A 144179-nucleotide genomic window follows, 5' to 3' on the forward strand; every position below is an offset into this window, starting at 1 on the left:
CTTGAAAAACTTAGAATGGTGTGAGATGCATAGGGTACAGCCTGGACTCAAGAATGCTTATGTCTATGCATCAATATGAGTCTGGGCGTTAAATACCTAATTTATAGTAATCAAGTCATCCAGCCCTAGTCAAATCTAACTGGATCTATTGACTTAACTTGACTAATCAAGTGAAAGTTGTTGTCCTCTAGGCAATCAGCTAGTAGCTAGTGTTGGGTTTTTCGGGCTGCGAAAACCGCTTTTTCGCGTCGCGGAAACCCCGAATCACCCTAGCCAATGGATCTCGTGCGAAGAAAAACATTTGACAAATACGAATACGAGTTTCATACTCGAAATCTACAGTAGATAAGAGTTATACCTTTGAAGCGAAGCCCTTCGCCTTCCCGCTCGTCCAAACGGTGTCGGATCTCGAAGTTGTCAACGTAGGCAACTCTCTATACGTATCCACATGAACAACTTAGGTGGAAATGACCAAAACAAAGGTGTACTAGCACCTTGTCTTGTTCGGCCAAGAGAGGAGGAGAGGGAGAAGAGAAAGCTCCAAGAGGAAGAAGATGAATTGATTACCCTTGAATGAAAAATTCATTCACATTTACCTCTTGAGTGGTCGGCCACATGAGTAACTCCCACTCATTTAATGTGGCCGGCCACATTAAATGGAATGGAGGCTTATAACCTCCATGAGGTGGCACCCCATGATGATGTGGAGTAACATCATTAGTCCACATCAATGCCAACTCAACAATGAGGTGGCATAAAGTCAAGTCAAACTTGACTTTTAATCTTCCTCTCAAGTCAAGTCAAACTTGACCAAATCTCTTCCATGGTTGATCTAATCTAACCATTTGATTCAAGCCAACTTAATATAATGAATCTAATTCATTAAATTAAGTTGATTTAATGAGTCATAATCTAAATTAGACTCATTGAATACATGAATCCACTTGAGTCCAACTCAAGTTAGCACAATTAGGATTACTCTTAATCCAATTTGATTCATCAAATGAATTTAATCCTCTTAGTTCATCATATGAACCTAATCTCCATCTAATTGTCCTTAGTGTGTGACCCTATAGGTTCTTGTAATGTTGGCAATGCCCTAAACCCATTTAGGAGCATCAGTAATGAGCGGTATCTAGAAACACATCATTACTACCCAAGTTACAAGAATGTTGAGATCCAACATCACCTTGTGACTACTAATTGTGACTCCTCACAATATATGACAAGTATCCTTCTATCCTAGACATCTAGATTGATCAATATGAGGCATAGACCGTGTCATCCTCTAATCAATCTAAATCTTGAACTCCAAGTAGACACACTAAATCAAATGAGCTCAATATCCTATATTGACTCATTTGGGCATGGCCATGCACTTCGTGGTCTCTCTCTATCAAGAATACCGATGTCACTCCCATCATATAGGAGGGATAGATCTCATCTACATCACTCACATCCCTCCGCATAATTTGTTACATACCCAGTAATCGCCTTTATAGTCCACCCAGTTACGGGTGACATTTGACGAAACTAAAGTACATAACTCCTTATGTAGGGAACCATGGTGACTTCAGGTCTAATGACTAGTAGTCATACTAATAGCCACATGAGAAAGTATATGACGCTCATATAATGATCCATGATACTTTCTCATGACAGGTCATTCAGTATACATTCTCTAATGCATACCCATGTGTCAACTTGATATCTCTATATCCATGACTTGTGAGATCAAGTCATCGAGTTGGCCTACATGCTAGTCTTATTGCATTAACATTGTCCCTGAATGTTAATACTCGACTAGAAATGATTTAGAGTAGTGTTCCCTATATCATCTCACTATCGATTCAACCAATCGATTGATATAGGTAAAAACCTTCTACTCAAGGACGTTATTATACTTAGTTTATTTGGTACAAAAACAAGTAAGTATAATAACCAAATGCCTTTATTTATATAGAATATGATACAATAAGTCCAAAATACAATCATCAAATGATTGGCTCTAGTGCTCTAGCTAACAATCTCCCACTAGTACTAGTGCCAATCAGTGTAGGCTCTAAGCCCAAATGACCTAGTGTGACCATCATGCTTCATCTGTGCCAAAGCCTTGGTCAAGAGATCTGCAATGTTAGCCTTTGTAGGTACTCTGCAAATCTTCACATCTCCTCTCTCGATGATCTCTCGAATGAGATGGAAGCGTCGTAGTATGTGTTTGGTCCACTGGTGTGAGCGAGGTTCCTTCGCCTGTGCTATAGCTCCATTGTTGTCACAATAGAGCTCAATAGGGTCAGCAATGCTAGGAACCACCCCAAGTTCAGTGATGAACTTGCGAATCCAAACTGCCTCCTTTGCTGCCTCTGATACAGCAATGTACTCCGCTTCTGTTGTAGAATCAGCTACTGTGTCCTGCTTCGAACTCTTCCAGCTCACAGCACCACCATTAATGCAAAACACGAACCCCGACTACGATCTATAGTCATCCTGGTCGGTCTGAAAGCTAGCATCACTGTAACCCTTTATAGCTAGCTCATCACTGTCTCCATATATCAAGAAATATTCTTTAGTCCTTCTTAAGTACTTAAGAATATTCTTGATCGCTATCTAGTGACTTTCACCTGGATCTGACTGGTATCTGCTCGTCATGCTCAAAGCATATGAGACATCAGGTCGAGTACATAGCATGGCATACATGATCGATCCTATGGCTGAGGCATAAGGAATCTGATCTATGCGGTCTCTCTCCTCTCTAGAAGAGGGACCTTGAGTCTTCGAAAGACTCACGCCATGTGACATCGGCAGAAATCCCTTCTTGGAGTTCTGCATGGAAAACCGAATGAGTACCTTGTCAATGTATGTACTCTGACTTAGGCCAAGCAATCTCTTAGATCTATCTCTATAGATCTGTATCCCTAGAATGCGGGATGCTTCACCTAAGTCCTTCATTGAGAAGCAACTCCCTAGCCAAGTCTTGACTGACTGAAGCATAGGGATGTCCTTCCCAATGAGTAGTATGTCATCCACATACAATATGAGGAAGACAACTATGTCCCCAACAACCTTCTTGTAAACACAAGGCTCATCTTCATTCTTGATGAAACCAAATTGTTTGATTGCATCATCGAAACGAAGATTCCAGCTCCGAGAAGCTTGCTTTAGTCCATAAATGGACCTATACAGCTTGCATACTCTGCTAGTATGCTGTGGATCTACAAAACCCTCAGGTTATGTCATGTACACATCCTCGAGTAGGTTTCCATTTAGAAACGTGGTTTTGACATCCATCTGTCATATCTCATAGTCATGGTAGGCTGCAATAGCAAGCATGATCCGAATGGACTTAAACATCACTACTAGAGAAAAGGTTTCATCATAGTCAATACCATGAATCTGCTTGAAACCTTTAGCTACCAAGCGAACCTTATAAATAAGTCCATCCATGTCAGTCTTTCTCTTAAAGACCCACTTACACCCAATGGGTTTTACCCCTTCAGGTGGATCAACCAAAGTCCATACTTGGTTGGTGCACATGGATTCCATCTCGAATCTCATGGCTTCTAGCCATTTCTCGGAATCTGGTCTCATCACAGCTTCCTGATAGGTGGTAGGCTCATCCTCTATGAGCACAACGTCATCATGGTCAGACAAGAGAAATGAGTATCTCTCAGGCTGACGACGTACCCTATCAGACCTGTGAAGAGGTATGTCTACTTGAATGTGTTGTTGTTCCTCAACTCTTTGTGGAACAACATCATCCACAACACTTTGTGGTTCCAGTTCAACTTCCATCGAGGCTTCAGTTCTATTATTCGCATCTTGAACTTCTTCAAGATCGAACATGCTCCCACTAGTCTTTCTAGAAACAAAGTCCCTTTCTAAACAGACCCCAGTCTTTGCCACAACTACCTTGTACTGACTGGGAATGTAGAAGTAATATCCCTTAGTTTCCTTGGGATATCCAATAAAGTAGCACTTGTCGGATTTGGGTCCTAATTTGTCTGAGACTTGACGTCTAACGTAATCCTCACAACCCCAAATCCTCATGAAAGACACCTGGGCATCTCTCCCAGTCCATATCCTATATGGTGTCTTTATCACGGCCTTGGATGGAACTCGGTTGAGTATAAAAGCTGCCGTGTCTAGAGCATAACCCCAATGGTATGTCGGAAGATCTGTGTGACTCATCATCGATCGCACCATATCTAATAGGGTACGATTCCTCCTTTCGGATACACCATTCCACTGTGGTGTTCCAGGAGGAGTGAGTTGGGATAGGATCCCACACTCTGCTAGATAGTCACGGAACTCATGGCTAAGGTATTCTCCACCTCGATCGGATCGAAGTATCTTAATACTCTTGCCAAGCTGGTTCTGTACTTCATTCTTGAATTCTTTGAACTTTTCAAAGGATTCAGACTTATGTGTCATCAAGTACACATAACCATATCTACTGAAGTCATCAGTAAATGTGATGAAGTACCTATAACCGCCTCTAGCAGCGACATTGAAAGGGTCACATACATCACTATGTATGAGTCCTAACAAATCAGTCGCTCTCTCGCTGTGCCCACTAAAGGGAGTCTTGGTCATCTTGCCTCGTAGGCATGACTCGCATATCTCATATGATTCTAAATCAAATGAGTCCACAAACCATCCTTATGGAGCTGGGATAAGCGCTTGTCATTTATATGACCTAAGCGACAGTGCCAGAGGTAGGTTTGGTTCATGTCGTTTAACTTGAACCTCTTGGTATTTATGTTATAGATAGGGCTCTCAAGATCTAGAATATAGAGTCCGTTTATCAGAGGTGCACTACAATAGAACATATCGTTTAAATAGACGGAACAACATTTGTTCTTTATTATAAACGAAAATCCTTTCTTGTCCAAACAAGAAATTGAAATTATGTTCTTAGTCAAGGCAGGCACATAACAACAATCATCTAATTCTAGTACAAGCCCAGAGGGAAGAGATGGATGGTAAGTTCCTACAGCAATAGCAACAACCCGTGCTCCATTGCCTACTCGTAGATCTATCTCACCCTTCGTCAATGCCCTGCTATTCCTCAGCGCTTGTACATTAGTACAAATGTGCAAAGCACATCCGGTATCTAATACCCACGATGAAGAAATAGAGAGGTTGACTTCTATAACATGTATACCTGAAGTAGAAATCTTATTTCTCTTCTTCTTAAGATCTTCCAGGTATTCTTTGGAGTTCATCTTCCAGTGCCTTGCTTGTCCTTGATATAGGTGACAAAGATGTTCAACCATATCGTAAGCGCCCATCAACTCATGTTGCTTCTGAAGCTCTGAGTTCATGGTCGCGAGTATAAGACAGGACACATCTAATGCGTCATCTTGATGCTTCTTGTAAGCATCTCGGTCTGCTCGCGTGGCAGTGGCAGGAGGAGCCTCCGGAATGGGCTGCTCCAGAACGTACAGTTTACGTTCTTGGGTGATAACTATTCTCAGGTTCCTGTACCAGTTCAGGAAATTTACTCCGTTGAGCTTGTCCTTCTTAAGGACAGATCGCAGAGAGAAGGTGTTCGTATTCGACGTCATGGAAATTCTACAACAGAAATAAATGCAGAAATAAGTATCATATTCTTAATCATTTAATTAGGCCTTTAACTAAATGATGCTCCCACTGAATTCTATAATTCACGTGGGACAAGATCCACATCATACTAACCCTTGAGTTAGCTTTGGCTAATACGCCCAAGACTAAGTATGATTGGTAGGTAACGATTACCAATTACATCTCTATACAACTCTGTTAGTGCAGGAAGAATCCGACGATCGAACCTTAGTTTTGATAATGGCAAAGGATTCAAAGTTATGTTAGTGTGTGATCTAACAATGTTTGAATGAGTGTTTCAGGAAAGTCTTAGCTGCGGTTAGGCAGGTGAAAAACCCTAAGGGGTGGTAACCTTAAGTCCTAGGGGGCGGTAACCCTAGGTGGAGGAAAACCCTAAGGGGTGGTAACCTTAGGTCCTAGGGGGCGGTAACCCTAGGTGGAGGAAAACCCTAAGGGGCGGTAACCTTAGGCCCTAGGGGGTGGTAACCCTAGGTGAAGAAAAATCCTAGGGGGCGGTAACCCTAGGTCCTAGGGGGAGGTAACCCTAGGCGGGAAGTCCAGTCGGTCTGGAGGACCAGACTGGCATCAGGTAATCTCTCCTGAGGGGAGTAGGTGAGGACGCGTTCCCCGTAGAGGGAACAGTAGGCGTCGGGTCGACCTAGGATTTCCGGTTGGGAATCCGAAGTCAGACTCGGACAGTCCGAAGACTGTCAGTTATTCCTTACTGTGTTTTATCAGATTCTAACACTATCTTGCAGGGTATTTTGCTCGGACTAACCTTTGTTTGCAGGTGAGGAACCTGCTAGGAAAAGGTGGTCCGGGCGCCCGGAACAAGTCCGGGCGCCCGGGACCAAATGTTATCCCTGCCGCGACTTCGCCACGTGGAGCATCCTGGTTGGTTGGCCACGTCACAATCCAGGCGCCCGGAAGGGGTCCATGTGCCCGGAAGGTCATATAAAAAGAGGGTCGAGGGTGCAGCCAAAGATCATCAATTGCTAAGCTGTCTTCTGTGAAGTGCTGCCAACGAGACGATCTTGAAGTGCTACTACTCGACGTCGACAACCCAAAGCTCAGACTCTTCAATCTTGTGTTGTCGGTATTAGTTCTTTTATTACACTGATTGTAATTCAAATTGTAATCTTTCCGATATATAGTTGTTGCCCACCGAAAGCAGTCAAGGACCGTGGGCCTTCGAGTAGGAGTCGCCATAGGCTCTGAACGAAGTAAAACACCTGCGTCTCTATGTGTTTTATTTTACTTTCCGCTGCGTTTCTATTCTGTGTTTTAAATCGTAAAAAAAATAGCCACGAGCGCTATTCACCCCCCCCCCCCTCTAGCGCTTTCGATCCATCAATTGGTATCAGAGCGGGGTTGCTTTGAATTGGTGCAACCACCATTCAATCATTTTTCGTGGCTTTGAATTGGTGCAACCACCTACGCCTTTCGTTTTTTTTCCCTCCAAAACTGTTTTTGAAAAATTAATTTTCATCTTTTCACCATTGGTTGGAATTAACAAAATATTGCATTTTCAAAATTTTGTAGTAATATTTTTTTAATATTATTTTAATAATATTTTATTATTTTTTCTCAAAATTCCTGAATTACTATTTTTATTTCTCTCCCGCATTACTAATCCAAGACTAAGTCTTGGAACAAGTTTTATTGTTATTATTTTGCGAGATTGTCTTTCTAAGATGACCCATCAAGAAGGCTACAACACTGCTCGCCCACCGCTTTTCTCCGGAGATGATTTTGGAGATTGGAAGGGTCGAATGGAGGCGTATCTCCAGACTCACTTTGAAGTCTGGATGATCGTCAAAACCGGGCTTCAACTGCCAACTAACGGCGCCGGCAAGTCACTACCGTACGAGAACTGGGACGCGAACCTTATCAAAAAGGTAGAAGCAAATGCAAAAGCAACGTATACACTTCAGTTTGGCTTAACGAATAAGGAGCTGAATCGCGCCGGCCCATTCTCAAGTGCCAAGGAGCTGTGGGAGAATCTGATTGAGTTACACGAAGGTATTCCTGATACAAAAATAGGTAACCATGTTTTAATAAATGATTTATTTGAATTAGATGAGCAGAATAATACTACTTCGGCTGAGGAAGGTATTACGATGGTTGCAGGTACAAGTAAGACAGAATGGTCCGAGTCTTCAGATGAATCTGGGTCCGACGAAGAAGAACCGACGAGCTTCCTCGCTCTACCAGTACAGGCAACCGTGGCGGAAACTGAGTCCGAGTATGAGTCAGAAACTGAGAGTGAATCCGAGACTGAGTCTGATCGAAGCCACGAATCCGCATTCGTTTCCGAATGACCAAAACCCACTGTAAGTTCACTACTCGCAGAATTTTAATTAGATAACTTGCATGAATTATTACCTTACTTAGTAAAAAAGTTGGCTAAATCCAACGTCCGGGTTAAGTCACTCCAAAAAGAGATAACAGCCCTTAAGGAAGCGACTGACTCGAGCTCTTTAACTGAGTCAGTTCAAATTGGAAGTTCAACTCAAGTCCAACAACTTGAGGAAGAAAATTCCAATTTGAAAGCTCAAATTAACGAACTCAAGGACACGTTGGAACGGTTCACCTTGGGCTCCAAGAATCTGGATCTGACTCTTGGAAAACAGCGAGTCGTTTACAACAAAACTGGACTTGGATTTAAAACTAAAATAAAATACAAATCATATTTATCACTAGTTAATAGAAATAATAGAAAAATTGTCCAAGCATGGGTGCCAAAATCCAACTTGGTTAATCAAGTTGGAAATGATCACTATTGGGTCCCCAAGGATCAAGTCTATTACCTTGATAGACCATATCGAGGCTATGATCCAGGGGGAGCTAATAGAAAAACAATATTAAGAACATAATTCAAATTAATATTCAAATTAAATTCAAAATTAAATTCAAAATTCAAAATTTAATTAAAAATTTAAAATTAAATTCAAAATTCAATTCGAAATTAATTTAAATTAAAAGTAAATTTCAACTTAATTTAAATAAAAATAGATGGAGGATCCAGACTCGCTGGCACCCCCAACTGAACTACCCGACAGGGTAACTGAACCTAATCAACCTGAAATGGGTAAAACAAGAGTAGATTACCCGGCAGGGTAATTAAGGTTAGATCAAAATGGGCTAGGTTTAACTTGACCCACAGTACTGGTAAAGTTTTTGGATGATAGTACGTTAGGGAAGCTTGGGCATCGCATGTCTATGAAGATATGGCTTCGACCTGGTGTATTTGGCCAAGTGGAACTGACCGAAGCTATCCTTAAATGGATCCTAACTAGTTAGACCAAGGTTTAGTATTAAGCTCAATGGGTAGGACTATTTGGGAAACCTCGAAGGCATGGTTACTTTAATGAGTACCTTGTGACTCACCATAGCCCAGAAGTTTATCCAAAGAATGCTTACTTGTTGAACCTAAAGCTAAACCTGAATCTAACACAAAGGTAAACCAGACCCTTAAATTCAACCATAATTCATCTCACAACAATTATAGGGTTCCCTGATTGAAAATTTAGATCGAGTGAGATGACTAGTTCATTCAACTAAATTAATTATTTCAAAAATCTTTTAAACTCAATTTCAAAATTATATAAAAAATCTTTTAAACTCAATTTCAAAATTATTTCAAAAATCTTTTAAACTCAATTTCAAAATTATTTCAAAAATCTTTTAAACTCAATTTCAAAATTATTTCAAAAATATTTTAAACTTAACTTCAAAATTATTTCAAAAATCTTTTAAACTCAATTTCAAAATTATTGAAAAATCCTTTCAAAATCTTTAAAACTTATTTAAAATTCTTTTAAAAATTTATTTGAAAAATCTTTTCAAAATCATTTCAAAATCTTTTAAACTCAATTTCAAAATTATTTCAAAAATCTTTTAAACTTAACTTCAAAATTATTTCAAAAATCTTTTAAACTCAATTTCAAAATTATTTCAAAAATCTTTTAAACTTAACTTCAAAATTATTGAAAAATCATTTCAAAATCTTTAAAACTTATTTAAAATTCTTTTAAAAATTTATTTGAAAAATCTTTTCAAAATCATTTCAAAATCCTTTAAAACTTCATTTCAAAATTATTTAAAAAATATTTTCAAAATCATTTCAAAATCTTTTAAAATTCTTTCAAATTTATTTGAGAAATCTTTTCAAAATCATTTTAAAATTATTTTAAAACTTAATTTCAAAACTTAATCATTTCAAAATTATTTTAAAACTTAATTTGAAAAATGATCATTTCAAAATCTTTTGAAAAATCATTTGAAAAATCATTTGAAAAATCCCTTGAAAAATTAATTTCAAAATTATTTCAAAAATTAGTTGAAAAATCATTTGAAGTATCCTCTGAAAAATTTCAAAACCCTTTTCAGAAGTTATTAAATTCTTTGAAATTCTAAACTCAATTAATTTTTAAATCTTCAAAATAATGGTCACCTATTTGGAATTCTAACTGATATTTTCAATGTTGTAAATTAAAGTAAACTCCATCTCACACTCACTCATATGCTAAACATACTTGTTAATCTAGAATGAGTGAGATGGAAAATTAGGAAAATAATTTTTTAACCTCTCATGCTTGAACTCCTGAACTCAAAAATTTATTAAAGCATTAATTAAGGGGGAGTGATTTTGAGTCAGTTTTAAAATTAGTTTTTCTTTAAAAAATTTTTGACTTGACCTCAAAATTAAAAACAATTTTTGGCATATCTTCGAAAATTCAAGCCATTTTTTAGCTTTAAAATTAAAATTATTTATGACCTGACCTTCAAATTATAACTCCTCTATAAGCTAAATGTTTTCAAAGCTAAGTACTTAATTAAGTTTTCTGTAACTAAACTTAGCTAATTGGCAAGATGTTCTCTAGAGGCAATATTAAAGTTTAAGCATGTTTGTACTTAAGGACTCTGATACCTGATCAAAACCAAAACTTGACTCATGCTTGGACCTTAGGGCTCTGATACCTTACTAAAACAAAATTTGTAAACTATTAAACACTAAGGTTATCGCTTCTCCTTTGCCTTAAGTATTCTTAAAATTCATTTCAAAAATATGCCTTAAGCAGCTTTTCAAAATCTTTCTCCAAATTTAAAACTTTTAAGTGTCCCCTATTTTGAAATTTTTTTTTGTGGAATTTTGTTTAAGCTGAAACTTTTTCGAAGATTCGTTAAGTTAAAAATTTCTTCTTAAATTAGAAAAATCCTTAAAGTTTGAAAAAAAATTTTAAAGCTGCAATTAACTTCTTTAAGTTGAAAATTTTCCTTGGAAATTTTCTTTAAAAACCTGAATATTTTTTTCCGGAAAATTTCTGAAGTTGAAAATTGTGTTTTGAAAATTTTTCTGTGAAAATTTTTGGAAACTCCTCAAAATACACTAAGTTAAAAAGAGCTCCTTTTTGCTATATCTCTTCAAGCAAAATCAATTCTAAGGTGTTGCCTTTCACTTGCTCCTTGCCTAAGTTAAAATGTTTTCTGCTAAATTCTGTCTTGAAAAGTTAAAATTTTCAAAACTAGCTCATTTTTGATATATGGCAAAGGGGGAGAGTAGATAAATTCAAAGAAATATTTTAAAGGGAGCTTGTATTAAGGGGGAGCTATGGCTATTAGTAAAAAATTCAAAGAGAATAACTTATATTAAGGGGGAGCTATGTTTATCACACTTATCTTGGTTCTTGTGCTTATACATAAATCTTGGTTCTTGTGCTTATACATAACGGCATATTTTTTACTTAACATTGAATTTCGGTTGCCATTATCAAAAAGGGAGAGATTGTTGGTGCAGGAAGCATCCGACGATCGAACCTTAGTTTTGATAATGGCAAAGGATTCAAAGTTAAGTTAGTGTGTGATCTAACAATGTTTGAATGAGTGTTTCAGGAAAGTCCTAGCTGCGGTTAGGCAGGTGAAAAACCCTAAGGGGTGGTAACCTTAGGTCCTAGGGGGCGGTAACCCTAGGTGGAGGAAAACCCTAAGGGGTGGTAACCTTAGGTCCTAGGGGGCGGTAACCTTAGGTCCTAGGGGGTGGTAACCCTAGGTGGAGAAAAACCCTAGGGGGCGGTAACCCTAGGTCCTAGGGGGTGGTAACCCTAGGCGGGAAGTCCAGTCGGTCTGGAGGACCGGACTGGCATCAGGTAATCTCTCCTGAGGGGAGTAGGTTAGGACGCGTTCCCCGTAGAGGGAACAGTAGGCGTCGGGTCGACCTAAGGTTTCCGGTTGGGAATCCGAAGTCAGACTCGGACAGTCCGAAGACTGTCAGTTATTCCTTACTGTGTTTTATCAAATTCTAACACTGTCTTGCAGGGTATTTTGCTCGGACTAACCTTTATTTGCAGGTGAGGAACCTGCTGGAAAAAGGTGGTCTAGGCGCCCGGGACCAAATGTTATCCCTGCCGCGACTTCGCCACGTGGAGCATCCTGGTTGGTTGGCCACGTCACACTCCAGGTGCCCGGAAGGGGTCCAGGCGCCCGGAAGGTCATATAAAAAGAGGGTCGAGGGTGCAGCCAAAGATCATCAATTGCTAAGCTGTCTTCTGTGAAGTGCTGCCAACGAGACGATCTTGAAGTGCTACTACTCGACGTCGACAACCCAAAGCTCAGACTCTTCAATCTTGTGTTGTCGGTATTAGTTCTTTTATTACACTGATTGTAATTCAAATTGTAATCTTTCCGATATATAGTTGTTGCCCACCGAAAGCGGTCAAGGACCGTGGGCCTTCGAGTAGGAGTCGCCATAGGCTCCGAACGAAGTAAAACACTTGCGTCTCTGTGTGTTTTATTTTACTTTCCGCTGCGTTTCTATTCTGTGTTTTAAATCGTAAAAAAAATAGCCACGAGCGCTATTCACCCCCCCCCCCCCCTCTAGCTCTTTCGATCCATCAATAACTCTTGTTTATAGGATCAAGATCCACATTGATATTAAAACTCGAGTTAGCTTTGGCTAATACGCCCGAGAGTTAATATAAATGCGATTTTGACCTATCTTTCCAACCGTTGGAAGAATGCCTATAGTTAACTAGAAATACTCAATCTAATTGAGTTGTACTCACCCATGCGTTGATAGGCGGGACCAAGATTGTCCCTCCGTACCCTACCAAGATAGTATGTGTTGCTCTGCTTTGGCAGATTCAACAACTACATGCGATCGAGGTAGTGGTAGGTATCACGGCATGGTAGGCATTACTAGTTGGCGTGATTTAGATCTAATCTAAACGATGATACGTATCATATACTCGATAGATCTAATCTAATCGAAGGGTGCATCATGTGCACGACTTAGATCTAATCTAATCGTAAGGGACTAATTAATTACTTAATTAACTAGCATGCATCACATACACACAAAACAATTAATTAAATAATTAATCAAATAATTTTGTGATTATGTCATGGCCCTACTACGATCTTCTCAAGCCAATGAGAAGATCGGATGGTCAACCTAAGGTCAACAGCTTTTCAAGCTCCTTCCTTTGACCACCTCGTGTTGCTCGCGCCCTCCTCGTAACTCCGTCTCGAGTGGACCTTCCACAGCTCTAATTTTGTACATTACAATTTTAAAACTCGAGTTACATTCGAGTCTAAATCTAATTTACAACCAGAATATATGAGAAAGGCACGACGCGCAGGTCGCGAAAATAAAATAAAAAAAAATAAAAATACAAGCACGCACATCACATAACGGCACGCAGGCCGTATTATGAATTACAACACATATTGTCCAATCAAATTGGGTCTTTGGGCCATGACTATCACAAAATTAATATATAATTCAAAATTATATATTTCTGTAATTTTTCTATAATTTTTCATAATTTTACATATTTTATGAGTAAATTTTTCCCGGCGGTCCCGATTAGCGATTTCGGGCGCAATCACGGAGCAAATTCCCTTGCGGGCTTAGGGGCAGTACCCCTACCTGCGATCTAACCATCGCGAGTTGCTCCTAAGCGATCCAAGAGCACCTTATCCCGCTGTCCCAAAAAGATTTGGGTCGAAACGATGCCGTTTCGAAAAAAACTTCTCGGTAGTCGAAGCCTACAAGTGTATAAACACTTGTGCTTCACTTCTACGAGAAATATTACTCTTAAAACTATAAAAACCATAAATTTACAGAAATGTACAGAAGCTTTAATTTTTGATAAAAATCAAATTAAACTCGTACAAGCTTCGCACGTGGCTCTGATACCACTGTTGGGCTTTTCGGGCCGCGAAAACCGCTTTTTCGCGTTGCGGAAACCCCGAATCACACTAGCCAACGGATCTCGTGCGAAGAAAAACATTCAACAAATACGAATACGAGTTTCATACTCGAAATCTACAGTCGATAAGAGTTATACCTTTGAAGCGAAGCCCTTCGCCTTCCCGCTCGTCCAAACGGTGTCGGAGCTCGAAGTTGTCAACGTAGACAACTCTCGATACGTATCCACACGAACAACTTAGGTGGAGATGACCAAAACAAAGGTGTGCTAGCACCTTGTCTTGTTCGGCCAAGAGAGGAGGAGAGGGAGAAGAGAAAGCTCCAAGAGGAAGAAGATGAAGTGATTACCCTTGAATGAAAAATTCATTCACATTTACCTCTTGAGTGGTCGGCCACATGAGTAACTCCCACTCATTTAATGTGGCCGGCCACATTAAATGGAATGGAGGCTTGTAACCTCCATGAGGTGGCACCCCATGATGATGTGGAGTAACATCATTAGTCCACATCAATGCCAACTCAACAATGAGGTGGCATAAAGTCAAGTCAAACTTGACTTTTAATCTTCCTCTCAAGTCAAGTCAAACTTGACCAAATCTCTTCCATGGTTGATCTAATCTAACCATTTGATTCAAGCCAACTTAATATAATGAATCTAATTCATTAAATTAAGTTGATTTAATGAGTCATAATCTAAATTAGACTCATTGAATACATGAATCCACTTGAGTCTAACTCAAGTTAGCACAATTAGGATTACTCTTAATCCAATTTGATTCATCAAATGAATCTAATCCTCTTGGTTCATCATGTGAACCTAATCTCCATCTAATTGTCCTTAGTGTGTGACCCTATAGGTTCTTTTAATGTTGGCAATGCCCTAAACCCATTTAGGAGCATAAGTAATGAGCGGTATCTAGCAACACATCATTACTACACAAGTTACAAGAATGTTGAGATCCAACATCACCTTGTGACTACTAATTGTGACTCCTCACAATATATGACAAGTGTCCTTCTATCCTAGACATCTAGATTGATCAATATGAGGCATAGACCGTGTCATCCTCTAATCAATCTAAATCTTGAACTCCAAGTAGACACACTAAATCAAATGAGCTCAATATCATATATTGACTCATTTGGGCATGGTCATGCACTTCGTGGTCTCACTCTATCAAGAATACCGATGTCACTCCCGTCATATAGGAGGGATAGATCCCATCTACATCACTCACATCCCTCCGCATAATTTGTTACATACCCAGTAATCGCCTTTATAGTCCACCCAGTTACGGGTGACGTTTGACGAAACTAAAGTACATAACTCCTTATGTAAGGAACCATGGTGACTTCAAGTCTAAGGACTAGTAGTCATACTAATAGTCACATGAGAAAGTATATGACACTCATATAACGATCCATGATACTTTCTCATGGCGGGTCATTCAGTATACATTCTCTAATGCATACCCATGTGTCAACTTGATATCTCTATATCCATGACTTGTGAGATCAAGTCATCGAGTTGACCTATATGCTAGTCTTATTGCATTAACATTGTCCCTGAATGTTAATACTCGACTAGAAATGATTTAGAGTAGTGTTCCCTATATCATCTTACTATCGATTCAACCAATCGATTGATATAGGTAAGAACCTTCTACTCAAAGACGTTATTATACTTAGTTTATTTGGCACCAATACAAGTAAGTATAATAACCAAATGCCTTTATTTATATAGAATATGATACAATAAGTCCAAAATACAATCATCAAATGATTGGCTCTAGGGCTCTAGCTAACAGCTAGATGGTTAGACATGTGGCCAAGAAATTAAGTGCTTGATTTTAAATTTTCAGGGGTTACTCTACTTACAAATTAGGGCTCTGATACCTTACTAAAAGAACTTAGTTAAGTTGCAATCAATTTAACTCGACTCATGCTTGGACATTAAGGTTTAAACTTTTGCTCCTCCTTGGCCGTTAAGTATTTTGGAATTCATTATTCATTTAAATATTTTTTAAAAAATAGTCTTAGACTTTCTTAATATTTTTTTATACTTTTCAAAGTCTTTTGAGAATTTAGTGAAGTTTATTTCTCTTTCCAAGTTATTGTTCAAAAAGCTTGTTCAAAATTAAGAAAATATCTACCAACAAAACTTTTCGAATCTATCTAATAGAGTTCGAAAATTTATGGTTCCCCAAAAATTGGCTAAAGTTATTTTTAATAGTAAACTTTTTACTAGCTCTTTAAACTTAGTTGAAAGATAGACATTTAGCTAAGAATTTTACAATGAAAATTAATTATACAAAGCTAAGTGTTTGAAAAATTCTTTAAATAAGTCAAATATCCTTTCTTTAAAGCTATGTGTTTTCTTTAAAAGTTTTTCCCAAACTTAATTCAATTTTCATACCTAAGAAAATCCTTTTTTTTAAAGACTTTTTAGTTTAATGAAAAATCTTTACATAAAGTCTTTAAAAGCTTAAGTTTTCAAAATTTTGGCTAAACAGAGTTGTTTTGCACTTAAACTATTTTCACTTAGCAAAATTTTACTAAGCTTTTTCCTACAAAGTTTTTCCTACAAAGTTTTAAAAGCCAGGTGTTTTAAATGTTATTTTTGGGCTTCAACATTTTTACTAAGCTTTTCCTACAAAATTTTTTTATTTATGGCAAAGGGGGAGAGTAGGACAAAAAATTCAAATTAAGGATAAAAGTTCTCTTATTAAGGGGGAGCCTTAACTCTGCAAATTTTAAATTTACCTTAACTTTTATAAAGTTTAAAATTTCTTTAGCTAATTTACCTTAACTTTTATAAAGTTTAAAATTTCTTTAGCTTGTACTTAACTTGTCACTTAAGTATGCTTACGTTTGTGCTTAAACTTCTTATTTAAAAGCATGCTTATATTTATTTATGCATTTTGTTTTACTTAACTTTGAATTTGAGTTGCCATAATCAAAAAGGGGGAGATTGCTGGTGCGGGAAGCATCAGACGATCGAACCCAAGTTTTGATAATGGCAAAGGGTTCAAAGTTAAGTCATCTTGTGATCTAATAAGTTCATGGAGTTTGCAGGAAAGTCCTAAGTAGTACTTAGGCAAAAGTCCTAGCTGCGGTTAGGCAGGTGGAAAACCCTAGGGGGTGGTAACCCTAGGTCATAAGGGGTGGTAACCCTATGCGGAAAGTCTTGGCCGGTCGAGAGCTTCAGGCAAAAGTCCTAGGGAGTGGTAACCCTAGGTGAAAAGTCCTGGTGTTGCGAACCAGGTGGAAAACTTGACGGGCCGGGAAGCAGAAGTCCAGCAGAAAGTCCGAAAGCTTCGAACGCTAAGCAAAAGTCCAGTCGATCTGGAGGATCGCACTGGCAACAGGTAAATCTCCTGAGTGGAGTAGGTGAGGACGCGTTCCCCGTAGAGGGAACAGTAGGCATCGGGTCGACCTAGGGTTTCCGGTTGGAAATCCGAAGTCAGGCCCGGACAGTCCGATGACTGTCGATTATATCATTTATCATATTTCGGTGCTAACTTTGTTTTGTAGGGTTTGTGATTGAGACTAACACATTTTGCAAGAACAAAGAAACACATTTGACCTCGGATGAACAGTGTCCGAGGCGCCTCCATGGGGCTTAGAGGCGCCTCGGGTGCGAGCCAGAAAAAGCCAACGCAACAGAGCCGAGGCACTTCGGACCAGGGTGATGGCGCCTTGGACCAGGCATTAGAGGCGCCTTGGACCAGCCTTGGAGGCGCCTTCAATGGGATAAGGCGCGACCAAATCCAAGCTGATCCACGCGTGTGACTCGACGACTTGGAGGGGCCTCGGACAGGCTTGGAGGCGCCTCCAGCGCAGTATAAAAGTGGGTTTCGAGTAGCAGCTTAATAACAATTGGAAAAAATGATCTTTCTATGACAAGCTGCCAAAAACATGATCCCGAAGTGCTGCGACGACCTACCGACAACCCGGAGCTTCGATTTCAACATCTTTGTTGTCGGTATAGCATTTTCGTTATAATCTTGTAATACATACTTGCACATTTGCACTCTTATAGTGAATTGCCCAAAGTAAACGCTCAGCGAGCATGGGCCTTGAAGTAGGAGTCGCCACAGGTTCTGAACCAAGTAAAACGGTTGTGTCGCTTGTGTGTTTGCTGTGTGTTCATTTCCGCTGCGTGTTTTATACTCGAGTATTTTAATCGTACGAAATAGACACGAGTGCTATTCACCCCCCCTAGTGCTTTCGATCCAACAAGCGCCTCAGGTACTGTTCATTCGAGGCATACTTTGCTTTTTAGTCCCTACAAAACATGTTAGTTCACAAAATACCAACATATCCTGCAAAACAAAGTTAGCACATAATAAACACAATAACATAAAAATTTTGACAGTCTCCGAACTATCCGGTTCTGACTTCAGATTTCCGACCGGAAACCCTAGGTCGAACCGACGTCTACTGTTCCCTCCGCGGGGAACGCGTCCTCACCTACTCCACTCAGGAGAGCATACCTGATACCAGTCCGGTCCTCCAAATCGACTGGACTTTTTGCCTAGGGTTACCACCCCCTAGGACCTAGAGTTACCACCCCCTAGGGTTTTTTGCCACCTAGGGTTACCTCCCCCTAGGACCTAAGGTTACCCCCCTTAGAATTTCCACCACCTAGGGTTACCACCCCTTAGGACCTAAGGTTGCCGTCCCTTAGGGTTTTCCTCCACCTAGGGTTACCACCTCCTAGAACCTAGGGTTACCACCCCCTAGACTTTTCCACCTGCCTAACTGCAGTTAGGACTTTCCTGAAAAACCTCATTCACACATGTTAGATAACAATTAACCTTAATTTTGAATCCTTTTGTCATTATCAAAACTTGAGTTTGATCGTCGGATGCTTCCCGCACCAACATATATCAATTCGATGACTAGGGAAATTCTAATACATTCATAATTACATATGTAGAGATCATCACTAGTTGTGATCTAATCATAATTTCTTTCATGCTATGAATTGTATTGTGGTATTTAGTAAATGAGTTTAAGACAATCAAACATATAATATGCACTCAAATAGTGAATATATATTTAGTAAAAACCGCAAGGCAATTGCCTTAGGACATCTCTTAAAATCTAATACTCCCACTTGGTCTAATGTCAATCGTCACGGTGTTCTAAACCATAAGCATGGATGTGACTCTCAAACTTGCTTTGTGGTAAAGACTTTGTCATAGGATCTGCTAGATTCCTTTTAGTGGAAATTTTCTCAAGCTGTATTTCTTTTCTACTAATGATTTCCTTGATCAGATGATAGAGGCAAAGCACGTGTTTTGATCACTGATGAGACCTCAGTTCCTTTTCTTACACAATAGCTCAAGTGTTGTCGCAGTAAATAGGTAATGCTTCAATAGCAGATGGAACCATTCCAAGTTCAGTTATGAACTTCTTGATTCAAATTGTTTCCTTTGCTACTTCCAAAGCTACAATGTGTTTTACCTCATAGGTAGAATCTGCAACAATGTCTTGCTTGGAACTTTTCCAACTAACTATACCTCTATTTAATATGAATATGAATCCTGACTGGGACTTGGAGTCATCCTTGTCTGTTTGGAAACTTGCATCTGTATGTCCGCGTATAAAAATATCACTATCTCCATAAACTAAGAACATGTCCTTAGTTATTTTTAAGTACTTAAGGATCATCTTGACAGTCGCCCAATGATCCAATCCTAGATTTGATTGGTATATGCTCGTAACACTCAAAGCATTCGATACATTGGGTATAGTACATAACATAGCATACATGGTAGATCCTATTGCGGACTCATAAGGTATCTTATTCATGGAATTCCTCTCATCTTCTATGTGTGGGCACATAGATTTTAAAGGATGAATTCCATGCCTCATAGGTATGAAACCTTTCTTTGATTCAGACATGCTAAACTGTTTTAGTACTTTGTCTATATATGTCGACTGTGAAAGTGTGCAACATGGATTCACCCTCCCCCCTCCCTCTAGCCAGCCGCCGAGGCTCCTAACAAGTGGTATCAGAGCTAGGACACTTCAGGAGGACTAGCCGCCGATCGAAGCACCGAATCGATGGCTGGACGGAGCATATACCACCGAAGTTCGAGGGGGAGTTTGCGAGCTAGAAAAAGAGAATGCAGGTATTTTTTAAAACCAATTTTGAATTGCTTTTAATAATGAAGTTTGGTTTTGTAACACCCGAAGGTAAGGAAGAATATCAGTGGGAGAAGAAGGAGCAAGCCGACTTCGTGGCAAATGACAAAGTAGAGTTCCATCTGCTGAGCATCTTACCGCCATAAGAAGTCAACCGGATCGACGCCTACAACTCAGCAAAGGAGCTTTGAGAGAAGTTCCTTGAGCTACATGAATGGACGTCTGAAGCCAAGTTCATAAGACGGGATCTGCTAAGGAACCAGTTAAGTAACATCAAATTGGAAGAAGAAGAAACTGTTGCACATCTTCACTCAAGAATGAAGGAACTCATCACTGGACTCACAAATCTCGAAAAATAGGTAAGCGATCGAGATTCGCTAAGGTACGCGCTTAATGCATTTCCTAGAACTACAGAGTAGGCATCATTAGTAGATGCTTACTATATATCTAAAGATTTAGAATTTGTTCCCTTAGAGGAAATATTTTCAACATTTGAATTCCATGAAACGAGATGTACAGATCAGAAGAAGGAGCCAAAGCATAATGTTGCCTTTAAGGCAAGGATGGATGAACAAGATTCAGAATCCTCTCTCGACGAAGAAGAAATGGAAATGATGGTAAGGCAATTTAAAAAATGAGTTAAATCTAGAAAAATTAACCATCTGTAGGATAGAAAGAATAGAACAATCAGATACTACCACTGCAACGAAGAAGAGCACCTTAAAGACAATTGCCCTAAGTTAAAGATCAAGGACAAGGACAAAGGAAAGAACAAGAAGCTTGTCCAATCTAACAACTACAAGACGCTAAAGGCGACGTGGGATGAAACATCGTCTGAATCAGAGATTGATGCTTTATCCAGACTTACGTTAATGGCAAGTCATCAAGAAGATGAAAACGAAGCAAACTCGTCCGAAATGAGCATCGATAAAGGGGGATCGACATCGGAAGAAAGCAGTAGTTCAGGGGGAGTTATGGATAATGAGATCGACAAGGTAAGTCAGGTACAATCTCTTCCTCCCGATAAGTTATTTAAATTTGTTAAATTATTATCTAAAGACGGTTGCAAACTAGAAAAAGAAAATAAAGAATTAAAGTTAATTATAGCCAAATCTTGTTTATTAGAAGATTTTGAAAAATTAAAATTATAAAATGATGAATTGAAAATACAAGTAGAAGACTTGAAAAATCATGCATGTTTAAATGTGAAAAATCAAAATATTAGGAAATACAATAATTTAAATTGGTATTTTAATTATCATAAGGGACAAATTATGAAAATTTTTTAGAAATATATTCCTAAGAGGATTCTAATTAATTCAATTGGAAGGAAGCTGTATTGGGTTCCCAAATCTGTATAAATTGAACTTTAATTAGACTTAGGACTTTCAGCGAAAAAATTAAATATTTGATTTCCATAAGAGGCTTTGTTTAGAAAGTGGTTGTTACTTCAATAACCAACAAAGCCTAGTGCCTCACCACAGCTTGGAAGTCAATTAATGAAATAAAATGTTTAATTAACTAACTGATAAAACATTTAATTGTAATTAAATAATATTTTAAATAGTTATTCAAATATTTTTTTCGGTGTTTTTAACAAGGAATCTTTTTTAAATAAACTTAAATTTTTTAAAATTATTTATCTATCAAAGTTTTTTTTAGAAGTATCTACTTTACTTTACCAAACTTATTTTACCAAAATTACTCAAATTTTTTTTTGTAAATTTTTTTAACTTAAGAAATTGTATTTACAAAACTTAAAGTTTCTAAAATTATTTATGTTGCAAATTATTTTCAATTTTTTTAAAATTTTTTAAAAACTTGATAAGTTTTTTATTGGAAAATCAGAGTTTTTTTATATATAACAAAAAAAAAATCTTATTTTTGAAAAGTTACCATTTGATTTTTTTTTTACCCTATTTTTTATGTGATCAAAGGCAGAGAAGGAAATATTAAGTGTAGGGGGAAGTAGTTAATTTTTTTTTTTACTTCTTGCACTTCATTGCAAATTTATTGCTTTTACTTTATGTTGGTTTACCCTAACTTAACTTGGGTTGCTCATATCAAAAAGGGAGAGATTGTTGGTACCCCAAGGTAGTTTTGATGTGATCAGTGTACAGGAACTTAAGAGTACAGGGCGTTGAGCAAAAGATGCAACTAGCGAGAAGGACGGGTCGGGAGAGAGCTAAAGGGCTCGGTGCGTATGAGGAATGAGGTGCTGCGGAAGAGTATGCGGGCGGACGAGAAAAAGACGCGTGGTGTTTCTAAGTGACGAGAAGCCTGAGCAGAAGCTTGCTCGAGAAGGCCGAAAGTTGGGTTCTGGTGAGCCCTATTCCGGATGGTCGAAATCATCCAAGCGAGTGGAGCCGGAGTAGAAGACCTGGACCTAAGCAAGCAGAGCTGAAGCTAGAGGCCCGGAGAGAAAGTCAACAAAAGGTTGACTTTCACCTTTGGGGCCCCCGGAATGGCGCCCAAAACCATTCCAGGCGCCCGGAGCAGTTCAGGGCGCCCAGAACCTAAAACTTAACCAAATTTGACATGACACGTACCGTTGTGTCGGAGATAAAATATTATCCCATTCCAGGCGCCTGGAACCCTTCTAAATGCCCCGAGTAAGGCTATATAAGCAGCACTGCTCCTAGAAGCTAATAATAACAAGAAATATCCAAACAATATTTATGTGCTTTTACTTTTCTGTTTAGCTTCGTCTTTCTATGCATTCATTGCTTTAAAGAGACTTCTCCGCCTGAAGGAGATTTTTAGTGCACTTTAATTTTCTTGGATTAACAACCTCTCCGGTTGTAACCAAATAAATTTTCGATGTGTCTTTTCTTTTAGTTTCTTTATTATTCATTTATGCAAGTGTTTATTTTAATTAAGTTATAAGTCTGAGACGTTTGCTTGATTTGTGCACGGACTATTCACCCCCCTCTAGTCGGTCGCCGAGGGTCCTAACAATAATAATGCTAATGTAATATACAACATGTATTGAAACCTATCACAAGGTTTCTCTACATCTAAGTTCTCCATTGAGCTAGGAATTTCACCGTAAAAAAAATAAAATAATTTGTTTGTTTCCAACAAATTGTAGTTGAAACTGGAGGCAATTTTTTTTTTTTTTTGCGATTTGGGTGACAATAAAGGCGCGTGCTTGTTTTCCCCGTGGCGATGGTCGCCGGCGCCCACATCCCCCGGCGCCGGACCTCCATGCCTTCCCTCCTCTCTCCATTTCTACTCCTAAACCGTCGGAGGTCCCTCTTGCAAGCTCCCGAGCACCGGATTCTGCCCTACCAACCTCTTATGCGGCGGCATTAAGGCTAGCATCTCCCCGCGCCTCCAAGAAAAGCTTCAAGGATGTCAGCGGTGATCTTAAACAACCCACCATATACAATAATAAGCTTGGTATCTTCTAGGAGGTCTCTTCCTTGGCAAAGCCATATGAGTTTTCTTTGATTGGAAAATTTTCGGGATTGCGCCCTAAATTTGCGGTTGTTCTTTAAGCTTTTTGAAATCTTGGTCTTTCCTCGGTTTTCAATATCCGTTTTCTTCGATCTGGTTATGTGTTTATGCATCTTATCGAGTGAGGACATGGCACGAGTATGGACTCGGAGAGTTTGGTTTATTGATGGTGTGCCTTTGTGAATTTTCAAATGGTCTCCTCATTTCTGGTATGAAGCTGAATCCTCGGTGGTGCCAGTGTGGGTGCAGTTACCGGACCTGCCGATACATATGTTTGACAAGAGTAGTCTCTTCTCGGCTGCTAGCATTATTGGGAAGCCAATCAAAATTGACGTGGCCACTGTTGATGGTTCGAGGTTGTTTATGGCTCATATTTGTGTCGAAATTGACTTACTAAAGCCAAAGGTGGAGGATTTCTGTATTGGGATTAGGGCTGAAAAAAGGCTACAGCGAGTTGTGTATGAGAAGCATCTTGTTTATTGTGTGCAGTGTTCTCATCTGGGGCATTCGGAGGAGGACTGTTATGCATTTGGTAACAAGCCGAAACCTATTTGGGGGGATGCTAAGGTGGCTTTAAGTCTGGTGGTGAGGATTTGAGGGTGTTTTTGAATCGAAGGACAACTGCTGGTATAGGGAAATTGAATTCTGACAATCCGATTGAGCCAGGGGATGAGGTGACACAAAGATCAGAGCAGCAAGTATGGATTCAAAAGAAAGGAATTTCAATTGGTCAAGCTAATGCGAAGAAGAAGGATAGGGTGGCTGGAAATAATTTCCATCTATTGTCTACTTTGGAAGAGGAGGAGCAAAGGGATATCGAGGGTTTTGTAGGGGAGGCAGCGAAGGTTATGGGTCCTGGTAACGTTGCCAGTGAGGAAATCAGGAATGAGCAAATTGTGGTTGGGGTTCTGAGTTCGCAGAATTTGGAGGAAGAGAGCCCGGGAGCTGATGATTTTAATGGTTATCCAATTGCTGATTCTGAGTTAAATGTTGTTGACAATCACAATAATCTGGAAGCTATTGCCTCGCGCAAGGATAAGGGGAAATCTGTGGAAATGTTTGGATCAAAACAAAATGTGCAGTTTATGAATCAGGATGTGCAGGTTCCAATTCTTGGTGTGCATGTTTTAGGGCAAAATGTGCAGGTTTCAAAACCTAGTGTGCAGTTTGCAAATCTGAATTTGCAGAGTTCAGCATCGAGTTCACAGCAAAATGTGCCAGCAAAGGGCTCTTCTACTTTATTTGGATTACCGGTGGGATCTTCAGAGATTCAGGGAGCAAGCAGGCCAGCTAATACAGCTATTTATCGTGAAGGTTTGCCACCTGCAGTGACAGTCTCAGATATGCAACAATCACACGTTGTAGTGCCGGAAACTACTGTGACTGTGACGAGGCTGGGAGATCGATTGGCAACTTGTAATCTTAATCAAATTCACCTGGATTCGGGACAAAGGTGTAATCCTACATCTCCAATTATCGAAGATGTGTCAGAGGGGACGGAAGTGTCGAAAACCTTTGTGGGAAAGGTCGAATTTGATGAGGATGATAGTGTACAGTTACAAAGGACTTCCTCTCTACCATTGGGTCCAAGTAAGGTCTCTAACCCAGCTAGTTGCTCTTTGAATGTACCTTTTATTAATGCTTTTTCGAATGTAACACAACGTGTTACTAGAAGTAAATCGCTTGCACAAAGGGCTTTCTCTTCCTCAAATTTTTAATGTCTGGAATTCTTTGGAATATTAGAGGAATAGGAAATGTTGCTTCTCTTAGAAGAGTGCATTTTCTGAAAAACTTTCATCACATTAATTTCTTGGGTATTCTTGAACCTTTTATTTCACTCAATGAGAGATTCATTACTAGAAGGTTGGGATTTAATTCTTCTATCTCAAATTGTTCTGGCAAAATTTGGTTTGTATATGATCATAACATTGATTGTACGCTGTTGGTAAATCATGAACAATTTTTGCATCTTAAACTTTGCTCTCCATTATTCCCTATGTGCATGTTTGTGACAGTGGTATATGCTAAGTGCTCTAGATCTGAAAGGATTTCTTTGTGGGAAAGTCTACTGGAATTAAAGCCAGCTGTTGATGACTTTTGGATGATTGGTGGGGATTTTAATATAATCACGGGGCCTAATGAACACTCTGTTGGGACGTTATCAAATCAAGGTGTAGTGGTAGATTTTAATAACTTTTTAATGCTTGCTGGCCTCCTGGATGCTGGATATGTGGGAGACAAGTTTACGTGGACTAATAATAGGGTCTGGAAGCGATTGGACAGGGTATTATTATCTCCAACCTGGAGTGTGAAACACTTTACTGTTCAGGTGGAGCACCTGAGCAGGGCAGCCTCAGACCACTGCCCCCTCCTCATTTCCTTTCCTAGCTTTCACCAATCAGTGGCCTCCTTTAGATTCCAGAAAATGTGGATTAAACATCATAATTTCTCTCTTACTGTATGTTTAAATTGGATGTTGCCTTGCTCAGGTTTTGGTCTTTAGAAGCTCCATTTTAAGCTAAAGAGATTGAAGGCACATCTAAAGTGGTGGAATTCGGAGCTATTCGGAAATACTTTTGAGAATGTTCGGAAAGCAGAGGAGGAGTTTGATTCAGCTGAAAAGGAGTTTGATCTTTCCCCTACCGTGGAAAATAAGTTGCATATGGCTAAGTGTCAAGCTGCTTTATTTCGCATGTTGGATATGGAAGAAATGCTCTGGAAACGAAAGGCTGCAGTGAGGTGGATTGGTGAGGGAGAAAGAAATACTAAGTTCTTCCATAATTTGGTACAAAAAAGGAGAATGGCTAATCGTGGAGTTTGTGTGGAGGAAAGTGAGCTAATCTAAGCTTCTGGCGCTCGGTTCTTTGAGAAGTTATTGACAGGGGATGAATTTGGGTGTGAATATTGTAATAACTGTAATAGAACTAATTATGCTAATACAGTAATCTATAATTGCACCAATAAATGACGAGCATGCAATAAACGTTAATAACAGTAAGGGTTAAGAAATTGTGTATCTCCGGTCGAAGCGTCGGACGTGCCAACTGTCTTTAGAGAATTGATTGCCGCCCACGGTGCAGAGGCTCTCCGGCAAAATCCTCCCAAGATCCGACAACCGCTCGCGTCGCTCGTAGGTGCACTCCAAAACGAGCGCCGCACTCGTACTCAACCTCAGATCGCGAACCAAGCCTCAGAACTCAGAAAGAAAGAAGAAGAAGAAGTAGAAAGCAAGGGAGAAGGAATGCTATGCTTTCTGGAGTGAATTGAGAAGGAAGTGAGGAAGTGTATTTATACACTTGAAGTAGTGCAGAGGAGGGACGCACTTTGCTTCTGCTACCTCTTCTCCAGAGCAGATGCGTTGTTTCGCATCCTCACGCGACGCGGACAGAACCGAAGCGCTGCTTCGCTTCCTCACGCGGACCAAAACCGAAGTCCGAATCAGAACCGGAAACCAAACTGGTTTGGTTCAGACTGAACCAAACCAGCAAAAACAGACCGGGCCGCCCGTGAGCGCAAGGCCCACGGGCTTAATCGCGCACGTGACGCCCGATTTATGGATTTCCGGCTCGAACCCCCCAAATCCACTCGATTTGGGCTTGGCCCGCGCATGCGTGTAGGTCCTCTTATCATTGCTAAGCAAGGATGGAAGGGCTTCCTATATAAGCCCTTCCAAACTTCTCCACTTAGCAATGTGGAACTAAAAACACTCCAAAAAAATGCTTTGAATTTTAAAACAAAATTCAACAATCCCCCACAAATTCAAATCATTTTAGTCAAAAACAAAGATATGTTCTGAGGCTTGGTTGCAATGAGCTTTCAGTGAAAATACCTTCCGGTTTGAATTTTCACCTAAGTACACCAATCTTATTCACATAGGTTTGAAGAGAACAGAGTCTTGATCTTAAACCTTTTATATGTGAAGATCAATTGGTAACAACTCATCACTGGCGACGGTTGAATCCTTCTGGATTGGTGCATTACGGCCATGCCACCGAATCTTGTTTCATAAGTGCTAAGGAGAGTTGCCTAGACCCCCCACACTGCGGCCTCACAGTTACACTTACATAGGTGAGTTCTCCAAGGATGTACTGCAAGCATCCTGTCATTAAGACCTTGAACTCATTAAGAGCTCCTAAGCTCATCCTTACTAGCAGTCAAGCATCTATCCAGGGAAGAGACTATGAGATTACATCTCAATTAATTTGATGCTTACGTTTCACCCTTATAGCTTGTTTGTACCACATTGAACCTACTTTTTGGGATCTCCAATCAGATAGGTTGGGTTGCCGTTATAGATGAAACCAGGATAGGCCTCAGTCCCATTCCCTTACTGGATCTCTTGATTTTCTCGGAATCAAGTCCTTTTGTGAGTGGATCAGCAATATTGTCTTTTGAACTTATGAAGTCCAATGACACCACTCCAAGAGACACTAGCTCACGAATAGACTTCAATCTTATTCGTACATGTCTCTTCTGTTTCTGGTTATACTTGGAGCTTCTAATCTGAGCTATTGTTGTTTGATTATCACAGTGTACTGAAATAGAAGGTATTGGCTTTACCATCAAGGAAATTTCTGAAAGAAGACCCTTAAGCCAATCAGCTTCAGTTACTGTGGTATCTAAAGCACACAATTCTGCCTCAGATGTAGAACGGGATATAATCGTCTGTTTAACAGACCTCCAAGCAACTGCACCGCCTCCAAGTGTAAAGACATAACCAGTAACGCCTTTACACTCAGCAGTGTCTGCTATCCAACTAGCATCACTATATCCCTCCAGGACTGCAGGGAATCTTCCATACCACAAGCCCAAGGATATAGTACCTTTTAGGTATCTGAGTACTCTGTCTAATGCATCCCAATGCGTTCTGTCCGGACAGCTGGTAAACCTGCTCAATTTCGTTATAGCAAAAGAAATATCAGGTCTAGAACAATTAGCTAAATACATTAGACTACCTATTATTTGTGAGTATCTTAATTGAGACACTGCCACACCACTATTATTCTTGTGGAGAGTTTTTGAAGGGTCATATGGTGTGACAACAAATTTAACTTGACTATAACCATATTTCTCTAATACTCTCTCAACATAGAGTGACTGAGAAATTGTTATTCCATCAGTTGAACGAGTCAACTTCAGCCCTAAAATCATATCAGCACAACCCATATCCTTCATATCAAACTTACCACTTAAGAGGGTCTTAGTCTCATTAATAATTGAAAGATTAATTCCAAATAGTAGAATATCATCTACATATAAACATAGGATAATACAATTATCACCTTTCATTTTAGCATACACACATTTATCAGAGTCATTTACTTCAAAGTCAAACGATAGCATAGCTCTATCAAATTTTTCGTACCACTGCTTTGGGGCTTGCTTCAAACCATAAAGAGATTTGACTAACCTACAGACTTTATTCTCATTTCCAGAGACTACATATCCCTCAGGCTGATCCATATATATCTCTTCTTCTAGATCTCCATTTAGGAATGCCGTTTTGACATCCATTTGATGGACCTCAAGATGATATATGGATGCTAATGCGATTAACACTCGGATTGTAGTAATTCTAGTAACAGGAGAATAAGTATCAAAATAGTCAATCCCTTCTTTTTGTTTGAATCCCTTAGCAACTAGGCGGGCTTTGAATTTATCTACTGACCCATCAGGCTTTAGTTTTCTCTTAAACACCCATTTACATCCTATAGTGGTACACCCAGGAGGTAAATCTACCAACTCCCAAGTGGCATTAGAGATAATAGAGTCCATTTCACTTTTAATGGCCTCTTTCCAGTGCTTAGCTTCAGGAGAAGCCATAGCATCTCTATATGTCACAGGGTCACCTTCTATATTATAGGTGATAAAGTCCTGGCCTAAATCCGTAGACACACGTTGCCTCTTGCTCCTTCTCGGTTCTGTATACTCACTAGATTCATCTAGTCTAGAGTGACTTGAGGAAGGTGTACCCACTACGGATAATGGGACCTCTACGGAAGAAGGCTCATTTCTAGTAGAAATACTAGATTGAGGTGTTCTCGTCTTCATAGGAAATATATCCTCAAAAAATGTAGCATCGCGAAGTTCTACAATAGTATTTGCATCTATTCCAGGAATTTCTGATTTAATAATCAGGAACCTATATGCAATACTATTTTGAGCATAACCCAAGAAAATACCATCTACGGTCTTTGGACCAAGTTTTTTCCTTCTGTGTTCAGGTACTAGTACCTTTGCCAGGCACCCCCACACTTTAAGGTATTTCAAACTTGTCCTTCGACCTTTCCAAAGCTCATATGGGGTTTTATCCATTGACTTCATTGGGACTCTATTTAGCACATGACATGCAGTGTATAGAGCCTCCCCCCACATAAAGTTAGGTAACCCAGAACTGCCTAACATGGAATTAATCATATCTTCAAGGGTTTGATTTTTTCGTTCTGCTATACCGTTGGATTGAGAACTATATGGAGCAGTTACCTTATGGATTATACCTGTATCTTGACAAAATTTTTGAAACAGGTTCGAGGTAAATTCTCCACCCCTATCAGACCTTAACCTCTTAATAGTTTTATCGGTTTGATTCTCAGCTTTATATTTAAAAATCATAAATTTATCTAAAGCTTCATCCTTGGTTTTTAGCAAATAAACATAACAATAACGAGAGTGGTCATCAATGAAGGTAATGAAATACCTTTTATGGTCTCTCGTTATTACACCGTTAAACTCACAACAGTCAGTATGAATCAATTCTAAAATATCAGAATTTCTATCAACTGATTTGAAGGGTTTATGGGGTTGTTTATATTGCACACAAATTTCACATTTTTTCTTATCATTTATAGCATGCTTAGGGATCATGTCAAGATTCATCATCCTTTTTACGGTATTAAAATTGACATGTCCTAATCTGTCATGCCACATATCATAAGACTCAATGTTATATGAACAACCAATATTAGAAGTTTTATTTAAAGTAGCATTTTCTACATTGAGTTTAAATAAACCTTCATTAAGATAACATTTTCCAATAAAGGTTCCTAAATGTAATATTACAACTTTATTACATTTGAAGTTCAACTCATAACCAGCACGAACTAACTTTGATCCGCTAATCAAATTCCGACGGACCGCTGGAACATGATGCACCACATGCAGTGACAGGACTTTTCCAGAGGTGAACCTCAGGTCAACTTGTCCTATCCCAAACACCCTGGCTGCAGAATGATTTCCCATGGTCACGGAAGTGCCTTCAATTACCTGATAAGTAAGGAAGGCAGAGCGATCAGCACAACAGTGTACATTAGCACCTGTATCAACTAACCATTCATTGGGTTGATAGATCAAGTTTAGTTCAGGTTTGAAGGTAACAAACCTATCGCTGGTGTCGTCACTAGCAATCACGACATTTATTTGTGCCTTGGTGTTGGACGTATTGCTTTGGTTCTTGTCCTTTCGCTTAGGGCAGAATTTGGCATAATGTCCAACCTATCCACATGCCCAACAAGGCTTAGGTTTAGTTCCAGTTTTCTTTTGAACCTTTGGGTTGAGTTTCATCTTGTTCTTCATTTTCTGATTTTTGAATTTCTTTTTGTCAGATGAGACTACTACATTCGCCTTTGGAATAAAATCCATAGGCATTCTTGTATCATCATTTTTATGTTGCTTCCGATGTTCTTCTTCGATATTTAAGGCAATCATCAAATCTTCGAGAGAGATTTTACCTCTCCGATGTTTAAGAGTCATGCCAAAATCTTCCCAACTCGGAGGCAATTTTTCGATGATTGACAAGACCTGAAATTTTTCAGGTAATGGCATATCTCCTTCAGCAAGACCATGAATTTGGACTTGGAATTTATGTGTCTGCTCTATCACAGATTTGCCTTCAACCATTTTGAAGTTTAGGAATTTTGCCACAGTGTACTTTTCTAAACCAGAATTTTCAGAGTTGTATTTTTTATCCAAAGATTTCCACAGCTCTTTAGCTGAAGCGGTTGAACAGTACACATCAAATAGTGCGTCTGAGAGGGCAGATAGGATTCTCCCATGACAGAGATAATCCCTTTGCTTAAACCTCTCTAAGGTAGCACTACGGGCAGGTTCCTCTTCATTGGGTGAAGGGGGGTCTGTTTCTATAACGGAGAATAGCCCTAGCGTAGTAAGCCAAAATTTCATTCGTTGTTGCCAACGTCTGAAGTTTTGCCCGAAAAATCTTTCGGGTCGGGCGCTAGCCTCATCGAACCCCGTTACCCTATCGTTCATCATGTTTATTGATGCTACAATCAATTCTCTAAAATTGTAATAACTGTAATAGAACTAATTATGCTAATACAGTAATCTATAATTGCACCAATAAATGACGAGCATGCAATAAACGTTAATAACAGTAAGGGTTAAGAAATTGTGTATCTCCGGTCGAAGCGTCGGACGTGCCAACTGTCTTTAGAGAATTGATTGCCGCCCACGGTGCAGAGGCTCTCCGGCAAAATCCTCCCAAGATCCGACAACCGCTCGTGTCACTCGTAGGTGTACTCCAAAACGAGCGCCGCACTCGACTCAACCTCAGATCGCGAACCAAGCCTCAGAACTCAGAAAGAAAGAAGAAGAAGAAGAAGAAGTAGAAAGCAAGGGAGAAGGAATGCTATGCTTTCTGGAGTGAATTGAGAAGGAAGTGAGGAAGTGTATTTATACACTTGAAGCAGTGCAGAGGAGGGACGCACACTTTGCTGGACCAAAACCGAAGTCCGAATCAGAACCGGAAACCAAACTGGTTTGGTTCAGACTGAACCAAACCAGCAAAAACAGACCGGGCCGCCTAATAGACTGCGTTTGTTGTTGGATAAAATCATTTCCCCCTCATAGAGTAGCTTTGTAGTAGGAAGATTGATAACAAATAATGTTCTTTTGGCACAAGAATTTTACCACAAGTTGAATTCTCATACTAGAGGTGGGAACCTTATCTTGAAATTAGACATGGTCAAGGCATATGATAGAGTTCAATGGGGTTTTTTTGTTTAAAGTTATGCCTGCTTTTGGATTTTCTGATGGGTTTATTGAAATTATCAGACTATGTATTGTTGATTATTGGTTTTCGGTTCATATTAATGGACAGCTATCAGGTTTCTTCCATTCTAAAAGAGGTCTCAAGGTGATCCTATATCTCCTTTATTGTTTATTATTGCAGCCAAATTTCTATCGCGAGGTTTGGATGGTCTATTTCTAAAATATCCTCAAATGTTCTTTGAATCCGGTTGTACCATGAAGATGTCTCATTTAGCTTATGCAGATAATGTCATGATTTTGATGAATGGATACATCAATTGAGTTAAAAGAATTAGGAAATTCCTGGATTTCTATATGAATTCTTCTAGACAGTCTATCAATGCTGCAAAAAGTTCTTTCTACCCATCTAAATCAATCTCTGTAAATAGAAGGCGACAAATTGAGAGTATCACGGGTTTCAGGGAAGGGGCTATGCTTATAATTTATTTGGGGGTTCCGATTTTTTCTAGTCATCGGAAGGCAATATATTTTCAGCCTCTCTTAGAAAAAATGAGGCCTAAATTACTTGGGTGGAATGTTTCAAGGTTTTCCCATGGTGGTCGGCTTTTGCTTATTCAAAATGTTTTGACTTTATTGTCATTCTATTTATTACAGGTGCTACTCCTGCCCTTATCTATTTTACATCAATTAGAAATGGTTTTCGCTAATTTCTTTTGGGGTGCATCGAGTTCAAATAAGAAACCACATTGGGTTTCTTGGGCTGAAATTTGTAGACCAAAGATGGAGGGTGGTCTAGGGATAAGGAAGCTTTCAGATGTGGCTAGGGCTATTACCATGAAGCTTTGGTTTCAGTTTAGGGAGCAAAAAACCCCTTGGGCAATTTTTATGGCTAAAAGGTATTGTGGAGCGATGTCGCCATGCGTAATTACGTTAAAAAACAATGTGTCACCTTGTCGGCGCTAGCTTTGTAAGATGCGAGTGTGGTAGAGGTTCACATTGGTTGGATCCTTGGAAATGGTAAAATCATATTTTGGTATAATAATTGGTTGGATAGTGGTCCTATCTTTCATTCTTGTCCGATTGTTGGAAATCCAGACTGCACTGTTGGCGAATTCATGGCCAAGTGGGGATGGAACATGGATAAACTTCAAAGTGTTGTGCTGTATAGATTGATTGAAGAGATTCTGGATTTCTTTTCCTGTCGTTGAGGGATTTTCAGATGAACCAGCGAATGAGGAGGTGTCGGGATAGCATAGTGGTTGGGATCGTATTGTTTGGAAGCCGTCGGTGGATGGTAAGTTCTCTCTAAAATCTACATGGCAGTGTGGCAGGACTGGGCAGCAGTCGGCTGGGTTGGTGGGGCAACAGCCGACTGGACTTGGGCAGCAATAGCCGGCTGTATTTTGGTGTGCTGACTGGAGTAAACTAATTTTCCCGAATATTGCTGTTTTTGTATGGTGGTTTTTGCGAAAGCGGCTTCCTGTGGATATTGTTCTGCAGCAGAGGGGAATTTGTTTAGCTTCTAAATGCCATTGTTGTGAATCGATAGAATCTTGGGAGCATTTATTTTTTCATGGTGTCATTGCTATGGAGGTGTGGGGCTATTTTGCCCAATTGTTTGGGGTTTATCGTTTCTTGGTTTTTGACAATTGGAGAGTGGGTTTGTGTTGGTCTCGTGGTGGGCATGTTCGGGAGGCGTTACCATTCTTGGTTATACGGTTTCTATGGTGTGCCAGGAATGATGCCAAGCATTGAAATCTAAAGTCGGTTGCAAAGAAGATTATCTGGAGGATCACTCAGTATCTTTTCTCTGGAATAGCGGCGGGGATGATTAAACCAAAGCATTGGAAGGGATATATTTTGGTGGCTCATGTTGTAGGGGTTCTTGTGCGGCCTAAAGTAGTAACAACTGTTTCAGTGGTGCGTTGGAAGAAATCGATTTTTGGTGGTTTTAATGTCACGTCCCGGAGGAGTCCCTGTCTGAGAAAATTTTGGCAGCATCTCTCCTGTACGGCGGACAATCTGAAACTTTTCTACATCCTCATATACCTCAGTCACATGCGGCTGGAATAATAACATGTAAATAAACCATCACCACGTAGTTTATATAAATATAAGCAAACCAAAGCAGTAATACCATGACTCAAAATCAATCCTACTCAACTACACTCGTAAAGCTCAAATCCGATGAACTCACCTCTTCTGCCGTCCAGGCAGGCATGTAGTAGAATAAATCCAAATCATAGCAAAAATCCATCAAATGATAAGAATCCATACAATATCCATAAGTAAAATAATACAAGACTAAAAACAAAGTCTGATAGAGAAATTAAGATAAAATAACAACTCAAGATCAGCAGAGGACTAGCACTACGTGCAGATGGGGACTAGCGACTGGAACTGCTCCGGACAGCATCAACCTGAAAAATATCAACAATGGAGGCGGGGTGAGTCCAACACTCAGCAGGTACAACTGATATGCAAAGTAAGGAAATAACACCTAGCACTAATCATGCGTACAGTCTCCTGATGTAATAAAGGTGAATACAAACTAAAGTAAACAGGAGAATACTGTACTAACCAGGACCTGCGTATAAAGACAAGCAATCCGAGAGGTATAGAAATCCTGTATGCATGTCAAACATAGGTATCCAAACAATGTACAGCATATAAATGCAACAAACATAAACGCAAACAATAAATGCATCATGCATATGGTGCCAATGTCATGGTCACCCCTGACGCCAGTCATCCAACTCACAACAAAAGTGGGACCGAGTGGGTAGGGCTGTGACAACCGTGCACTCCGCATCACTACTCCTGATGAGTGACCGAGAGAACGGGATGCTGTCGGAGTACATACATACTCCTACCCCAAATCGTAAATGGGGGAGCTCAGTGCTCTCATCTCCCGGTACACTATGACGGGGAGGGATCTCTAACGTGCTACACGCTGCGTCACACTACCCATGAGCGGATCAACGGAGCATCGGAAGAGCAAATTGACGTGCTACCACGCTGCGTCACGCTACTCATAAGCGTTACAATGGAGCACCGAACAGTGATGAAACTGGCAATGTGCTCAACAATAATGGAGCAATCTATCACACAGCATGCAATCATGCGAATGGTGCATGCCACTAAGCATGGTAATATACCGAACTAATCTACATACACACATGATGTGCACCATAGTAAATAAATCACAGTAAAGTACACTGATCAGATAAGGTATCAAACTTAGGTCCTGAACATGGTGAAGCATGGTTATATCACTACCCCTATGAGATGTGTAACCAGGTACGTAACAACACGAGATGCAAAACAAACAATCAATAAAGCAGGTAACAGGTATCGGATAGTGATTAACCGAAACAAATAAGAGAACATAATTATTGCTACTTGTAAATTTCACTACTATGCATATCAAAGACATAAAGTCAAAAGTACCCACCTCCGACAAAAGAAAGATCCAATTCCGACTCCGAGATACTCGTCTCGCGTCAAAGTCCTGTAATACCAAACATACATTTTTATTTAGCTACAAATTAAACGAATAGCCAAATAAAAATCTTTAAGAACAATTTTAGGGAAAACCCCTAAACCATAAATCTCAATCTACCTAAAACAAATCCAACAGTTAATTAACGAACCCTAATTATTCCAAATCTCCGTTTTAAGTGATACTACAGCAGGGATAAATTCTTCCATATTGGCATACTACAATTATCCAACAAACATGAACCAACAATTATATACCAATCATACTAACTCATGTAAATCCAAATCCCTACACCTTACCTCAACACTAAGCTTCTCCGGTTGATCACGGCCAGATCGGGCAGCCGCCAAAATTGAGTAGCTGCCGGAAATCGAATGACTGCTCAATCTCAACTGCTCGAAGGAAATCCTGCCAAAACCAAAATGAGTTGCTGGAACCCAAATCATGCAGAGGTGTGTCTATGATCAGAAAGACTAGCAAAGAGTAGAGATGTGCCGGTGAACTCGAACCCTAGCTAAATCTCCACTGCTCGGAAGGAAGGAGGCACCGGAGAGGGGTTGTGCGTCAGCGTCGGCACAATGCTCGGGCACAAGAGAGGCCGGTGATCCGTTGGCGTCGCTGGGCTAGCCCCGTGCGGAAAGAAGGCTCGGCTAAGGCACGGTGTGCCCGGCGGTGGTGTCGGGCTGGCTAGGGCACGGAGGAAACTCGGCCAAGGAGTCTCGGTAGCAGCACAGAGGAAGTCGGAGAGGGCGTCGACACCTAGGGCTCGGCTATGGCCGTCTGATTGGGGTGGCGGCAAAGGAGAGGAGGAAGGCGTGCGCGCTGGCGTCGGGTGTGCGGCTCAGGAGAAAAACAAAAATGAAGAAGATGAAAAGGAGGGCTCGGCGGAGGGGTTGTATGCTCGAGGAGTAACTGCCGCCGGCGGTTAGGGCAAGGAGGAGAAGGGAAGGGCGGCGTCGGGATGGCTCGGGTGAGCGAGGGAGAGAAGAAACGGCGAGGAAGAGAGAAAATAAAGAAAAAAAAAAGAAAAAAAAAAGAAAAAAAAAAAGAAAAGAAAATAAAACTTTTCCTCATTAAAACAAGGTAGTTTAAACAGACCTTCTCGGAGTCCTGTTTTTTTATCTCCGCTAATTCGTCCCTACGAGTTCCGAAAAATTCCTGAAAAATTTCTAAAAATTTCAGAAAATTTCCTTATTATTATTCTCTTATTTTCCGATATTTTACATTTAAACTAAACATGGATGGTTGTTCGAAGGGGAATCCAGACCTTTCTTCTTTTGGTGTTATTGTTTGAGATCATGGTGGACAAGTTGTGTTGGCAAAGTGTGGATTAATTGGTGTGGGGTCGAATGTTAGGGCTGAATTGATGGCAATTCTGAAAGGCTTGGAGTTATGTGTTGAGAATCATTTGTTCCCTATTTGGTTAAAATCTGATTCTTTAGTGGCTTTAAAAATCCTGCAGTTTTCAATTATTTCCTGGGAGCTTCGCAATCTGATACTCAAGATTAAAGGCATTATTAGTAATTATCATGTTTCTTTTTCACATATTTATAGAGAAGCTAATGCAGCGGCAGATTACCTGACAAATCAAGCTTTCAATTTTTCTATGGATAGAGTTCTACTTAATACTAATGTGGATAGATTTTTATTCAGAATTTGCAAAGTTTATTGTATTGGTTTACCTTATAAGTCACATCAACCTGATTTTGTGCATGAAAACAGCTGTACATATTATTTGGGTATATTCATTTCTTGTGCTTTGGAGATACTTGCTGCCTATGGGAGTCGTGGGTGTATATGGAGTCGGTTGGTAAAGGGTTTATATTGTGGAGTACTGATTAGAATTCATTTGTGCTTCATGGGTTCCCTTGGTGTTGAAAAAGGTGTGCTGGTTCGGATGTGGGTTTATGCATGGTTGGTTTAGGCATTTTTTTGTGCTGGTTTATGGACGTTGGGTTGGAGGTATGAAACGTCTGAACTTATTATGGTGGACATGAAGCATCGCTATTTTCTGTGATTAGTATGCGTATATGGATTTTCTTCCAGATCTGTGAGGATTAATGCTTGTGCTAAATTCTGCTAGTTGGAAAGATTATGACATTTTGTTATTGGTGCTGATTATGCTGGGTTTCAGCTGCTAAGATATTGGAATATGCTGGGATTTAGGATTTCACCAGATTCTGTGCCAGGAAGTGGTGGGTTTCAATGGCAAGCGGCTGGATATGATTCTTTTAAAAATTTTCGGTGGAATATGTAGTTGTTTTGGAATGTTTAAGTGCCAAATGCTTGATGATGGAGTGTGGCACGCTGGTTTCCAGGTGGGAAGGGTTTGAAGGCAGATTTTGAAATGGTTGATTTCTCTAATTATAAGATGTGTGCAGATTTTAGTTTGTATATAAGATTTATATGGGAACTTATTTGGGTTTACATTGATTTACTTCTGAAGGCGTTGGAATTTCGTTCTGTTTCAATTTCTCTATATAAAAGTTATACAGATATAGAACTTTTTTTAGCAACCCATATGTTCGATCAGACAAGTGTTTGAACAATTAAGCAAGTTCTTGATGGATCAAAATACACCTTAATCGAAGTACAAGATCGTTGGTCTCTTGTGTTGATATTCAAAATCGATACAAAGAAAACTAAACTAATTACACAGCGGAATTAAAGAACTAGTTGTACCTTTCCTTTGTAGCTAAAAATTTCTTGATCTTCTGTTGTATTCCTCTCCTCTTCTTGGACATCGTGTGGACGACTTTACCAAGATAACAAACACTCTAGGAGAATAAGGTGTGGTGCCGGCCCTAGGAGGAAGAAGGTGTGGCGCCAACCCTAGGAGGAAGAAGTGTGGCGCCGGCCCTAAGAGAAGGAAGTGTGGCGCCGACCCTAGGAGGAGGTGGCGGCGAAAACCACAACAACTGCTTCGTGAATGGGTGGATGCGAGGCTTTATATAGAGGCTACAACAGGGACCTAGAGGAGGAATTGGTTTAGACCTCCTGACGGGCTTGGGCTTTCTGTGTTCGGTCCGAACATCCAACTCAAGTCCATCAATAATAACTCATATCACTAAAGGGTTATTATTAAACTACCGCACCAATCTCATATTATAATATGAGTTTTTTCTTATCATGAGTGTGTTAATCTCCCTATGTTTAAAATATCATATGCCCGTTAATTAAATGAGTTACTGACAACTCAATTAATTAATATCTGATTTCAAGAGTAGTACCACTCAACTTTATTATCATGCCGAACTAAGTCTACCTGCAGGGTTTACATGATAATCCTTATGAACTCCTCAAGGGGGCATCATCAACCTAAATAATTAGGACACAAATTCCTTCTATAATCAATAACACACCATATAAACAATATTATTTCCTAACTCATCGGGTCTATTGATTTAATGAATAAATCTCACCCATTGATAAGTTAAAGAAATAAATACTAAGTATACGTGTTTGTTATTATATGAGAATTAAGAGGACGCACATCCATAATAATAGAGGTTCTGTTCTTTTATGTAGTCAGTATAAATCAAACAACCTCAAACGGTCCTGCTCAATACACACATAGTGTACTAGTATAATTTTATAGTTAAGACAGACTAATACTAAATACACTACAACTGTTCTAATGGTTTGTCTCAATCCATCTTGGTTATGAGCTACTATTTATAATTTATAAGGAACCGATAAAATGATTTTCTGTGTGGAACCACACACCATGTTATTTACAATATAAATTAAATAGACAACTGCATTGACATATATACAAATATAAAATGCAGACATTTGACCAAAGTAATTCTTATTTCAAAATAGATGTTCATACAAAAGCTAGGCTTATAGTATACATCCCAACAATCTCCCACTTATACTAAAAGATTATGCTGTCATAAATGTTGTCATACATCTGATTTTTATCCCCTCAACATACCCATCAAAAGCTCTCGCTGGAAGGGCCTTAGTGAAAGGATCTGCCAGATTATCTGCTGATGTAATCTTAGCGACAACAACCTCTCCTCGTTTATAATGTCTCGTAACAAGTGGTACTTGCGCTCAATGTCTTTATTTGCCTTATGGGCTCGTGGTTTCTTTGAATTTGCTACTGCACCACTGTTGTCATAATAAATTATGATAACTTTGGGCAAATCAGGAATCACATCTAAGTCCATCAAGAAGTTTTTTGAGTCATACAGCTTCTATAGCTGCCTTAGAGGCTACCACATACTCAGCTTCCATGGTGAAGTCTGAAACATATTTCTGCTTAACACTTCTCCATGCTATGGCTCCACCTCCCAAAGGAAACACATATCCCGAGGTTGATTTACTATTGTCCTTATCTGATTGGAAGTCTGAATCTGTGTAGCCCACAGGGAGCAAATCATCTGCCTGGTAAACTAACATATAATCTCTAGTCCTTTTCAGGTACTTTAATATATGCTTCACGGCAGTTCAATGTCCCTGTTCTGGATTACTTTGATATCTACTAACCATGCCCACGGTAAAACAGATATCCAGTCTCGTACATAGGATCACATACATTAGGCTTCCTACAGCCAAAACATAAGGAACTGTCTTCATCTCCTTTATCTCCTTTGATGTATTAGGACACATCCTTTTAGATAAAGGTACTCCATATCGAAAAGGTAGAAAACCTTTCTTGGAGTTTTGCATGCTAAAACGAGCTAGGATAGTATTGTGTATGAAGCTTGGGATAAGCACAACATCCTTTTCTTGCGATCCCTTATTACTTTGATCCCAAGAATATGTCCACATTCTCCTAAGTATTTCATATCAAACTGCTTGGGCATTCATACCCTTATGTCTGACAACACTTTGACATTGTTGCCAATGAGCAAAATGTCATCTACGTAAAGTACAAGAAATATCATTACGTTTCCGTCACTTTTCTTATATACACAAGACTCATCCGGACACCGAATGAATCCATGAGATTAGATCACTTGATCAAACTGGATGTTCTAAGATCTCGAAGCTTGCTTCAGTCTATAAATGGACCGATTGAGTTTACATACAAAATGCTTTTTGCCCATCACAATGAATCCCTCTGGTTGCTTCATATAGATGTTTTCTTCAAGACTTCCGTTAAGAAAAGCTGTCTTGATATCCATTTGCCAAACCTCATAATCCATATGAGCGGTAATAGATAAAAGAATTCGGATAGACTTAAGCATGGTTACCGGCGAAAAAGTTTCCTCATAATTAATTCCCTCTTTCTGAGTTTACCCCTTCGCAACAAGCCTCGCTTTAAAAGTTTTCACCTTCCCATCTGTTCCTCTTTTCCTTTTGTAGACCCATTTACATCCAATGACTTTTACAGCATTTGATGATTCTACAAGCTCCCAGACCTGATTAAAATGCATAGATTCTCTTTCAGAGTTCATTGCACTTTGTCAAGATGCTGCATCTTTATCTTGGAGTGCTTCATCATATGTCCAGGAATTAGTTTCATGTTCGCCAAGGATCAAGTTTGAAGACTTTCTCAAAAATATAAATCTTTCAAATTGTTTAACAACCCTCACACTACGATGAGGCACTACCTCATATTCGAATGTGTTTCAAACTAGGCTTACGTCCATTCCATAATTTTGTGGGAGCAGAGGGTACTGACTTAGAAGGTACCAGGTTCAGAATGTACGTCGTCGTTTTCATAGCATATTCCCAAAATGAATTTGATAATTCTGAATAACTCAACATTGATATAATCATTTCTATAAAAATCTTATTCATTCGTTCCGCCACACCATTTTGTTGGGGTGTACTAGTTGCAGAAAATTGGGATTGAATCCCGGCCTTTGATAAGTAATTCTTAAACTCTCCTAAGAGGTACTCTCCACCACGATCAGACCGTAGTGTCTTGATACTTTTACCATGACGTTTCTCCACATTAACCTTGTACTCTTTGAACTTATCAAAGTACTCAGACTTGCGACGCATCAAGTAATGTAGCCATATCTCGAATAGTCGTCTATAAAAGAGATAAAATATTCGAAACCACCTATTTCCTGGATAGTCATAGGCCCACACTGTTGGTTGCTACTTGGAAAACCTAATGGTTCCTCTGTACAAAAATTTTGTACAAGATCTGAACCTTTCCTAGCTACCATGTGTTCTTTTAAATTAAACTTGGATCGCCTACAGAACTTAACACGTTTGATCCCAAGTTTAACTTATATATTCTTTTAGGTTTAGATTTGGATCTCCTGTGGAACTTAACACGTTCAATCCAAATCACCTAGGTCACAAAGTTGATTAAATATTAATTTCCAAATTTAGCTTCCAGGACTGCATGGCGAGACACATGACCTTCTTGGATATGGGAGCAACCACCACCGCCTAGACAAAGCCTTTTAAGGAAAGTTAATATTTAATTTCCTTAAATGACTCTAGGTTAACCAAAAAGAATAATCGAAGCACAAGTTCGAAAAGAAAACAAAAGAACACAACATTGAAAACTAATTCGAAATCTAGAATCACATGCCTCTTGTATTTGGTATTTTTACAAAGAAATAAAACTAGTATGATGTGGAAAATAATTACTAGTTATACCTTTCTTTGTGAACTTTCAATGACCTCTTGATCTTCTACCGTATTCCTCTTCTAACCTCGGACATTGTGTAGGCAATGATCTTCCGAGATGAGAACCACCAAGGCACCTTCTTCTTCCTTCCTTCAAGTTTCGGCCAAGCAAAAACTTCCAAAGGATGAAGAACTTTTTCCACCAACCAAGCTCCAAGGAATGCAAGAAACAAGCCTCCTTTTTCTCCTTTTCTCCAAGATAGATCCGACCACTTCTATGTCTCCAAGAGGTGATGAAGTCTCGGCCACAAGAAGGAGAAGAGAGAAGGGAAAGGGAAACTATAGGTGTAACGACCCGCCTCCTACTGACTAGGCTGTGAGGCCGAGCGTAACATTATGCTGTGCTAAGCTATATCCATGACTATTACTAGTCTAGATGCGGAAAGCTGTACCAATTTAAAGCTTTACTAAGCCAACACACGTTCTTGGTCCTACATGTGCTAAGGGATGCAATCTAAGGTATACATAGCATATCCTACATCCCCTATGGTCAAGGAGCTGAATTACAAGGTCACTTGGTCAAAACCCAGCTTCCCAATCGATCCAGGTTGAACTCAATCGATTGCAAGCTGTTGGATCGATCCATGGATCGATTCAGACTGCTACTGTGCTCGGGGTAATATTCTGGATCGATCGGTTGATCGATCCAGACTGGCTAATCGATCCAGTGATCGATTCCAGAGCTCTCTGTTCGCAGGAGCGATTTCCCCGATCGATCGGCTGATCGATCCAGAAGCTTACTGTTTGCGACAGAATATGACTGGATCGATCGGCTGATCGATCCAGAAGCTTACTGTTCGCGGAACCAGGCTCCCAATCGATCCGCTGATCGATTGAGGGCCCCCAATCGATCCGCTGATCGATTGGGCTTTCTGATTTCGCAGCAAAGCTCTGATTTCAGCACTGTTTCGTGCCAAGATCACATACATGAGTTCTAGAATAGCTGGAAACATACTAATAGCAAACAACTAGCATCCTAAACATGGTCACTAACAATCTAAGCAGATTTTCTATAATTCCATGCATTTAGATAACTAAATAAGCAAAGAGTAACATAATAAGAAACACTAAGTTCTTAAATGTTCTAGTTCTTCCAAGGTCTTTATTTCAGGTTCCATCCACACACATCTTTATCGCATTAACCTCCAGCCTCCGCTAGTCCATCTTCCCTTTACCTCTATCTGCAGTATAAGGAAAATAGTATCTGTAAGATTGAGAGCTTAGTAAGAAACCATCTACCTCACTAAAACATGCATACGATGCAATTTATGTTTTTAAAACATGCTATTTGAAACATATGAATACTGAACATGTAAAAGCATAGCATGGCATACAAACAAACTAGTCATGGCAATAAGTGCTAACATAAGCTATCATATTGTATCAATAGAAAACTGAACTGATACAAAAATTGAACTGAGTTAATTCTAAGCTAATGCTAAAGCTGTACTGAATCTACATAACTATTTGTGAAGTTTTGAAAACTATTTTCATAAATATAATAGATTAAAATAATAATCATGCTGCTGATGGGCCCGGCAATTGTACATGCTATGCGCGCATCCCTAACTAGACCCGGGTTTGCAAGTCCCGAATTTAGTAGGGTTACTAGGTTAGCTGAACCTAGGGACGACTGTGGGAGTCCAACCCAATGGATATCTAATCCAGTACAGTGCCACTGCTAAAATAAAATACTGATTATAGCTGAGTTCTTCTTATATTGCTATTTCTAGGTTATCTAAACCTAGAGCTAGGTTATCTGAACCTAGAGGCGACTATGGGAGCCCACCCATTGGACCATAGTCTCATATAAACTATAGTAAAACTGTACATACTGAATAAATGCTTCTATTGCATTTAACTAAGCTATTAAACAGCCTAAGTTGCATTTCTTCCTGTGCTGAACATATTATCGAACACCTAGTGTGCGCTATTGCACAACCTATGTGTCAAAAATTCGTATGCTACTAAACAAAGCAGGAAAATCACCCGAGAGCTACTTATACTGCAGGTGAGGGGTTTCTTACCTTCTGCTCTAATTTTCTTACGATTCTAATCGCTAGATTTCTGGAGGAGACGATCCTTTCAACGATCTTCTCGCGTCTACGTGTTCTTCTCGCGGAGAGGAGCACCCTCGTATCATTGATGTCGCCGGGAGGTACTCCTACGCTCCTCAAGATGGAACCCTAGGTCTTCTTGAGGTTGGCGCCGAGAGATGAGGGAGAAAGAGAGAGGGTCAGCGGGTGAGGTTTGAGGGAAAAGTTTTCTCGTTTAAGAAAATAACAATTCCTCACTTAATTTCCCTATTTATATTAAGTGGGAAATTCAGCCCAACTCAAATATAAATATAATTGTTTCACTTTCTTTTCAGCACGGCCCTGCTGGGTTCACTTGGTTACTAGAGCTATCTATAAGTCCTAGGACCCAATAGGTCTCGGGTTCAAAACCCGCATAGTCTATTATACGACTCCATTTATTTTTGCTACTTCCGCTATTCTAAAAATTCCATAAAAATATTCTAAAATTCCAAAAAAATCATAGAATATTTCTAAAATAATTTTGAGAATTTTCGGGCGTTACGATCCCCATATCTTATAAAAAGTTCGCCCTCGAACTTAGAATAACTCTGGGTACTTCTGTCTCATACTAGCTTCTGTCTCCCATGTTGCCTCTTCTGTTGTGTGATTTTGCCAAATGACTTTTACTAATGGTACCTCCTTGTTCCGCAATTTCTTAACTGCTCGGTCTATTATCTGAATAGGCCGACTATCATAGCTGAGGTCTTCGCGGACTGGTACCGACTGAGGCTCAATTACTTGGGTGGCATCTGGGATATGCTTCTTCAGCATAGAGACATGAAATACATTATGGATGGCTGACATCTCCTGTGGTAACTCTAGCTCATACGCTACCTTGCCAACTCTTCTAGTGATAAGATATGGTCCCACATATCTGGGACTTAGTTTGCCCTTCTTCCCTAAACGCATTACTCCCTTCATGGGAGCCACTCTGAGGAATACTGTATCCCCAACTGAAAATTCTAGGGGTCTGCACCGTGTATCAGCATAACTTTTCTAGCGGCTCTGAGCTGTCTCTATCCTCTGGCGGATCTGCTGTATAGCTGCTGTGGTATCTGCTACTAGATCTGTCTGAAGTTCTAGTTCTTTCTATTCACCACTCTCATACCAGCAGATTGGAGATCTACACCTCCGCCCATAGAGAGCCTCGTAAGGTGTCATGCCGATAGTGGCCTGATAGCTATTGTTGTATGTAAATTCTGCTAAACTCAGATATTTGCACCAACTACCCTTGAAGTCTAGGGCACATGCTCGGAGCATATCTTCGAGTACCTGATTTACTCGCTCCATCTGACCATCTGTCTGAGGATGGAAAGCTGTGCTGAATTTTAACTTCGTGCCCAATGCTGACTGTACACACTCCCAGAAGTGTGACGTGAACCTACTGTCTCTGTCTGAAATAATGGTTCGTGGGACTCCATGTAGTCTAACGATCTTCTTGAGATACAACTGTGCTAGCTGGTCCATGGGGTAGAATATCCTGATAGCTAAGAAGTGGGTTGATTTAGTCAATCTGTCGACTATTACCCAGATGGTATCAAAGTCATTCGTGGTTCTGGGTAGTCCCACGATGAAATCCATGGAAATATCTTTCCACTTCCATTCTGGAATTTGAATAGGCTGCAAAACTCCTCCTGGTCTCTGATGTTCTGCCTTGACCCTCTGATAGGTCAGACAGGTGCTAACATATCTAGCGATGTCTCTCTTCATCCCAGACCACCAAAAACGCCTCTTCAGGTCTTGGTACATCTTGGTGGAGCCAGGATGCATCGCATAAGGAGTCCTGTGAGCCTCATCTAAGATCTTCCTGCGTAGTTCCTCCTGATCCGGAACGCATAGTCTGTCACCGAAATATAATGCCCCACTATCTGATACTCTGAATTCTCCACTTTCTGATTCTGCTAACCCTTGCTTGATTTACTGAATTCCAGGATCCTGTTCCTGAGCTGTCTGGATGTCACCAAGCAGGGTAGATGTTAATGTCATAGTAGAGAGCTGCCCCACTATGAGTTCGAGACCGAAATCTGTGTTCTCCTTCTGTAGGGGCGGTGACATGGCTGCTAGGGATAGTAAGGTAGCACTGGACTTTCTGCTAAGTGCATCTGCTACCTTATTAGCTTTTCCTGGGTGGTAGAGGATGTTTATGTCGTAGTCTTTGACCAGCTCTAGCCATCTGCGCTGTCGCATATTCAGATCCTTCTGAGTGAAGAAATACTTCAGACTCTGATAATCTGTATACACTCTACACTGAGCTCCATACAGGTAATGTCTCCAAATTTTGAGAGCGAACACGACTGCTGCAAGCTCAAGATCATGAGTAGGATAGTTCCTCTCATAGTCTTTGAGTTGTCTGGAGGCATAGGCGATCACCTTGTCATTTTGCATCAGCACTGCTCCTAGTCCCAATTTAAAGGCATCACTATAAATGTCAAAGCTGCTTGTGTTTTCTGGTAGAGTCAGAATAGGTGCACTGGTCAATCTCCTCTTTAGCTCGCTAAAGCTGTTCTCACAGTCCTCTGTCCACTGAAATCTTTTGTTCTTTCTGGTAAGAGCTGTCAATGGGGAGGCTATCGTGGAGAAATCTTCTATGAACTTTCTGTAATAACCTGCTAATCCCAGAAAGCTTCTGATCTCACTGGCGTTCTTGGGTCTTTTCCAACTACTCACAGCTTCTATCTTACTGGGGTCTACCATGATACCATCCTTTGAGATAATGTGACCCAGGAAGGACACCTGATCTAACCAAAATTCACATTTCGTGAACTTGGCGTACAGCTGGTTCTGCTGAAGGGTCTACAATACTATTTTCAGGTGCTCTGCGTGTTCTTCCTGAGTTCCTGAATAGATAAGGATGTCATCGATGAATACGATAACGAACTTATCTAAGTATTCTCTGAATACCCTGTTCATGAGGTCCATGAAAGTAGCTGGAGCATTTGTCACGCCAAAGGGCATGACTACGAACTCGTAGTGTCCGTATCTAGTCCTGAACGCCGTCTTGGGTATATCCCCTTCTTTAACTTTCACCTGATGATAACCTGATCTGAGGTCTATCTTAGAGAACACTGCTGCCGAACAGGTCATCAATTCTGGGAAGAGGATACCTGTTCTTGATCGTGACTTGGTTCAGTGTCCGGTAGTCTATACACAGGCGCATGCTCCCGTCTTTCTTCTTCACAAACAATACAGGCGCTCCCCATGGTGAGTGACTAGGACGTATGAAACCCTTGTCAAGCAGCTCTTGTAATTGCTCATGAAGTTCCTTCAGTTCTGCTGGAGCTATGCGGTAGGGGGCTTTGGAGATAGTATTTGTACCGGGAATGAGTTCTATCTCAAATTCAATCTCCCTGTCTGGTGCTAGACCTGGTAACTTCTCAGGGAAGACTGCTGAGTGGTCACATACGACTCGGACCTCTGCTAGCTGTTGGTCCTTGTCCTGACTGACATTGACTGCATGCGCTAAAAATCCCGTACATCCCGAATCCATTAACTTCTGTGCTTTTAGAGCTGAGAGAAACTTCTTGGTTTTTCTCTTTGGTTCTTTGATGTACTCGAACTGTACTTCTGCTTTCGGTTGGAATACGACTTTCTATTTACGACACTCTATAGAGGCACCGTATTTGATCAGGAAGTCCATTCCAAAGATGACATCATAATCAGTCATATCTAGCACTATCAGATCACAAAAGAGTTCTCTGTCTGCTATAATGACTGGCACTGCTCTGAGCAAGTGCGTGGATGCCATAATTTCTCCTGAAGGTAATGTCGTCAGAAACTGACTACTGAGTACCTCTGGGGGTATCGCTAACTTCTCGACAAATGCCCTGGATATATTAGAATGGGTTGCCCCAGTATCGAACAAGACAGTTGTACTTTGCTGTAAAATACTGATATGACCTAAAACAACTGTTGAGGCATTTTCTACGTCCTCTCTGGTGAGCGAGTAGATCCTCGCATTGGTCGTAGCTGGTGGGGCTTCTAATATGCCCTGACTGATCTGTGGACCGTCTAAAGCAGCTTGCATCTGGTGCAACTGTGCTGCCTTGACTTCATACTGAATAGGCTGTGGTGGAGGAAAGTTGGTCTTGTTTGGGCACTACTTAGCCATATGCCCTTCCTGTCCACACTCAAAGCATCCTCGTGTGCCCTTACGATAAACTCCAGGGTGGAATTTCCCACAAGTAGCACACTTGGGATAACTGGGTTGTTTACTAGCTGGTTCTCCTTTTAGGTAACTCCCTGGTTTGCGCTTGTTGCTGGAGTTCCCTTTCCAGTTAGAGCCGTGGGAGCTGTGGCCCTGGTGCTTCGGAGTACCTGAGCCTCCTTGCCCTTTGGACTCTGAGAGGACTTGCTTCTGCTACTTGATATTGTTCTGGTAGTGCTCGGTGGTTAGAGCACTGCTGACTAGTTCTTCGGTGGTTTGCGGCCTATGAAGGCCGCCAGCCACGTAATCGCTATTTCCGGCCTCAGCATCTTGAGCATCAACCGGATTCGTTCTTTTTCTGTGCTGACTAGTTCAGGGCATAGACGAGCCAGTCTATTGAATTTCTTCACGGCTTCCTCAACTAATAGGTTGCCCTGACGAAACTCAGTGAACTCGTCGTAGTGGCGGTTTGTGACCCGCATGTGAAAGAACTCCTCGAAGAATTCTCTCTCGAAGTCAGCCCATGTCATCTGGTTCACTGGGCGCTTCGCTCTAATTCTCTCCCACCACATACGTGCATCTCCTGTCAAGAAGAAGGAGGCGCACTTCACTTTTTCATGCTCTGGCCAGTCCAGAAGCTCCATCGTACTCTCCAGTGTTTTGAACCAGGCTTGAGCATCCCATGGTTCACTGGTGCCTGAGAAGTTCTCGGGCTTGACTCTCTGCCACTGGATCAGATAAGCTTCTCTTTTTGCCTCTGCTGCTGGGGCTACTAGTGTTGTAGGCTGGACTGGTGGAACCTCTATAACTACTGGGGTTGCTATATTTGGTTCCGGGGTGACAGTGGGAGTATTCTGCTGATTAGCCTTTAAGGTGGCTATCTCCTGTTACTGTTCTGGGGGAGGCACTGAACTGCCTGCTTCATGCTGGGGCTCAATAGCTGGTGCCCTTCTAGCGGGGCGTCCTCGTGACATTTCTAAAGGAACAAAGGACATGCATAACCAAAGCATCATGTTTACATAGCTAATACTATCATATTAATTACTGTCACAGATAAACATACTTTAGTTATCTACAAACATGAAAGCAATAAACATACAAAGTGAGAGGTATTCTTACTTGGAAGCTGCAGGTTCAATGCTGATGTGTGTGAAGGAAGTATGGAAACTGCTCTGATACCACTCTGTAACGACTCACCTCCTACTGACTAGGCTGTGAGGCCGAGCGTCACATTATGCTGTGCTAAGCTATATCCATGACCATTACTAGTCTAGATGCGGAAAGCTGTACCAATTTAAAGCTTTACTAAGCCAACACATGTTCTTGGTCCTACATGTGCTAAGTGATGCAATCTAAGGTATACATTGCATATCCTACATCCCCTATGGTCAAGGAGCTGAATTACAAGGTCACTTGGTCAAAACCCAGCTTCCCAATCGATCCAGGTTGAACTCAATCGATTGCAAGCTGTTGGATCGATCCATGGATCGATTCAGACTGCTACTGTGCTCGGGGTAATATTCTGGATCGATCGGCTGATCGATCCAGACTGGCTAATCGATCCAGTGATCGATTCCAGAGCTCTCTGTTCGCGGGAGCGATTTCCCAGATCGATCGGCTGATCGATCCAGAAGCTTACTGTTTGCGACAGAATACGACTAGATCGATCGGCTGATCGATCCAGAAGCTTATTGTTCGCGGAACCAGACTCCCAATCGATCCGCTGATCGATTGAGGGCCCCCAATCGATCCGCTGATCGATTGGGGTTTCTGATTTCGCAGCAAAGCTCTGATTTCAGTACTGTTTCGTGCCAAGATCACATACATGAGTTCTATAATAGCTGGATACATACTAATAGCAAACAACTAGCATCCTAAACATGGTCACTAACAATCTAAGCAGATTTTCTATAATTCCATGCATTTAGATAACTAAATAAGCAAAGAGTAACATAATAAGAAACACTAAGTTCTTAAATGTTCTAGTTCTTCCAAGGTCTTTATTCCAGGTTCCATCCACACACATTTTCATCGCATTAACCTCCAGCCTCCGCTAGTCCATTTTCCCTTTACCTCTATCTGCAGTATAAGGAAAATAGTATCTGTAAGCTTGAGAGCTTAGTAAGAAATCATCTACCTCACTAAAACATGCATACGATGCAATTTATGTTTTTAAAACATGCTATTTGAAACATATGAATACTGAACATGTAAAAGCATAGCATGGCATACAAATAAACTAGTCATGGCAATAAGTGTTAACATAAGCTATCATATTGTATTAATAGAAAACTGAACTGATACAAAAATTGAACTGAGTTAATTCTAAACTAATGCTAAAGCTGTACTGAATCCACATAACTATTTGTGAAGTTTTAAAAACTATTTTCATAAATATAATAGATTAAAATAATAATCATGCTGTTGATGGGCCCGGCAACTGTACATGCTATGCGCGCATCCCTAACTAGACCCGGGTTTGCAAGTCCCGAATTTAGTAGGGTTACTAGGTTAGCTGAACCTAGGGACGACTGTGGGAGTCCAACCCAATGGATATCTAATCCAGTACAGTGCCACTGCTAAAATAAAATACTGATTATAGCTGAGTTCTTCTTATATTGCTATTTCTAGGTTATCTAAACCTAGAGCTAGGTTATCTGAACCTAGAGGCGACTATGGGAGCCCACCCATTGGACCATAGTCTCATATAAACTATAGTAAAACTGTACATACAGAATAAATGCTTCTATTGCATTTAACTAAGCTATTAAAATGCCTAAGTTGCATTTCTTCCTGTGCTGAACATATTATCGAACACCTAGTGTGCGCTATTGCACAACCTATGTGTCAAAAATTCGTATGCTACTAAACAAAGCAGGAAAATCACCCGAGAGCTACTTATATTGCAGGTGAGGGGTTTCTTACCTTCTGCTCTAATTTTCTTACGATTCTAATTGCTAGATTTCCGGAGGAGACGATCCTTTCAACGATCTTCTCGCGTCTACGTGTTCTTCTCGCGGAGAGGAGCACCCTCGTATCCTTGATGTCGCCGAGAGGTACTCCTACGCTCCTCAAGATGGAACCCTAGGTCTTCTTGAGGTTGGCGCCGAGAGATGAGGGAGAAAGAGAGAGGGTCGGCGGGTGAGGTTTGAGGGAAAAGTTTTCTCGTTTAAGAAAATAACAATTCCTCACTTAATTTCCCTATTTATATTAAGTGGGAAATTCAGCCCAACTCAAATATAAATATAATTGTTTCACTTTCTTTTCAGCACGGCCCTGCTGGGTTCACTTGGTTACTAGAGCTATCTATAAGTCCTAGGACCCAATAGGTCTCGGGTTCAAAACCCGCGTAGTCTATTATACGACTCCATTTATTTTTGCTACTTTCGCTATTCTAAAAATTCCATAAAAATATTCTAAAATTCCAGAAAAATCATAGAATATTTCTAAAATAATTTTGAGAATTTTCGGGCGTTACACTAGGAGCCGGCCACACCTAGGAAGAAAAGAGAGAAAGAAAAATAATAGTCGTTCACCATGAAGGCACCTCTACCCCCTCTTTTATAATCTTTGGTCTTGACAAATAAGAAAATTTTAATAAAAACATCCTTAATTCCTTTGCCATGAAAAAGAAAAAATTATTTAATTAAAAATAATTTTCTTTTCTTAATATTGGCCGGCCACCTACAATCTCCAAATCAAGGAAAGTTTTAATTAAAACAAGAATTAAAACTTCCTAATTTGTTTCCGAAAATTTATAAAAATTTCTCCAATAATTTTTATCCCTTCATGATTGGTTAATAAAAAGGAAATTTTATAAATTAAAATCTTTCTTTTAAACATGTGGATAATTTCCAAAAAGGAAAGATATCTCTAAAAATTAAAATCTCCTTTCAATCTACAAATAAAGAAAGATATTAAATCTTTTCTTAATCTTTTGTAGAAACTAATAAAAGAGAATTTTTAATTTTTTAAACTTTCTTTTAAATCATGAACATGATTAAAAGGAAAGTTTTTACCAAAATTAAAATCAACCTTTTAATCTACAAATAAGGAAAGAGATTTAGCTCTTCTTTTAATCTTTTGTAGAATCTTATAAAAAGAAAGATTTAAATTTTTAAACTCTCTTTTAAATCATGTTATCCACATAAGAAAAACTTTTAAAATTAAAATTTCTTTTTATTTTAATAGGGCCGGCCACCTAAGCTTGAGCTCAAGCTAGGGCCGGCCACATGAATTCACCCATGAACCAAGCCATGGCCGGCCCTAGCTTGGTCTCCAGGCTAGCTTGGCCGACCCCTATAGGATGGGTAAGAAGGTGGGTATAAGTGGATATAGTACTCTATAATTAAGAGGCAACAATAGAACCGAGAGGAGGAATTGGTTTTGATCTCCCGATAAAATTAAGCATCCCGTGTTCGCCCCGAACACACAACTTAATTTTATCAATAATAATTCATTCCACTAATGAACTATTATTGAACTACCGCACCAAATCCTAAATTACATTTTTGGACTCCTTATTATTATGAGTGTATTAGTCTCCCTGTGTTTAAGATAATGAATGTCCACTAATTAAATGAATTACTGACAACTCACTTAATTAATATCTTAGTCCAAGAGTAGTACCACTCAACCTTATCATCATGTCGGACTAAGTCCACCTGCAGGGTTTAACATGACAATCCTTATGAGCTCCTCTTGGGGACATTATCAACCTAGATCACTAGGACACAGTTTCCTTCTATAATCAACAACACACACTATAAGTGATATCATTTCCCAACTTATCGGACTTATTGATTTATCGAACTAAATCTCACCCATTGATAAATTAAAAAAATAAATATCAAATATATGTGCTTGTTATTATATTAGGATTAAGAGCACACACTTCCATAATAACTGAGGTCCTTGTTCCTTTATAAAGTTAGTATAAAAAGAAACGACCTCTAATGGTCCTACTCAATACACTCTAAGTGTACTAGTGTAATTATATAGTTAAGATAAACTAATACCTAATTACACTACGACCTTCCAATGGTTTGTTCATTTCCATCTTGGTCGTGAGCTACTGTTTATAATTTATAAAAACGATAACATGATCCTCTGTGTGTGACACCACACACCATGTTATCTACAATATAAATTAATTGAACAACTACATTTATCATAAATGTAGACATTTGACCAATGTGATTCTTATTTCTAGATAAATATTTATACCAAAAGCTAGACTTTTAGTATACATCCTAACAATCTCCCACTTATACTAAAAGACTAAGCTGCTATATCTGCTGCCATACATCTGATTCCCAACTCTTCAACATGCCCATCAAAAGCTCTTGCCTTAAGGGCCTTAGTGAAAAGATCTATAGGTTATCATCTGATGCAATCTAGGCAGAAACAACTTCTCCTCGTTTATATGATTTCTCGTATTGGGTGGTACTTGCGCTCTATTGTGTTTACTTGCCTTATAGACTCATGGTTTCTTCGAGTTTGCTACTGCACCACTATTATTACAATAAATTGTAATAATTTTTGGACAAACCAGAAATCATATCTAAGTCTATCTTGAGGTTATTGAGTCATTCAGCTTTTATGACTACCTCAGAGGCTTGTCATATACTTAGCTTCTATGGTGGAGTCCAGAAAAACACCTATGCTTATCACTCTTCCATAGTTATGACTTTACCTCCTAAAGTAAACACAAAACCCCGAGGTTGACTTACTATTGTCCCTATTCGATTGGAAGTCAAAATCCATGCAACCCACAGGGACCAAATTAACTACCTTGTAAGTTAGCATATAATTTCTAGTGCCTCTAAGGTACTTCAATATATGCTTTACTACAGTCCAATGTCCTTGTCTAGGGTTACTTTAATATCTGCTAACTATGCCCTTGGCAAAACAGATTTCTGATCTCGTGCATAGCATACATTAGGCTTCCGACAGCCGAAGCATAAAGAACTGCCTTCATTTCCTCTATCTACTTTGATGTATACGGAGACATATCTTTAGATAAAGTTACTCCATGCTAAAAAGGTAAGAAACCTTTCTTGGAGTTTTGCATGCTTAAAATGAGCAAGGATTTTTCCGATATATGAAGCTTGGGATAAGTAAAATATTCTTTTCTTGCGATCGCTTATTACTTTGATCCCAAGAATATATACATTCTCCCAAGTCCTTCATATCGAATTGTTTGGACAACCATACCCTTACTTCTAATAACACTTTGATATTGTTTCTAACTACCAAAAATATTATCTACGTATAGTACAAGAAGTACCACCACGTTTCCATCATACTTTTTGTATACACAAGACTTATCTGGTTACTAAATAAATCCATAGGTCTGGATTACTTTGATGAATCAGATGTTCCATGACCTTGAAGCTTTGCCTCAGTCCATAGACTGATTGAGCTTGCACACAAGATGCTCTTTGCCCTTTGCAATGAACCCTTCTGGTTGCTTTATATGGATGCTTTCTTCAAGAATTCCATTAAGGAATGCTGTCTTGACATCCACTTGCTAAATAGATAAAAGAATCTGGATAGACTTAAACATGGCTACCGGTAAAAATGTTTCATTTTTCAACAAGTCTTGCTTTGAAAGTTTCTACCTTCCTGTTTATCCCTTTTTTCCTATTATAGACCTTTTTACACTCAATGGCTTTTACACCATCTGGTAGTTCTACAAGCTTCCAGATTTTATTAGAATACATATATTCTAATTCTGTTATTCATTACTCTTTGCCAAGATGTTGCATCTTTATCTTGGAGTGCTTCATCATATGCCCGGGATCAGGCTCATGTTCATTTGGGATCAACTCCAAAAGACTCTCCCAAAACATGAATCTTTTAGGTTGTTTGACAACCCTCCCACTACGATTAGGCACTGTCTATAATTGTGTATCAATTGTGATACGTGTTGCAGTTTCTTGTGATATTTCATCTTGTACAGTTGGTATTAGATTAGATGCGTCCTTTATTAAAAATAAATTTACTTATGGGCTTGTGGTTCATTATATAGTCCTCTTCTAAAAATCAGTCATTGATGCTAACAATGACCTTCTGATTTTAAGACTATAAACCTACTTTCGTTTCTCTAGGATAACCCACAAACAAGTGAATTCCTATCCAACTTATCATTGTCTCTCTTCAACATATGTGCTGGACTACCCGAATCCGAATATGCTTCAAAATAGGCTTACGCCTATTCAGTAATTCTATATGAGTAGAGAGTTCTGACTTTGGAAGGTACTATGTTCACTTTCTTTTTCAGAGTATATCCTTAAAACGAACTTGGTAATTTTCTGAATAACTCATCATCAATCTAAGTATTTCCATAAGAGTCATATACCTTCTTTCTACTACACCATTCTGTTGGAGTGTACCAGGTGCAGTTAGTTGGGATTGAATCCCTACTTTTGATAAGTAACTCCTAAATTGTCCCAAGAGGTACTTGCCACTACAATCTTACCATAGTGACTTGATACTTTTACTTTAATGTTTATACGCATCAGCCTTGTACTCTTTGAACTAATCAAAGCACTTAGTCTTGCGGCACATTAAGTAAATGTATTTGTATCTTGAATAGTTGTCTATAAAATAGACGAAATATTCGATACTATCTTTTGTCTGGATAGTCATAGGATCACACAAATCAGAATGAACCAATTCCAACATATCTTTTGGCTCCATACCCCTTAGACTTAAAAGCTTCTTGGTTATTTTTCCTTCCAAGTAAGACTCGCAGGTTGGAAAGATTTCCACTACTAATGAACCCAAAAGTTCATCAGCTACCAATGAATCCTACTCAAGTTAATATAACCTAGTCTTAGATGCTAAAGATATAATTGGTTCAATTTCGAAGGTTGCTTTCTCTTAAAATTAGAAGATGTGTTACTAATTTCCATTTGTTGCATCGTGGGAGTTATTAGATTTATAAATTGTCAACCAATGTACCAGAACAAATAACTTTCCTCTTTTTCTTAACAACTTTAAAAGAGGCAGAATATCAAGTTCTTTGAATAGTTTAGAAACTGAAAACTAGTTCTTTCTAAACTTGGTACGTAAAGATAATTACTTAAAATCCATATTTTATTCTTATCAAAGGATAAACATCTCCCACTGCAACAACTGCCACTTTTACAGCAGTGCCCATGTGGACGGTGTTTTTATTTTCATTTAGTTGTCGGGTTTCCTGGAACCCTGTAATGAATTGCGGACATGATTAATGGCATCTGTATCTACACTCCAGGTTCTAGTAGATAACACCACTAAACATGTTTCAACTAATGAATTAAATACACCTATATTGTTCTTAGTTCTAAGAAGACAGTCTACCTTAATGTCCAAGTCCTATTTCCAATCATTACAATTTGGACTACTAAGTCTTTTCTATAGTATAACAACTAGGGAATTGACAAACATTTTAAATCCTAAGAATCACAAAAATATTTGGTCAAGATCAATTCCTTAAAATCACTATGAATTTTGTATGCCACGATAGTGTGGACGTATACAAAATCAAAGAGGAGATTTTATCCATTAATTTTATTATCTCGTCAACTTTACTTTATGACGAATACAATTAATAGTTGATCTGTCTTTGATCAAATATTTGATCAAAACTTTTGAATTTAAAATAACATTGATTCCTCAAATAATATTATTTAAATTCACCAACACCTCAAACATCGTGAATTTTGCATGCCACGATAGTGTGGACGTATACAAAATTTAAACATTTGTAAGAGGATTTTACCCATTAATTATCTTGTCAATAAATCTTTATGACAAAATAAAATTACCTCAAACACCGTGAATTTTATATATCACGATAGTGTGGACGTATACAAAATCAAACATTTGTAAGAGGAGTTTTTAATTTTATTATATTGTCAACTTATTTATTTGACAAATTAATAGTTGGTTTTCTTCGGTCACACAAATAATAGCAGTGACTCCGATGGGGAGGATACTATTAGACGTGCCTAAGTGTATACCATTACTTGACACTAAGTCCATTAATAAGATTGTGCCCCTTCCGATGGGGAAGATCACACGCTCTTAATTAACTTCCTATAGTTATCTAAAATGGAAGTTTAATCTAGTGAACCGCAAACAAGCTCATCCGATATGGAGGAAGGCACTCAGAGCCAACGCGCAAGCTTGTTGCATCACTTATAAACCAGTAATGGAGACCGTGGAATTTATTAAAAAATAAATCTCTCTCCCACTTAGTTATTTAAAGTGAGGAATTTTGACTATGCTAGCCTACTTAACATGCATACTAACAAGCACACACAGCACAGTATAAAAAGCAATAAATAGAAAAATTAATTTTCAACTATTATGGCTTTTATCTATTGCTGTCCTCCGTGTGTCACTAATCCTAGCTGCTGCCATCTTTGGCCACCGCCACTGGGTCTAGTTGTCACATCCATCTTGCTCCTTGTTCCGCTGCGCCTCTGGTCCTCAAAAGGTTCCACGCCTTGCAAGATTCGATCTGCGACATAAATAGATTTTTACATTTTTCGATCCTATATTCCTCAAAGGAATGTACATGTGAACTAGATCAAACATAAAATAAAATTTACATCCATCGATCCTATATTCCATAAAAGAAATGTACATGTAACTAGATCAAAAAATAAAATCCTAATAAAACTAAATACAGCTCCTGTTGTATTTTATAATACAATCATGCACACACAATAAAATGCCCTTGACATATCCAAGGGTCCAATCACACACACAATATCTATAAGCCATAATAGTTGGATCCTGCATCCACAAAGTTAGCATATCCTACTATTATCCTGCCTAAATTATGTATGACATGTGCATAATTAAACTAATACCAAATACACAGAGGCAAAACCTGATTCTAATACCAATTGTTGGTTGCTACTTGGAAAACCTAATGGTTCCTCTGTACAAAAATTTTGTACAAGATCTGAACCTTTCCTAGCTACCATGTGTTCTTTTAAATTAAACTTGGATCGCCTACGGAACTTAACACGTTTGATCCCAAGTTTAACTTATATAGATTTGGATCTCCTGCGGAACTTAACACGTTCAATACAAATCACCTAGGTCACAAAGTTGATTAAATATTAATTTCCAAATTTGGCTTCCAAGACTGCATGGCGAGTCACATGGCCTTCTTGGATATGGGAGCAACTACTACCGCCTAGACAAAGCCTTTTAAGGAAAGTTAATATTTAATTTCCTTAAATGACTCTAGGTTAACCAAAAAGAATAATCGAAGCACAAGTTCGAAAAGAAAACAAAAGAACACAACATCGAAAACTAATTCGAAATCTAGAATCACATGCCTCTTGTATTTGGTATTTTTACAAAGAAATAAAGCTAGTATGATGTGGAAAATAATTACTAGTTATACCTTTCTTTGTGAACTTTCAATGACCTCTTGATCTTCTACCGTATTCCTCTTCTAACCTCGGACATTGTGTGGGCAATGATCTTCCGAGATGAGAACCACCAAGGCACCTTCTTCTTCCTTCCTTCAAGTTTCGGCCAAGCAAAAACTTCCAAAGGATGAAGAACTTTTTCCACCAACCAAGCTCCAAGGGATGCAAGAAACAAGCCTCCTTTTTCTCCTTTTCTCCAAGCTAGATCCGGCCACTTCTATGTCTCCAAGAGGTGATGAAGTCTCGGCCACAAGAAGGAGAAGAGAGAAGGGAAAGGGAAACTCTAGGAGCCGGCCGCACCTAGGAAGAAAAGAGAGGAAGAAAAAGAATAGAGTCGTTCACCATGAAGACACCTCTACCCCCTCTTTTATAATCCTTGGTCTTGGCAAATAAGGAAATTTTAATAAAAACTTCCTTAATTCCTTTGCCATGAAAAAGAAAAAATTATTTAATTAAAAATAATTTTCTTTTCTTAATATCAATGGCTGGCCACCTACAATCCCCAAATCAAGGAAAGTTTTAATTAAAATAAGAATTAAAACTTCCTAATTTGTTTCCAGAAATTTATAAAAATTTCTCCAATAAATTTTATCCCTTCATGATTGGTTAATAAAAAGGAAATTTTATAAATTAAAATCTTTCTTTTAAACATGTGGATAATTTCCAAAAAGGAAAGTTATCTCTAAAAATTAAAATCTCCTTTCAATCTACAAATAAGGAAAGATATTAAATCTTTTCTTAATCTTTTGTAGAAACTAATAAAAGAGAATTTTTAATTTTTAAAATTTTTTTTTTAAATCATGAACATAATTAAAAGGAAAGTTTTTACCAAAATTAAAATCAACCTTTTAATCTACAAATAAGGAAAGAGATTTAGCTCTTCTCTTAATCTTTTGTAGAATCTTATAAAAAGAAAGATTTAAATTTTTAAACTCTCTTTTAAATCATGTTATCCACATAAGAAAAAATTTTAAAATTAAAATTCCTTTTTATTTTAATAGGGTCGGCCACCTAAGCTTGAGTTCAAGCTAGGGCCGGCCACATGAATTCACCCATGAACCAAGCCATGGCCGGCCCTAGCTTGGTCTCCAAGCTAGCTTGGCCAGCCCCTGGATGGGTAAGAAGGTGGGTATAGGTGGGTATAATACTCTATAATTAAGAGGCTACGATAGGGACCGAGAGGAGGAATTGGTTTTGGTCTCCCGATAAAATTAAGCATCCCGTGTTCGCCCCGAACACACAACTTAATTTTATCAATAATAATTCACTCCACTAGAGAACTATTATTGAACTACCGCACCAATCCCAAATTACATTTTTGGACTCCTTCTTATTATGAGTGTATTAGTCTCCCTGTGTTTAAGATAATGAATGTCCACTAATTAAATGAATTACTGACAACTCACTTAATTAATATCTTAGTCCAAGAGTAGTATCACTCAACCTTATTATCATATCAGACTAAGTCCACCTGCAGGATTTAACATGATAATCCTTATGAGCTCCTCTTGGGGACATTCTCAACCTAGATCACTAGGACACAGTTTCCTTCTATAATCAACAACACACACTATAAGTGATATCATTTCCCAACTTATCGGACTTATTGATTTATCGAACTAAATCTCACCCATTGATAAATTAAAGAAATAAATATCAAATATATGTGCTTGTTATTATATTAGGATTAAGAGCACACACTTCCATAATAACTGAGGTCCTTGTTCCTTTATAAAGTCAGTATAAAAAGAAACGACCTCTAATGGTCCTACTCAATACACTCTAAGTGTACTAGTGTAATTATATAGTTAAGATAAACTAATACCTAATTACACTACGACCTTCCAATGATTTGTTCCTTTCCATCTTGGTCATGAGCTACTGTTTATAATTTATAAGGTACTGATAACATGATCATCTGTGTGTGACACCACACACCATGTTATCTACAATATAAATTAATTGAACAACTACATTTATCATAAATGTAGACATTTGACCAATGTGATTTTTATTTCTAGATAAATGTTTATACTAAAAGCTAGACTTTTAGTATACATCCTAACACACACAAATCAAAATGAAGCAATTCCAACACTTCTTTGGCTCTATACCCCTTTGCCTTAAAAAGTCTTTTGGTCATTTTTCCTTCCAAGTAAGACTCGTAGGTCGGAAAGTTTTCCATTACCAATAAACCCGAAGGTCCATTGGCTATTAACCTTTGAATCCTACTCAAGTTAATATGACCCAAGCTTAGATGCCATAGATATGTTTGGTTCATTTTCGAATGTTGCTTTCTCTTATTAGAATTATAAGATGTGTTATTAATTTCTATTTGTTGCATCGTGGGAGTTATTGGATTAAGAGTAAAGAAATTGCCAACCAACGCACCAGAATAGATAATCATCCTATTTTTCTTGACAACGACTTTGTCATCAAAAGAAACAGAATATCCTTCCATAAATAATTTAGAAACTGAAATCAAGTTCTTTCTAAAACATGGTACGTAAAGATAATTTTTCAAAATCAAAGTTTTATTCCTATCAAAAGATAAATCAACATCTCCCACTGTAACAGCCGCCACTCTCGTAGCATTGCCCATTTAGACGGTAATCTATCCTTCATGTAGTCGTCTGGTTTCCTGGAACCCCTGCAATGAATTATAGATATGATCAGTGACTCCCATATCTACACACCAGGTATCAGTAGATAACACCGCTAAACATGTTTCAACAACTAATGAATAAGATATACCTTTATTGTTCTACTTTCTGCGAGGATAATCCACCTTCCAATATCTAGACTACTTGCATGTGAAACACTTGCCCTTCGGGTTCTTCACACCTGCCTGCGGCCCAGTCCCTTGAGGTCGAATCACTTTCTTTACCGAACCAGCTTGTTTCTTCTTCTTCTTCTCGCCTTTCGGCTTAGAGGCAGAAATGTTTTCAGCAATGTGAATTTGAGAACTTTGACGAAATAGCCCTTCTGCCGCTTGGAGTTCTGTCAGAAGTTTCGCCAACGAATAAACCCTTTTGTTCATGTTGTAGTTCAAGCGAATTGCTCAAAATTCTTGGGCAACATTTGGAGAATGATATCGACCTGAGTTTCCCCATCGATTTCAGCTCCAAGGACTTCCATCTCATTCAAATGAGCCATCATCTTGAGGATATGATCCCTCACGGGTGTCCTCTCAATCATGGTGGTCATCATTAAGTTTCTCGTGGCCTCCTTCCTGGCAGCCTCATTCTGGTGTCCGAAATGTTCCTTGAGATTGAGCATCATGTCATAGGCAGTAGGTAGGGCCTGATGCTGATGTTGCAACACATTTGACATAGAAGCCAAAATGTAACACCGCACCATCTCATCTGCCTTGACCCATTTCCTATGTCTCTCTATCTCCTCTTCATTAGAATCGTTATCAGACATGCTAGGACATATCTCAAGAAGTACAAACTTGTATTCTTCAATAGTTAAGACAATGTCTAAATTCCATTTCCAATCAATATAATTTGGACCAGTAAGTTTATTTTTTTTAAAAAATAACAGCAAGAGGATTGAAAGTCATTTTGAAATCCTGAGAATCACAAAATAAAATATTTGGTCAAAACTTTAGAATTTAAATTAATATTGATTCCTCAAACAATATAATTTAAATTCACCAACATCTCAAAACACCGTGAATTTCGTATGCCACGATAGTGTGGACATATACTAATTCAAACATTTGTAAGAGCAGGTTTTACCCATTAATTTTATTATCTTGTCAACCTAACTTTATGACAAATAAAATTAATAGTTGGTTCATCTTCGGTCACACAAATAATAGCAATGACTCCGATGGGGAGGATACTATTAAATGCGCCTAAGTATATACTATTACTTGATAATTAGTCCATTATTTAAGATTGTGCCCCTTCAGATAGAGAAGATCACACATACCTAAATAATTTCCTATAATTATCCATAGAGGAAATTTGATCTAGTGATCCGCAAACAAATTCATCCGATATGGAGGAAGACACTTAAAGCAAACGTGTAAGTTTGAATGCATCACTTACAAACCAGTAATAGAGACCGTGGAATTTATTTAAATAATCCCTCTCCTACTTAGTTATTTAAATTGAGAAATTTTAACATGCACACACATCACAGCACATAAAAACAGCATCACAGCACATAAAAACAACATATAAAGACAATAAATATGAAATTAAAATTTCCAACTATGCCTCATTCATCGTTGTCCTCCAATATGCCACCAATGAATCAAGTCGTCGCATCTATCTTGCTTCCTTCTTCGCTGCGCCTCCGGTACTTAAAATAGCACCACGCATAGCAAGGATACAAGCCGTAACAAAAAAAAATAAAATTTACATTTTTCGATTCTATATTCCACAAAGGAATTTACATATAATCTAGATCGAACAAAATGTAAAAAATAATACGGCAACTGGTTGTATTTTAATTATTACAATCATGCACATACAACACAACCTCGACATGCCCGAGGGTTCAAATCACACATAAACATACAAAGTCATAATAGTTAGACTTAGGATGCCTGCAACCACAGAGTTAATCTTTCTTGCACATCCTACTATTATCCGACCTAAACTTATATACGAGCAGTGCATAATTTAACCGAAAACCAATCACACAGAACCAGAAAATATGCTCTGATACCACTTGAAGGCGCTGGAATTTCGTTCTGTTTCAATTTCCCTGTACAAAAATTGTACAGGTACAGAACTTTTATAACAACCCGCATGTTCGATCAGACATGTGTTTGATCAATCAAGCAAGTTCTTGATGGATCAAAGCACACCTTGATCGAAGTACAAGATCGCTGGCCTCTTATGTTGGTATTCAAAATCAATACAAAGAAAACTAAACTAATTACATAGTGGAATTAAAGAACTAGTTGTACCTTTCTTTTGTAGCTAAAGACCTCTTGATCTTCTGCTGTATTCCTCTCTTCTTCTTGGACGTCGTGTGTGCGACGATCTACCAAGATAATAAACACCCTTCCACTCGTTATTTCCAAATCTTCGACCACCAAGAGAAGCTCTAGGATGAGGCACCTTCTACTCTTCTTCTTCTTTTCCAAGCTGTCGGCCACCAAGGAGAAGAAGAGGCGTCGACCACCAAGGATAAGAGGAGGCATCGGCCACCAAGGAGAAGATCTAGGATGCGCCAGCCCTAGGAGGAGAAGGTGTGGCATCGGCCCTAGGAGGAAGAAGGTGTGGCGCCAACCCTAGGAGGAAGAAGTGTGGTGTCAGCCCTAAGAGAAGGAAGTGTGGCGCCGACCCTAGGAGAAGGAAGTGTGGCGTCGACCCTAGGAGAAGGAGGTGGCGGCGAAAACCACAACAACTGCTTCGTGGATAGGTGGATGCGAGGCTTTATATAGAGGCTACAATAGGGACGTAGAGGAGGAATTGGTTTAAACCTCCTGATGGGCTTGGGCTTTCTGTGTTCGGTCCGAACACCCAACTCCAGTCCATCAATAATAACTCATAGCACTAAAGGGTTATTATTAAACTACCGCACCAATCCCATATTATAATATGAGCTTCTTCTTATCATGAGTGCGGTAATCTCCCTGTGTTTAAAATATCATATGTCCGTTAATTAAATGAGTTACTGACAACTCAATTAATTAACATCTGATTCCAAGAGTAATATCACTCAACTTTATTATCATGTCGGACTAAGTCCGCTTGCAGGGTTTACATGATAATCCTTATGAGCCCCTCAAGGGGGCATCATCAACATAAATAATTAGGACACAGATTCCTTCTATAATCAATAACACATCATATAAACAATACTATTTCCTAACTTATCGGGTCTATTGATTTAATAAATAAATTTCACCCATTGATAAGTTAAAGAAATAAATACTAAGTATACGTATTTGTTATTATATAGGGATTAAGAGGACGCACATCCATAATAACAGAGGTTCTGTTCTTTTATGTAGTCAGTACAAATCAAACAACCTCAAACGGTCCTGCTCAATACACACATAGTGTACTAGTGTAATTTTATAGTCAAGACAGACTAATACCAAATTACACTACAACTGTTCAAATGATTTGTCTCAATCCATCTTGGTTGTGAGCTACTATTTATAATTTATAAGGAACCGATAACATGATTTTCTGTGTGGTACCATAGACCATGTTATCTACAATATAAATTAAATAGACAATTGTATTGACATAAATATAAATATAAGATGCAGACATTTGACTAAAGTGATTCTCATTTCAAAATATTTCAAAACAGATGTTCATATAAAAGCTAGGCTTATAGTATACATTCCAACAACTTCATGCTCTGAGGAATCTTCATGTTTTCCTTTGGTTTGCTGGAGAGGTTGGGATTCCAGGCTTTTTCATATGTGGCTTTGCTTGTGGAGATTTATCTTGTATATTTCAGTGAGCTTTAATTTCTGAGTTTGTAAATTATATAGAGTTAGTTTGTTTTCTTTCGAGATTTTATATATCAGTTAGAGTTTTTTAATAAACCACACTAGAAGGTCAGGTTTGGTCCCCCTTCTAGTTTTCCAGTTCCTTTCAAATAAATGGCAGGTTTAGTTTTTTTTTAAAAAAAGGATATTTAAGAACCTATCACAACCTTCTCCTACACCTAAGCTCCCTATTAAAATAGAAATTTCACCGCAAAAGTATTTAAGTTTTTCCACACTTAAACTTTAATTCTTCCCCTTTGCCATCTATCAAAAAGATTCCAACAATATTCCAATTGTTAAAAATTGATCATTCAAACTGACCCTAAACTCGTGTATTTATCCCCCCGAGGATCTTATATACCTATACGAGTTGTCCCGATCAAACCCAATATTGAAAAATAGTTTTCAGACTGTATTAGTCGACTGCCATAAGAATCAATCAACTGCTCTCATCGAAATAACCCCATAGAATCATTTTGTGATTGATGAATAGTGTTACCAGTCAACTGGTAATTGCATCAATTGACTGACACCCTGTTTTCAGCCCAAACAACATTTCTGAACCAACTTCAGAAATACACTAAAAACTCCATAAATATCCAAAAATCTCTAAATTTTATGGAGAGTTCTGTTTTACTAGTGTCTACTTGAGAAAAATATATTTAAAAATGTGCATATCTCGGATCCCAATATTGACACAAAACCCAAAACTATCTAAATGGTTCAATTGAACCTTGATCTAAAGTCCTAATTTTGGCTTCCTCTTGATATATCTACCCATACTAAATCATAATGCATCCCTAGTATTAGTTTATATGATATATATACATATAAAACAAATTTTCATATAATATTAACCTAATTTAATATTTTTATGCATGAAACACAACCCAATTATGCTAATTTCCTAGGTTTGAGACGCAAGTTCGTCACCAAACTACTTTGGTACATTCTATGACCCATCTAGAATCTCAAGTAATACCCACTTGAGATTCATTAACCATATGCCCAAATTGACTCTTTGAGCTCCCCCTAACGCTCTTAACCTTAGCCACCACCCTAGGTAATTCATCTATTGTGGCTAAATCACAATGATGCTCCTTAGAAGATTTTCTTATCTTCTTAACCTTGGACACTTCATCCTTGCCATAATTATATGCAACCCTAGCATATTTCTTCTCATTGGCCTATGATTACTCTCCCTTGCTCTTATCACTTGCTACCCTAGAATATGATTTCTCCTTGGCCTTGGAGGAACTAGATCAGTATCCCAAGCCCGATCTATCATTGTTGGGTGTTTGGCTACCATACCTAACCTTTTAGATCTAACATTTAATCTTTCTAGGATTTTCTTCAAATTATTAAGCTTTGCTTTCAAAGTTTGATTTTCCTTTTCTAGACTCCTAAGTCTAGAATTAACTTGTCCACATTAGACATTCCTAGACTTACCCATCTTTCTAGGCATATGTCTCCTCTTCATGAGATTTTTGCCTAGGTTCTTCATTACCTTCTTCTCCTTAGGTAATAAGAATCTAACATGTCTAGGTTTAACATGCATAGATACCTTAGGATTAATGTCAACATTTAACCTACTTCTATCATGATATTTAAAACCAAAATTCTTCATTGCTAAATAATGATTATCATTATTTATCCTAGCATGCATGGGAACATAAGAATTTGAATTACAATTCAAGTTAGGGTATACCTCCTTTACCCTTGAAGCTTCCCCTTGACTTGAGCTTTTCTTCTTCTCCAATTTCTTTAAATGTGCTAGCTTCTTGACTTCCCTCTTCTTAAGGCGTTTGGTGTGGTAGTGGCCCTTCTTCCCACACGTGAAGCATACTATACGTATTCTCCTTTTTTGGGCTTCTTCATTTCTACACCCCATGTTAGCATTTAAAATAACTTGATTAGATTTAGGAGTTACCTTTTTCTTACCCATATGACACCTACTTTTATAGTATCTCTTCTCATTGCACCCGGAGCAAATGATATGATCCTTTGATTTGATTTCGGTGGAGATGCTTACAAGGTTGACTTCCTCGACTTCCTCTTCACTTACTTGGATTATTCTTGAACCCTTAAGGATGTATCCTCATCCACACTTGCGGATGACATTTCCTCATCCTTCTCCTCCTCGGATGTTGAACATGAGTTAACTTCCGATTGCTCCACCTCCACTTTAGCCACTTCATCCCTTACTTCGAACTTCTCCTCTTCGTGTGTAGGTATATGTTCTTCATTTAGAACCTTCTTCACTTTGCCCCACAAATCATGGGCATTCTCATATTCACCTACATGACTTATCACATCATTAGGCAAAATATCGATTAAAATTGATATTACCTTTGAATTTTCCTTTGATTATGAGGCTTGCTTTTCCGTCCAATAGCATGGTTGGAGTCGCTTCCCTTTCTTGTCTCTTAGAACTTCGAACGGCTCCTTGACAACCACCATGGTGTCCCAATAAATCTAGAAGAAGTTCTTCATCTTCATCATCCAAAACGTGATGTCCCATAGACTTCCCCCTTCATACTTCAGCAGTTCAATCAAGCCGACCATCCTTAAAAGTTGCTCTTCTCGGTGGTTAGGCCGGTGAAGTGTGGCCTGTTCTGATACCACTTGTTGAGGATCTTATGTCAGCTAGAAGGAGGGGTTGAATACCTCGTTACCCCAAATTGATTTCCTATGTATTCATTAGTGCACAACAGAAATACAAAGACAAATATAAATACAAAACTAAAGACAAGAAAGAACAAGTAAACCACTACATGTCAATTTACGTGGTTCAGAGATAAAACTCTTACTCTACAGCTATCTGTAAGGTGGATGATCCTGATCTGTCAGTGGATGATTCTCTGAAAAAACCTCTATCTAGCTCACGTAGCTCCTTGTGGGTGGAGAAATCTCACCACAACTCTTACAAGAACACTTGAGACGCTAGGGCACTTGGAAGACTACTAATAAGGGTTCACCATCTCTATTTCATCAACCTTAACCAAACTCCAAAGCCTTGATTATATAGGCCATGGGTTAGAAAATCTCGTCTACCAGTCAACTAATATATATACTAGTTGACTGCCCTCTATAGAAATTTGACCGTTACAATCCAATGACTCGATACCAATTCACTGGTGACTTTACCAGTTAACTGTTCTATACTAGCCAAGCAAACAAAAACATTCTGTTCGGTCTCAGTTGACTGCCCAATCTACTGCACCAATCGACTAGTAAAGTCACTAGTCGATTGGTAAACCTTAAACCTAGGGTTTTACCTCAAGTATAATCTCTCAGCACTCAAACCCTCACAACTCACTTACTCTTCCTCACAGCTTTGACCTCTTACATTCAAGCCTACTTCCTTTTACTCTTGTCCCTCGGATGCATTCAAGCCTGTGTTTTGTCCCAATGTCATCCTTCATATATGCCTCGAAGTATGCTTTCCTCGGCTCTTGTCCTTGCTGTCTTGTCCACAGTCCCTCAAATACTTTATCCTTCATCGGACTCGAAGTGATCAAGCTGAGTCATATGTATATCCTATAAACTTGCACAACTCAAATACACATATCAAATACAAGGATAAATCTAACTTAAACTCTTTGCACAAACCATCAAAATCCATGGTCACACGGGACCATCTTGAGGCAAGATTCTTCCAACAATCTTGACGTGGGAGTTAGTTGATACAAGCTATGATAAAGGTAGGTACTTCTTACCTTGCTTATTTAGTACTTGACCTTAGTGCATGAGCTATATTCGGATAGTTGTTGTATTTACCTTGACTCTACTTATATTTTTCCTGAGTTTGATACTTACTTGCTTGATCTTTGAGATGATCATTTTGATATTTATACAGTTTATCATTGGCATTCATGATATTTACCAGATACTAGATATCATATTTACTTACTTTAATTGTTGTATATTCATGTACAATGTTGAACATGCTAGTTTTTATTGTACTCTAGCTTATTACTATTTATATATGTGATGACTATTGCATCTTGCTCATCATGTCATTGCATGCATGTCAGTGATAAATTTTCCCTTATGGTTGAGAGAGTCATTGGTCAGAGTCGCACATTTGACCACTCATGGGTAGTGGTAATTGGAATATGTGTTGCTTGTCCTATCATGTCACGCCCCGAGGGTAAGGTTGTCCGACGAAAATTGGACAACACCTCCCCTGCAGTAGTGACAAATAAAACCAATATACATTGCCACAATGCTACTCACAAGCAAACTATAGCCAACACGGCTGGATGTAAACACAACCACGCAGTTTATAAGCAGCCCACACGGTTGGAAGTAAACACAACCACGCAGTTAATAAACAGCCTACACGGCTAAAACAAAAAAGATAGTGAAACTCATAAAATAATGATTATAAAATCACAATACAACTAACTGCGAGGCGCCTCGACTTAACACGACAACATCAAACAAAAAAATAAGAAACCACAAACCTGACCTCCATACAAAAGATACATACACATGAATAAGTCCAAATCCAATAATACGAACGAAACTAATAACGGAAGAAGTCGCTCGATGTGATATGGGACTAGCGGGCAGGATCTCCAAGTGACTCCATAAATCCTTTACCTGCTACCTGGTAAAATAAACCAGTTAATGGGGTGATGAGTGCTGGAACTCAGTGAGTAATAGACAGATAGTGCATGAACATAATAAAGAACTAGAGATACAAGATATACAGTCTCATGGGGAAATTAGCAGATACTATAGTGATATCATAATAAATGTTCATATTTGAAATCATAACCTAGACTAGTAATAAAAGGTCAAGAGTAGCACAGATCTACTACAGTACTGCTTATAACTGCAAGGGTAACATGTGAGGTATATACATATTACCAATAAGTATGCAAGTGTCTGAACACATACACAGGTATATATCTCAACATTTGTAAGCATATCAGCATAAATAAGCAATAACAGCATAAACAAGTATAACAATAAAAGCATATGCATGGATTGTCACCCCGCCCACCTCTCTGCACCACGACCCCAATATGGTCGAAAGGCCGGATAAATGATAAACTGTACACCACTCCAGCTACCACGGATAGTTGCATAGTAGTTAACTAGCTACGTCTGCGACGGGGGCCCTTACTGCTCGCAACTCCAGCTATCACTATCCATGAGTGAGTGAGTGGGAGCATGACAGGACAAGCGCCACACTCCAGCTACCACTATCTATGAGTGGCCGAGTGTGCAGCCATGACTGACGACTCTCTCACACCACAAGGGAGGCAATGGTCGTTAGTATGCATGCAATGATATGATGTGCAAGATGCAACAGTTATATATATATATATATATATATACAGATGTCAGGTATGATACATGAAGCCAGCATGCTCAGTAAGATGTGTAAATAAACAACATTCAAAACAAGTAAGTATGATATCTAGTATCTGCTAAATATTAGGGATAGCAACGTGAGATTGTATAGATATCAAATTGATTAGCTCAAAGATCGAGTGGATAAGTATCAAATTTAGGAAAAATATGAGTGGAGTCAAGATAAATACAATAACTATTCAAATATATAGCTCATGCACTAAGATCAAAGTAATAAAAAGACAAAGCAGAAAGTACCCGCCTTTATCCGTCGATCATGCTAAACAATCCCATGTCAAGACGCTCATCTCAAATCAACGTCCTGCAAATCACATGATGTATAGTTTAGCTAATCACATATACAACAACTAGCTAAACCTAAACTCAATCCTAACTCGATTAGGTAACCATGTTTAATTCCACCTAATGATCTGAATCCAATCAATCACCACTAATCATCAATCTAATGATTCTAATAATGATCATGAAACCATCTCCATCAACCAATCACCAAATAACCATCATGAATTAATTAACCCACTGATCAATCCAAGATCTACCCAAATCAACATATCACATCTGAATATCTAACGTAGATCAACCAAACTTAGGCCATGAAATTCATTACCCATGGCTTCCTGTTCTTCTCCAGTGGTTGTGTACTGATCTAGTAGTGACTCACGACAGTAGGTGGCCAGTGGCCAGTGACGGTGCTGACGGTGTGAACAGAGACAGCAAGAATAATTAGGACATTTCATCAAACATACGTTCTGCATCACTGATTTAGCCAAATGATCAGTCATACATCGACACAAGAAAAGTGATGATAAAGACATCTGAGTCACAACCAACCTTAGCTACGCATCCGTGATGGCAAGGTGGGTGATTCGGAGCAAGTGCGAGATGGTTGGCCGGTTGTAATGCTGGTTGCAATTGTCCTGGGGAAGATGGCCGCGGTACAACTCCGATGAATGGGAAATAGCACAACCGAGGTAGAGAATACAAGGATTCACCACTCCGGCTAGGTCCCCAAGCCAAGGAAGGGTAGCTCATCCCTTCTTGTGTTGGCCCCCCCCCCCCCCCCTTTTCTGGCGGCATGGCACCTAATGATCGACCGATGATGGTGGCGATTGAGTGGATCGTTGGCTGGATTGAGGCCCCCTACCCTTGACCGATGATGTCCCTGTATGGGATGACTCAGACGAAAGAGGAGATGCGGGAGGAAGAAGGGCTACGACTCCCGGCCGACGGTGGATCTAGCTTCGCCGAGCGGAGGAGAAGGAAAGTGCCTTCGTGCCCGAGAGAGAGATTGGGACGGGAAAGAAGGAAGATCGGGGAGATAAGAAAGGAAACCTAGGTTTAGTTTTTATACTTAGGTTAATTAGGCTTAATAAAATTAATCAACTCCCACTTAAGGGATATTCCTTCCAAACAGGTTTCCTCTAAGTCTAATTATTCCATCCCCTTAAACGTGTCATACGGACTCCGTTTAAATCCTAAAAATTTTCTAAAAGTTCCTAAAAAAATTCAAGAAGATTATTTCTCCAATAACATGTATTATTTAATTTGTCGTATCTTACATATCATTCCCCCACTCGGTCACTCATGGATAGTAGTAGTTGGAGTTGTAGGCAGTAGGGACCCCATTACTATGTAGCTGGTCAACTACTACGCAAACTGTTCACTCGATTACTTGAGAGTAATGCAAGTTGGTGTGTTGTGTAGTTGTCATTGTCCTGGCCTCTTGACTATACAGGGATCGTGGTGTAGAGGGGTGGGTGGGAGTGACCATACCGTGCATACGCTTATGCTATTATGTTTGCTTATGATATTTGTTTTTATTGTATCTATATGACTATGATATGTTTACACATGATTGAGTTATATACCTATTACATGTGCTTCGACATTGGCTTACTTATTGGTAGTATGTATATACCTCACATGTTACCCTTGTAGTTATGAGCAGTACTATTGCAGATCCTCACTACACCTGACTTTCTATTGCTTGCATAGTATATGGGTTCAGGTCTAGACATTTATTATGATATCATTGTAGTTCATGTTATTTTTCTCTATGAGATTGTATATCTTTAAATCTCTATATATATTATGTTCATGCACTATCTATCTATTACCCACTGAGTTACCTGCACTCATCACCCCTTAAATTGGTTTTTCTTTCGCCAGGGAGAAAGTAGAGGATTTATAGTGTCGCTTGAAGATCCTATCCGTCAGTCTCTGTCACCTCGAGTGATTTATTTCGTTATTGCTTCTTTTCGCATTATTAGTTTTGTGCTTGTAATATGTATCCTTTGTGTGGATTTTTAGACTTGTGGCATTTGGTTATGTACTTGTTATGTCAAGCCGAGCTGGCATGTAGTCAATTGTGTTGTTTATATGTTTTGCTTACGTTTTCCGCTATGTATTTGGTCTAGTCGTGTGGGTTGTATATTATTTTTCATGGTTGTGTTTTGATTCCAGTCATGTGGGCTGTAAATATTATTTTTATATAGTCGAGTGGCTTATGTATCCAGATTTCAATTGTCGATGTTATAGCGAGGTGTTGTTCAATTTTTGTCAGACAACCTTACCCTCGGGGCATAACAAATTATTTACCTATAAATTAAGTTTTAAGTTTTTAAATAAATTAAATTTTATATGATTTAATTAAGATTTAATCATAAATTTAATAAATTTAGAATTTTGATTAAAGTTTTTTTTTGAGTTTCTAATTAAAGTTTTATTTTACAGATTTAATAGAAGTTTAAACATAGATTTTAATTAATTAAAACTAAGTATTGTTGATTACATTTAGCTAATTTTAGGTTTAATTAAAGATTTAAGTTTGATTTTAAGTTTAATATGATTATTTAATTTTGGATGAATAATTAGTAATTAATTGATTTTAGTTTTTTATTTTAAGTTAGATTAAACTTTTAAGTTTTAGTTAAGTGTTTAAGTTTTTAAATAATATTTTAAAAGGTTGATAAAATAATTTTTAAGATAATTTTTGAAATAATTTTTTAAATAATTCTTAAAATAATTTTCAAATAAATTTTTAAAGAATTTTTAAAATAATTTTTAAAGAATTTTTAATAATGTTTTAAAGAATTTTTTTAAATAATTTTTTAAACAATTTTTTTAAAAGTATTTTTTAAACAATTTTTTTAAAAGTATTTTTAAAATAATTTTTTAAAGAATTTTTAAAATAATTTTTTATAAGAATTTTTAAAATAATTTTTTATAAGAATTTTTAAAATAAATTTTTAAAGAATTTTTAAGCAAATTTTAATAAGATTTTTAAATTAATTTTTAAATTAATTTTAAAAATGATTTTAATTAAATGTAAATTTAATTTAATTTAATTTTTATTTGATTTTAATTTAATTTAAATTTATTTTAATTTAATTTAAATTTATTTTAATTTAATTTAATTTAATTTAAATTTATTTTAATTTAATTTAATTTAAATTTATTTTAATTTAATTTAATTTAAATTTATTTTATTTTAATTTAAATTTATTTTAATTTTAATTTATTTTAATTTATTTTTTATTTAATTTTAATTTTAATTTAATTTAATTCAAATTTTCTTTTAATTTTAATATAATTTTAATTTTGAATTTGATTTTAATTAGGTTAGATTTGGGTTAAATTTGAATTATATTGATCTAATCATCTCTCCCAGTCTAAATTTTTAGATAAAGGTAGTTTATCGTTTTGTTGAGATGAGTTAAGTTATATTTATAGGGGTTGGTTTAACTTGGGTTAGATTCAAGTTTAATTTTATGTTAATCAAACAGATATTTTTTGAATAAATTTCTTGGTTGTAGTGAGTCATATGGACATCATTAAAGTAATCACGTGTTTCGAGATTTTTCAAATAGTCATGCCCAAATAACTTAGTATAAAACTTTGGTCTAATTAGTTTAAATTGATAAGGGATAGCTTCTGTTAGTTTCACTAAGTCAAATACATCAGGTCAAACACATATGATTCTTCTTAGATATGCATAGACAGAGCTTCTTTAATCTACTATCATCTCAAACTTCTCTAGTACTATTTGCCAAGTTAAATTAGTCCCTAATTAACTAGTCCTAATTACCAAGCCGAGTAAACTATTATTTTAGAGGTGTCAACTAATTTGGTGTCTCCCCCTAAATCATGGAATCTCTATTTTAAATTTTTAAGTTTTTTTATTTAGTTTATACTTGTTATTATTTTTATATTTTAGTTTCATAATTAAAAGATACTTGATTATAATTTAGTTTGTGGAGTTTAAGTTTTGATTATAATTTAGTTTGTGGAGTTTAAGTTTTAAATTAGACTTGTAACCTAAGTCTATATGTTGTATGTTGATAAAATTATTAATCATTTTTTCTAGTTTATTAATTTTATCTTTCAAAATTTTGTTTTGTTTTTCTAATTTTCTAACACGGAAAGATAAATTTTTAAATTTTGAAATATTTTTAGATAATTTTGAATTATTCTTATTTAGATTTGAATTAACTTAATTAGTTAAATTATTAATGCTGCGTCCTTCCCTTTGAGCCATTGATGTGAGAATATCTTACAAGATAGATATAGGCAAGAAACAATTTCCAAGAGTTTGTCATGAGATTAGTAGTGCGGGAGAGAAAGAAACTGAAAAAAATATATCTCGTGTGGTGTTGCACCAACTTCGAGCAATTCAAAAAATTTACATCGAAAAAATTGTCTAAAGAGATAATCATACCAATTCAGATTTATTCGAAAAAACTTAAAACCAAAAAAATTAAAGTGAAAAAATAGGCAAATAAATCCCCTACTTGATTGGTGGTTGAACTAATTCAGAGCTAACAGGGCTATGATAGCACTTGTAGGATTATTACACACATGACAAGGGGGTGAATCACGTGATTTTAGAAAACTTGTCTTTTTCATTTTATAAAATAAGTATACAACAAAAAAACTAAAAACAAAAATAGAACAAGCACAAGAACTTGATCGATTTTACTTGGTTCGGAGCCTTTGGCGACTCCTACTCCAAGACCCAGGTCCCGTGGACCTATCGATGGGTAATCCACTGATAACCTCTTTCAAAACCACCAGAAGAGGTAATCAAATATAAACAAACAAATGATAGTGTAACAACCTATACTTCCTTTAATAATATAAATGAACAACTTAATTTAAATGTTACCAACAACCAAAGCAAAAGTGGGATTGCTTGTGTGTTGGTGATTATCCTCCAGTGGTGGTCAGATGTCTCAGAGTAGCAGTGCAAAGGAAGTTGGCTTGTTTAGGGTTACAGATAAGTCGTAGCACCTTTTAATTAAGTTCTGTTCCAATACACTGCTCAAACACTTCTTTTAAGGAGTGTTGGAGGTGCCTTCCATAGCACTAGAGATGCCTTCCATCTGCTAAGATTTATCCCAAACAACTCACCTCTTATCATCGATGAAGTCCAATTTTATCCTATCGAAGGCGCCTTCCAAGCTCTCGAAGGTGCCTTACATTGTCTAGCTCAAGGCGCATTCCTTCGCATGGAAGGTACCTTGGGTATTGTTCACCCAAGGCATTTTATGCTCCTTTCATCCTGTAAAATGTGTTAGTCCAATAAAACAAAGTATACCCTGTAAAATAGAGTAAGCACAGTAAAATAAGTAATTTATTGATTAGATCTTGTCTGTCCAAGATCAAGATCTAGTCAAGGTCTAAGTTTAGGGATCCAAAATAGACTTAAACTAGACCTGTACCTAAAGTCCCAAATCGAGTTGGAACACTCTCCTCCAGTACTTACCTTCACTTACCTCCAGTACTTACCTTGGGTATTGTTCACCCAAGGCATTTTATGTTCCTTGCACCCTGTAAAATGTGTTAGTCCAATAAAACAAAGTATACCCTGCAAAATAGAGTAAGCACAGCAAAATAAGTAATTTATTAATTAGATCTTGTCTATCCAAGATCAAGATCTAGTCAAGGTCTAAGTTTAGGGATCCAAAATGGACTTAAACTAGACCTGTGGCTAAAGTCTCAAATCGGGACTCGTCCTCACTGGAACACTCTCCTCCAGTACTTACCTTCACTTACCTCCAGTACTTACCTTGGGTATTGTTCACCCAAGGCATTTTATGCTCCTTTCACCCTGTAAAATGTGTTAGTCCAATAAAACAAAGTATACCCTGCAAAATAGAGTAAGCACAACAAAATAAGTAATTTATTAATTAGATCTTGTCTGTCCAAGATCAAGATCTAGTCAAGGTCTAAGTTTAGGGATCCAAAATGGACTTAAACTAGACCTGTGCCTAAAGTCCCAAATCAGGACTCGTCCTCACTGGAACACTCTCCTCCAGTACTTACCTTCACTTACCTGCTAAACATTTGATCCTTTAGACCTATTTGGACTTTCTCTACCTTTGCTTAGTATCTGACTAAGATGATCTACTAAGACTTGCCTATAACACTGAGTTAGTATAATAGATATAAAATAGTAACAAAAAATAGTGTTAGCATTATTAATAATTCGTTGGTCTGGTCGACCGTGTGCAGTCGACTGGAAACTAGTCTGTAACACATTACCTAAGGTTACCTCCCCTTAACGTTTCCCAGCTTCACTCACTAGGACTTCCATTGCTTGGCTTCACTCACCAGGACTTCCACCACCTAGCTTCACTCACTAGGGTCCGACTTCACTCACCAAGACTTCTACTACCTAGCTTCACTTACTAGGGTCCAATTTCACTCACCAGGACTTCCATTACCTAGCTTCACTCACTAGAGCCCGACTTTACTTACTAGGACTACTACTACCTAACTTCACTCACTAAGGTCTGACTTCACTCACTAGGACTTTCACTACCTAGTTCCACTCACTAGGGTCTGGCTTCACTTACCAGGACTTCCTCTTGTCTAATTAAGTTAGAGATTTTCCTTCCTAGTCATCTAGTCCTGACTAGACTTCTCTCTTCCAAATATCAAGTCTTATTTAGATCAACCCTTGGTTAAACTAACTAGTCTTAGGTATATTGTCAAACATTAAAACCCTAAAGGTTGATTGTACCAATAACCAGTCAACTGGTAGAAAGTCATTGGCAGAATCTTGGATTTTGCGGAGTGCCATTGACTGTGTCCAACGGCTACACTAGTCGATTGGTGTATGGCTTAGTTGACTGGTGCAAGAAATGAGTTGTCTTGTGATCAACTCTTTCCACTCTATTTAAAGGAAGCTTGAGACATGAAGAAGGTTACTGATTCTTATTAAATACTCCTAAGTGTTTGCCCTCAAGCTTCCAAGCCTATTCTCTTCCTTCTAAACCTAAGTCTCCATCTTGTAAAGAGGAAGAGAGCTTTGTAAGAGGTTCTACTCCATCGAGAAGGAGTAATCTTTAGCCAGAGTTTGTCGGAGAATTATCCACCGACGGATAGGAATCGTCAACCTTACAGACACGCCGTGGAGTAGGAGATTTATCTCCGGACCACATAAATGAATGTGTAATTGTTAGGATGTATACTAAAATCCTATCTTTTTATATGAACATTTATTTTGAAATGAGAATCACATTGGTCAAATGTCTGCATTTAGTAAAATGTAGTTATCCATTTAATTTATATTGTAGATAACATGGTGTGTGGTGTCACACAGAAGATCATGTTATCAGATCCTTATAAATTATAAATAGTAGCTCACAACCAAATGGATTGGGATAAACCATTGGAATGGTTGTAGTGTAATTTGGTATTAGTTTATCTTGACTATAAAATTACACTAGTACACTTGTGTATTGAGTTGGACCATTTGAGGTTGTTTTTTTTATACTGACTACATAAAAGAACACAACCTCTGTTATTATGGATGTGCGTACTCTTAATCCCAATATAATAACAAGCACATATACTTAGTATTTATTTCTTTAATTTATTAATGGGTGAGATTTATTCGTTAAATCAATAAGCCCAATAAGTTAGGAAATAATATTATTTATATGGTGTGTTGTTAATTATAGAAGGAAATTGTGTCCTAGTTATCTAGGTTGATGATGTCTCCTTGAGGAGCTCATAAGGATTGTCATGTTAACTCTGCAGGTGGACTTAGTTCCGACATGATAATAAAGTTGAGTGGTATCACTCTTGGAGCTAGATGTTAATTAAGTGAGTTGTCAGTAACTCATTTAATTAATGGACATTCGATATCTTAAACACAGGGAGATTAATGCACTCATGATAAGAAGGAGCACATAATGTAATATGGGATTGGTGAGGTAGTTCAATAATAACTCTTTAGGAGTATAAGTTATTATTGATAAACTTGAGTTGGGTGTTCGGGTCGAACACAGGAAGCTCAAGCTCATCGGAAGGCCAAAACCAATTCCTCCTCTCGGTCCTTGATGTAGCCTCTATAAAGCCTCACGTTCACCCGTTTTGATTTTGCTTCTTACCCAAATGAGGGGCCGACCACATCCTTGCTTGGTGCCCAAGCAAGGGGCCGGCCAAGCCTTGCTTGGTGCCCAAAATGTGGGTCTGCCAAGCCTTGCTTGGTGTCCAAGCAAGGGGTCGGCCATACCACATAGGAGAAGAGAAAGAGGAAGTTTTTATTAAAACAAAACTGTGTTAAGATCTTTCCTTTTATAGCTTTCTACAAGGGATTAGAAGAGATATTTTAATTTTATTAAAATCTTTCCTTTTTTGTAGTTATCTACAATGGTTAAAAGAGATATTTTAATTTTATTAAAATCTTTCCTTTTTTGTAGTTATCTACAATGTTTAAACGAGATATTTTAATTTTGTTAAAATCTTTTCTTTTTTATAGTTATCTACAATGGTTAAAAGAGAGATTTTAATTTTGTTAAAATTTTTCCTTTTTTGTAACTGACCATTATAGGAATAAAAGGAAGATTTTATTTAAAACAAAATTTTGTTATAATCTTTCCTTTTATAGCTATTCACAATGGTTTAAAAGAAAGATTTTAATTTTGTTAAAATCTTTCTTTTTTGTAACCATTTACAATAGCAAATAAAAAGAAAATTTTATTAAAACTTTCCTTATTAGCCGCTAGCAAAGAATATAAAAGAGGAGGAGGGGGTGCTCTCTAATAAGATAACCCTAAGCTCTCTCTCTTTATTCTTTAGGCGGTCGGCCCTCTTCTTCTCCCTTTCTCTCTTGAGGTCGGCGGCATCTATTCCTCTTCTTCCTCCCTTTCTTCCCTCTAGGGCCGACACCCTATCTCCTCTTGGTGCTCGAAGTTTGGAGAAGAAGAAGAGGAGAAGGAGCACATAGGTGGTCGGTTGCTTGGTGGAGAAGAAGAAGAAGTAGAAGGAGGTCTCTTCACTTTGTATTCTCTTGGTGGCCGAAGCTTGGAAGCAAAGAAAGGTTCGGGTGGATTTCATCTTGGTAGATCGTCGCCCACATGACGTCCAAGAAGAGGAGAGGAATACAACAGAAGATCAAGAGGTCTTTAAGATACAAAAGAAGGTAGAACTAATTATTTGTTTCCGCTGCATAATTAGTTTGTGTTCTTTGTATGGATCCTGAAATACCAATACAAGAGGCTAGCGATTTTGTGTTTCAATTTTGTGTATCGATTTTATGTTTCGATTTTGTTTCTATTGTGGTCTCTATAGTTAAACCTAAGGTTACTGTAAGAAGTTTAAATATTCAATTTCTTTGAAAGGCTTTGTCTAGGAAGTGGTGGATGATCCCATACCCAAGAAGGTCGAGTGTCTCTCCATGTTAACCTGAAAGTCAATCTTTGAAATAGATATTTAATCAACTTCTGTAATATGATTTAACTTCTGAAGAACACATGAGTTGAACTTGGAGTAAAAATGTTAAGTTCCGTTTTCAATCCAAGTTTAACTTTTGAAGAACAACTTGGATTAATAATGTTAAATTTCGTTTGCAATCCAAGTTTAACTTCTGTAGAGCGCATGAGCTGCTAGGAAAAGTTCTGTTCTTGTACAAATTTTTGTACAGGGGAAACAAAAGGAAATTTCGAGTAGCACCAACAGTAATATGGTTTGATTTCTTGTCCTTGTAGCCTTTAGATTAACTTCCTTTATATTGTTTGTATTTCTTCTACGCAACTAACCTTGTAGGAAGTTAACTATTTGGGGGTAAATGACTATTCAACTCGCCTTCTAGTCATGCCACGATCTCTAATAGGATCTAACTTGACTTACAAGCTAGTTTACAGGGTAAGAGTCCAAGAAGATCAAGGACCAGATTCTTGGCATTAGAAGATCGGATGCAAGATAAGAGAAGTTCAAGAAGACCAAGGACTAGATTCTTGGTAAAAGAAGTCCTAGTAGGTCGAAAACTGGATGCAAGGTAAGACAAGTCCAAAAAGGTCGAGGATCAAACTCTTGGCAAAAGCTTGGAACCTGTGTAGATCACGAGATCAAATGCTAGGTAGATAAAGACTCAGAGATGAGAAAGCTCCAGATACAAAGTCTAGGGATTAGGAGGTTCATCTGATATGAGGTAATTGGTTTCGATTGAAAGTGTGCTTGTACCAATCGATTGGTTGAATCAACTAGTAGTTAAACTTGAGCACACAAAAGCCTTCCCAATTGATCATCCAATCGATTTAGCACTGTCCAATCAATTGACTGAATTTCTTTGAAAACAAAGAGAGTTTCCAAATCGATTATCCAATTGATTGGGCACTACCCAATCGATTGAGTCAATCAATTGACTTGCCTTCTTCGAGAACGTAGATGGTGTCTAAATTGATCATCTAATCAATTAGGCACTATCTAGTCAATCAATTGACTGACCTTCCTCAAGAACACAGAGGGTTGCTAAATCGATTGCACATACTAATTAATTGGTATAATCGATTGGCGAGCTTTGTTCTCGATAAAAGAAGGCTTCTAAATCGATTGGAGACTCCCACCAATCCATTACGATTTAAAATAGAGTAATCTCAACCGTTGATCTAGAGTCAGTGACTATTCAATGAATAAATCATACTCTCTATAATCAATTGAGTTGGTTTCCTAACCGATTGATGACGACAAAAGCAAAGAAATGACTCGATTCCGAAGCATTTAAAAAGAGGGGTTAGGGCACGAGGAGTTATTGTTTGATTATTATTCTTTTGCTCTTCTTCCAAGTTCTTATCGACAAGATCTTCAAGCAACCAAGAGAAGGAGAACCAAACCAAAAGCTTATAATCCTTCTTTTCTTCTTCTATGTTTCTTTTCATTTGAGAGTTGTGTAATCTTGTATAAGGTTTCTTCTCCTTCAATGTCATTCTGAGAAGGAGAGCTCATAGTGAAAGTTGTGACTACTGGTATGAACCCTTAGATCAATCATCTCAAGGAGGTGGATATCAAATAAATCAAGGTGTTAGCATTGTGGTGTGCTTAACTTCAAATATCCGTTGTGAAACCAAGAAAAATCAAAGAGAGCTATTCACCCATTCTCTAGCTCTACTGATCCCAACACCTAAGGATCTAATTTTTATTAGGGCCCGTTATTTTTAATATATTAAATATATTTTTATGTATATTCTTTTAAGAGAATGAAAAAGAATAGGGACCATGTGATAAATTTTTTTCATGATTTCATTCTCTAGACAAAGTTTTAGATTTTACAAAGATCTCATTACGGTTCCAATGATAAAGCCATAAAGGAACTCTCTTTTTAATATTTTAAGTTGATTTTTAATTATGTATGTTGATCTTGCCTATGAATGTCGACGAGTAAATCATCGGTGAATTGACTCTATTGTCAACTTAATTATCAATCATCAAGTAATAACGAGGATGATGATCTAGTTAGGAGCCTAAACGAAGATAAACAAGAAGAAAATGGTTAGAATAACGGTCAGAAGGTTCTTAGCGCAACCACTTTGACGCTTAAATTAGATGATGAAGAAGATGAGCATTAGGATTTTGATATATGTAGGTGTGCATATGTAACTGAAAACAAGGAAGGATTAGAAGATCACCAACTTTTTCCTTCTATCCTTTTTTCTATATTGTCATTATTTAATTTCTTAAATAATGCAATATTTTTTCATGTCATTGCTTTTTCCCGAAATAATCTAAGATTTGCATAATAATTATCCTTTTAAAATATCCAAGATTCACATAATTATTTATTTTTTTCTTGAAATGGTCATGCATCCTACGTCGCCGAGAGGCCAGGAAGTCAAGGGGTAGTGATCCAAGAGTCGAGAATCGAGAGGCTAAGAAATCGGGAGGCTCGAGAGGCTAGGAGGCTAAGGAGTCGGGAGGCCTGAGAGGTTGGGAGCCTTGAGAAGCCAGAAGGCTAAGAAGTCAAGAGGTTCGAGAGGTCGGAAGGCTTGAGAGGCCAGGAGGCCCAAGAAGGCAAGAGGCTCGAGATTTTCCTCTATTAGAACTAGCTTAGCAATTTTTACCAATTTTCTCTTATTTGCATGATGTTTGATTATTCCTTGGATTATATGCTATCTTATAAGATCTAACCTATTCCCTTTCACAATCTTTCAACAGTAACCTTCTCTCACTATCTTTCTCCTTCATTGGCGACACATTCTCCTCTTATTGGTAAGAGCATGAATTAAAATTTTTTATCTTATCTATAAAATGAAAAATAAAAATGCTAATTTTTTTCGAGCCCCCCTCTTCCCCTTTCCCAACTCTCCCTCTTTGTACTTTTCTCGCTCATTGAGATTAAAAAAAAGAAACCGCACTTAACACTGTCATGTTGATTCGGTTCAAATGCTTTACAACTAACGCTCATTGATTGATTAAGTTGAAATGCTGATGCATTCATCCGTGTCTGGTTTAAATGAAAGATTTTATATATTTTTTAGCAATAGTGAGTTAAATACCTCTACCATTTTATTTCCTTAATAGACATTATGTTTACCTTTTATTTATATGTTTACAATCATAAATTTTTTTTTATTTCTCCTTTGTCACCATTCCATCTTTTACAACTATTCTAATTTAGGTGATGAAAAATATGATTTATTTTTTTCTTTTATTTTGTGCCTAAAATGGATCATTTAATTCTTGATAAATAATAATGACTAATTTGATTTCACTGTGATCTTCATTTTCTAGGGATCATATTGAGTTTTATCATTTTTGTAAAAATATTATTTATTTATTTATTTTTTGTGCTTCATGAATAATGAATTGAAAATGAGAACATGATTTCTTCTATTGTTATTTCATTTCATTATTTCTCAATTTTGTTCTTTTTTTTATAAGGGTTGTTCTCTATGTCTTTTATTCTAAGTAATTAGGTAGATTTCTATTTTTCTTCATTTTTAAATAATTCTGAATATATTTATTTTTAGTTAAATGAATTGTACATTTATTATCTTTTTTAGAAAAAAAATTATAAAATTAAATTTTATATAAAAATTAATTTTTTAAAATTAACATTATTAATTTATTATATATAAAATTTCTGATTTCATATTTGTCTTCAGTATTCGGTATTAGATACCGTATCGTGTCCGTAAGCTCGTTCCCTGTCAACGTAGCGCTTCCTTCCACAATTTAAACAGCGACCCTCATTTCACCTACTCTATCAAACAGACACACCAATGTACCACCGGTTTCGATGCGACACTAAACGGGACCCAGAGGCCAAACACTTTGAAGACCCACTCTTTCGCGAGGAATATGAAAGTGGGTGACATCTAAGGTGACGCTAAAATGTATCCTTTTCTAACCGAGACGCAAAGATCTCTTTTTTTTCTCTCTTCGTAATAATTTCTTTTATTCACTCCACGCGTCCTAGTTCCTGCTCACCTGTTTTAACTGGACCACACTCCAGGAATCTTTTCCTTTCATTGGCCACCACCGATGCGATAATCTTTCTCGACAATGAGACCAACCAACTACGTGTTTGGTGACGGAATCAACACACAGAATCATGCGTTGATTCTCTCCTTTGACTAAGATTTTTATAAGTTAACCACACACAGAATCATGCGTTGATTCTCTCCTTTGACTAAGATTTTTATAAGTTAACCCGCCTTGCTGGTCGCCCTCTTCCTCTTCCACACCACCGGCGACGGCGATCACCTACCGAATCACGGCCATGGAAGCGATTCCTTCCTTGTCGGCGACTCCTCTTCCTCTCACCACGCGTGGCGGAGGCGGGACGGATTGGCCATCGCCGCTTACCCTCTTCCTCCACCGGCATGCCTTCCCCGCGAGCCACCGCCTTACTGCCCTATGCTCTTTCGACTCGCCTCCCACTCCCGTCATTGGATCCTCTCGGAGATGGTGTCGGAGGGGAAACGTCGCTGCCTCCGCGTCTTCGTCGGCGGAATCGGGCGGGGGAGAAGAGGCGGATGAGGCGGAGGTGGAGAGGGCGTTGGGAATGGACGGAAGAATCCCGGGGAGCTCTCAGGAGTTCGTGAAGAGAGTCTCGTCGCGCGCGTACAACCTGCGCCGGAAGGTCATGCAGTCCCTCGATTCAATCGCCTACGATGGTATGTGAATCTCCAAATCTGCTCTTCTCCTCCGCAATCAATTCCCCTCCCCCCTCCCAAATCACGATAGATCAATGTCGTGCGGTCTTGTTTAGACCTTGAAATTTTACGTTTATATGTGTCGAAGTCTAATTGATCCAGAATTTTCGTTTGTTTGTTTCTGCTAAATAGAAATTGGCAATGGTAGTAAGGCTGCTGGCTCATATGTATTTATATGTTAGTTGGATCTTCAAAATTTTCTAGATCGAAGAATGAACTTATCATGCCAACTTTAGCCTTTTCCCAATGGATATATGCTTATGCATCAATTCAGAGCAGTAATTAGTCTAAGGGCTTGACAATCAAAATTACATAAGAGCATTGTAAGTTGGAATTGGAGAAAGAGAGGAGCATAGTTCTTAGTACGTACATTCCTTTGAGCTCTCATTTTTTTTTTTTTTTTTTTTTTTTTTTTTGTAGATTTGATCATATTGGTTTTCATTTTGTACCACTTTACGAACAATTATATTCTCAGAAGCATCTTGTTTAAAATTTAATTTCTTGTAGTGTTGGAGACCAACCCATGGAGAGAAGCCACAAAGCCAGTTTATGTGTTGACTCAAAGAGATAACCAATTATGGACCATGAAAACGCGGAGGAATCACAGGTTTCAATGAACTACATCTCCCAAAGTTCGTTAAATTTTCTTAATTTCTCCTATTAATATCTTTTTCATGTCTTCAGCGAGGTAGAATCGGAACTTGGAATGCTATTCGCTAAAGGAGGAAGGCGTGGATCAGGATTTGATAGTAAAACTAAACAGAGTACCGGAACAAAATTTGAGATGCTTGTGGAAGATATCACAGAAGGAGTGCTTGTAAGCCTTGATAATTTTTTTTTTGTTATTCAATAATAGTATTTGCTTACTTTACAATAACATTTCATTTATCATTACTCTAGTAGCCATGCCTCCTTTGTTGTTTTATGACCTTGAACTGATCCTCTCATCAACGAAGGAGCACTTTTATTCGAACTCTCGTTTCTATGCTAAATTATGTGCTTATTTATTTTGAGAATTCTTGACAATGGCACTATAGTTTTTATCAAAGATTAATGTCCATTTCATAAGTTTGCATTGGAAGAACTCATTGTTCCACATACGAAACTAAGTGTTCACGGACTTAACTAAAAAATTGTTCCATGTTTGGTATAACTGTTATAACAAAAGAAGTCATACTATAATCAACTGATACTAATTGTGTAGTTTATTTCAGATTAATAACTATCATTAATATGATATGTAAAATGGTATCCAATTGATAAATGAGTTAGTATGATATGTAATTATGTTTCAACTAACACTAGTGGTAGACCAACACACTAGTATAAATTGCAAGTTAGCTTACCAGCTCCAGTAAATCTGTTGCTGTGACATTTCCACATACAAAAATAGAGTATAAATTGTAAGTTAGCTTAATTACCAGTTTCATTTATGTATGTTTGCTATGGCATTTCCACAGTTTATCCCACAGCAGTTTTTGTGTCGAAAAATTGCAAAATTAAAATGAGCCCTGAAGTTAGAATTTTCAAGAAAACTCCAATCCTACTGAAAACGCTCAACTCATGTGATATGAGTAAAAAAGATGTGCATCAGCATCAGCTATCAGTCTGAAAGCCCATTTTGTGTTTTTCATATCTTTGTTCTATTTGATATTTTGGAGTTTTTTTATCTACAGATTTTGGAACTACACCTTGACGTGCTAACTAGATAACTTTAGTTAGCTATTTTTTTTAGCCTTCCCTTATTTCTTGAACTGCTCTGCTGGCATTGTGATATGCATTTCAGCTTTAGGATGATATTAACTCTCTAAAGAAAGTTTGCATTCACGAGTTAGCAAGTAATTGCATTGTGTTCATGCAGTACAATTTTTTTTAATTGGGTTGTTTATACCTTTTTTTTTTCATATACTGGCGAGAGGTTTATGTTGAGAGTATCTGAGTTCTAATGGTGGATATGAAAATCTTGTATATCTCAGATCTTTGAAGATGAGCAAGAGGCAGTGAAATACTGTGACATATTAGAGGGAGGAGGTCAAGGTTGTGAAGGCATTGCAGAAGTGGAGGCGTCCTCTGTAAGAAACCATTCTCTAGTTCAGGAGTGAAACTGTACTTCATTTCCATTTTTTGGCATCCCATAAGCGGACATCTACTTTGGTTTTCAGGTTTTTGATATTTGTCGTACGGTGGGGGCTCTAGCTGTTCTTTTTCGGCGAGGAAGGACACCCCCTCTACCCAAAAGCCTTGAGCAACATCTAAGGGCTAAGAAGAGATCACTGGAGGATTAGGACTCAAGTGTCCAACAAGAACACAAACATCCGATACTTTGTGTTCAACTGAACAAATACAGAAGTTCATCTGATTCAAAGAAACATAACCGAGAAATAGGATGAAAACTTGATAGTAAAAATCAGATGCAGATTCTGATGTATGATTGAACAAGAATATGGACTCATGGTGTGATTGTTTACCATACGATAGGAAAGCAAAGAAACTTATAGATCTCAAGGTGCTGTTTTGCAGGTATTTGGACTTTCTTTCTATCTTCGTGTTGACATGCAAAGTTCATAGTCGATTTCTGGCTTTGAAGGAATTCTTGGGTACATCATGACCAACATGGCCAGTAAGTCGTTGTAGTGACATTGAGTGCTTATGCTCTCGGTAGAAAATGAATGTTAAGAGACATTTATAGTTCTTGGAAGATTTTCAGCATCTAGAAGCATTTCGATTGTATTGCAATCATTGAGGACGAGTTATCTCGGTTGTAAACACATGGAGCTGGCATGGTGATGTGAATTAGTGTCATATGTGCTGAGGTTGCTGACCTAGAAGGAGATCACTATCACAGGGTCTCAAAGTATATGCAAATATAGTTGAAAGCTAGTAGAGATATGGATGCTTCTAAATGAAGGAGGTAAGGGAAAGGTGACAATGATACCAAATTTATCGAAAGGTTTTAGTAGGTTACATTCCCTTATATAGACCTCAAAAAGAATTATTACAATTCACAAGATATGAAAATAAGAGAAAACACACAAATTTCAAATTAAATGCACGTAGTGTTTTAGCATTGATGTTCTTTGACTTCTCATATATTACATGGATTCTTAGGTATGGGGTGAAGGTTGACCTCTTGGGATTACATATCAACACTCCTTTCTCATGGCACCTTGTGAGAGTGCTTGCTAATTGTTGATGTAGATGATTACTCCAAGGATGAAGATGAATTTGCATGATTAACATGTGTTTGAGAGTACTAGAGTTGCCCAGTAAAATCTCTCTGATGCTTTAGTCAATCTGGTGAAGATTGTTCGAAAATGAGAATATAAGAATGAGAGTCAAAAGAGAATGAGTTTAGATCCTCTTACCATTGTTGCTATTTTTATCCTTTTTATGTACCTATCTCATGAAATCTAGGGCGGTTAGGTCTTAGGGGTTGAGATCTTGTATTTACTTTTTATACGTTCTTGAATATTTAAATATGTGCTCCCACGGACGTAGTGCGGTAGGTATTCGGGTGGTAAGTTTGCCGGATTGGGTACGGATTGATTCTCGGGAGCTTTGTCACCCTGGGGTCCTCCTACATAAGAGGTCATTGTGTATTATAATTTATCTATTTGTATCTTGCTTATATGACTGGCCATATTAGACCGCTTAGGTAGAACGATTGAATACTTAAATATGTAATTTGCCCTTGAGATTCTCTAAAGAATCAAAAGATAATTGTAACAATGAATTTTTTTTAGATTTCCCGTGTCATATATAAATCCTCTTAACTGTTTTGTATTTCTGATAATAACAAAACAGAGATGAGGTCTACCTTCCCGTCTATTTTTGACCTCTACACAAGTAAAAAACTTGATGGTAAAATCAAAGAAAGAAACAACAAATACAAGTTTCTTAGCATCTACGGCAGTTTCTTCACCTCGGTGTTTCGGTTATGGATAGGATCCGATCCACCTCTCCCTCTTCTCTTGCTCATTTGGTCATCAATGTAGGCTGAAACAGCAGAGTTTGATCTCTTCTTGTCCACATGGAGCTTCCTGGTCAAGTTGAGGATGCTTTCTTCTTTCACGAGTCCATTGGCCATCGACAAATTGTACACTAAAAGAGCAGCACAGAGGAGGATGACGATGCAGCCACACGACTTGAAAACCATTGCTTAGTTAGGAAAGACAAAGGGGCCTCAGCTATATATATGGTCCTTCTCATTAGTTATACATTCTGCCTCTCTAAATATATGCTTAGTTCTCAGTGTTGTGGTCTAAAGGCACAAAGGCTGATGACCTGAGCATCTGCAAGGCTGTTTTAGAAGGTTCTTGCCAGGAATCTTATAAAGAGGTTTGAGGAAACAGAGGAAAAAGAACACAATTCAAGGCATACTAAGAAACAACACTTTTTTTTTTTTAACTAAATATGGATATAGAGCGTTATTTTATGAGTAGGCTATGGTAAATTATTTTCTTGACAGAAAATTAATATGTCGAGAAACGAAGGGTTAGTTATTTTCAACTCGTGTTTCTGAATGCGGATACACAAATGCTAACTTGAGTTTGCGTGTGTAAATTCACGTGAGACATTAAAGGATGAGAAATAGATTGAGAATTCAGAATTTTATTTTAGTTGATATTAAGTATTCAATTTACGTCGAGTAATTTTAGGATGATCAATCTGATCCATGAAAAATTTCCATCGACAATCAAGATAAATCGAAAAGTATTCATAGCTATCGACCATCAACTCAATATTCTTATATCAACAACTCAGTTAAAAAAATATCCACTAATTCGTTAAGAATTCAGAATTGATTAATGACACGTGGATATAGATTGTGAAAAATTAATTAATTAATTATTGAGTTACATTAATATATAAAGGATAGTTCAATGTACGAACCCTAAACCTCTTGTCAGTATAGGATTTTAAGGAAGGATTGAATTATATTAAGTCTATTGTATGTATCCTCATTTTTTATTTTGTAAAAGGTTATTTTTAGAATATGAACTCGTCCTTAAGGTCAAATAACAATAAGCTCTCAATATATGAAGTAGCAAAAGTAAAAATAAATAAATAAACATAGTAAAATTAAAAATAAATAAATAAACTTAATTAATTAAATTTTAAAAGGCATATTTATCCGTTTTCACATCTTAAAATGTCACTCAGAAGAAATTTTCTCTAACAAGGCATCTTAAAAATTAGAGTATTGGTATTTTGAGTTGAGGTCGTTGTATTTTAAAAGGTGATTGTTAATCAATCGTAAGCATTTGACGTGACAATATTATTTCACGGAAAGGACATCCTGTCTTCTTCTCGACTTTAAAACTTTTATCAGAAGGGATAAATTTACCATAGATCGAAGGACTGTATTGATATATTCAAAGAATAACTCGACAATGAATATTATTAAATTGATTACTGAAATAGATGATGGCGATATAAAAAAAATATATGCTTATTACCTGAAGGGATGACTCATCCATAACTGAAAAAAGATACGTCGTGAGTACAAACGTGATAAGATTCACACCGTCACGCGGTCAGACGGACCATGTGGGCCAGTCCACAATGAGCCGGCCATTTAATAGGATAGGATGACCGTCATCTCCATGCTTTAAAAAAAAAAATTTCTAATCTAATTCAACCCAATTTAAAATGAATTATGGGTAAGCAGATCAACCACACGTCTAGCAAAAATAAAATAAAATAAAATAGAATAAAAAATTTTATAGCGGGCTTGGATTATAATTACTCATCCAATGGAAAAAAAACTCAATTACTCGACAAAATCTATCAACAAATTAAGAAAGTTTAACATGAATAAGATTATAAACCAATCTAGTATCTCTAATTACATCCATCATGGTAAAAGATCAACAGGTGTGCTCTCTGATCAACATAAGAGAAGTATCAAGGGATCTTAATAATTGTTCAAGATGTATGAGTGACTACTTCAGTATTTCTTCAACCCGTGGGCTAATCCAAATTTGTCACTGGCGGATCCATATGAGTCGAGAGCCTAGATGGATCTATCCACTTGGACCGTCTTTAAATAAATTAATAAAATTTTAATTAATCCTCTTAAATTCTTTAATAGGATATATCAATTTGATGGTCAATCCAAATTGACAACTCTAATTTTTTGCCAAACTCTATCAAGCAAACTGATCAAACCTAAATTATTAGATCAACATCCAGAATCTCCATTAATGAAATAAATTGTACAGAACCATGCCTCGTTCTCCCCCTGCATTTTCCTCGAGCCTTACAAACATTCAAAGTCTTAAAGCAATCACTGCAATTCACATATTAAATTTCACTTCTTTTGTGGCAAAACTTCTCATTGAAGATATGCCTCTCCTTTATTTAAAGGGTAAAATTAAGAGACTCCAATTGGAAGATTGAGATCGATGTTCACTTTCAAGAAAAATAAAAAATAAAGAAAGAAAAGAAAGGTGTTGTATCATGAAGAAACAAAGAAAGATGTTTCGAATGGTCATGGTCTTGCTTTAAACAAAGCAAAAGGTAAAATCATGGTGAGAATGCTTATAGAGAAAACTTTAAATTTAATAGAAAGGAAATGATAGTTACCATAGATTTATCGAGCCTTTAAAATTACATCAAGGCTCTCAATTATGGGACTTAATTTTATCTTTATAATAATAATAATAATAATAATAACTCTAACTCATGGTTCTCTTCAGTATGCTCATGTCCTTAGGATCATGGTGTCACGGTAGGATATCCAGATTATCTCCCAGGTATCCGTGGTTCGAACCCCAGCTACGACGTATTTGCATAAATTTTTTCTCCAAATGGAGAGCGTAATCAAAGGATGTAAAATTTTTCCTCCAAATGGGGGAGCGTAATCAAAGAATGCTGGGTTTCTGGACTGGCAGCTGCGTGTGCTTCCCGATTTACCCTGGTGGCTGGTGGGAAATTTCTGTGGGACCAGACCGATCACCTCCAGAGATAGTCAATGATACTAACTGAGATTATTATATATTTTTTTTCTTCAATATACTCACGCTCTCCTTCTCCCTTTCTCTTTGGGCCCATAGCTACGTCCATCCTCTAACAAGTTGAATCTTAGTTGCCTATGATTCAAAGCATGTCAGCGGGTGCTGGCTTAGCTGACATGACCCCTCCAATAGTTAAATTAGCTTGGAGCTAAGGAATGAAGCTCATGGAAACACAAGACGAAGAAGAGGTGGCTAATAAGGAAGAAGAGCAGTCTCTGTGCACGAGAAGAAAACCATGTCTGTTAGCTACTTTCGCCAAACCTTATATAGCTAACGAAGGAAGGTGATCACATGGGATGCCACACAAGCCCTACATATAGCCAAACAAACCACATAGAGGACCGTATGAGCGAAGTGGCTTGAACCGACTGGCTGCACAGAGGAAGGTGGGGTGCAGGGGAGAAATGGTTAGTATTCATGCAATATTCCTTGGGTCAAGGTTGACCAGGTTAACTAAACTTGAGTTGGCTCAAGTTTGAGTCTTGATGTTTGAGTTTCGATATTTGACAATATATAAAGATTATTTTGACAATGTATGGAGATTGCAGGAGTAATCGTCCGTTTAAAGAGATTGTCAAGGTTGACCAGTTTAATGTGAAGAAGAATCAAGTAGGTCAACGTTGACCGGATACTTGACTGAGAAGTCCTAATTGGAGGTTAGGCAAGGGGAGTCCAACGGGAAAGTTGGTAGAAGATGAAAATCCAAGTGGGTCAGTGTTTGACTGGGCACTTGGGTGGGAAAGTCCTAGTGAGTGAAGTCACATAGAAGGAAAATCCTAGTGAGTGAAGTCAAGTAAAAGGAAAATCCTAGTGAGTGAAGCTAGGTGGAGGGAAAGTCCTCGTGAGTGAAGTTAGGCAGATGGAAATCCTGGTGAGTGAAGCAAAGTGAAAGCTCTAGTGAGTGAAGCTAGGCAGTGAGGAAGTCCTGGTGAGTGAAGTCAGGTGCGTGGAAATCTAGGTGGGTCTAGGGTGATCGGACACTTGGTAATTGAAAATCCAAGTGGGTCATGAAGGACCGGACCCTTGGCATGAGTTAAGAAGTCCAAGTGCGTCAAAATATTGACTGAACACTTAGCACGAGGAGAAAAGTCCAAGTGAGTCAAAGGTTTGACTGAACACTTGGTGAAGAAGTCCCGGCAGGTCAAGGTTGACTGGATGCTAAGCAATGAGAGGTCTCAACAGGTCATGGTTGACCGAATGTTGAGTAGAGGAACCCTAGACTTCAGTTTGGAGGTTAGGGTTTGGTAATCAACTAAGTTAGTTGATTACCGAAACTTAATCTATTAAGGTAATCGATTAAGCAGGGTTTATGAAGTGCACAAAAAGGTTTGTAATCGATTAGGTCAACCGATTATGAATGCTTAATTGACTATGACAATCGATTAAGCATGGATTTTACGAATGCATAGAGAAATTGGTAAGCGATTAAGCAGGAAAGCTTAATCGCTTATGGTATGCTCTTACATGAACATAAAGGTTCTTAATCGACTCAGCTAATCAATTAAGAACCTTTAAGAGATTAGTGTAATCGCTTAAGGTGGAAACTAGTCGTTGAGCGCCTGATAAAAGGGTTTCGTGTGCATTGTTCCGAGAGAGTGCACACAGGTTTTCTTCTCCACTCTCTTCATCAAGCTCGCCAGTTCTTGAGGCTTCTTGGAGCAAAGTGTTGTTGTACTTCCAAGGTCAAGAGACGTTCCAAACAAGAAGATAAAGCTAGCTAGGGTTTCATTTGTGCTAATCTTGTAAGATTTTCATTGCATTTGCTTCTTCTTTCTTCTTGTTGTAATTGAGAGTCTTGTACGAGGTTTCTCCACCTTCGGAGTGTTTCTGAGAAGGATTGTATTCTTAGTGGATGTGTGAGTAAGGATCAGATCCTTGGATTAGTCACCTCTTCTTGTGGTGGATACCAACTAAATCCTTTGTGTTAGCATTAGGGTGCTTTATATTAAGTTTATCCACTGCACATCATCATTGATGAACACGAGAAGCTATTCACCCCCCTCTAACTCTGAAGTGACCCAACAAGTGGTATCAGAGTGAGACCACTCTTCACTAAACTCATCGCCAGAAGGGCAACGAGCTAGAGGAAAAATAAGTTGAAGCCAAATTTTAACAAGTTAAACAGTTCATCAAGAGGAGCTCAACTTCAAAATGGAATTCCGAGATGGTCTCGGATTCGACACAAGGATGCCTCCACCATTCACATCAACGAGCTTCAATTCTTGGAAATCAAGAATCAAAAACTTCTTCATGATGGAGATAAAACAATGATTTGCTCTAATTGAAGGATTTTAAACTCCAACAAACGACAAGGGTAAGAGCATCAAGAGGAGCAAATGGAGTCAAGAGCAAATCCAAATATGTGAGACAAATGATAAAGTGACCAAGCTTTTGGTCAATTTATTGTCAAGCAACATTTTGATTCAAATTGGGGATTATGAAGACACCAAGGATCTTTGGAGCAAGTTGGCGAAGATCCATGAAGAACCCTCCACTACACCAAGTCAAGAAAAATCCAAAGAGGGCAACTCATTGGATCAAGAAGAAGAGGAGTCCAAAGTTGAGCGATGCTCAACATCAAAAGAAGAAGACCAAGAAGCTTCATTCTCAATGGAGTGCAACAAAAAAGAAAAAGAGGGAGCATATTCTTTGTTTCATATGGAAGGGGATGAAGATGAAGAGGCCTCCGCCTCTAGGATTGGGAGAGAGCATCATTTATTGATACCGGAACAAGAATAACCTTCTACTTTTGGGTCAAATGAAGAGAAAGATGATGCCACCTCCACAAGTCATGAAAAATTAAATGAAGGATCATGTGCCACCCCTACAATCAAAGAAGGTATAACCATTTCAATTTGTAAAAATAAAAGTCACATTATTTGCTTTGAGTGTAGGGAAAGTGGGCATTACAAGAGCAAATGCCCTAAATTAACCAAGAAGAAGGGCCAAGCGACATTAAAAGGCAAGAAGCACATTATGTGTTTCTCTTGCAATCAAAGAGGACATTATAGGAGCCAATGTCTAAAAGGGAAAAAACCGACCAAGCTTAAAGGACGAAGCACAAGTCAGGGGGAGCTCTCAAGAGAAAACCCAAAGTATCATTTATTGAGACAATTTCTTTAAGTCATGGTAAACACCATGCTAGAAATAATTTATATCATTTCAATGCTATTTATCATGAGAATAGAAAGCATGATAGGATTAAGGAGAAATATGTAGCATATCATGCTAAGACAACTCAACCTAAGGTTAGGAAGGTAGATAACAAATTAGGCAATAACTCTAAGGATTTTAGATACATGCCTAAGAGAAAGAAAAATCAAGTTTTTAATGAAAAATCTAAGGTTGAGGAGTTATGGAAGGAAAATCAAGTCTTGAGGTCAAGACTTAATAAATTAGAGAGGACTCTTAGAAAAATCACACATGAAGAACAAGGGTTTAAGAACAAACACCTAGGTTTAGGAATGCGAGAGTCATCTAATGACCATAGAGGTTTGAGATACAAACTCAAAGCTAAGAAGGATGCCCCTTCTTATCATAGGGTTCCATATAGCTATGGAACTAACCCTAGGTCTAGTGGTCAAACCAATGTTACAAGGGAGGTCATCCTTAGAATTAACCTTGAAAAGACCAAAGTGAGTAAGACTTCTAAGAAGTCAAAGAAAGTCACCAAGAAGGTCACAAGAGAAGCTATCTCTAGAGTTGACCTAAGTGATTCAAGTGTGACCAAGGCTTCTAAGAAGCCTAAAAAGGTCATTAGGAAGGTATCTAGGGAAGTTATCCCTAATGAATACCTAAAACATCCAAGAAGCTCCAATAGATTTTGGATTCCTAGGACTGTATTCTCTACATCCTAAATGGGTTAGAGAGTGTCAACTCCAATTGAAAGGGTAGTTAATCCAACCTTGGTGAAGTTGACACTTGGAGAGAATTTTCAAGGTAGTTGTACTCCTTGAAAATGAGAAAGTTTAAATGATTACTCTTTGGAAGAGTAAAATATGCTAAACTTTGAGGAATTGGACTTAATTTGAATTAACACAAATAAGGAAAAGTAATAAAAATGCCAAGTTGGGATGTTGACATTTTCTTAGGAAAATGAGGATAATTTAGGATTAATCTTAAGTTAGCAAATTTTTAGAGATACTTAGATAGATAATCTAGATATATATATTTATGATTAATTGCCATGATTGTTTGCTCATCCTATACGATGACATCATATTTTGCATTCATTCTTGCTATGAAAAATATAAAAATATCATGTCATGTCATACATACATCATGTAGCTAAAATAGTTTTTTCTTATGGAAAGTATTTATTTTGATGACTTCCATAAATTATCATGCATTATTTTAAGTTCCTTGCAATTAAGGACAATGATATTAATTAACAAATGACATCCTAGGTGGATGGTCAATTCTAAAATGTCTAGATAGATATGCATGATCCCTTAGTTTAGGGTAAAACCAAAGTTTACATCTCACAAGGACAAGCTTGTATATGTTTTAGTGCACATTAGATACAAGTGAGGTGTTAGGAGTGTTGAATCGATACACACGTGAGAGGGGGGGGGGGGATGAATCATATGATTTTTGAAAACTTGTTTTCTCATTTTGAAATCAAAGTAAACGTAGCAGAAATTAATTAAAAAAATAACACAAGAAAACATAGGTGGTTTTACTTGATTCGGAGCTTTCGGCGACTCCTACTCCACGACCCAGGTCCCACGGACATAGCGATGGGTAATCCACTAAAAACCTCTTCCGATACCTCCAGAAGAGAGAATCGAGTACAAAGAAGATCGGAGAAGTGCAACAAACTACACTTCTCATTTGCAGAATTTAAGTACAAAAAATGTTATTGACACTTAGGGAATGAACTAGCTTCATCGTGTGTCAATGTCGGTCTGTCGACTGCGATCAAAAGTCCTCAAAGCAGTGGTCAGGCGCAGCAGCTTCGTAACAGAGTCATAGCAGGAACCTGGAGTAGTTAGAACCTTAATTGGATGTATAGTAGATTGTATGTGTGTTGTTATTTGAAGCTTCCTCAAGACTGCCTTATATAGGGCATTGAGGACACCTTCCATAGCCTTGGAAGGCGCCTCCAATGGGATAAACTTTATACCGAAGTTTGTTGTAGCTTATCATCAAAGCGGTCAAGTTTTATCCCTTAGAAGGCGCCTTCCATGAATAGTACCAAGGCGCCTTCACTGCTTGAAGGCGCTTTTAGACATTATTCATCTGAAGACTTTTGATCCTTTTTTCCCTACAAAATGTGTTAATCTAATAACTAAAACATTTACCCTGCAAAGTAAAGTTAGCATAATTATAATAAGTGGTAGTAATTAGTTCCTGCCCTCCTGGGACCAAGAACTTGTCAATGTCTCAGTTTAGGGATCAAAATGGTCATAAACTGGATCGACGCCTACTGCACCCTTAATCGGGATGCGTCCTCACTTAGTCACTCTCCTCCAGTGACTTACCTTTACTTACCAGTTTACCAGTTGCCCATCTTAGGGTCGATTTGTGGTTAGAAGGGGGAGTGAATAGCTCGTCGCACTTTAGTTGCTTGCTTCGTTAAAGATGATGTGCAGCGGAAAGAACACAAAACAACAATACAATGCTAACACGTAGATTTACTTGGTATCCACCTTAAGATGAGGTGACTAATCCAAGGATATACACACACGACACTCACGCCACTATAAAAAAGATCCTTCTCGGTAACTACCAGAGGTGGAGAAACCTCGTACAAGCTCACACAACAAGATACAACTCTAAGCAAGAAGTAAGTACAAAAGTGTACAAAGCAAAAACCTTTTCTTGCTTGATCTCTTGTTGATGAAGATGTCTCTGGATTAGCTGAAAAGTGCAATAGCACTTATCTTCCACACTCGAAGTCTGGCGAATAGTAGCAGAGAAGAATCGTGTGAGCGCTGTGGAGAAGAAGCTCGCCAATGACTATATACCTCGCGCTTCTAGGGCTCCCAATCAATTGGACATGCTCCCAATTGATTGTCACATCAGATCCACGCCATCCCAGCCATCCATCGCTCGCTACCCGTGTAACGGTCACATCCCAATTGATCGACAACCTCATATCGAAGCAGAAAGATTTTTATCCATGAGCACTAACATGTCAAGCATGCCTTTGAGAGAATTTTCTGCACCTATTTTTGTAAGATTTTTATCTCTGATTGTGCAACCACATATTGAAGCAGAAAGTTTTCAACTAGACCCAGAGTTAATTGTTATGATACAAGGTCATAAATTTAGAGGAGAAGTATCAGAAAGCTCTTATCTGCATCTTGAGACATTTCTAGAGCTTTGTGATATGGTGAATTGTGAAGGAGTGTCAGCAAATGTAGTTCGATTGATAGCATTTCCTTTCAATATTAAGGATAAAGCAAGGACTTGGTTATATTCTCTCCGCCCTCAAAGCATTACAAGTTGAAAACAATTGGAGCAGAAATTTTTGAATCATTTTTTTCCTCTAAGCAGAACAGTGTATATGAGGAATTGCATTACAAATTTTGCTCAGGCAAATGGAGAATCATTATTTGAAGCATGGGACAAATTCAAGAGTCTACAAAGACAGTGCCCTCATCATGACTTGGAAAAATGGCTGACCTTTCACATATTCTACAGGAGAATTTCTTGCTCAGACAAATGTTTATTGGATTCATGTTGACCTGCGCAAGTGTACGAAAATGTCGCAAGTAATATAAAAGATTATCGTATCCACAGGGACTGGAATAAGCACTAAGAATATCTCAACGCGAATTAGCTAGACAACAAATCAATGGATTGACAAAGTCTAAGTGTAACTATGAAAAGTAACAAAGAAACAAAAGAATAAGAAACAAGAATAAGGGCAATGATAAGGGTATGTTCTAGGAGTTTTGGTTTCTTTGTAAAGTTATTCACTGTAGGATCTACCAAATCATATTTCTCAATTGTCCATTATTTGTAGAAGGTTGCCGGTTCCCTCTTGCAATAGGCAACCGGCCTAGAACTGAAATATATCTAGATGAGATCAATTAGGAGTAAACCCTATGTTGTCCTTACACGGGCTTGCCTGTCACGTGCGTCCATCGGAAAATCAACATAGAAATCACTACTTTTCAACCTCATTAGATATAAAGATTAACATACAATCTATCCTACCCTCTTGAAATACCTAATTTCCCTCTCAAGATTTCCCCTCAAACGTCCTTACACGGGCATGTTCCTATCACGAAGATCCCTCGAAAAATCGAATGAGAAGTAATCTATACAGGATCCACAAGATATTCAAACATTCAATCTAGCATGGTAATTAAGCCCTAATCTCAACAATCCACACAAGAAAAAATAGATGCAAACAGGGCAAAATCATAGAAATAGGAATCTTGGCAAATCCACAAGAGTCTACATCAAATCCCCATTACAAATACTCCCTCCATCCTAGAACAAGAGATCTAATCCATGGAACAAGGAAAGAATCCAAAATAAGAAGAAAAGATAAACATCTTGATCCCCAAATCCAAGAAAGAGAGGGAAGAAAAGCTTATCTACGATGAAGAACCATCTTCGGATCCAATCCTCGCTCCCCGGAGTCGAAATGTTGAAGATCCGCCCTTGGAATCATCGAAAATCCCTCCAAGAAGGTGGAGAAACGCCCAAATCTTCAATTCCCCCCAAAAGGGAGAAGCTCCCCTTTGAAATCTTGAAGGAGGCCTTATATAGAAGAGGGGTTTGGGCGCCACAGGACCCCGAGGCATGACCGTGTGAGGTTCACACGGCCTACTCCACTCTCTTCTCTGCTAATCTCACATGGTCGTGTGAGGTACACGACCGTGGCTTGCCTCTATCAACGCTCCCATTGCACGGTCGTGTAGATCGACACGGCCTGCACTGCCTTCACCTCCGGAAACCTGGCACGGCCGAGTGGTGCACATGGCCAACACTCTCTTTCTCTCTAGAAACCTCACACGGCCGTATAGCACACATGGCCGAGGTTTCTCCTGTCTCTGGAAAACTGACATGGCCGTGTGATGTACACGACCCAGGCTTCCTTGGGCTTTAAAACTTGGCACGGCCGTGTGAGGTTCACACGACCATGCCAACTTCCTTCTTTGGTGCAGCTACTCGGCCTCTTCATCCTTACACGGCCTAGGCAACCCCCCATAGCAGGGCCGTGTAGGGTTCAAGTGTCATGGCTTCCTCCATCACTTTTCTTGCAGATTTGGCCTCAAATACGCATCTTTCACCAGATTCGACTCTTGCGTACAAAAATTGCACAAAAGCCGATCTCCGAACAAAGAGAGTAAATATGCTAAAAAGGAAAGCTGAAAGTATGAAAATGCATAGATCAAGCATGCTCAAAGTATGTGAATGTGTGTCAAAACATGCTAATAAGTGTATACAATCTACGCACATCACACCCCCAGACTTAAACCTTTGCTTGTCCTCAAGCAAAATGCTACAATCCAGATTCATATGTTCTACAATGCTCTCATATCCCTAATACATTCTCCTAACTCTATCAAAAAGTTTCATTAGTAAGTATGATCATGAAAACAAGTTAAGCATGGCTCAAGCATAAGTACCCTGTGCATAGTGCAAAGACAACTCAAAACTCTTCAAGTTTCAATCTATGTCCTAGTCAAGTCGTCATGTCGTCATCAAATTTGAATTCCTAATGTTTTCAGTGATAGACAAGTAACCAATTACTTTCCAAACACTTGGTTCATATTTCTCAATCAACCCAAGGTCTCAAAGGCGTGCTCAATCTCAAGAGAAGCTAACAGTCATTTCCCCAGTAATCCAACTCGGTCTCAAAGAGGTGACTTGCTAGATTCCACTCACGATAACTGTTTTTTATATCCCTTATTCACTTTTTCCCATTGCTTTTTTTTCACATTTTTTTTTCATAAGCATTTGCATTGTGCAAATCTTATTTCACAAGTGTACTTTTAGCACAAATGTTGGGATATTTTGATTTTTCCAAATGAGCTTGCATGAGTTGAGCCTCATCCAGTAACCAAAATGAAGTTTGAAAAATCATCATGGAAACCAAGTACTAAACAAACAAGATGAATCATGACTATTTCAATGATATCAACCATTCAAGCATCAAGTCAAAGTGTAGTGAAAATAAGATCCTTAAGGTCAAGCCAAGACTAAAACTTATCTCCAAATGATACTTAGCTTATATCATGTTACCCAAGATAGAGAAAAGAGGTACATTAAGCATACTACTAGCATCATTTACAACATCATGAATCTAGATAATGAACGTGCTAACATTTATCTTGACGATAAGAAAGCATACAAGTGAAGTTTTGATGTTCTCAAGATGTATGCCACAAGATTTCAAAAGATAGTCAAGTGACTATCAAAACAAGCAATCAAGCAAGACAATCGAAATAGAATGCAAAACAAAAACTAATCATGCAGAAAACAAGAAAACAAGCAAACACTGAAAACTAGAATGCAAAAAGAAATCAGGTTTGACACCCCCCCAGACTCAAACATTCATCGTCCCAATGAAATCAATATGGTGGAGGAGGAGGTAGATCAGGAAATTCAGGAAGAATAAAAGGGAAGTAATCAATAAAGCACCTTACTTCATTTCTAACAAGCATATGATACTCGAACAGTCTATCAACATCATCTTGGAAAAATCTCATATAACCTCGAAAATCTTCATTAAACTCAATATGGGCTCTATAAGAATTCATAAATCGAGAAATCTTTTCACACAATTCCCTCTCACTTTTGAAACAATCTTGCAGTTTTTTAAATTGTTCCTCTTCCATAGGTTTATTATTAGAAAGAAAATTTTCAGTCACATCTAAATCATTATGAATATTATCCAGAGCATTGTGAAGTTCTTGGAAATTAAAGCTATGAACATCACGATTAACCAGAGGAACTCTTTTTGAAGTTGAATTTAACAATGTTTTCGAATGTTGAATTGCTAATTTCAAACACCAATTTTCCCTAACATGAATGGTAGTGAGGTCATGATTGGGCAGTCTTAAAGGAAAATTGTTCTTAATAAGAAGACTATATCCATGTTCTTCACGTCTTATCATTTTTATTGCTAAATATAAATTCAAGTCTAATCTACAAGAATTATCAATCATTTCCAATTCATTTAAATCACACCCTAATACCAAAGCAATCTGAGTTAACAATCCACCCAAAATAATAGGTGTGGTAGAGTCAGATTTTCCAAGTTTCACTAAATGTTTAAGGAAGAACTAACCAGAATTAATATAAACATTCTCAACCATTGCCCATAAACAGTACAAGTCTACAACTCTTACTAAACCCTCTTTGTCTTCTCTCCCAAATATGATATTCTTCATGACTAGATAAGCATATCTAAAAATGAAGTTAATAATGTGAAGAGCTCTAGAACTATGAGGGTTAAAATGTGATTGTTCAGAAATGTGTTACCAAAAACGTGAATTTTCAAACTGAGGTAAAATTGTACACAAATCATTCTTGGGCAACTCATAACAAGTATTAAAATCACTCAATTCCCATTCATAATCCTCATTAAACAATCGAAAATTTAGTTTACCCCCACCCTAAACATTATCAACCGTTATGGAACTTAAAAATTCAAAAACAATTCTAGGGTAGGTAGGATATCTCATTGTCATTAAACCACTCCAACCTATTCTTTCAAACAACCAATTTAAATCATTCTTAAACCCTAATGTTACCAAAGTTTCATCATCCATAAATTTGGTACTTACAAGGGGGCATTTACATAAAGAAGAATACCTAAAACGTTGTTCCTCACTAGAGAAGACAATACCAAAATCATTAGAAATACCTTTAAAACAATAATTTATATCCTTTGTTGCAACCATCTTCTCCTTCCCTTTCCTTGTAGAAGAGGATCCCTCTATCACATTTTCCATGGTTGACGAGATTCGAGCCTTCAAAAAGGAGAATGAGAGGAAGAAATTAGAAGTGGTGGTCGAAATCCTAGAAATAAGAAAATGAGAGAGAAGGAAGAAGAGGGAAGGGGGTGTGCGGCCTTGTGCCACCCACACCCCGTGCCCTAACCCCTTTTAAGGGTGTGGAGTGGGTCGTGTATCATTGCACGGCCTAGATCCTTTTTCTCTACACGGCCATGTCTGAGACACAGCCAAACTCATCTCCTTCTCGGGATGTTATACACGACCGTGCCAATTAGCACGGCCAAATCCTTCTTCTTCTCGGCTTTCCTTGCACGGTCGTGTCTGAGACACGACCCCAACAGCCTCCTGCTCTGGAATCAGCACATGGCCGTGTCAGATGACACGACCAGTGCAGGCTTTTACACTGGTTCCTTCACACGACCATGTGTGAGACACGACCGAGAAGCCTTCCTCCTCTGGATTATTCACACGGCCGTGTCTTGGACATGACCAAAAAATTCTCCTCCACTGGAGAATCCGCACGACCGTGTCATGTAGACACGACCCAAGCATCTCCCTTCTTTGCACCATAAGCTTGGCCGTGTGCAGCACATGGCCATGCTTTGTTTTGTTCCAATTGACATTTCTCCTCCTTTCTACCTCTTCCAAAACTTCCATGCCCATGAAGAAATCATGGCCAGCTCATGGAAGTAATATTTCAACCTGAAAACAAAACAAAAACCAAGTAAAAATACTACTAATGAAAATTTGAAACATAGAACAAAACTAACTAAGAAGTCAATCCGAAGGACGAGGTTCAGAAAAATACAACCTTTGTTTCTCCTCCAATTTTATACCGTGCACATATTCCTTCAACCGTTGGCCATTTACCTTAATCAATCCAAGATCTTTATTCCAAATATCTACCGCTCCAAAAGGATAAACCTTTTTAACCTCGAACGGACTTATCCATCTTGATTTAAGCTTTCCTGGAAAAAGCTTTAGCCTTGAATTAAATAATAAAACTAAATCTCCTTCCTTGAAACTTTTACATAGAATGTGTTGATCATGTCATTTCTTTGTCCTTTCCTTATAAGATCTAGCATGTTCATAAGCATCCAATCTCAATTCATCAAGCTCATTCAACTGAAGCTTCCTTTTCTCCCCTGCTTCCTTGAGATTCATGTTTAGATTTGTAATAAGCCTTATGTTCTAATTCTACTGGAAGATGACAAGGTTTTCCATAAACTAGCCGAAATGGAGTCATCCCAATAGGAGTCTTGTAGGTAGTACGATATGCCCATAAGGCATCATCTAGCTTCAATGACCAGTCCTTACGTGAAGTAGATATTGTTTTCTCTAGTATGGCTTTAATTTCACGGTTGGAGATTTCAGCTTGCCCATTAGTTTGTGGATGATATGGCGTTGCTACTTTGTAGCTCACTCCATATTTTCTAAGTAAATTCTCAAACTGTCTCTCTATAAAGTGTGATCCACCATCACTAATGACTGTCTTAGGCACACCAAACCTTGGAAAGATTATGCTTTTAAACAATTTGATGACTGTTCTCACATCACTTGTAGGAGAGGCTATAGCTTCTACCCATTTGGATACATAATCCACTGCTATAAGGATAAACCTATTCCCATATAAAAGGGGAAATGATCCCATGAAGTCTATTCCCCATACATCAAATAATTCTACTTCAAGTATGTAATTCAATGGCGTTTCATTCCTCCTAGTAATATTTCTAGTCCTCTGACATTGATCACATGATTGTACAAATCTCTTGGCATCTTTGAATAGAGTTGGCCAATAAAAGCCTGCTTGAAGAATTTTTGCTACTGTCTTGGAACTCCCCAAATGTCCTCCACAGGAAGGCGAATGACAATGAAATAGGATATCCTTGACTTCTTCCTCAGGTATACATCTTTGATAAATCACATCATTGCATTTCCTATAAAGGAGGGGTTCGTCCCAAATATAATTCTTCACATCTGAAAAAAACTTTTTTCTTTTGCTGATTGGAGAAAGTTGGGGGTAGGACTCCGCTCGCCAGGAAATTTACAAAATCTGCATACCATGGTATTTTAACACTCGATAAGGCTAGAAGGTGCTCATCAGGAAAAATATCATCAATAGGTAAGTCAAAATCCACATCCTTTTCCTTATTTTACCATACTCTGGATAAATGATCGGCTACTACGTTCTCCGCCCCCTTCTTATCTCTAATCTCGAGGTTAAACTCTTGAAGCAATAATATCCATCTGATAAGCTGAGATTTAGCATCTTTCTTGCTTGAATTTCAGGGTAAACAACTGGTCCTAGTCCCTTGGAAGACCTTGGGGCTCCATAATCTCCTAATGCCCTGAAAACCATTTTTGGTGTGCAAAAGAAAAGAGCAACAGGAGATATAAGTTACAGTTAACAAGTTCAGAAAGAATTAGGAAGGTCACGAAGGAGTTGTGAAAACAGAGATATGTTCACGAAAGAAAGAGACTAAATCAAAAGAAAATAGAGAAAAGATTAGACAAGATGTTAGAGTAAAAAATACAGAATTAGAATTACAACATAAAGAAATTGACAAGAATGCTATACAAGAAATGAAAAACTCTGTAAAAACAGAATTCTAACAATTAGTTACAACTATACAAATGAAAAGAAAAGTTATGTCTAGTCTAACTCAATTGATAATTCCTAATATTATAGCGCAGTCCTCGACAACGGCGCCAAAAACTTGTTAACCTCCGCAAGTGTACGGAAATATCGCAAGTAATATAAAAGATTATCGTACCCACATGGACTGGAATAAGTATTAAGAATATCTCAACGCGAATTAGCTAGATAACAAATCAATGGATTGACAAAGTCTAAGTGTAACTATGAAATGTAACAAAGAAACAAAAGAATAAGAAACAAGAATAAGGGCAATGATAAGGGTATGTTCTAGGAGTTTTGGTTTCTTTGTAATGTTATTCAATGTAGGATCTACCAAATCATATTTCTCAATTGTCCATTATTTGTAGAAGGTTGCCGGTTCCCTCTTGCAATAGGCAACCGACCTAGGACTGAAATATATCTAGATGAGATCAATTAGGAGTAAACCTTATGTTGTCCTTACACGGGCATGCCTGTCACGTGTATCCCTCGGAAAATCAACATAGAAATCACTACTTTTCAACCTCATTAGATATAAAGATTAACACATACAATCTATCCTACCCTCTTGAAATACCTAATTTCCCTCTCAAGATTTCCCCTCAAACGTCCTTACACGGACATATTCCTGTCACGAAGATCCCTCAAAAAATTGAATGAGAAGTAATCCATACAAGATCCACAAGATATTCAAACATTCAATCTAGCATGATAATTAAGCTCTAATCTCAACAATCCACACAAGAAAGAATAGATACAAACAGGGCAAAATCATAGAAATAGGAATCTTGGCAAATCCACAAGAGTCTACATCAAATCCCCATTACAAATACTCCCTCCATCCTAGAATAAGAGATCTAATCCATGGAACAAGGAAAGAATCCAAAAGAAGAAGAAAAGATAAACATCTTGATCCCCAAATCTAAGAAAGAGAGGGAAGAAAAGCTTATCTATGATGAAGCACCGTCTTCGGATCCAATCCTCGCTCCTCGGAGTCGAAATGTTGAAGATCCACCCTTGGAATCGCTGGAAATCCCTCCAAGAAGGTGGAGGAATGCCCAAATCTTCAATTCCCCCCAAAGGGAGAAGATCCCCTTTGAAATCTTGAAGGAGGCATTATATAGAAGAGGGGTTTGGGTGCCACATGGCCCCGAGGCACGGCCGTGTGAGGTTCACATGGCTTACTCCACTCTCTTCTCTGCTAATCTCACACGGTCGTGTGAGGTACACGGCCATGGCTTGCCTCTATCAACGCTCCCCTTGCACGACCGTGTAGATCAACACGGCCTGCACTGCCTTCACCTCTGGAAACCTAGCATGGTCGTGTGTTGCACATGACCAACACTCTCCTACTCTCTGGAAACCTCACACGGTCGTGTAGCACACACGGCCGAGGTTTCTCCTGTCTCTGGAAAATTGACATGGTCGTGTGGTGTACACGACCCAGGCTTCCTTGGGCTTTAAAACTTGGCACGACCGTGTGAGGTTCACACGGCCATGCCAACTTCCTTCTCTGGTGCAGCTACATGACCTCTTCATCCTTACACGGCCTGGGCAACCCTCCATAGCAGGGCCATGTAGGGTTCAAGTGTCATGTCTTCCTCCATCACTTTACTTGCAGATTTGGCCTCAAACATGCATCTTTCACCAGATTCGACTCCTGCGTTCAAAAATTACACAAAAGTAAATCTCCGAACAAAGAGAGTAAATATGCTAAAAAGGAAATCTGAAAGTATGAAAATGCATAGATCAAGCATGCTTAAACTATGTGAATGTGCGTCAAAATATGCTAATAAGTATATACAATCTACGTACATCAATTCATCAGCTAGAGGTTCTTTTATGAACAAGAGTATGGACGAAGCATATACATTAGTTGATCAAGTGACATTGAATCTCCAAGAATGGTCAGGTAAAAGTTGGATGGAATCTCCCTTAAAAATTCAAGAAGTGCAAGTTATAAATACAAGAGATCCTGTCAAACAAAATGCAGTTTAACCATCCAAGAATGTTGAAAATCATAAGTCACAGAATGAGGAGTTCAAATAGTTGGAGGCAAAGATTGATAGCATAGTTTCAAAATGGTTCAAACATGATCCCCCTCCTACACATACAAGATCTAGTGAAAATGGTAATGATATTAAGTTGAGAAGTGGCAAGAATCATGAAGAACTTCTGAAAAAGGACTTGTACATAATTGAGGAGAAGAACAATAGAAGACCTCAAGAACTCAATTCCATTACTTTAAGAAGTTCCCAAAAGCCACAAGTACCTTTCCCTCAACGATTAATCACACTAACACTAGATAAGCAAGTTGGTCTTCCTCCGAAAGCTCAAAGGGAATATGGGAAAAAGGAAGTTCAATCTTTCCCAAGGCCTTCACTAAGGGTTCCTTTTCCACAAAGGCTAATGAAGGTCAATGAAAATAAAGACTTTAAAAAATTCTGTGATTCTAATATGGTTGAGTGCAGATTTCTAGATGTATATAAAGATGAAGACTCTTCAAATGAGGATTGTGATGATAATGCAGTGGATAACAAGTTTTCAGATCTATCTTCTGGGTTTACAAGGTGTTATGATGAAATTAAATTTTCAGATGATGAATGTGATATGGTAGTTCAACTTAAAACTGTAAGTGGAGTTATTGATCCTCTTGTAATTGATTCTCTTATTGAGGATATTGATATTGATTTATTTTTTGATGTTTGTGTTGATGATAATGATATTGAAGGAAGTGTAGGGAGCTATGTTATGGAAGCAACATCTCAAGGATCACCTCCTTTGTCCACACAACCCTTAGAGGTTGTCAGAGTTGTAAGGATTGAAAATGTTATGGATCAATGTGTATGGACTTATGCAAAATTAGCAGAGTCTCAAGAATCACCACCTTTGGTAGCACCAACACCTGAGCTAGAGCCAGAACCATCATTTGATTCAGAGGAAGTCACATCCACATGTTTAGAAATTTCAAGTATCTCTCAACAAAGCAAAGTTAGAATTTCTTGTGATCTTTTGGACAACATTATAGAGGTATCCATCGTTGACTTTATTGGATGTGATTCAATTTTTATTACTCATTCAGCTTATTCTGATATGGTTATGGTTCTATCTTATTTAACATGCTTGTGGGAGATTTGTATTTCTTTTGTGTGTGCAGATTTCACTTGGACTGAATATTGGAAGCTCAATCTGATTCATCTTCAACCACCTGAAAGAACTTCAAAGAAGATGAGGATGAAGAGAACGATACTTCACCTTTTAACTTCTATATTGAAAGCTCCCTCTATAATAAGAGCCCTTAGTAGGAGGGTGTTGAAATATCTTACCCCTCCAAGAGCTTGATTTAGATAAATCTAATGAGGTAGTCGAGCTAATGACCTTAAACAAGCACTTTTTGGGATGCAACCCAAGTTCATTTTCCTTATTTTCATTTATGTCTTTAGTTCTTTCTAGTTTCATTTCTTTCTTTATATAATAAACCTATATCTTCTACATAATTTTTGTTGTCTATCTTCTTTTATAGGACTCAAAGATTAGGAGGAGGGTAACTACATAATAGAGAAGTTCATGACATGGGTATTTGGCATATATCATTTGGTAACTTCTCTTACTTTAAATCTCCTCCACATTGTTTTTAGTTTTCATTGGGACAATGAAAAGTTTAAGTTTGGGGGGATGCATTAGATGCATTTGGTTTAGTTTAATTTTTGATTATTTCTTTTTACATAATAAAATTTTTGCTAGTTGTATCATTCATCACATCATGATTGTCTGTTCCTTAATGCAAAATACTAGCACGTTTATTCTAGATTTTATGTGGTTTATGTGTTACTTATAGTGCTAGTATGTTTAGTAATCCATCTTTTTATATCTATGATAGCATGAAGTGAGCAATGTTTTTATTGTAAGAATTTAAGTATTGAACCTTGTTTAAGGACCTCTATATACTTTGCCTAGTTTTGATGGTAGAAAACTCTGAAAATAGTCATGATTCATAGAACTTGATTAGTACTAGTATTTTCGTAGAGATTTCTCAAACTATATTTTGGTTATTGGATGATGCTCGAATCATGTTAGCTCATTTGGAAAAATCAAAATGTCCTAACATTTGCATTTATGTGCATCCATGTTCAAGTGTTGCATCTTGCAATCACTTAAAAAAATGAAATGAAACAAAAATAAAAAAAATAAATGAATAAGGGATATAAAAAATAGTTTTCGTGGGTGAAAAATAGTAAGTTACCCCTTTGAGACCAAGTTAGGTTACTAGGGAAATAACTGTTATGTTTCTCTTGATATCGAGTATGCCTTTGAGACCTTGGGTAGATTGAGAAGGATGAACCAAGCTGTGACAGGTAAGTGCCTATCACTGGGAGCATAAGGAACACAGTTTTATGACGACTTGACTAGGCTTAGGGATTGATACTTGATAAACATAGGCCACTATCCCACTAAGCACAGAGGACTACTATTTAGGTCATACTCAAACTACTTTTGTATCTTGCTCACCAATCAAATCATTTGATAAGATTAGATTTACTTACTAGAGATTATGATGCACTATTTAACCACATGAGTTTAGATGCAGTTTTTACTTGAGGACAAGCAAAGGTTTAAGTCTGGGGGTGTGATGTGCATAGATTATATACAATTTTATGCATGTCTTGACGCACATCTACTTATATTTCATGAGCATAATCTATATTTATTGCACCCTATTTCATTATAATATCATACTTCCATTATATTCAGTTTGGAGATCTATTCTTTTCTTGTTTTGATTAATAGGACATAATTTGGAGTAAAAACAGAGCTTAAATGAAGTCTAGAGCTTCCAGAGGGTCTGGGACATGTGGAACTCATATGGGCATGTGAACACTATGCTTTTCCATGTTCTAGCCGTGTGGAATCGACACAGACATGTCAAAGCCGTGTGTGTGGGGGGGGTGTGGGGGGGGGGGGGGGGAATGTTTAATCAACACGGCCGTGTCAAGGCCGTGTAAAATCCACACGGCAGTGTGAGGGCCGTATGAAATTTTTAGCACTACAGACTGAAACTAAAACGGCCATAACTTTTTTCTTGGTTGGAGTTACGGGCTATTCTTTATATAAAAATGTAGATAACTTCAATATCTACAACTTTACTGAAGACTTCAACTAGAGAAACCCCCATCTTGTAAGTATAAAAGATGTTACAATGAAACATAACCATTCAGAGCCATGACAAGGGTCATGCAAGGGGCGTGTGAGAACCACACGACCATGACATGGCCGTGTCGCATTTCCAAAGAAGAAGTAGAGCTAGACCGTGTGAGCCACACGGCCATGTAAGATTTTCAGAGGCCAAGCAATATCAGGTCGTGTGAGCCACATGACTGTGTGAATCCATCCAGAACTAAAGCAGAACATGGCCATGTGAGCCACATGGCCATGTGAATCCATTCATAAATAAAGCAGAACATGGCTGTGTGAGCCACACGGCTGTGTGACCTTGGCGAAGAATAGAATGTTTTAGGCCATGTGGATCCACACGACCATGTCACGGGTCGTGTGGCGCCCGTGCCCTGCCCTATAAAAGGGGTTTTCCTCCCCTTTTCACTAATCTTTGGCTTGGGGATCACCCCCATTCCTTGTAGGAGGGTTCTCCCCCTTGGGGGAACCCTAGAAATCGCATCTTCGTTGATCCATCCACCTCAAGAACAAGGGAACACCTCTAAGGATGCCACGCTTCAAGGATAAGCAATCTCCTCTCTCTACTACTTTATATTGGGTTGTAGTTTGCTTCTTTCTTTGTCTTTGGTTGTATTCCTTTGCTATGGAGTAAATATCTAGATTTAGGATGTAGGAAGTAGTTGTGATGTGATTGTGAATGTATGAACTATGTATTTAGATATTTTCCTATGTAATGAAGTGTTTATATCATCATCTATGTATGTTGTGCCTTGTATGCGTTTGACGAAATGTGTGTGAGGTAATTCCATATAGATGTAGGGTTAGATCGCCATGTAAAGGAAGAGTCTTGGAATGTAAGATCATGGGACCTTGTGACAGAAGGTATCCCTTACTTTCTACCGTAGTTTTTTGAAATGGAGATTGACTCTCTACTAGGAAAACTAATTAGAGTTTAAAGGGTTCTCCCAAATTAATGCTAGGAAGTGACTTGTCTAATCTAGGAATGTAGACCATGGACTCTTATGTGAGAAGGATGTTCCCTATAATCGGACTTCCTAAATTACCTCTTCTACTTAATTGTATTAATCTACCATTAGGAAGTGATCTGTGTAATATAGGAATGTGGATCGTGGGCCCTGGTGACAGAAGGATATTCCCTATAATTGGACTTCCTAAATTACCTCTTCTACTTAATGGCAGTAGAACTTGGGAAAATTCTATGGTGCGATCTTCGTGGGATAGTACTAGACTTTAGTTAGAACTTCTACATGAGTGTAAGTATGGAGTTAGGTGGATGAACAATACATAGACACATTAACTAGCATCATAGTGAAACTGAAACCCTAGTATCTATCCATCCCCAAATCCAACTCTCCCTCTTTCTCTACTCTCTACATTCTCTCTTTTCTTCACTCTCTCTTTTCCAATTAACCTTCGATAGTTTAGATAATTCTCCGTGCAAAGTTAACTAGTGCTTAATCAACAGTCCCTGTGGATTTGATTGCATCTACAGTCTCTATGTATTGTTAAACATCGAAACCCAAACATCAAGACTCAAGCTTGAGCCAACTCAAACTTAGTCAACCTGGTCAACCTGACCCAGGTGATATTTCACCAACAATTTTCTCCTTTTTAATGTTTGACAATACCTTTAGGCTCTGTTTGGTATGCATGATAGGATAGGATTAGGTTAATTAGGATAGGATTAAAGCTAAGATAAATAATCCCTCTTGAGATCAAGGTATTATGAATCCTACTCCTAATCATTCACAATCCTACCTCTAATCAACTCTACCAAACGCTTGATTAAATTTTTTTTGAAAATATAATCCTATCCTATCATGCATACCAAACGGAACCTTAAGTTAGGCTAATCTCATAGCCTCAACTTATTCTTCATGCCAATGCCCTTTTGATAATGAAGACATAATTTAGACTCTACATTCTCCCCTAAACTTTTTTTGAGGGATAAAGGCCTAACTTAAACCCTACATTTCTCCTCCTATTAACACACATCAAAAACTCTCCCCTTGAAGAGTTACTCAACGTTGGTCACAACCTCACATGTTGTTTACAACACCACAATGAAGGTTTCATACCCTTCATTGTCTTCAATGCTCATCCTTGAACATTAACAATTTCAACAATGAAGGTCTCATACCCTTCATTGTACCCAATGCTCTTCCTTGAGCATACTCCTTTTCTACAATGAAGATATCCAATCTTCCATTGTTCCTCAATGCTCAACCTTGAGCATTTTTCTAAACGAAGGATTTAACACCTTCAATGGTTTCAAAAAAATATTTCCATATTTTTAAAGAGTAGCTCCCCCTAAATCCAATCTTCATTACGTTTACTGATGACTTCAGTAGATATGGTTATATGTACCTAATGAAACATAAGTCAGAATCCTTTGAAAAGTTCAAAGAATTCAAGAATGAAGTATAAAACCAGCTTGGCAAAAGTATTAAGATACTTCGATCAGATCGAGGTGGTGAATACCTTAGCCATGAGTTTCGTGACTATCTAGCTGAGTGTGGGATTCTATCTCAACTCACTCCTCCTGGAACACCACAGTGGAATGATGTATCCGAAAGGAGAAATCGTACCTTATTAGATATGGTACGATCTATGATGAGTCACACAGATCTTCCTATGTATCTTTGGGGCTATGCTCTAGACACAGCAGCCTTCATTCTCAACCGAGTTCCATCTAAGGCTGTAATCAAGACACCATATAGGATATGGACTGGGAGAGATACCTAGGTGTCTTTTATGTGGATTTGAGGTTGCGAGGTTTATGTTAGACGTCAAGTCTCGGACAAATTGGGACCCAAATCCGACAAGTGCTATTTCATTGGATATCCCAAGGAAACGAAGGGATATTACTTCTACATTCCCAGTCAACACAAGGTAGTTGTGGCTAAGACTAGGGTATTTCTAGAAAGGGACTTTGTTTCTAGAAAGACTAGTGGGAGTACGTTCGATCTTGAAGAAGTTTAAGATATGGACCACAACACTGAAGCCTCGATGAAAGTTGAACTGGAACCACAAAGTGTTGTAGATGATGTTGTTCCACAAGGAGTTGAAGAACCACAACCAGTTCAAGTAGACCTACCTCTTCGCAGATCTGATAGGGTACGTCGTCAGCCTGAGATATACTCATTCCTCTTGTCTGACCATGATGACGTTGTGCTCATTGAGGATAAGCCTATCTCCTATCAGGAAGCTGTGATGAGTCCAGATTCCAAGAAATGGCTAGAGGCCATGAGATCCGAGATAGAATCCATGTACACTAACCAAGTATGGACTTTGGTTGATCCACCTGAAGGGGTCAAATCCATTGGGTGTAAGTGGATCTTTAAGAGAAAGACTGACATGGATGAACTTATTTATAAGGGTCGCTTGGTAGCTAAAGGTTTCAAGCAAATTCATGGTATTGACTATGATGAAACCTTTTCTCCAGTAGCGATGTTTAAGTCCATTCGGATCATACTTGCTATTGCAGCGTACCACGATTATGAGATCTGGCAGATAGATGTCAAAACTGTGTTTCTGAATGGAAACCTGCTCGAGGATATGTACATAACACAACCTGAGGGTTTTGTAGATCCACAGCATACTGGCAGAGTATGCAAGCTGCATAGGTTCATTTATGGACTAAAGCAAGCTTCTCGGAGCTGGAATCTTCGATTCGATGATGCAATCAAATACTTTAGTTTCAACAAGAATGAAAATGAATCTTGTGTCTATAAGAATGTTGTAGGGAACATAGTTGTCTTCCTTATATTGTATGTGAATGACATACTACTCATTGGGAAAGACATACCTTTGCTGCAGTCTGTCAAGACTTGGCTAGGGACTTGTTTCTCAATGAAGGACTTAGGTGAAGCATCCCGCATTCTAGGCATATAGATCTATAGAGATAGATCTAAGAGGTTGCTTGGCCTAAGTCAGAGTACATATATTGACAAGGTACTCCTTCGGTTTGCCATGCAGAACTCCAAGAAGGGATTTCTGCCGATGTCACATGGTGTGAGTCTTTCGAAGATTCAAGGTCCCTCTTTTAGAGAGGAGAGAGAACGCATGGATCAGATGCCTTATGCCTCAGCCATAGGATCTATCATGTACGCTGTAAAATACCGAAAATAGGCAAATATTAATAAGGGAATTTTTTGAAATTTTTGGAAATTTTTTGGGAATTTTTCGGAGCTCGTACGGACGAGTTAACGGGGATAAAAACGGGGCCTGGAAAAGCCTGTTTAGGCTACCCCATTTAAGCGAGGAAATGTTTATTTTTTTTATTAATTCCTTTTTCCTTTTCTTTTCATTTATTTTCTTTTCTCCCCGTGCCTAAACTTCCTTCTCACCCAACCCTTCTCGCGTCGACGCCTCCCCCTCACGCTCGACTGTGCCCTAACCGCCGGCCCCGGCGGTTTCTTCCTCGCCGAAACCTGAAATCCCTCGGCCACTTCTCCTTAATCTTTCTCCCTCTATCCAGTCCATCTTATGCGCCCTTCATCAGCTCTCATCAAGTACTCTTGGTCTCTCGTACCTATCTCCTTAGTCAGGACCTTCATCTTCCTCTTCTTCTTCCGAGTTCTTCCTACTTGCATGTTGTATACATCTTGCCTTTGCCCTTTTTATTACAGCAAGCCCATCTAGTACAACTCTTGGAAGTTCTCTTTCTTCAGTTTGGCTATACAGTTTCATGCCCTAGAACCGATCTGCCCATCTCCGGCTACTCAGGTAAGTGACTCCACCTGAGTTTTATTTTCAGCAACTTCATGGGCTGTGAGGCTACAAATGAGTGTTCGGGTTTGGTTTCGGACAGGAGCAAGTAGTGTCGAGTTCTTCCTCTGTTCCAGCCTGAAGAAAAGGGTCGATTGGGGGTAAGTGGTTGGTATAGTGGTTATGCATTGGTAACTGGATCTAATGTTTAGCTGTTGATGTATCAATGTTCTTTAGGGTATATTGTTTTGAAAATCCACAGCTCCAACCTCGCTCCAGTCAGGGCTACTGGCAGCAAGTGGTCTCCTGCTGTGGATCACCGACAGACCATTCGGATTTGGGTGAATCTTGATGCTATTTCATTTTTATAAAGGATGATCATGTGTAGATTTGAATTAGGGTTATGTTTGAATTAAATTTAAAATAGAATATGTGATTCATCATGTTTTAGATGCATGGGTAATTGGACTTAGGTTTTGGATTTTTAATCAAAGGGTGGATTGAGGATTAGGTAACTAACCCTAATTGATCGTCAAATTTGTTTAGACAGGATGATGGTCATATGATTTGGGTTTTTCCCTAATTTAGGGTTAGAGATTTTTATTTAGCTATTTATGAGAATTGTAGCTAAATAAAATATATTACATTGGTGGCACAGGACTTTGACGCGAGACGAGTATCTCGGAATCAGATTTGGACCATTTTATCGGAGACGGGTACTTTGACTTATGTCTTTTGATATGCATAATAATGTGTTTAACTTATAGCATGATTGTGTTTTCCATTTGTTTCGGTTGGTCACTACATGATTTATTACATGTTTGCCTGTTTACTCGTTATGCACTGCATATTATTATTTACCTGATCATACCTGCTTTATAGGTAGTGACACAACCATATGATACATTATGTTCAGGACCTAGGATTTATTTGATACCCTATCTGTTTGTGTACCTTCCATCTGATACATTGACTTGTGGTAGACCTTTTATTTATGTATGGATCTTGCTATGCTATTCATGATATTGTCATGTTTAGTGTCATGCATCATCTTGCATGATTGCATGCTGTACGATTGTTTGCTCCATTATTGTCGAGCACATCGCCAGTTACATGTATCTGTACACACCACCACTCATGGGTTAGTGGTATATCAGACATGTGTGTGGCAGTTCTTCTGTTTGGCTCCGTTGGTCTGGTGACTCAGCGTGGTAGCCGGCAGACAGTTCCGCTCTGTTTGGCTCCGTTGGTTTAGTGTAGCAGCGTTGTAGCCGGCAGGCAGTTGGACTTTGTTTGGCTCCGTTGGTCCGCTCATGGGTAGTGTGACTCAGCGTGGTAGCCGGCAGAGAGTCCTCCCCGTCATCGTGTACCGGGAGATGAGAGCATTGCGCTCCCCCATTTATTATTTCGGGGTAGGAGTATGTGTGTACTCCGACAGCATCCCGTCCACTCGGTCACTCATCAGGGGCAGTGATGTCAGAGTGCACGGTTGTCACAGCTCTACCCACTCGGACTCACCATTGTGTGTGAGATGGCTGACTGGCGTCAGGGGTGACCATGTCATTGGCATCATATGCATGATGCATTTATTGTTTGTGTTTGATGCATTTACTTGCTGTATTTATATGGATGCATATGATTGACATGCATACAGGATTATGACACCCTCGGTTTGACGACCCTGTTACCTTTATACCTTGGTCCTGGTTAGTACAGTTTTCTCCTGTTTTTGTTTCAGTTGCATTTATTCTTCTCGTATTCAGGAGACTGTACGCATGATTAGTGTTGTCTGTTATTTACTTTATTATGCATATCAGTTGTACCCGCTGAGTGTTGGACTCACACCCTCCTCCGTTGATATTTTTAGGTTGAGGCTGTCCGGAGCAGTTCCAGTCGCTAGTCCCCATTGCTCGTAGTGCTAGTCCTCTGCTGATCACGAGTTGTTATTTTAGTTTTCTCTATCAGACTATGTTTTGGTCTTGTAATGTTTTACTTATGGATCTTGTATGGATTCTTATCGTTGATGGATTTTGGTATGATTTGGATATGTTTTACTCCATGCCTGCCTGGACGGCAGAAGAGGTGAGTTTGTCGGATTTGTGTTTTATGAGTGTAGTGGATTAGGAAAAATCGGATTTGAGCTTTACGAGTGTAGTTGAGTAGGGTTGTTTTCGAGTCATCGTATTACTGTTCTATTTGTTTACTATTAAACTGCGTGGTTGTGTTAGCCAGAGGCTGAAATTGATATTAACTGTGTGGTGATTATTTTATTATTGTTATTATTCCAGCCGCATGTGGCTGAGGTATATGGTGATTGTAGAAAGTTTCAGATTGTCTGCTGTACATGGGAGATGTTGCCGAAATTTATTCAGACAGGGACTCCTCCGAGGCGTGACAATTTATTTGGTATCAGAGCTTAAGTTTTACGATCGTTGTTTTCGTATTTTGGATATTTGGGATAACCTGATACCAATTTATATGGTATCAGAGCGCCAAAGTTTGGCGATACTTGTTTGGTTTCCGTGTGTTGGATTTTCGAGATTTATCTGATACCAATTTATTGGTATCAGAGCAGGGTGTGATACTTGCTTTTAGTATTTTGGATATATTGTGCTAGCCTAAGTTTGCGAGTCAAACTGGGTAGTTATTTTGGTTGCACGGATTTTCCATTACGTTTATGTTTTGGACTTTCATTTCGGATTAATATGGATTTCCGGTGATTTTCTTGTACGAAATTCCGAGGTCAATTTGGGGACTGGACAGCGATGGAACATCTCCAAATAGCAATTAGGTATAATGTTATTTTGGTAATTGGTTATACTGGTAGTAATATCTGTAATATAATTTAACAGATATGAGGCGATCTACGCGTATTGCTGCGAGACGTGGCACTGGACGACCACGTACGAGGACCGCGGGATCTCTGGATATGCCAAAGATGCCTTCTGTTGAGGAGCCTGTCAGCCAGGGACAGACTCAGCATGCTGCGGGTGCGTCGGGCTCTCAAACCCCGATGGCTCCCTTAGAGGTACCTACCTCAGCTGCACCGACAGTATCCACTCCTACTGTATTTCCGGTACCCCCAGGGGTACCATTGGCATACCCGACACCAGCTCCAGCCCAGCCTATGGAGTACTTGGCACCACCGCCACCTGGGCCTACAGTGTACCCGACACCAGCGGCACCTGTGCTCCCAATACATACGGTGTACCCAGCAGCACCTGCATTAGGGATACCGGCTGCTCCACATCCGGTACCATTACCTACCGTACATCCAGCCGTGACCACCTATGTTCACCCTACAGTGCCACCGACGGCTTATGCTCCAGTTTACCCAGCAGCACCGGTAGTACCTCCAGTTTATTCAGCGGTACCACCTGTAGCATCATCTCCAGTGGTTCCGCCAGTTCCGACAGCCGTTCCGACACACCTCACTAACTTTGTCGCGGCACGAGCCAGGATTCTAGTGTTGGCAGAGTCGATGAAGAGTCGATTCACACTCTTCCGAGGAGACCGAGATCCGAGTGTGGCCTTGTCTTGGATTGAGACTATGGAGCGGACTTTCTTCTATATGGCTTGCTCCGAGTGGGAGAAAGCAGAGCTGGCTGCTTTTCACTTACGGGACGTGACCGACACTTGGTGGCTTACCCAGCGTTCCATCATCAGTGAGCAGAACATCACTTGGGCCAAATTCAGAGAGGCTTTTGAGAGCCGTTTCTTTCCACGAGCTTATCAGATGGCTCGCCTGCATGATTTCTTGAGTCTGCGACAGAACAATCGGACAGTGACTGAGTATAATGCAGAGTTTGACAGATTGGCCAGATTTTGTCCAGAGCTTGTTGCTGAGGACAGTTCGCGTATGCAGCAGTTCATTTAGGGGTTGGATGGACATTTGCAAGTGAGACTTGCCGGTCTTGGTACCACATCCTATCTGGAGACTTTAGACAGAGCCCTATTGATTGAGTCAGCGCAGCAGAGAGCGTTTCCAGACAGAAAAAGGAAATAGCCGGGTCAAACATTTGGGCAGATCCAGCAGCCTCAGGCTACACCACAGTAGAACAGGCGTAGTCGATCAGATCAGGGTACATCTGGGGTATCACATAAGCCTCAGAAATCAGGGCAGTCTTCTTCAGGACGTTTCCGGTCTCCCCAGCAGAACCGGAAACAACCTGCCTGTGACATTCGCTGTTTCAGATGTGGGTCCAGAGATCATATCACCTCGGCCTGCTCTCTGGGACAGTCAGTTTGCTTTCATTGCAAACTGCCTGGGCACCAGAGCCGAGATTGTCCGCAGAAGACTCAGCATATGACTTCCGGAGGGTCTGATCATGGAGGACAGTCCAGTCAGTTGGAAACTTATCGAGTTGGGCGACGAGCCCAACCTTCGCATGGCCAGCAGCGGAGTGCTTCACCTGCAGCAGCAGCATTTGGCATGCTTGGACAGGAGTACTCCAGTGCTTCCATAGCACCCCAGAGTTCTGTTCCGGGACTTTATTATCCGACGCAGGGGCAGTATCAGACTCAGTCTCAGCCAGCTGCACAGTATCAGTCGCCGTCCTCTCGGTCTTCTCTGGCACATTATCCAGCACAGCCTCAGTGGCAGGCTTCTGCCCACCCCGTCCTCCTCCGCCAGAGACTGGTCGTATACATGCGATTACCAGAGAGGATGCGCAGCGAGCCGACGGATCAGATTTCCGCGGTATGATTTCCATTTATGCATTTTCCGCTGATATATTGATTGATACAGGTAGCTCGCATTCTTTTATATCCCGTACCTTTATGCGGGAGATTGGTAGATTACCTACTTTTAGACTGCAGCGATTGACCGTCTCCCTATCGTCCGGTGATACTTTAGACGTCACCCAGGAGGTCAGAGGTTGCCCGTTAGACTTTGGCAACATGATACTTACGGTAGATCTTCTAGTATTGGAGATGGTCGAGTTTGATATCATTCTTGGCATGGATTGGCTATCAGTATATCATGCTACCGTTGATTGCCAGACGAGGGTGGTCACCTTCCGGCCTCCGAACCAACCCTCGTGGGATTTCACTGGCATCAGAGATGACGGCATATCGATCATTTCGACGATTCAGGCTCAGAAGCTGCTGTCGCATGGTCGTCAGGGTTTTCTGTTATCTTTGATCAGTACTGAGGGCAGCAGTAGTTCGCAGCTCTTTGACATTCTTGTAGTCTGGGAGTACCCAGATGTATTTATAGAGGAGCTGCCAGGTTTGCCTCTTAGAAGGCAAGTGGAGTTCGCTATTGAGCTGATTCCGGGGACTGCACCGACATCGAAAGCTCCTTATCGTATGGCTCCAAAAGAGTTGAACGAGGTGAAGGTTCAACTCCAGGAGCTTTTGGATTGGGGATTTATTCGCCCTAGTGTTTCTCCATGGGGTTCTCCGGTGTTATTTGTCAAGAAAAAAGACGGCACCATGAGGTTATGTATTGACTACAGACAGCTGAATGCAGTGACCGTCAGAAATAAATATCCATTACCATGGATCGAGGATTTGTTTGATCAGCTCAGAGGTACATCAGTGTATTCTAAGATTGATATGCCATCCGGATATCATCAGTTGAGGGTCAGAGACTCAGATATTCAGAAGACAGCTTTTCGTACGAGATACGGTCATTATGAGTTTTTGGTAATGCCATTTGGGCTTACCAATGCTCCAGCGGTGTTTATGGACTTGATGAACCGCATTTTTCTTGAGTATCTGGATCAGTTTGTTATCGTTTTCATTGATGACATATTGGTCTACTCGCATTCCAAGGAGGAGCATGCACAGAATCTTCGTATAGTCTTGGAGATTCTTAGACGACATCAGCTGTACGCGAAATTCAGCAAGTGTGCATTCTGGCTATCCTCAGTCAGTTTCTGGGGCATGTGGTCTCTAGCAGAGGTATTTCAGTAGACCCTCAGAAGATCGAGGCTGTCACCAGTTGGGAGCAGCCGAAGTCAGTTCAGGAGATCCGCAGTTTTCTGGGATTGGCTGGATATTACCGACGTTTTGTCGAGGGTTTCTCACGTATTGCTATGCTGCTGACACGCCTTACCAGGAAGGGCATGAAGTTTACATGAACAGAGGATTGCGAGACCAGCTTTCAGGAGCTGAAGCGGAGATTAGTGTCGGCTCCTGTTTTGGTTTTACCTTCTGGAGAGGACGGATTTGTACTCTACACCGACGCTTCTCTACAGGGTTTGGGTGCTGTTCTGATGCAGCACGGCAGAGTTGTCTCTTATGCTTCCCGTCAGCTGAATGAGCATGAGAAGAACTATCCAGTTCATGACCTGGAGTTAGTCGCCATCATATATGCTTTGAAGATTTGGCGTCATCATCTATACGGTATTACATTTGAGATTCTCACTGATCATAAGAGTCTCAAATACATTTTCACTCAGAAGGAGCTTAATCTCCGACAAAGGAGATAGATGGAGTTCCTGAAGGACTACGATTGTACCATTAGCTACCACCCGGGGAAAGCTAATGTGGTTGCCGATGCACTCAGTAGGAAGTCCAGAGGGACTTTGGCTTGCCACCGAGTTTCAGTTATAGACTTGGTTCAGGGTTTCTCTGAGTTAGACCTTAAGGAGCAGGGATCTACAGAGCAGGGTATTATGGTTACCATGGTTGCTCAGTCGTCGATCATGACGAGGATCCGAGAGGCACAGGCTGGTGATCAGCATTTGCAGTTCATTAGTAGTCAGATAGCTTCCGAGCAGCAGACCGAGTTTACACGAGACGAGGAGGGTATTATATACTTCTGAGGCAGATTATGCGTACCTCAGTCTCATCCGGTCTTACAGGAGCTACTTCAGGAGGCCCATCGCTCTCGATTTACGATCCATCCAGGCGGAACCCGTATGTATCGAGATTTGAGGCGTTTCTATTGGTGGAACGGTATGAAGAAAGACATCGCGAATTTTGTAGCTAGATGTCTTGTCTGTCAGTAGGTGAAGGTTGAGCATCAGAGACCTACCGGGTTACTTCAACAGATTCCTATTCCTGAGTGGAAGTGGGATCACATTACCATGGACTTTGTGGTGGGTTTGCCTAGGACACGACGAGGTCATGACGCGATTTGGGTAATCGTTGATCGATTAACCAAATCCACGCACTTCTTAGCGATCCGGAGGACTGATTCCCTGGACCGATTGGCAGATCTGTATTGCCGAGAGATCATCAAATTACATGGTGTTCTGTTGAGTATCATTTCGGATAGAGATCCACGGTTTACGTCACGTTTCTGGCAGAGTCTGCAGCAGGCCTTGGGCACACAGCTCCGTTTCAGTACAGCTTTCCATCCATAGACAGATGGATAGTCAGAGCGGACCATTCAGACTTTAGAGGACCTGCTGAGGTCATGTGTTATGGAATTCGGAGGCAGTTGGGAGGACCATTTGTCGTTGGTAGAGTTTGCTTACAACAACAGCTTTCATTCGGCTATTCAGATGGCACCGTTTGAAGTGTTGTATGGTAGACCTTGTCGGACACCCGTCCTTAGGGATGAGGTTGGAGAGGCCCAGATGTTGGGACCTCATAGAGCTCAGTAGGATGCAGAGTTGGTCTGTATTATCAGACGGAGGATGTCAGAGGCGCAGGACCGCCAAAAGAGTTATGTTGATCGGAGACACGGACCACTAGAGTTCTCTGTTGGCGACCATGTATTTCTTCAAGTTTCACCCACGAAAGGGGTGAAGAGATTTGGCCTCAGAGGTAAGCTGGCTCCGCGGTATATTGGCCCTTTTGAGATCTTGGAGAGGATCGGAGTGGTAGCTTACCGGCTGGCACTACCACCGTCCCTGGCAGGCGTCCACGATGTATTCTACGTATCTATGCTGCGGAGATACGTGCCCGACCTGACGCATGTGCTGGCAGATATATCAGTTCCCGTTCAGCCTGACGTCACTTATGAGGAGGTTCCGGTACGGATTTTGGACCGGAAAGAGCGTCAGTTGCGGAACAAGACTATCCGGCTGGTTAAAATCGGATGGCAGCATCATTCAGATGAGGAGGCTACTTGGGAGCTCGAGGATACTATCCGAGCTCGATACCCCCATCTTTTCCCTTGAGGTATGTGATTTAATTTACCGTTCAGCATTTATACGCTTTACCTGTTGTTAGTGTTTGCTGATGGTAGATAACGAAATTTGGGGACCAAATTTTTATTAGTGGGGGAGAATGTAAAATACCGAAAATAGGCAAATATTAATAAGGGAATTTTTTGAAATTTTTAGAAATTTTTTGGGAATTTTTCGGAGCTCGTACGGACGAGTTAACGGGGATAAAAACGGGGCCCGGAAAAGCCTGTTTAGGCTACCCCATTTAAGCGAGGAAATGTTTATTTTTTTTTATTAATTCCTTTTTCCTTTTCTTTTCATTTATTTTCTTTTCTCCCCGTGCCTAAACTTCCTTCTCACCCAACCCTTCTCGCGCCGACGCCTCCCCCTCACGCTCGACTGTGCCCTAACCGCCGGCCTCGGCGGTTTCATCCTCGCCGAAACCTGAAATCCCTCGGCCACTTCTCCTCTCCTCTACCTCCCAAATCTTTTCTCCCTCTCCACAGACGAGTGACCCCGAGCCCTAGTCGCATCGCCGCCACTCCGACCCGACGTCGAGCCCAAGGTGCCGACGCCCTCTCCGATCTCCTCACGCGCGCCACCACCGACGGTCATCTTCCTCTTCTTCTTTCCGAGACACTGCCGAACCACCTCTGCCGGCCACCGGTCCGATCTAGCGCCGGCCAAACTCCTCTGCCCTAGTTTGTATTCGGTGACATTACTGTCTCTCGACCTGAACCAGCGCTGTTGTCGCCTGTGCCCTAGCGCCGACGGTCGAGTTCGTCTGTGCCCTAGAACCGATCTGCCCATCTCCGGCTACTCAGGTCAGTGACTCCACCTGAGTTTTATTTTCAGCAACTTCATGGGCTGCGAGGCTACAAATGAGTGTTCGGGTTTGGTTTCGGACAGGAGCAAGTAGTGCCGAGTTCTTCCTTTGTTCCAGCCTGGAGAAAAGGGTCGATTGGGGGTAAGTGGTTGGTATAGTGGTTATGCATTAGTAACTGGATCTAATGTTTAGCTGTTGATGTATCGATGTTCTTTAGGGTATATTGTTTTGGAAATCCACAGCTCCAACCTCGCTCCAGTCAGGGCTACTGCTGTGGATCACCGGCAGACCATCCGGATTTGGGTGAGTCTTGATGCTATTTCATTTTTATAAAGGATGATCATGTGTAGATTTGAATTAGGGTTATGTTTGAATTAAATTTAAAATGGAATATGTGATTCATCATGTTTTAGATGCATGGGTAATTGGACTTAGGTTTTGGATTTTTAATCAAAGGGTGGATTAAGGATTAGGTAACTAACCCTAATTGATCGTCAAATTTGTTTAGACAGGATGATGGTGATATGATTTGGGTTTTTCCCTAATTTAGGGTTAGAGATTTTTATTTAGCTATTTATGAGAATTGTAGCTAAATAAAATATATTACATTGGTGGCACAGGACTTTAACGTGAGACGAGTATCTCGGAGTCAGATTTGGACCATTTTATCGGAGGCGGGTACTTTGACTTATGTCTTTTGATATACATAATAATGTGTTTAACATATAGCATGATTGTGTTTTCCATTTGTTTCGGTTGGTCACTACATGATTTATTACATGTTTGCCTGTTTACTCGTTATGCACTACATATTATTATTTACCTGATCATACCTGCTTTATAGGTAGTGACACAACCATATGATACATTATGTTCAGGAACTAGGGTTTATTTGATACCCTATCTGTTTGTGTACCTTCCATCTGATACACTGACTTGTGGTACACCTTTTATTTATGTATGGATCTTGCTATGCTATTCATGATATTGCCATGTTTAGTGTCATGCATCATCTTGCATGATTGCATGCTGTGCGATTGTCTGCTCCATTATTGTCGAGCACATCGCCAGTTACATGTATCTGTACACACCACCACTCATGGGTTAGTGGTATATCAGACAGGTGTGTGGCAGTTCTGCTGTTTGGCTCCATTGGTTTGGTGACTCAGCGTGGTAGCCGGCAGACAGTTCCGCTCTGTTTGGCTTCGTTGGTTTAGTGTAGCAGCGTTGTAGCCGACAGGCTGATTTGTTGCTCCGTTGGTCCGCTCATGGGTAGTGTGACGCAGCGTGGTAGCCGGCAGAGATTTTCTCCCCGTCATTGTGTACCGGGAGATGAGAGCATTGTGCTCCCCATTTATGATTTGGGGTAGGAGTATGTGTGTATTCCGACAGCATCCCGTCCACTCGGTCACTCATCAAGGGCAGTGATGTCAGAGTGCACGGTTGTCACAGCCCTACCCACTCGGACTCATCATTGTGTGTGAGATGGCTGACTAGTGTCAGGGGTGACCATGTCATTGGCATCATATGCATGATGCATTTATTATTTGTGTTTGCTGCATTTACTTGCTGCATTTATATGGATGCATATGATTGACATGCATACAGGATTATGACACCCTCGGTTTGATGACCCTGTTACCTTTATACCTTGGTCCTGGTTAGTACAGTTTTCTCCTGTTTTTGTTTCAGTTGCATCTATTCTTCTCGTATTCAGGAGACTGTACGCATGATTATTGTTGTCTGTTATTTACTTTATTATGCATATCAGTTGTGCCCGCTGAGTGTTGGACTCACACCCTCCTCCGTTGATATTTTCAGGTTGAGGCTGTCCGGAGCAGTTCCAGTCGCTAGTCCCCATTGCACGTAGTGCTAGTCCTCTGCTGATCACGAGTTGTTATTTTAGTTTCTCTATCAGACTATGTTTTGGTCTTGTAATGTTTTACTTATGGATCTTGTATGGATTCTTATCGTTGATGGATTTTGGTATGATTTGGATATGTTTTACTCCATGCCTGCTTGGACAGCAGAAGAGGTGAGTTTGTCGGATTTGTGTTTTATGAGTGTAGTGGAGTAGGAAAAATCGGATTTGAGTTTTACGAGTATAGTTGAGTAGGGTTGTTTTCGAGTCATCGTATTACTGTTCTATTTGTTTACTATTAAATTGTGTGGTTGTGTTAGCCAAAGGCTGAAATTGATATTAACTGCGTGGTGATTGTTTTATTATTGTTATTATTCCAGCTGCATGTGGCTGAGGTATATGGTGATTGTAGAAAGTTTCAGATTGTCCACCGTACAGGGGAGATGTTGCCGAAATTTCTTCGGACAGGGACTCCTCCGGGGCGTGACATACGCCATGCTATGTACTCGTCCTGATATCTCGTATGCTTTGAGCATGACGAGCAGATACCAGTCAGATCCAGGTGAAAGTCACTGGATAGCGGTTAAGAATATTCTTAAGTACTTAAGAAGGACTAAAGAATATTTCTTGATATATGGAAGCGATGACGAGCTAGCTGTAAAGGGTTACAGTTATGCCAGCTTCCAGACCGACCAGGATGATTATCGATCGCAGTCAGGGTTCGTGTTTTGCTTAAATGGTGGTGCTGTGAGCTGGAAGAGTTTGAAGCAGGACACAGTAGCTGATTCTACAACAGAGGCTGAGTATATTGCAGCATCAGAAGCAGCAAAGGAGGCAGTTTGGATCTGCAAGTTCATTACCGAGCTTGGGGTGGTTCCTAGCATAGCTGATCCCATAGAGCTCTATTGTGACAACAATGGAGCAATAGCACAGGCTAAGGAACCTCGCTCACACCAGCGGACCAAACACATACTACGGCGCTTCCATCTCATTCGAGAGATTATCGAGAGAGGAGATGTGAAGATTTACAGAGTACCTACAGAGGCTAACATCGTGGATCCCTTGACCAAGGCTTTGGCACAGAGAAAGCATGATGGTCACACTAGGTCATTGGGGCTTAGAGCTTACATTGATTGGCACTAGTGTTTGTGGGAGATTGTTAGTTAGAGCCCTAGAGCTAATCATTTGATGATTGTTGTATGGACTCGTTGTATCATATTCTTGTATATGAATAAAGGCATTTGTTTTGGTTATTACACTTACTTGTATTGGTGCCAAATAACTAAGTATAATAGCGTCCTTGAGTAGAAGGTTCTTACCTATATCAATCGATTGGTTGAATCGATAGTGAGATGATATAGGGAACACTACTCTTAATCATTCCTAGTCAAGTATTAACATTCAGGGACAATGTTAATGCGACAAGACTAGCATGTAGGTCAACTCGATGACTTGATCTCATAAGTCATGGATATGGAGATATCAAGTTGACACATGGGTATGCATTGAAGAATGTATACTGAATGACCCGCCATGAGAAAGTATCATGGATCGTTATATGAGTGTCATATACTTTCTCATGTGGCTATTAGTATGACTACTAGTCCTTGGACCTGAAGTCACCATAGTTCCTTGCATAAGGAGTTACATACTTTTGACTTCGTCAAACGTCACCCGTAACTGGGTGGACTATAAAGGTGATTACTAGTTATGTAACAAATTATGCGGAAGGATGTGAGTGATGTAGATGAGATCTATCCCTCCTATATGACGAGAGTGACATCGATATTCTTAATAGAGTGAGACCACTAAGTGCATGGTCATGCCCAAATGAGTCAATATGAGATATTGAGCTCATTTGATTGAGTGAGTCTACTTGGGATTCAAGATTTAGATTGATTAGAGGATGACACAGTCTATGCCTCATATTGATCAATCTAGATGTCTAGGATAGAAGGACAATGTCATATATTGTGAGGAGTCACAATTAGTAGTCACAAGGTGATGTTGGATCTCAACATTCTTATAACTTGGGTAGTAATGATGTGTTGCTAGATACCGCTCATTACTTATGCTTCTAAATGGGTTTAGGAGCATTGCCAACATTATAAGAACCTATAGGGTCACACACATAGGGAAATTAGATGGAGATTAGGTTCATTTGATGAACCTAAAGGATTAGGCTTATGTGATGAACCAAATTGGATTAAGAGTAATCCAAATTGAGCTAATTGAGTTGGACTCAATTTGGTTCATGTGTTAAGTGAGTCTAATTTGGACTTAGTCTCATTTACTTAATTTAATTCAATGAATAGAGATTCATTAAATTAAAATTGACTTGAACCAATGGTTAGATTAGATCAACCAAGTGAGAGAAGTGGTCAAGTTTGACTTGACTTGAGAGGAAGATGAAGGGTCAAGTTTGACTTGATCATTTGCCACCTCATTGGTGAGTTGGCATTAAGTGGGCTTATGATGATGTGCCACATCATCAAGACCACTTCATGGTGTGCCACCTCATGATGGAGATCAAGAGTTTTTGACTCTTGAAATTCCATGGAGTATATAACCACTCACTTGAAGGTGGCTGGCCACTTTTGTGGAGTTACAAGCTTGAATTGATTTTTCATTCAAGTCATCTTCTTCCTCAGGCTCTTCTCTTCTCTCCCTCTCCTCCCTTAGCCGAACCCTAAAAAGGTGCTAGCACACCTTTTGTTTGGTCTCTCCATCTCTTGCTTATGTGGATACACATAGAGGAGTGTCTACTTTGACACTCTCGAGATCCGGCGAACTTTGGACGAGCGGGATTAAGTGAAGGGCTTCGCATCAAGGGTAAAGCTCTTCTCCTTTGTAGATCTAGTTTAGATTTAGGTTAGAAAACTCATACTCGAAGTTTTACGAATTTTTAATCTTTGCACGGATCCGTGGCATGGGAATTTCGGGGTTTCCGCAACTCAAAAAGCGGTTTTTGCGGCCCGAAAAACCCAACAAAATTATCTCTAAATGTATACAAATGTGTTTTAAGGAGTTAGGAATGGTTAAAGAGACTAAAAATGGCTTAAAGTGCTGAAATAAGACTTTTTTGGCCAAAATCAGTCTTTTCAATCGATTGGGTTGGGACTCAATTGATTGACACTAGCTCAATCGATCCACTGATCGATTCAAAGCTTTATTCGCAAAACCTGCCTCTGAATCGATTGCCCAATCGATCCAGGTGTGAATAGATCAATTGGTCGATCGATCCAAGCATGAATGAATCAATCGGTCGATCGATTGGGACCCTCCAATGGTCCCAATCGATCAGCTGATCAATTGGGGCTCTGATTTCCTGAAATTCAATTTAAGTGAAATTCAGAAATGCCCTAAAAATTCTACAAAATTCTAAAAATCATGAAAATTTTTGTAGACATTATTTAGGGTATATACTATCAAGAAAAAATAGTTTTCTAAGAAAATACATCTTATTTTCAAAGATTAACACAAACTTGGAAACTTGTAAAAACTTCAATGTTTCTTCCAAGTTTGTGTCTAACTTTTCAATGATGATTACTATCAAAAGATAGTCTTCGCCAAGATTTTCCAAAGTATATTTAAATTTTTTTTAAAACTAATTTTCAACCATGTTCTTTAGCCTCAATGCATATGACTTGTACATTAGCTTTTCCAATGACTGGAGTACACATTAACTATGTATTTTGATGAAGCCAAAACTCAGCTAGATGCGCTAAATCAACATCTTGAGTTTTGTTCATCATCCTAACATCTCACTTGTATCTAATGTATACTAAAACACATACAAGTCACCTTATAATCTTTGTGAGATGTAGATTTTGATTTTACCCTAAACTAGGGATCATGCATATCTATCTAGGCATTTTGAATTATGAGCATCCACCTAGGATGCCACGTGTTAGTAAATGTCATTGTCCTTAATTGCAAGGAATTGAACATAATGCATGATGATTTATGGCATACATCAAAATAAATAATTTTCAAAAGAAAACATACTATAGCTACATGATGTATGTATGACATAACATGACATGATATTTTTATATTTTTCATAATAAGCATGAATGCAAAATATGATGTCATGACATATGATGGGCAAACAAAGCATGACAATTTTTAGCATAAATGAAATATACCTAAATATTTTATCTAAGTATTTTTAATCCTTAGCTAAACATAAAATTGATCCTAGATTTGCCCATATTTTCTCAAGAAAATGTCAAACCCTAACTTGGAATTTCTTTTGCCTTTCCTTAGTTGTGCCAATTTAAATTATGTGTAATTTCTCAAGGTTTGTCACATTTTACTTTTCCAAAGAGTAATCACTTAAATTAAGACTTCAATTTTCCCTTAACTCCATAAGAAAATACCAAAATCCCAATTTGACATTTCTTATGCTTTTCTCAAGTGTGTCAATTTAAATTAAGTTCAATTCCTCAAATTTTGGCATATTTTACTCTTCCAAAGAGTAAACATATGATTCATTTCATTTTCAAAGGTTTACAAAAACCTTGAAAATGCTCTCCAAGTGCCAATTACATCAAGGTTGTGTTAACCATCCTTCCAATTTGAGTTGCACTCTCTAACCCTCTAGGGTATAGAGAATATGCTCATAGGAACCCAACACCTATTAGTGATACTTGGATGTTCTAGGTATTCACTAGGGATAACTTCCCTAGATATCTTCCTAATGACCTTTCTAGGCTTCTTAGAAGCCGTGGTCACTTTCTCTAGGTCAACTCTAGGGATTGCTTCCATTGTGACCTTCTTGGTGACTTTCTTAGACTTCTTAGAAGTCTTACTCACATTGGTCTTGGAAAAATACTTCTAGAGATAACTTCCCTTGTATCTTTGACTTGACCCCTAGACCTAGGGTTGGTTCCATAACTATATGAAATTCTATGATAAGAAGGAACATCCTTCTTGGTTTTAGGTTTGTATCCCAAACCTCTATGACCATTGGATGACTTTTGGTTTTCTAAACCTAGGTTATGCTCTTTTTGCCCCTTAAGGATACTTTCCATCCTTCTTAGGGTCTTTGCTAATTTATCAAGCCTTTACCTCAAGGCTTGGTTTTCCAACCTTAAATCCTTAGATTTTAATTTTTCTTGATTCCTATGAGCATTTCTATTTTTAGGCCTATAACTAAAATCCTTAGAGTTATTGCCTAAGTTGTTGTTTATTTTTCAAGCCTTAGGTTAAGTTGTTTTAGCATGATAAGCCACATATTTTCCTTTAACGCTATAATGCCTCCTATTTTTATGATAAATAGCATTAAAATGATATAAACTATTCCTAGCATGCTTTTTATCATTACTCAAGGGGATAGGCTCAATAAATGATACCTTGGATTTTACCTTGGAAGCTCCCCCTTGACTTGTGCTTCCTCCTTTAGGCTTGACCAATTTCTTCTCCTTTGGACTTTGGCTCTGATAATGTTCTTTTTGGTTGAAAGAAAAGCATACAATGTGCTCCTTGCTCTTCTTTATCGTAGGGTCGGTCTCCTTGGGCTTCTCCTTGCCCTTAGGTGCCACTTGGCCTTTCTTTTTAGCCAATTTTAGACACTTACTCTTGTAGTGCTCTTTTTCCCTACACTCAAAGCATATAATATGATTTTTATTATTAACAATTGAAATTGTTATACCTTTGCTTGTAGGGGTGGCACATGATCCTCCATTTGTTTTTTCTTGACTTGTGGAGGTGGCACCATCTTCTTCTTCTTCACTTGATCCAGAGGTAGAGGCTTCTTCTCGCTCCGGAGTCAATGATCTACACTCCCCCTCAATCCTAGAGGTGGAGGCTTCATCATCTTCATCCTCTTGCACATGAAACAAAGAGTATGCTCCCTCTTTGCTCTTTTGGTTGCACTCCTTTGAGGATGGAGTTTCTTGGACTTCTTCTTCGGAAGTTGAGCATCTCTCAACTTCGGAGTCCTCTTCCTCTTGATCTTGATCCAATGAGTTGCCCTCTTTGGATCCTTCTTGATTTGGTGCATGGAGGGGATCTCATGGATCTTTGCCAATTTGCTCCAAAACTCCATGGCATCTTTAAATTCTCTCACTTGCTTCAAGATGTTGCTAGGCAATAGATTGACCAATAGCTTGGTCACTTTATCATTGGCCTCACATCTTTGGATTTGTTCTTGGCTCCACTTGCTCCTCTTGAGAATTTTTCCCTTTGAATCTTTTGGAGCTTTAAAGTCTTCCATTAAAGCAAACCATTGCTCTATATCCCTCATGAGGAAAATTTTGATCCTTGATTTCCAAGAATCGAAGCTCATTAATATGAATGGTGGAGGCACCCTCATGTCGAATCCAAGTCCATCTTGGAATTCCATTTGAAGTTGAGCCTTTGATGAAGTCTTCGACTTGTTAAAATTTACTTCAACTTCTTCTCCCTTTAGCTCATTGCCCCTTCCGATGATGATTCTAATGAAGAACGACCTCACTCTGATACCACTTGTTAAGATCAATTTGTGGCTAGAAGGGGGGGGGGGTGAATAGCTCATCACTCTTCGGTTGCTTGCTTCGTTGAAGATGATGTATAGCGGAAAGAACATGAAACAACAATACAATGCTAATACATAGATTTACTTGGTGTCCACCTTAAGATGAGGTGACTATTCCAAGGATCCACACACACGATGCTCACACCACTATAAAAAGCTCCTTCTCGATAAGTATCAGAGGTGGAGAAACCTCATACAAGCTCACACAACAACATATAACTCTAAGCAAGAAGTAAATACAAAAGAGTACAAATCAAAAACCTCTTCTTACTTAATCTCTTGTTGATGAAGATGTCATTGGACTAGCTGAAAAGTGCAACAACACTTATCTTCCACACTCGAAGTCCGGCGAATAGTAGCAGTGAAGAATCATGTGACCGCTGCAGAGAAGAAGCTCGCCAACGACTATATACCTCGCGCTTCTAGGGCTCCCAATAGATTGCCACATCAGATCTGCGCCATCCTAGCCATCCATCGCTCGCTACCTGCGCAACGGTCACATCCCAATCGATTGGTTGATCGATTGGGGAGGCTTGAATCGATCAGCTGATCGATTCAACCTCCCTCACATCAACGCACGAGAAACAGCCTCCAATCGATCGGTTGATCAATTGGAGGTGCCTAATCGATCGGCTGATCGATTGGGAAAGTTTATGTGCCCGTGGCAATTGCTCTCAATCGATCGACTGATCGATTGGGCCACCATTTGTCGCAGCACTATGCCCAATCAATTGGGCTTCTATTCAATCGATCGGCTGATCGATTGACCGCCCTTGACTTGCTTAACTCAAGCCTAGGGTCCCCAATTCCAATACCCGGTCAATCGTGACCTGTTGGAACTCCTCATGCCTAGCATCTGGTAAACCTTGACCTACAGGGACTTCTTCGCCAAGTGTCCGATCAACCCTTTGACCCACTTAGACTTTTCTCCTCGTGCCAAGTGTCCGATCAACCTTGACCCACTTGGACTTACCGTTTCTTGCCACGTGTGTGGTCCACCATAACCCACTTGAACTTCCACCAGATGTTAGTCAACCTTGACCCATCTGGATTTCCTTGTGCCAAGTATCCGGTCAATCGTTTGACCTACTTGGGCTTCCTAACACCAGGTGTCCGGTCAACTTTGACCCACCTGGATCTCCACATATCTGGCTTTACTCACTAGGTTTTTCCATCTGCCTAGCTTTACTCACCAGGAATTTTATCTGCCAGGCTTCACTCACCAGGACTTTCACCTAGCTTTACTCACTAGGGTGTTCACCTGCCTTCACTCACTAGGATTTTCCCAACTGCCTAGCTTCACTCACTAGTCTTTCACCTGGCTTCACTCACCAGGATTTTCCCTTGCCTAACCTCCAGTTAGGACTTTCCTAGTCAAGTATCCGGTCAACCCTTTGACCTACTTAACTCTTCTTCACATCAAACTGATCATCCCTTGACCAGAGGGAAATTGTATCAACAATTCTAATTTTCATTAACAATCATTTTCATTTATTTTGTTTGTTAACTTAATCCCTAACCCTTCCCCTTTGACATTCATAAAAAGAAACATGAATAAATAAGTAAAACAATGCTAAGTAATGAGGAAAAGTAGTGAAATTTTGGCAACAACTTGAAAATTTTCAGAATTATTGGGGGAGTTTAAAGAAAACTTGTTTAAACTAATCGAAAAACGAAGTTTGCAAAATACTTGTAATTTTTTAATCAAAAAAAAAATTAAGGAAAGCTTTTGAGGATTTATACTAGGTTTTGAAAGCTAACTTTAAAGTTTAAATAGCTGTTAAGAAACTTTTAAAATAATTTTCAAGATCTATCAACTTTTCAAAATACTTTGGACAATAATTTTGAGTTTAGAAAATATTTATAAGATGCTTTAAAATATGAATAAGTTTTAAGAAAATTTTAAAATAAGTTTTGCAAGAATGAAACTTTTCAAAAAATTTTAAGGATGAAACTTTTTCAAGAATAAAACTTTTAAAAGACTAGGTTTTGCAAGAATGAAACTTTTTCAAAAACTATTCAAAAACATCTTTTAAAGTTGGTTTAAAAGCAGTTTACAAAAATTAAAATAGTTTTTAAAATAATTTTTCAAAACATGTGATTTTTCAAAATGTGTTAAGAATGATTTTCAAAGTAAGCATTTTGAAAAAGAGTTTTTAAAAACATCTTTTCAAAGGATGTGTAAACACTAAAAAATATTTTGAAAGTCATTTTTAAATATTCTCCCCCTGAGCCTGATATTATTAAAAAATAATCTGATCAACTAGAAATTATCCTTAAGTGTCTAACCGTTACTAACTAATGATTAGAGGATAGCAGTGTTCACTTGGTTAGTTAGGTTCAGTGATTGTATCCAGTTAGTGTTTAACTAAAAGTGGATTATTTAACCTGATCACTATTCTGTTTGGTATTTTGCGCCCAAACTTGTGTTGATGCACTGATATAAGCATCTTAAGTCCAGACAAAGAGCGTATGCATCTCATACTGTTCTAAGTTTGGAAATACATAATCAAGGTAGACCTATTGTATTTGTGAGATGCTCAATTCCTAAGTCTATAGGAATATGCTTTCTATGGATTTGATCTAGATTAAGGCTAAAATTTACTTTGAAAAACTAAGGAAATGGAAATTTTTTAAGAAAAATATAGGTAAATGTTTTTCCTTAGAATTTCCAAATCATTTAAAATCTATTTTTGAAGACAATAATCCTATTCTATAGAACACATTCCTAGTTGTCGACGTAAATTACTAAATTCACTTTCAGGGAGAAGTTTGGTAAATATGTCAGCTAAGTTGGATTTGGACTCAATGTAATTGAGTTCAATGTCACCTTTAGCTACATGATCTCTGATAAAGTGATGTCTAATTTCAATGTGTTTGGTTCTTGAATGCTGCATTAAATTTTTTATTAAGTTAATTGAGTTAATATTGTCAATTAGTACTTTTGTATTTTTGAAGTTTATGTTAAAATCTTTTAGGGTGTGCATCATCCATAACAATTGTACAACATTCTCCTATTGCTATATATTTTTCCTCAGTAGTAGATAAAGCAACATAGTATTACATTCTACTAAACCAGCTAACAAGTGATAGTCCAAGTAATTGACATCCACCACTTGTGTAACACCCACGAATTTCTTAAGCTAGGTATGTGGAGATTTTCTCTTAGAATAAAAGAAGATAAGATAGAACCAAAAATATATAAAAGAAAAGGAATTGGTTAAGGATTGAACCTTGAACCTTCTTAAGCTAAGGATTATGGAATTACCACTAAACCATCATAAGTTATTGTTGAATAGAGAATGGAAATTATAGATAAAGATAAAAAGTATGATTAAGAGAAGGAAGCAAGAAAACATCAAGTAGCTTTCTTCCTCCTTCTCTTGATTAAGAAGCAAGACAAGTTGTCTTTTCCTTCCTCACTCTTTTTCCATTTTCATGGAGATACAAGAGGGAATGAGAGGAGAGGAACTAAGGGGATGAATGAAGACATTTTCTTCATCATTAAGAGAATAAAGGATGAATTAAGAAGAAGGGAAAGCAAAGTTTCTTTTTGCTTCTTACTCCCACCTAGCATAAGAGGAAAAACAAAGAAGAGATTTCATTTTTTTCTTCCCTTTCCTCACCATTGCCGTGACCTAGAGCATCCCCTCTCCCCTTTCCGAAAATCCAACTAAGGTTTTCTCCATAAGAAAACCAAACCACAAGAAGGGATCCTCAAGATCTATCTCTCACAAGCAAGAGAAGCAAAAGGGAGCACTAGAAGGAGAAGCTTTCTTCTTCCTCTTCACAAGGGGTATCTTCTCTTAGGGAAAAGACCAAGAAAGAGGATGTGAGTATCCCCTCACCTGTGGTACAAGTTGTTATATGATTTTGTTCGAGTTTAGATGGATTAACAACCTAGGGTTTCTTTTGGGGAACTTTCGGCCATGACACTTATAAGGCTTATGGAAGCTCAAAACCAAAACCCACATGCTTAAGTTTTCTTTCCTCATGATATGCTATGAATATGACCTTGATATTTCATGCTTGTATGTGGCTTGGAGTTAGGTAATACCCCACCTTAGGGTTCGGCCATGAAGAGACTTAAAACCCTAGGGAAGCTCAATTTAAAAACTAACATGCTTATGATCTCTTCTATGATGTGATATGAATATTTTCTTGATGTTTTATACTTGTATGTTGCTTAGAACTAGTAGGACCTTACCTTAGGGTTTTGGCCATGAAGGGATTGAATACCTTAGGAAGGCTCAATCTCAAATCTAGCTTGCTTATGTTTTTACCTTATGAAAGGATATGAAGATAACATAATGCACTTGAGATTTCATGTTGCTTAGGGTTAGGTTTTCACATGGTGAACTTTCGGCCAAAAATGAAATGTAGGGCTTAGGCAAGCTTAAATTCAACCCTAACATGTTTATGTTCTTCTTTATGATATGCTATGAAATTTATAGGGTACCCACATGCTTGTATTTGGTTGAAAAATCCTAGAAGAAGTATCAAATATGAAGTCCCCATAATATGTTATGAATGTTCTCTTGATGTTTTATACTTGTATGTTGCTTAGAACTAGTAGGACCTTACCTTAGGGTTTCGGCCATGAAGGGATTAAATACCTTAGGAAGGCTCAATCTCAAATCTAGCTTGCTTATGTTTTTACCTTATGAAAGGATATGAAGATAACATAATGCACTTGAGATTTCATGTTGCTTAGGGTTAGGTTTTCACATGGTGAACTTTCGGCCAAAATGAAATGTAGGGCTTAGGCAAGCTTAAATTCAACCCTAACATGTTTATGTTCTTCTTTATGATATGCTATGAAATTTATAGGGTACTCACATGCTTGTATTTGGTTGAAAAAAAAAAACTTAGAGTCACATTGATGGCATTCGGCCACCTATGTTTTGTCGACTTAGGAAGCTTGAAACTTTAACCCAATATGCTCATGTGGTTGCCTATGATAAATGCATGGAAATTGTTTAGGGTTCACATGTTTATATGCTATTTGTAACCAAATTTTGGACCTTGTATGTTTCGTCCAATGTGGGTTTCTAAACCTAGGAAGCATAGAACCTAAATCAAATATGCTCATGATGTTCATTATGATAAATGTTATAGAAATGAATTTGGGTTCATATGCTTGTATGATTTCATGCAACCTAAGTGAGCCTATGCATGTTTCGGCCACCCTTAGTTGGTTGAGGATTTAGACCAAATTATGACTCATTATGTACTTTCCTTTGCCATGATATGAATTAGGAGAAGTTAACTCGTGATCCATGCATGATTATGTTTTCTTTTCCTTCCATGATATATTATATATGCGCGTTTAAGTATGCTTATGAACCATGCATGAGAATGATACCTATATTGGCTATGTGCCCAAATGTGATGGCTACGTGCCCAAATATGATGGTTATGTGCCCAAGTATGCATGGCTATGTGCCCATTTATGCATACCTTATGAATGACATGAACATGATATGCTATGAATGACATGAACTTGATATGCTATGAATGACATGAACATGATATGCTATGAATGACACGAATAGGTTATGAAATGATAAAAATATGATATGACATGTATTTTACTTTGAATGGCTTGTACCAAAAGGGTGGGCTCCTTATACGCCCCTAGGTCTAATTATGGGCCTAGTAAAGGGTGGGCTCCTTACGTGCCCCTAGGCCGAGCTACGGGTCTAGTTCCTAGTAGGTTCAAGACTAGCTACCTTGGGTCTACTTAGGATGCGCGCATTATGTATGTATGTGGTACCAAGCCGGGCCCCTTTTTTGTTGAGATTATTTTCAAGTACTATATGATATTGTTTTAAGACATCTCACACATGACATAAATCATGTTTTGAAAGGCATATTGAGACATTACCCATGTTTTAAAGGACATCTTGCATCCATGCTTACGATATGATGTGAAATAATGCTTACAGTTATGCTATGATATGATGCCTTGATGCTATGAAAAGAAAGGCCATGATGCTTTCACTTATGCTATGATGTACACTTATGCTATGATGTGATATATGCCATGATATGATGATTTCTTATGCTATGATATGATCTATACCATGATATGATGATTTCTTATGCTATGATATGATCTATACCATGATATGATGATTACTTATGCTATGATATGATTTATGCTATGATATGATGTTACTTATACCATGATAAGATTTATGTCATAATATGTTGTTTACTTTATGTTACGATATTATTGAAATTTATGCCATGATATGATATATTTTTAATTATATGATGATATGAGCGTCATTTATTCTATGATGTATGATATGATGATTTTACATGATATGTTGGTTTTTGTGAGTAGGAAAGGATCTCACTAAGCCTTGAGTGCTTACAGATACTTTTCCATGTACCACAGATAAAGGTAAAGGATGGATAAACTAGAGGAGCAGCAGGAAGGGGCAAGAGATGTGTGATGGTGACTTAGCTAAAGAAATAAAATGACCTGCTTAAGTGAACTTATGAATAATATGTTATGTTATGTGATGTCTTTTATGATTCCCTATGCATGTGTTAGAAATGAATAATATGACTATTTAAGTTGAACCATGCTATTTCATGCTCATATGCTTAGTATGATTCTAGAAAAAAAAAATATGATTCCACTACAACAAAATCGCTCATAGACATCAGTGGAACAACATCGGTTTTAGGCTAAAACCGAAGTCTTTGAGTATTTTACACCGGTTTTTCTAAAAACCGGTGTCTATGAGCGCAGATTTTAGCTCATAGACATCGGTTTTTTAGGCGATGTCTATGAGCGCCCTTTTTTTGGTTAATAGACACCGATTTTAACATCGGTTTTTAAAATCCGATGTTAATAAACCCCTTCTTTAATAATTTAATTTTTTCACCTGCTAAAATTTACAAGACTTCACAAAATTCCCTCCAAACCTAAACCAATATCGTGCCCCTTCTCTCAACATAAACCTAAACCTAAACCTAAACCTCAGCCTCATCTCCCTCTTCCCCTTCCGCCGTCTCGCCCTCGGAGATCTCGCCGTCGCCGTCCCCTTCGTCTGCAAGTCCTGGTACTGCGCCTCCCTCGACCCTAGCTGCTGGCGCCGCCTCAACTTCCGCTCCCTCGATTTCTCGCCGTCGCCGTCCCCTTTGAACAGTGGGTTCATTTCCTCGTCACATCTCCCTGCCTGATTCCGCCGACCCTTCTCTTCTTTCCATTTTTCCCGAGTCGACAGAGCCACTCGTTGCGCCATTTCGCTACCTAGCTGAGCTTCGCAGGCGGCGCCACAGCTGACGGGGCACAATGCGAGGACGAGTGGAGGCGAGACGAAGAAGAAAGAGGCAAGTGTATCTACCTGTGATAACTCGAAATCCATGAGGTATAGTGGGGTGGAAAACCTATAGAAAGTGAGGATTTGGTATGGATTTCGACTGGTTTTCTTCTGGTAAAGGCTTTGATTGTTCTTCCTGGAGATGTTTTGATTTACTTCTTTTGTAGACGCTTTCGATATGTTTTCCTCTTCTGTGGATGTGTTTGATTGGTTTTTCTTTGTATACGATTCGGGTTGGATTCTTCTCGGTGGGATGTGTTCTTGTTGGAGGTTTCGGTTGAAGGTTACTGCTTGGTTTGCGTATGTTACCCAAAATTGTTTGACAGTGATTTCTGATGTGTTCACAGTAGGTTTTCCTAGAGATTTTGGCTGGTGTTCGATGATTTGAGGTTGAGTTGTGTTGTGTTTTCCATGATGAACAAGTTGTAGAGAGTTGCACGTTACCTGTTTGTTAGAATGGGTCACAGAGAGGTCAGAAGTGATTCGAGCTTTCCTTGAAGTTTTGGTTCCTAATTGGAGGGTTTCGGAATGATTTAGAGTCGAATTTGTGTCTTCGTGAGAAGTTGATTTGAAATCTTTGGGTAATTTCCACTCAATGAATTTTCCCCTGCAGCATCGTTTACGGATTTCTTTTGATTTGGTTTCTGGTTTAGCTCACTTAGAATGTGATAGCAGATCAGGAAAATTAATGATGCATTGTCAGGACTGGTGGGTGGAAGACCTTTCTGTGCTAAAAATTGATCTTTATCAACGAGTTATCGCTGCAATGAGGAGAGCTGGTGACTACGTATATTCTTGATGTTTATTTGTTCCCATTCTATAACCTTGATCCTATGTTTGTTGCACCTATATTTCAGCTGTTCTCTCTCCCTATCTGAACCTGTTCAATGAAAGTATGTGATAGGTTAATTGTTTACTGAGAGTACAACTCAAGTTGCATTTCTTGTCACCTTCTTTTCTTGATATTCACTATTGTGGAAAATGGATTTTCAATTTTGTGCAGTATGCATCTGACTTACTAAAAAAAACAATGACAATGATAATGTTTATTGTCGATACTTTTAACTCCATCAGGCAGTAGTTGTGAGCATTGACCCTCGGAGAGTCTTTGTCGGGAGCCCTGATGATGTTGAATTTAAGACCATTAAGGTTTCTTCCCCAGGTACTATATAATTATAATTTAGCCTTTCTTGCTTCTTTTAGCTCCACAAATTATTGCTTTTCTCATTATATGTTTCTTTCCACTTCTCTATGATTACATTTCTTCTTCCATGATAACTTCAGGCCCCTCAGGTGAAGAGTAGGCATGGTATCAGTGCACAGTAAGCTTTTCATTATTTATGCACATTATTTTCCCTAGTCATGTATTTTGTCACTAATTTCTTCAAACTAGTCTGGATGCTTCAACCCAAACTCGTAACTATAAATTGGATTACTTTGTGTTAACCTCAGATGAACAAACAAGGTCTTCAAATCTTTCTCTTGTCTGATTTGACCTTTTCTTGTGCAGGTCAATGGTGGACGTGAGGTTCGGCCTATTGGAGCTTTTGAACTTGCAAAAGCTGTCCAAGAACTTGGAGCTGGAGAAATACTATTAAACTGCATAGACTGTGATGGTAATTTTTCTTGGAGTTTGCAAAAGTGTTCTGTTTGTCCATCCCTGAAGCCTTGTCCCTTTGAAGCCTAATGTCTAGCAATGGGTTCATCAAGGCCTCATATAATGTCATTGTGCATAAGAGAGATGCAAGTTCTTCTACAGTGTATTTCGATACCTTGCTCAGATACACTAGTTTTGAATAGCATATATAAATTTATGAAGAAATAGTGAAGCAAAATTTGTATAAGCTAAATAGCCTTACCGCGACATCTACATGTGTCAGGATGGGGAACTAATGAGAAGACACTGATCAACATTTTAGCGCATAGAAATGCCACCCAAAGAAAGCAGATTCAGTTGGCTTACGAGGAATTGTACAACGAGAGTCTCACCAAAAAGCTCGAATCAGAACTGAAAGGAAACTTTGAGGTGGTTATTTTTCTCAACCTTTATTGTCCAATGAATGTTTTTATCTGTAGGGGCAACATCATTTGCAGAAGCTAATATTAATTATTTGAAAATTTTATAAATGTGAAGAGATCGACATGAACTTAGATATGACTTGAACCAATACTATGAATGTAAGTACATAATTAATGGTAGATTGATAGGACTTGTGGCTTGTTATGCGTGATATGCTTATGTACACTATCACATTGTAGCGGTGTATCTGATTATGTTTGATTCTTCAGAAAGCTGTATACCGCTGGAAACATCCACACTTCCAATCAAAACTTGACACTCTTAATTTGATAGCATGTAAACGTTTACAAAAAGCATTAGATGTTTTGTTTCACAAGAGTGAAAACTAGTTGCTTCTACTTAATATGTACATGGTTTATGCATATGGCTTAGGTGAAAAGGAGAAAAGAACCCACACAAATTGGGACGAATTTAGCTCTGACATAGCATGTACAGTAGCTTAGGGATGACCTTAAGCAATTCACACAACATAAAACACATGAATTAAACAACCCATATTAATTGACCTACATCCCATTAAAGAAAATTTATATGTTGACTTAAGCAATCCTTATGCAACCATTAATGAGTGTAGCATTCTCTCATTTCATAAGCTTATATGGTTGCTTTATTTGCCTAAAATAAGTTACAAACCGGATGCTATGCTTTTGTTACAAACCAGATACTAGTTGGAGACTAAATGATTGCCTAAGAAGAAAGGAATTAGAGATTAGGAGCTGCAGTGAGTAGAGTGGTTGGATAAGCTATCTTAAATGGTAACCTTAGGATTAAAGTATTGATTACATTTTTAACCTGCTCAACTTCCTCTAAATATCTAACACATTGATACTCGAATTTAACCTAACCTATTAAGATAAATGGGTAATCAAACTTAAAGGGTACCCATTACCATATTTAGCTATACCAATGAATTTCAAGTTCAACTAGAAGTAAGAGTGAGTGTCAATATGCCTGTGGGTACCTCAAGAATAGGGAACTCTTTGTTTTTATGATTTAACCCCTCTTCATTATTTTACTCACATCTTTTGTTTTTACCTATATTCATGTTTTTCATTAATCAGATAGAGACCCCTAACTACATTATTTAGGCTACAAGCTCGACCTCTACCACATGGCTATAGGGAGGAAATGATCATGTTGATCGCTAATCTTATCCCTAGCCGATCATTAAACATTAAATGTGTGGGAATTTACTAGAATCTACTCCTACATGAAGCAAATGAATAAAAACTACAAGTAAAGTTTACCTACCCTGTTATGACTTCAGAAGAATATGCTGAATTTTCCATGTATGCTGGCCTTTAATATAGAGGGCTACAAGAGGATTATATCTTAGGTCAAGACACTCCAAATCCATCATAAACCAAAGGGAAAATAGTTTCTACTTACTAGAGGATTTAATGGACCCAAAAGGAAGCTCTAACTTGCTGTTTTGGGTGCTGAACTAAGAAGGCAGCTGCCTTCTTGCCGCATTCCTTGCTGCTGTGGTTAGTAGCAGAAATCACAGAA

At 38.7% G+C, this 144179-nt stretch overlaps 2 protein-coding genes, 1 long non-coding RNA gene and 1 other non-coding gene across 6 annotated transcripts; 3 read left to right on the forward strand and 1 right to left on the reverse strand.

The window, feature by feature from the left end:
* Window positions 1-23089: 23089 nt before the first annotated feature.
* Window positions 23090-73495, forward strand: LOC122018531. 3 transcript variants are annotated; one of them, XM_042575870.1, is made up of 2 exons: window positions 23090-25000; window positions 73218-73495. In XM_042575870.1, exons 1-2 carry the CDS (start codon window positions 24259-24261, stop codon window positions 73226-73228), a joined length of 753 nt encoding a protein of 250 aa, XP_042431804.1. In that variant the 5' UTR covers window positions 23090-24258; the 3' UTR covers window positions 73229-73495. The 3 variants fall into 3 exon arrangements, with proteins under 3 accessions (XP_042431804.1, XP_042431801.1, XP_042431803.1); XM_042575867.1 differs by lacking the exon at window positions 73218-73495 and adding an exon at window positions 37641-38283; XM_042575869.1 differs by lacking the exon at window positions 73218-73495 and adding an exon at window positions 25900-26290.
* Window positions 73496-84957: 11462 nt separating this feature from the next.
* On the forward strand, window positions 84958-88030 carry LOC122021822. Its single transcript, XM_042579989.1, has 5 exons — window positions 84958-85453; window positions 86000-86099; window positions 86177-86309; window positions 87469-87564; window positions 87655-88030. The coding sequence occupies exons 1-5, from the start codon at window positions 85057-85059 to the stop codon at window positions 87775-87777; spliced, it is 849 nt and encodes a 282-aa protein (XP_042435923.1). The 5' UTR covers window positions 84958-85056; the 3' UTR covers window positions 87778-88030.
* Window positions 88031-99020: 10990 nt separating this feature from the next.
* Window positions 99021-99126, reverse strand: LOC122022035. Its single transcript, XR_006122784.1, has one exon. It is a non-coding gene; the product is annotated as a small nucleolar RNA R71 (small nucleolar RNA).
* A 42530-nt stretch (window positions 99127-141656) lies between these two features.
* Window positions 141657-142202, forward strand: LOC122021236. Its single transcript, XR_006122480.1, has 3 exons — window positions 141657-141752; window positions 141875-141912; window positions 142101-142202. It is a non-coding gene; the product is annotated as an uncharacterized LOC122021236 (long non-coding RNA).
* Window positions 142203-144179: the final 1977 nt, after the last annotated feature.

This window comes from Zingiber officinale, chromosome 9A (assembly GCF_018446385.1).
Source record: "Zingiber officinale cultivar Zhangliang chromosome 9A, Zo_v1.1, whole genome shotgun sequence".
Taxonomy (NCBI): domain Eukaryota; kingdom Viridiplantae; phylum Streptophyta; class Magnoliopsida; order Zingiberales; family Zingiberaceae; genus Zingiber; species Zingiber officinale.

Bases quoted from the DNA above. Each gene is read 5' to 3' on its own strand.
- LOC122018531 (XM_042575867.1), top strand. From the start codon at position 24,259: ATGGGTCCTGGTAACGTTGCCAGTGAGGAAATCAGGAATGAGCAAATT. The intron at 25,001-37,640 runs GTAAGGTCTCTA...GCATGAAAACAG, and splicing joins CTCTCTACCATTGGGTCCAA to CTGTACATATTATTTGGGTA.
- LOC122021822 (XM_042579989.1), top strand. From the start codon at position 85,057: ATGGAAGCGATTCCTTCCTTGTCGGCGACTCCTCTTCCTCTCACCACG. The intron at 86,100-86,176 runs GTTTCAATGAAC...TCATGTCTTCAG, and splicing joins AAAACGCGGAGGAATCACAG to CGAGGTAGAATCGGAACTTG. The intron at 86,310-87,468 runs GTAAGCCTTGAT...TGTATATCTCAG, and splicing joins ATATCACAGAAGGAGTGCTT to ATCTTTGAAGATGAGCAAGA.